At 34.0% G+C, this 144,179-nt stretch overlaps 2 protein-coding genes across 2 annotated transcripts; one reads left to right on the forward strand and one right to left on the reverse strand.

Annotated features, from left to right (window-relative positions):
• The first annotated feature begins 20,013 nt into the window (after positions 1-20,013).
• Positions 20,014-71,479, forward strand: LOC124367845. Its single transcript, XM_046825006.1, has 18 exons — positions 20,014-20,438; positions 25,623-25,727; positions 29,933-30,060; positions 33,057-33,230; positions 36,944-37,219; positions 37,328-37,421; positions 43,203-43,366; positions 45,199-45,429; positions 48,012-48,117; positions 49,896-50,072; positions 51,139-51,231; positions 55,397-55,565; positions 57,621-57,830; positions 60,549-60,688; positions 62,515-62,718; positions 66,622-66,760; positions 69,472-69,680; positions 71,368-71,479. The coding sequence occupies exons 1-18, from the start codon at positions 20,424-20,426 to the stop codon at positions 71,440-71,442; spliced, it is 2,709 nt and encodes a 902-aa protein (XP_046680962.1). The 5' UTR covers positions 20,014-20,423; the 3' UTR covers positions 71,443-71,479.
• Positions 71,480-79,340: 7,861 nt separating this feature from the next.
• Positions 79,341-108,751, reverse strand: LOC124367846. The gene is made up of 3 exons (XM_046825007.1): positions 108,546-108,751; positions 85,531-85,668; positions 79,341-80,905 (listed from the first exon to the last, which is right to left on the reverse strand). The coding sequence occupies exons 1-3, from the start codon at positions 108,660-108,662 to the stop codon at positions 80,828-80,830; spliced, it is 333 nt and encodes a 110-aa protein (XP_046680963.1). The 5' UTR covers positions 108,663-108,751; the 3' UTR covers positions 79,341-80,827.
• Between the last annotated feature and the right edge of the window lie 35,428 nt (positions 108,752-144,179).

Below are 144,179 nucleotides of genomic sequence, written 5' to 3' on the forward strand. Positions count from 1 at the left end.
AAACCTCTTACATTCTGATAATAAATTATTATTTCATCATTAGGATTCATTCTTATTTACGGTTAAAATCCAAATAAACATGAAAAATGAAATTTGTACCTTGCCACAACACATCTATTTTTCATTTGTAACTTAAAGAGACAATAAAAAATACGCTCACATCAGGCAGCACTAATCCTTTAGTAAAATAAAATATTACTAATAACGTCATATTGTTTTTAGAGTATAATAAACTACTTGATACTTCACATGTGATGTTCCAAATTCGGAAAAAAATTACGAAAGTACAATTCCTTAAATTATCAATTATTAAACAAATTAAATAAACAAACCACATTATTAAAAATCTAGAGTAAAAAAGCATGATATTAATCTTCCCATTCCCACCAAACATTTTACCTACTTTTAGTAGCTGACTCTCTCTGTACAAGTGCATTTAGATCATCCTCATCTTTCAGAACTATTACCCTACTACTCTTATCATCAGACTTCCTTACTTTAATTTTGCCTACCCTGTCAACCCACACAAACTTATAATTGAAATCAACTCTCAGCCTACGGGCCTTAGCCAGAAGCACTCGCCTGACAGGTGTTAAACTCGGGTTGATGTAGATCTGCTGGTCGGTATTGTAGCCTTGTAGATGGCGGGTTGAGAAGTCCCTCTTCACCTTCCTCCTGGCCAGAAGTTGATCCGGATCATCACGTCTCAAAAACTTCACAATTATGCCCGAAGTTGGTCGATTCTTGCCACCAGACACGCGATGACAGGCGTCAATTCCGTCTTCAGTTAATTTCACACCAAGGGCTGTTCCAATTTCAATCACCGTCTTCTTCAAAGATAAATTATTTTCGTCAGCCGACTCAGGTACACCAAAAATTTCCACGGTATTTCTTCTGGAATACTGTTCCAAATCACCCTGACGCAAAGACATGTCCTTCAGTTGAGCCTTCAATAGCTTATTTTCTTCAATATGACATGGACTTGACTTTCCGGTGATATTAAAATTATCGAAGATCTTTGAAGAAATGTTCCTATTAATCGCTGTGAATAGTAAAGTTCCAGTTCGGAATAGATTTGTTAAAAGAATTGTTTTCTATTATTAAAAAATTGAATTTTAAAAATATTTTTTTTATAGTGTTATGTTCGTGATGTTTAATACTACATTAAACACTTCTAAAGTAATAAAACTAACTTATATTCCTGGCTGCACATAGCTTTGAATAATTTTTTACAATCTTGTAAATTCACATAATAGAAAAAATAATGATTTATTCCTCCATTTTTACAATTTTAGATAAAATGAGATTCTTAAGAGTAATTAACCATACTATCAGTAATGTGATTAGTTAAAACACATATATGTTTATATATCTGTGTTTTTTTATTGTTTGAATTGCTTGACATCAATCACGACATAATTTTGTTAGATATTTTCTATTTTGGGGAAGAGGGGGGATATTAATTTAAAATGTTCAAACCCCTTGAGTTTATTATCACCACAAAATCAAAATAATCGATTATTCTTTTCAATTATTTTTTTCCGAATGTTTTAGATAGTTCAAAATGTATAAATGATTAGATGATAGATTATCAATTCTAATCTATTATCCCATCACTAATGTAGTATAGTGAATTGTCAATTCCGGAATTGAGCTTCAGTCCACTCTACGTCAGACAGCTCAGAATCTCCTTTGTCTGCTTCTCAAGCAACGGATCTGTGCTAGCTGTGTCTCTGGATGGGGGCAAAGAAATATCTAATAATAAACCAGAACCTTCTATGATGATTTTTACTTACCGAAACATCAGTTATAATTGACTTCCTTGAAAATCTATTGATGGCCCCTGCAGTCGTGTGGCTCACCAGGCACTCGACGTCCATATTGGCATCGTTGGCCGCACTGAGTATTTCTCGTTTATGAGCATAGGTGTAGGTACCTGGGATAGCGATTACAAATTGAGGCCTCAGCCTTGTTGCTTTTGAGGCAGCCTTTTTAACCTGCCTGAAGATTCCGGTCAGTACCTGAAACAAAATTTGAAATTCGAGACGCGTTTGAGGATATCTTGAGTGTTTTTGCTTCACATTGTCTTCTATAATACGATGGTTGCGGTGGAATACCCCTAGTGACATTGTTAACCCTAATCATGTTCGATCTTTGTGACTTAGTCATAGTGAGCAATTAACGGGTAGTTATGATTTTAAATTGCATCACGGAAATACTTAAGCTACTTACAATTTATTCCAAGTAATGCTGTACGCAGAAGATAATAATTGAAAGAACGAACAGTATTAGTACATTTGTTGGCAATAATTTGTTTACATTTCATCAACCATTTTTTATTTACCTTTATTTTAGGCGAGTCCGTTTTCGCCCTAGCCTTATTCTGCCCGTCTTAATTTTCCACTGGTCTGTGCGAACCCTGTGAATCTTATCAAAACAGAACAAGTTGGAGAGTTGGAGAATCGGTTCGATAACATAAAGGATTAGAATCTTTCGCTATCTCTAACTCAGACCCGAAGTTCGTCGTCTTAAGTACGGCCCCCACTACGACCGGATCAACCCAGCCTTTTTGTGAAGTCGAATACACGTAATCAACTACTGCATATCCGGCTTCGGTCGACTGTGCCGGTCCGCGTGGGCTGAGTCCTCCCAGGCCCGGGTCTCGTCTGTCGCAGTGGACGCTTGACCATTCGGTCGCGTGCATTTCAACAGTGTACAACAGGCCGGGACGGTCACAGTGGGTGGGCGTCCATTTGATCGCATGCATTTCGACAGTGTATTAAAGGCCGGGCCAGCCGCAATCAACGCGTGACCATTTGATCGCACGCATTTCGACAGTGTATAAAAGGCCGGGCCAGCCGCAATCAACGCGTGACCATTTGATCGCACGCATTTCGACAGTGTATAAAAGGCCGGGCCAGCCGCAATCAACGCGTGACCATTTGATCGCACGCATTTCGACAGTGTATAAAAGGCCGGGCCAGCCGCAATCAACGCGTGACCATTTGATCGCACGCATTTCGACAGTGTATAGGACAGTGTATAAAAGGCAGGGCTGGCCGCAGTGGACGCGTGACCATTTAATCGCATGCATTTCAACAGTATAAAAGGCTGGGCCGGTCACAGTGGGTCATTTTGACAGTAGGCGCCATGCTTTAGACCACTCGGCTAACAGACTCTCCTCCTCAAATAAGTATCTCTTATACTTGTTTTAACATAGTTCCGTTTCCCAAACACAAATTAATTATTGACTTATTCTGCCATCACTGATTGTTCATATGCTTCAAACACACCCCAACAATCTATATATAATGATTATTTGTCTATAAGTTCTTTATAGAATCGTAAACTATTTGACCGATCATTATGAAAATTTGTATGTATATGTATTTTTCCAAGGAGAAGGTTTATAAGCTTTACCCATTGATGTAATTCACTACCAGGTGGCGCTGCAAAAGGTTTTTTCAAAGCGTCTGCACACTATAAACTGCATATTACGAGACAGTTATGTATATTTAATAGCCAAAAACCATTTGAAGGCGTTAAGTTATGATGTACAGTATATTTGTCTTTAACATACTTTTCTGGTTGAACTTAAAGCTTGAGTGTTAGACCACTTTATAATAAAGTACATGTACGTGTACAATAGCTATAAACATACACAGATTTTCTTGATCGTGGCAACAAGACAAACTCTACATCGGTGTTGGAAATATAATTCACTTGAACCAGAAGTGCACATACACGGGCAAAGCTTACGAAAAGTGTGCGAAGCTGCGGGAAACAGCTAGTATTACAATAAAAAATAATCTTGTAATATAGCACCACAGAACTGTAGTAGTTTATTTAATAACCATAGTATAAAGATAATGCATGAAAAATAAATATTTAAAAATATACTAAACTGCTATGTGTGTTTAAATATGTAATATGTTCTGAAAACATGCTTTAATACGCTAATTATATACTTGCTGTTTATTACTAATAACCAGAGTTATGTTTATTAAAAATATTTATAACTAACATGTAACTAACTAATATGTTCTATGAAACATTTTGTGTTGCGCATTTCATCGTTCATGATGGTTAATTGGCTGATCCTGAGCGAAGTCTAACACTCGAGAGGCTAGAAAAGTTTCATTACTGCCTGCCTGTCTATATTTTGTACGTTCTGATTTGAAAATAAACTAACCTATAGACTTTAAAGTTTGCATGATGCTGCATTTCTATATGAAGAACACTGAGTTTGATCTGTGCGTGCCACTCTATGGGATTTGGCTGAGCGTTAGTGAACATTGTTACATTTGCCTTATGGCCAAGCATGACGGCAATAAAAAAACAGCAGAATAAATAAAGTTGTAAAAACTCAGTACACTAATTAACATGTGGCATATTAACATATGTAGCCTAACTATCCACCATTTCATGATGACTTGGTGTGATACTACTATAAAATCTGTTTTGCTAAAAAATTTCATTTCGTAAATGTATCAGATGGCAAGATATTCGGAGAAATGTTTTATCTATAGGCTTTACATTTTGTACGAAATTTTATTTATACACAGAAAAGAGTGAGTTTGACTAAGCGTTGTTGAAGCCTATTACTCAGTAGGCTGACACAATTTCTCTGTTTTCCCAGCGGAATATAAATATTTCTTTCTTTATATTCACTGTTGTTCTATCTGCATAATGAAATGACCTATAATCGTGAAATTTGGCATTCAACCTGTAAGCCTGTCATGCGACACGTTATGTAGGTTGCTCCTAACTTGTTATGTCTACTGGTAATATAACTTTAGTTTAAATACTTATACTAGCTGTTTCCCGCGGCTTCGCACGCTTTTCGTAAGCTTTGCCCGTGTATGTGCACTTCTGGTTCAAATGAATTATATTTCCAACGACGATGTAGAGTTTGTATTGTTGCCACGATCAAGAAAATCTGTCAAAAGTGTATGTTTATAGCCATTGTCTACGTACATGTACTTTATTATAAAGTGGTCTAACACTAAAGCTTTAAGTTCAAGCAGAAATGTATTTTGAAGATAAATATACATCAAAGCTTAGCGCCTTCAAATAGTTTTTCGCTATTTAATATATTTAACTGTCTCGTAATCGCAGTTTATAGTGTACAGGCGCTTTAAAAACTTGTAACTTTTGCAGTACCGCCTGGTGGCGAGATACATCTATAGGCATAGCATATAAACCTTCTCCGTCGAAAAATAAATATACATACAAATTTTCATAATGATCGGTCAAATAGTTTACGATTCTATAAAGAACATACATACAAACAGCGAAACAGCCACCTCCTAAAAGTATGCCTGTTACTTTCAGGAACGTGTAGAATCACTGTACAAAATTTCACGATGTTTCGTGCATTGGTTCCAGAGTTATAACGGAACATACAAACAAACATTCGCATTTATATATATATATATATATATATATATATATATATATATATATATATATATAGATTATGTTACTATTATATGTTAAATTTTAAAATAGCCGGAGCCAGAACAGTGCTGTGTCATGAATCTTTAATACCTTCACTGCGACAAGGTATTACAGACTGGCAATTTTGGTGCTTGAGGCGTTTAAACAAGTTTACCTCATTCTACCTTAGTAAACAAAGGCTAGACCTTAATTTAGATATACGAAATCCTCTGAACACCTAAACAAAATAGAACAAGCTATGAAAGTCATTAAAATAACGGTAAATTGAGTTTTAAAACCGTAAATAAATGACATTCAAAATGGTCCTTCAGGCTCAGTCGGAAGAAGGAAGTATATTTTGTGACAACTGATATATTATTAGTTTATTCTCTTGAGATTTACGTTTACTCAATATCTCGAAAACGTCGTAAGCGTACTAGAACACTTGTTTTCTTTTCTCTAGGTTCATAAATAATGGAGTCATGAATTTTTGTTTTATCGATCGCCATAAGGGAGCGAAATGGCGTGCCAAGCTACTTAGTCAATATATTTATAAGATAAATATTTGTAGTATGTTTCAACTTGTTTGGGTTTTATTGGAACAGTTATCGTTTCAACAAGCCACGTGATCTATCATGTATATACATATATAAATGTTTACAGGGAGTGATTTGGGACTCTAGGGGCCATAATTGGGGAAATAATGCAGGCGTTGTCGGTGTCCTACCACGAGGAGAATTGCAATAGGCTGATTTTGTATGCAAAACATACTTAAAAACATGTGCTAGTCAATTTGAATACTAACCAAAAACGTAGCCAGGACAGAATTGGGAGGGGGGTGTTCAGACAATTGATATGTTCCTGTAGTGGACAGAGTTAAAAGTTCTTAACCCGTTTTTTTTTTTTTTTTTTTTTTTTTTTTTTGAGAACGAACTTGTCAGCAGTACAGGTAAGAAATACTGAATTATTAAAATAATAATAATAGTTAACTAACAAACTAATTGAAAAATTTACAATTTTGGGGGGTCTGGACCTCTTGAACCCCCTCGTTGTCTACGTCCTTGACACTAACTAGTATAATAACTGGTCAACTCTTTACTTAGCATGTACCCATTTCGTTACGCCATCCTGATTATTACTACTCTCGGTATTGTCACACACACTACATACTGCCAAGATAGGTGAAAAATATATGTTAAAGTGTTTTATGAAAATATTTGTGAAATTATACAATAGCAAAAGACCAGTCCTCACATTTGCTTAAAAGAGGCACTTCGTTTTGATGGACACGTACCAGTGCGGTAGAGGTGTCTGAACATATTATCTTCTTATCAGCGATTCTTCTTATCAGCTATGCTTATCACTCATGTTATTATTTAGGATCCACCATTGTTTAATCATAAGTACTATTTTTTCCATTTTGTACAAAAATGTGTATGCCACGATGTATCGCTGTTGCATAATATTATTTAAAATAATTAAAATATGTTAATTAATTGAGAAATACATCTAAATCAAATTAAAGTAACGATAATAAAAAATAGCAAAATTTGTATAGACCATTCAACGTGACTTTTTGGGTTTACAAAAAATTGTCTAATTAGAGTAAGTATTGTTTTAAATTATTTCACGGATAAGTAAAGCATCTTTATAGTATATGATTAAGATTTTCTTGATTTTTCTCGGTAATGTGTAATTTTAGAATATATTAATGCCAATAAAAGTTAAAAAAAAATAATATTAGTTTACTGGCAGCAAAATAAGGGAAAACCGTTGTTTTATAAATTTAATACATAAATGAAAACTAAACAATTTTTTTGGAATTAAAATTCTGGACCATTATTGCTGATAGAACACTTTAACATCTAAAGAACAAAACTCTATACTAATCTAATTTCTGTTATGTTATTAACCCCACATTACAGGGTAATCTTTATATTAGTGTAATGAATAGTCAAGTAAAACATTTTTTAAAATTATTTTATGGATTTAATATTATTATTTTACACTAATGATGGTTGAATACCGAAACACGTGTATGGCAATAAAATAATTCTAAAAGGCGTTTAAACCGACTATTCATTATACTAATCTAATTTCATATATCTGTATTATTATTTAATAAAGTCACTAATTTTTAGTAGAGTACTACAAGACGGTAATTTGAGGATATCAGTTTAGGGATTTACCCATGTAAAGAAACCTCACTTTTGGAGGTAAAACAATGTCATTGGTCAGTGAAAGGGTTAAAATACAATTAATGTTATAATTACCGTTTGAGGCTTGACGTCTACAGGCTCTCCATGCACAAGGCACCGTATGTGGGGTCTTCCATCTATGTTTGTCACTGGATAAGGCCAGAGTTCAGAGGCAGACCTTACAGATTCATCGTATCTACGTCCTATCAGACATAACGCGCCTAGAAACAGGCATCAGTTTCAGTTATGAGCTGACATTATGTACTATGACAGATTCTCCACCTACTTCAACGATATGTTGCAGACGTTTCCCTTCAGTCTTTAACCATTAATAGCCTATTTTTAAAACCCATGTAATGTATACATTTCAACCCCGAAAGGTACTGGGGTAAAGTTTTGATCGGTAGATCTAGTAAGTTAATTTGCAGGGCGACTGTTGGAGCCGTGTGGAGTATAAACATGAGGGAGTTTGTCTCATCTAATCCCTTGCCCAATATGACTGTATGAGGCTAAAACAGAATAAAATCAAATAAAATCAGATTTTTTTTGCCGGAACATTATACAACGTATGGCAAAAGTCAAACTTTTACTTTTTACTTGCTAACATTTTTGTCATACACACCACAATAAATCTTATTCAAACATACAATTTGCAAACACTTACATTCATTCACCAATTAATTAGTTATTAGTTATTCCCAAATTAGTTATTCCAAATTAGTTATTCCCACTTCCAGGGACTAGTTCAGTTAGTCTTTTTGATTGGTGGTCTCCGAATCATATGCCAAAAACTCGTTAACATTATAAAATGTTTGTAGCACTAAAACGCTTTTCAAACGAGCTTTTAACACCTTGAGCGTTGGAGTGTTTTTAATTGAATCTGGTAATTTATTAACGAAACGAACACCTGCCTGTGAAGGCAAGCGTTCATAACCACCGTTCTGTGTCTCCCAGTTCGGTAGTATCTCTGCCTCTAGTCTCATATAGGCTACATATATGTCTCGGCCATTCGTCATGGCACATTTAGACATACAAAACAGAATTGTTTCCAAGATGTAGAGACTGGGCAGCGTCAACAGTTGCAAATATTTGAAGGCTTCCTTCCACGACTCTCTAAATTTCAACTTAGCGATAGTGCGGATCACTTGTTTTCACAGTTTGAACACTCTCGGGAATTGATTGTTTGCACAAGCTCTCCACAACACCAGCCCGTAAGTGAGATGGGGGTAAATCAAGCCATATAATACGCCACCATCAGAACCTGATTCGGGCAGTATTTGGCTATAGACCTCAAAACATAAATGCCTGAGGCCAATTTGGAGCAAACTTGGTCGATGTGAACATTCTAAGTCAACCCTCGATCTTGGTATATTCCCAGGAATTCCGAACAGTACAGTTCTTCCAACTATGCTCCTTTTTTCCAAGGAGGCAAAACTTCAATATAGAGCACCCTACTCCCTAGGATCTCGACAGAAGTTACTCCTGACACCAAACTTATCCATCCTGAATATAATGTCACTCCGGAAGCAAGCACAAAGAACTAAGTGTGAAAGTTTTGGTCTACTTCCTCAGTTGTTTGTCTTAGGTGAACAAAAAAGGCCATTAATAAAACTACAAATAAGACGGCAGAGGCGCTTGACCCTACTCATACAATAAGTGGATCACTAAGGGTTTATTAATTTTCGTTTATCTTCTTTCCGTGATAAGCTCTGAAAACATTTCAAAGCCTCACCTCTAATTCGGCAGTCTCCAATGTTAATGATTAAACATGTTAAATGCTTTTTAGATAAAAAAAGCCTTGTGTTTTGTTTCGAGTTTGAACTATTAACAAATTGTGATACGGAACAGTACTTAGTGCACTTTTTATTTATTTGTCTATAAAACCGATCGTTTGCTATTAAAGACTTGAGACTCATTTAGAAAGTCACTTAACCTTATCACCATTAGCTTTTGTCAAACAATTTAGAAAAACACTGAAGGTAGACTTATGGGCATTAGGTTCTACAATTTATTTGAAACAGCCTTTTTAAATATGTACAACTGAGCTTAATTGAAGGGTTTATAAAAAGACACCTTTTACTGAAACTATTATCATAAGGACCAATTTACTCGATTTTGTAGTTTTTGTTCTTATGTACAGCTGATTTTACTTCATCCACAGTAGTAATAGAGCTCTAATACTGTGAAGAAGTAGTTTTTCAGTTGGCCAGGTTATATAAAGATATATTTTTATCTATTGAGCTATAGCGCGTGGATCAACCTTCTATTCCACTCAAACTGGTTAATAAGTTTAACACTACCAGTTAAATTGTTAATAACGTTCCATTTTTTAGAAACGCCAACTAACAATAAAAAGTGTACTTCTTTTAGTAATTTAAATAAAATCAATTTTAAATTATTGAAACCTTCGTAAAATAATTTCTAAACGCTGTTACTTTTCTCTTGGAAATTTTATTGGAATATGAACGAACACCCACCAAATAAAACTTTTAGATTTGGATTTTTACGATACAAGCTTTCAAATGATAATAATCATGACCTCATTTTTCAAAATTCTTCTACCACTGCAAAACTCGTAAGGGGGCTTCCGCGTCAAATGAAAGGCCATTCAAAACTGCACGATTTTATTTTTAAAGTTCTTTTCCATCTCTAACCATTACAAAACTGGGGCAAATAATCCATAAAATCTAATTTGTAACTCATTTTTCTAATAATAAGAGATAAAAATGTAAATATTTAAATTGCTTTTATTAGTAACCACGTGGTTAATAAAATTTATTTTGTATTTTATTATAATTTATAGCCTCTAAATTGCCTACTTACTTGTAAACTTCCATTAGGAACCCGTGAATTCAAATTTAAATAATTAGAAATAGAGAAGACATTTTTAATTTTTTTTGTACGCCCTTTAGTTTGATTTTATGAAAGCCCCCCTTCCCAATACATTAGAAATGTTTGCTTTACTGTCGTTTTTCTTTTATAAATATTGGATATTTTATTACAATATAAAAAATTAAATTCAAGAATAGCCGAAGTGTTTGAAAAGTACGGCTTGTATAGTATTATTTGAAATATGAAGGTATAAAGTATCGAAAAGATTTATGTAGGTGTTGGTTAGTATCACAGGAATGGCAATAAAAAACGAATAAAACATCCCTTTAGACACTCTATAAAACAAGTTTCCAACGCACACGGATAATTAAATTAGAACTTTTGTCTTCAAAAATATTAAATGTTTAATACGTTCAAATGATGTATAACGAGGTGTGTTTCATTTGAAATTGTTGAGACACATGGGGCCTAGAAAAATACTCTTGTATGTACATAATTTAGTTTTACAGAGTTTAAATTATTTTTAACCAATTCTTTGTTCAATTAAATGGGAATCCGCTTAAACTAAACTTATGCAGTTATCCATTTAACAGTTAAGACGGTGGTCTGAACATCCTGTGACTACTAAAACACTAATTATTTTTTATTTATTTTTTTACTACTTACCACATTCGATAGTATTGCTAGCCGAGAACACTGGACAACATATATTCTCTCCAATCCACACCTGATCTCCCCAGAATCTCACTATGCCATCATCCTCTTCGTCATTGTATTCGTCATCGCCCTGTCTGATATCCACCAACCTGACATTACCTCTTTCGCACTGTGCCAACCTGATGCATGACGTTCCTAGATCGATTCCAAACATACCTGCTTCTTCTGTTTAAACTGAAATCATTACAAGGGTTTAAAATTATTTCATGAAAGGACCTATAAAACTGTTTAACCCTCCAACTGGCAGTCATTTTTTCCTGTAGTGGCGGCATGTTTTCGAGCCTCGTGCAAGGGTTTTTTAAAAATTTAATTAAAAATATAAATTAAAAGTAATATATATATAGAAGTATATATTTTTGTGTTCAGAATTAAACATATAATAATATTAGTATTTAAATTTGGCCTTAAACAAATTTTTACTAAAATTTTTTTTCCATTAAATTCAAAATTTACATTTTTTTTTTATTTGGGGGGACCATACCTAGCAAACCAAGTTATAGTAAGAAAACTATAAAAGTGAGAGTACCATTGTGTGTCAAATTTATTCTAGTTTCAGAAACACATAAGCATTATACAAATTTATGAAACTATAATAACACTATATAACAAAAAGCAGCGATGCGCATAAATTGTGAAAATAGGGTGTATATGTAAGAGTTTGCTAATAAAAGTTTTACTAATACAGTTTTACTTCAATACATGTTATATTGCATATTTTATTACTCAGAATGAAGTAAACTATACAGCAGTAGTAAAATAAATTCCATAACTTTTTTTTAAAGAGTTGAAAAAAGTTTCATTTTGTCATTACTCAAAACTTTTGCGAAAAATTTTCGAGAAATTTATTTATTCTAAAATAAATTTATTTGCACTACTGCAATATTTAACAATTCACCACACACTAAACACAACACTAAAACACAAATAAACCTACTAAAACTTACTAATAAACACGACTCGTCACATCAACAACTCAGACGGCATCGACAACATGGCGGTCACATCTTTTACGTTCCAAACTACGAACTTGGTACGTTGCAACTACAATACAAAAAGGAATAAAACTATAGTATTCCTTATGCTTTTTTTCCCCGAATCCAATGGTGCATGAATCGAATCGATACGTTGCCGGAATATACTGTTATGAGTGATTATGCAAGGGAATGTTTGTTTATCAAAATTTTGACGAACAACAATCCGCTAAGGGTTATGTTTATCAAAATTTTGATAAACAACAGTTGGAGAGTTAAGTAATATTTATTATTTGAAAAACGTGTGTTGTAGAATGTAAAATACTCGTATATTCCAGAAATCCACCATTTTAAACGCACCACCTCAGAAGACAAGAATGGATTATACTTCATTTGCTTCTGTACAGGTTTCAATTCTATAGATAAACCGCTCGCAAAGAAACCTGCGCAGAAGCAAATATCTGAGCAGCCATGCGCAGGAGCCTTTGATTTTGAGAGATCACTTAACGAGAATATATGGAAACCTGTGTATTCCATTTGAACATTCACTTTATATATCAATCTTAAATATTATTAACTGCATATTTTAGTAGATTTTTTAACAATTTTGTTTGCTTTTTAGGAATGTAAGATAATAAATGATAAATTATTGATTGATGTTAAATTTGCAGTTAACAAAAACTTTTTAACGGACTTTTTAATATTTATTAAAGCGACAGAGGCAGACATAGTGCATAGTGCAGTTGACATCGGTTTACATCTAAAAATATCCTCATAATTGTTTACGGAACTTTTTTTTCAAAAATGTAAACTACTCATAATGTTCATGCTTTTGGCCTTGAATTAGCGGGACAACCATAAAAGCTGTTTTCGTTGTGCGAGAAATAAAATCGGATGTACACAACATGTCCAATGCTTGAGTATCGAGTACTGTGTACCAGTGAGCTGTGTACCAGTGAACTGTGTACCAGTGAACTAAATACCAGTGAACTGTGTACCAGTGAACTAAATACCAGTGAACTGTGTACCAGTGAACTGTGTACCAGTGAACTGTGAACCAGCGAACTGTGTGCCAGCGAACTGTGTACCAGTGAACTGTGTACCAGTGAACTGTGTACCAGTGAACTGTGTACCAGTGAACTGTGTACCAGTGAACTGTGTACCAGTGAACTGTGTACCAGTGAGCTGTGTACCAGTGAACTGTGTACCAGTGAGCTGTGTACCAGTGAGCTGTGTACCAGTGAACTGTGTACCAGTGAACTGTGTACCAGCGAACTGTGTGCCACATTTTCAGTACCACTAATTGCGGTAATGGTCCAAAAAATCAGCACTCATATTTCGGGAATGGAGAATATCCATAAACATTTTATCTTAAATTTAGTATTAAGGTGTTTCTTGCCAAAACTTATTATTATATTCTTTCTGTTTTATAAAAATCCCAACATTGTAATGGAAAGAATGTTAATATTATTATCTATTTGGAAATATTAATAAATAATTTGTATGTGAATTACTTTAGGGTACAGGGAATATTACTTCTCACCGGAAATCACCGAACGATTGGTTATTCCTCAAACCGTCATGAACACTTAACCGTTTTTAGCGTTACTCTAAATTTCAATGTTTGATGTTGTAGTTTTAAAAACGAATGGATTTAATCAAACAAGGTGGATTAAAATTTAAATAGTCTAATATGTTTAATGTTGAGATAGATCTACATTGCACTCCTTTAACAAAGCATTTTTTTCTAGGTTTGTGCAAAATATCGGGAACCCTGCCGGAAACGAAGTATTATTGTAGCCTACTCTAAAACAACAAAAACAATGCCTTGTTAGATTTTTATCCCGTTATTCTACTAGTAAATAATATAAATGTATGGGTTATACCGCAAAATATGTTCTCTGAACTTTTGTGACACTTTCATAAACTTATATTTTACCGCTTAATAATTAGATTTTTTAACTTTCTTAAGTATGATTATTGCATTGTAAAATTATTATAGTTTCCTAATCAAATATTTTTACCATTACTTTCTAATTTTTAAATGTTCTGCAGATTTAAGAGCATTTCACAAAGTTCATTAATAAATTCACGCATATATGTACAAAGTAAAATAAAAGTCCCTGGAAGATTTACTTTATTTTGTTGGTGTTAATAAAACGTTTAACTATGGAGAACGCTTTATAAAGTATTTATTACATTTAAAAAAATCATACTATTTTGGAAGTCTAATATTTAACCGATATGGAACATTACAATGTAATCAGTCATACACAGTGAAAGTGTCATGATTTTAAATTTTAAACAGTTGCAAAAGGAAATCTTAAATTATGGAGAAATCTTAAATTAAAATGTACTTAAAAATAAGATTACACTGCCTCAAAATGTTAACACTAATTGTAAAACTCTCCAAGGCTAAAGAATTTTGAATATTCTAAATATGCATAGAGGCAACAAAATTAACCTCGCAGCACTCTTATTTTTAATAATAAAAAAATAACGCTTTAGGAGATATTCGTTAGACTATTTTAAGCGTTTTCTTTTTCCCCTTTTAATTAATAAATACAGGAAAACAATCCTACCACCCATAAAATTAATCTTTTATGCAATACCATTTTAAAATAAATTTTATTTTGTGTTTATTTGTTATGGTGACAAAAATTTAAAACTGGATATATACATATTTTTAATGAAATGAAAAAGTTTTAAAAATAGTAACCCTTATTTGGAGACCAATCTGATGACACAGTATTAAAATAAATCCAAAGCAGGTTATAATATTGATTCATTATACCCATTTATAACTGTGTTTTATTTAATATTTTTGTATGGGGTCCAAAAAACCAACACTTATATTTCGGAAAAAAGAATATCTACAAAACTTGTATCTTAAATGTATTATTAAGGTGTTCCTTCCCATTACTGATTCTTATTTAATTGGTTTTAATGTGGCTGTGTATTTCTGAAAACAATTTCAACCTGTTAAAAAACTTCTTCTGGATATGCTTTTTAATTCTTACATGTTATGGGTGGCGGCCACCCTCCGTAAACCATTATTTAAACTTAAACATTAACCGAACGTGTAGTAAATATCTGCTTAAGATTTTGAGTGCCTTTTTAGTATTAAAATTGTGGAGTAAGTTGCTATATTTCCATCCTGTATAAAATATTGATAGAAAAACGTAGCCATAATTGCTTACCAATGCCACTATTACTGTGGGTAAGTTTAAACAAATCAGTTTACGTCGACTGTTTATAACTGGGTTTAAATAATTAAAACCAATATCCTCATTATTTTCTACTAATAAAGAGCTATAAAAGTACATTACACATAAAAACAAGTAAAGAATCCTGTAATAATCTTTAATCAACTCTGAACTAAACTTGTAATACTAACTTAATCACTCCAAAAACCATTTATTAGACTTTTACGTAATTAATATTATTTATATTTTTGGCTGTTTATTTATTTACTCATAAATAAACTTGCCTATTTCTTATAAAATACTGAAAAACGGAAATTAGACCACCAAACCATACCGTCGATATGCCTGCCACTTCAAACAGAACATAAAACACAATAGAATAGTTACAAACATGTATCTGAGACACAACAGTTAGATGCAGGCATATGCCTGTAGGTGCTGGATCCTAGGTACAAACTTACCGTAACATCTTATCCAACTGGGGCTGTTGCCATAGTCGCTTATCATATCGATAATCAACCTGTGCTAGTTATTACCACGTTTTATAACCCGTCTTAGAAATAATTCATTGGCTTCCATTGATTGCATTGTGGAAGTAAACCTGCGTTGAAATAGACAAAAACTATTCGTGTTCTTGAAATGTTTTAAAGCTAGTGGCAAAACTGAACTAGAATTTAAAAATGTTGTTATAATTACTTTAATTTAACACTAACTTGTAATCTCGTCTCTTAATCTCTATGTTAGTAAGCTACACAGTTTTAAATCTTACCCTGACTTTGTGGCCCGGGGTAGCTAGCACCTTTTGCTCCCATTCCCTCTGAGTGGCCCTGTAGTATGACCATACCGTTACGAGTATATACAAATATACAAGGTATGAGTATATCACGTAACATGCTTTTTTGATGTTCGGTACAAAATTTCAAGCATCTAGCTCATTTCATTATTGACGTATAGAATGACAGACAATCATAGGCTACTGTAAAGGAATTTGTACATCTTACGGCAAACAAAAGAGAAATTGCGTCAGCCAGCTGAATGATAGCTTCAACGAAGCTCAGCCAAATTCCATACTTGGACTCGTACACCATCGTAGAACTCATTCTTGTCTATGTTGAGGTAGAGTTCCGTTCATTATTAAAAGTTTGTGAACGAAATTCTTCTCCGAGATATCTTGCCACATATACATTCACATTTTTTTTTTATTAGGTTTTGCTTTCATATAAGCGTGTGAATAACAAAAGTCTACACACCAAGTCACCATGAAATTATATATACAGGGTGTTTGAAAAGTATGGGTACGGCTTAATATTTTAAAAACCATAAGAGACAACATCTATAAACTTTGCACAGTGTCATATGGCTATGTAACTATTTTTCTTTGCTATTACCATGACATGCCTACCATGGGGGGACGGCCCACATAGGAAAACATGGAAATCTTAAATTGAAGCATGGGTCGAGTGATGCCTCATTTGAAAGAGCTCACTTAGTAGAGTTGAATTCCGCAAACCGCATCTCAAAAGGTTTATCCAATCAGAAATGGCGGCTTGTTTTAGGTACACATTGTTAAGTACATTATGCGCTGCCATTTCTGATTGGATCGTCGTATTCTGATGCGGTAGGCGGCGTTTCACTCTACTAACCAATGTGTTTTCACTGACTTTTTTAATTAGCAAATTACGTCATAAATTTATAACACAATAAATACCAATGTTTTTTAGTTTTATTTATTGTGTTATAAATTTATGACGTAATTTGCTAATTAAAAAAGTCAGTGAAAACACATTGGTTAGTAGAGTGAAACGCCGCCTACCGCATCAGAATACGACGATCCAGTCAGAAATGGCAGCGCATAATGTACTTAACAATGTGTACCTAAAACAAGCCGCCATTTCTGATTGGATAAACCTTTTGAGATGCGGTTTGCGGAATTCAACTCTACTAAGTGAGCTCTTTCAAATGAGGTATCACTCGACCCATGCTTCAATTTAAGATTTACATGTTTTCCTCCGTGGGCCGTCCCCCCATGGTAGGCATGTCATGGTAATAGCAAGGAAAAATAGTTTACATAGCCATATGACACTGTGCAAAGTTTATAGATGTTATCACCTATGGTTTTTAAAATATTAAGCCGTACCCATACTTTTCAAACACCCTGTATAACGGATAGTTACTCTACACGTATTAATACGTCACATTTAAACATCTCTTATGAGTGTCATGAGTTTGTTTACAAATTCATTTATTCTGCTATTTTCTTGTCACCATAATGGTTATCCATAAGATCAATATAAAATATTTATTGTCGCTCACTCAAATCCGATATAGTGACATATATTATCATCGAACTCAGTTTTCATCATATTGATATGAAGATCATACACAATTTCAAACTGTTCAATATCAATTAGTTTTTGAGATCGTGTGGATAGACAGACAAGTGACAATTTTCTAACCCTAGAATGATAGTCTTCGCTAACGCACAGTCAGTGAGTACCAGCTTTGGAACTTTGGGGGTGGTTTGGGGTCATCATCATACCTAGACTTTTCAGTGGTGCGCAGGTGAACAGATTGCTGTTTGTTGGAGAGTGTAATATTGAAGTTACTAAAATAAGGCAAGGAATTGAGATAATCAGTCATTAAAACTGATGCTATATAGTAAAACAACACCATCTCATTACGCTGGGTCATTTTCGAATGGGCTGGTTACCTCGGAGTGTGAAGTTCTTGATCAGTTTGATCTTAACTTGCTAAATAAGTGGAATCTTCTGCTTGGGCAATCGTGCACATCTAAAGTTTTTCAAAGCAGTAATATGAGCTTCACTAGATAAAAAAAGAGTACAACCATATACAGGTATGCTGTATTGGTTCCTTATAATCATTCCTTTTGTTTCCTAATTCTCTTGCCCTTGTTTCACCAAATTCAACGTCCCTATTATAATAAATAGTATACAGTTGATATACAGAGTTTGGTAGGTATCGTATTCATAAGCAGGAGAGACATGAGGGGGGATGAGAAGACAGAAATAATTAAGGAGTGAAAAGGATACACTGATATATTTAGCCTTCTCATTAACTTGATCAACGTCATAAATATTGGCAAATGACGAAAAATATTCTAAGAAACTTAACCTGACCAAATATTACAGTATGATTATTTATATTTCAGCGAATCGTTAGAATAATACACCTAGTTTTTTGTAGTAACATTTACGACCTTTTTAAAAAGGTTTTTGACTAAACGGAAACGAAGTTGGTCATGGGTTTTAAAAATATTTTGTACAGTATCTTATAATTTAAGGGTATGACATTAAGTTATTTTGGAACCCACTTTGGAAAACACAATGAAGTACACTTCTCGAGGATGAATAATTTCTTAAATTTTATATCCCTTCGTCCGCAGTAATGAGTCCAGTTTTGCAATAGGTAACAACAATCGATGCACCATCTTGCCTTTTTAGTAATAGCAATAAAGTGGTAATTCATAGATCGAAGCGTCATCACTCCCACGTTAAACGTAAATTACCATATTGGTGACTGTGTTAGGTACCAATTCTGTAAAGAAAGACAAATAGGAAGATGGTAAGTTTTGGGTGGAAGCAGTTAATCAGTAGAAGACCTGTTGGATTGAAGGGAAACATAGCCTAATTGGTTCAGCTGTACCCCATTCAGCGAGTATATATTTACTTTAGCGGGTAGAATAATGACATTCCCTATTTTACAAATAGGCGTGTCAATTGATAAATACAAAAATAGAATATCCATTCCTGGTCATTGGGGTCGTCAATTGGTTAATATTTCAACTTATTACCCCGGGACTCTGAATTGTGTTGATATAATAATTAGCCTAACATTCCGATTATACACTTTTAAAATTACTTGTATGGAAACTCTTAAGAGACATATTGTGCTCTTTTGATTTCGATTAAAACCTATTTTACTAATTATAGTTGTTTAAATATGAGACAAATGATCTTCCAAATATGGGAAGAACGGCTCTTTCGATGTTGACTATCGACTACTAAGGTACGAAGGTAATAAGTGTTTAAAACTAGAATTGTCATCAACAGGGCGGCTGCTGTAATCTACATTGACAGAAGAGGAGGTATTCGTAATCAGACTCACGGGAATTTTGATATTTTACCTGATAGTGACTTAAGTATCTCACAGAACTGATTTAATTTGTCGCCAGCAGTATGACGTAGTGGACTTCCAGAATAATTTTTAACTATGACACTGAAATACCAATTTAGACGGTCATTCTTCCCGTGTTTGGATGATCATTACTCCAATATTTAAACAATAAAAACTGGGACAGATACATTTCCGATGAGAAAAATAACACGGTTTTTTCCAAAAATATTTATAATATAGATTTATGTCTGTAGTATATGTTTACCGAATTCGAATCCCATTTCAAATGCAAAATATTCACTTCTTACTAATCCTGAGCCTGTTCTGAAGAAATTAAATAAACGCAACGGTTCAGGCTAGAATTTCAGACGTTTCACATAAAAAAAACAAATAATTAACAAACAGTCTGTTCATTCTGTCGTCCGAAGTCTGTCGTTAGACAACCAGGAATGCTTGTAAACAATAATATTTGTTTATATCCGTCATCTGGATTTGAGTTTGGGATTTGATTTGCTATTTAGCCCATTTTATCTATGTATCGGAGTAATCGCGTAACGCGTACATCACGTTCAATTATACCTTAACTTCATAACGGCATAAGTTAACCTGATTATGTTTGTTATTATTTTAGATATTTGTATGTGAAGTACTTATTAATTTAGTGGGATGTATGACAATATATAAACCTGATTTTGTTTTAGTTTTGTTTCAAATTTTGTGGTTTATTGTTTTGATAACTTTAATTAATTTTGTGAATGTTTGTCTGAACAGTAAAGCTTCACTTCGCCTTTCAAGAAATGCATTATGTCAAATAGATAGGAAGATAGTATCATACGCCAGTGAGCTTCGTTAATTAATTTTAAAGGAATTTTGTTAAAAGTTAGCTTTATCAGCAATTTCCATTTGATTTAGATCTTCTAATACAAATGATGCCTCGAAAGGTAAGGTTATATTAAGGATCTATATATTTTCTAATAGACATAAAATATCGTCCACTTAGATATCTGAAACTTTCACCTACTTAATCCTAGGTTTTAAATGGAAATTAGATTACAAATTTTAATATTTATTTACTGACAGTCAAAGATTGTAATAAGCAGCTACAACCACAATCAAATAATCAATATTCATAATTATCTAAACTAGCGAAAACAAAATTTTGAACCATATTGTTTTATAGGTAATCTAGGCCCTATTTCAAATTATAGTAAACTTATAGCTCAACTGTTTTAATAACTAAAAAGGTAATAATTTAATGGTGAATAAAAATCCAGCTCATTTTATAAATATAAAATGTAACAAACAAAACGGTGTACCATTTAGTTACTTTTTACTATTTTGAAGGATAAACGTGACATAAGTACCATATTTATATTGCCATTGTGTTTGCGGCCTTTAATTACCTAACTAACATAAACATGATTTTAGTTTATTTTAATTAATTTGGAACAATATTGGCTGCAATATGATAAACGGCCACTGCGATAATTGAATTATCAATATTTCTGATTATCTAAACTAATGAACAATAACAAACCTAATTATGTTATAGGTATTTCATACTATGGTATAGCCTAGTTCAGGTTTGCAGTTTAATAAGCCCCTACCATGACAATTGAATCATCGATATTCATGTTTATCTAAAGCTACTAAAACTAAAATGTCTGACCGAATTATGTTATAAGTTAGGAATTTCAATTTACAGCATAGTTCGGCTGTTTTTATGTCTTAAAAATTAGTTTAATGGTGAATAAAAAAATCTAGGCTATAGGCTACATATTTATAAAGTGTATGTAAGAAACAAAACAGTGTGACACTTAGTTACTTTTAAATAAAAGTGTCTCAAACTACACAAATAACACATGTGCATTGCCATTGTACTTGTGGCCATTACTCAAATGCCATACACATGATTTTACCTTGTTTGAATTAATTTGAAACAATAATGTCAAACCAAATTACTTTATAGGCTTTTCAGATTGTATTTGTAGTGAATCTATAATTTATGTATAAAAGAAATAGGTTATAGGCTAGATACCCATTTAAGATTATGGAAAATATAAAAATACTTTTGTTACATTTTTATAAGCATTTAAAATTTTGGGTTGGGTACGATAAGCGGACCCGGTTTTTTTTTATATCGAAATTGGCAACCGATATTACTTAATCATAACCATCGATATAATCAATCGATACTAATTAATTATTTTGAACAATTAACTTAAATAATCTATATCAACAGCTGTAAACACTTTCAAAGTAATACACATAAGGTAATATTTCAATTCTACGTAAGTAACATTTGGTTATAGAAATGGCAGTCAATTTTAGAAAACTACAAGACATTGCTTTGAAAGATGATAAGATATGTTTTTCGTGGCTTCAACATGTAGGACTCGTACCGAAAACCCATTATGTGAAATTTGTGGGAAAGAAACAAATGTAACTGTGAGAGGGGCAAATATCTTCAAAAAAATAGTCGTTTTCAGTTTTCCTAATTTCGGTTATAATAATTTGTTTAATCACTGTTTATATTAAATTCACATTTAAATTTAAAACATATGTTGGTTATTGCGGACTACAGATACTTCTATATCGATTGATAGTCTGGGATTGGGATGCGAATATTAGGTATCGATCATTACATTCTTCGATATAAAAAACCGGGTCCGCTTATCGTACCCTACCCAAAATTTTTTTATTAAAAACCTCAGTACAAAATGATACCCAATCGGAAATGATAGGCTATATCTGCACATACTGATACCATTAAAACCAAATTCATTTATTAATAAGTTATAGTCGTTTGGTTCAAACTAAAATAGTAAGTTACATGATTGTAAATATATTCACTAAACCAAGTTTAGAGTGTTCAAAAAAAGTCTTCTACATGTGTGTTTTTGTAACTTTGTGTTTCTTTAGAATTTTCTTGCAACAAAACACTGTTTGATTTCCACCTTTAATTCTAGTTTTCATCTCCTCATCACAAACTGGATACTTTGAATTCAAAGGAACGTGATCATTATCTTGTAACCATTTGAAACATTGTTCAATGTTGAAAAATACGTTTTGATACAAACAGTGCCTTGCATATTCATCACCATTGTTCTTGCCAATGTCATTACTCACTATACAATTGATTTTACTTAGTTTGAATTAACTTAATTTTAAACAATATTGTTATTCTGTGAAATAAAAGCAGCTGGCTATTATTAATTATAAATAGGCTATCAAATGTGTTTATATTTGACACTTTAGATATTTCTAATTGATAGTTGATTCGATTGTTGTGGTGGGCTGCTTTTTATACTGCAGCCTATTTCAGCCATGGTTTTTATATCTAATAATCAATAATTTAATGATTAGTTGAAAACTATTTATATGTGTATTTATTAAATGGTACAAACAAAACAATGTAAAGCTTACTCCTTACTGTTTTGAAGTATGAGCATGTCTGACGGCTTGTAACTCAAAGAACAAAATTTCATTGTCATTGTTGTTGCGTCCATTACTCAAATACTACACAAATGTTTTTAGATTGTTTGAAATAATTTTAAACATTACTGTTGTAATATATTCAAAACAGCTAGCTATAATTAATAGTAACCAACTGTAATAAGAATGGTTTGTACTCGTTAGTTTAGATATTTCTAATCAATAAATTGGTTTGCCGATTCGATTGTTTTGGTGGTCGCTAATAATTATACAGCCATATAAACAATATGCGATGTGTCATTTACCTGATTCAATCCACAGTGTCTGATAGTAACATTGTAGGCTAATTATATATATATCTGATAAGTCATGGATACTTGGATACTAATAAGGTAAATTGTTATGTAATAAAACTTTTTTTATATGCAGGAAAAAGCTTCATTGATAAAGCCTAGGAGAGATTAAATAATGTAGTAAAGCCTGTTGAAGTTAAGTTTATATTGGGAAACTGGGATGTTTGGTTGGGGGCCAAGTTAACAATATCATTGCCATTATCCTCTACTGGTAAATATTGAGAAAATTCATGACCGAAATCTATTTAAAAGTACCATAAATAGAAATAAGTTAGTGGTGTTGGGTTTTGTGTTCATTGTGTTCAAGAGTTTTATTAAACTTACTTTGCCAATTATCAATTGTTTTTGACTGTTAATGCTTGACAAATTTCGTACATATTGAATGTCAAATATAAAATGTTGTAATGACAAATAAAAGAATCCAACTTTGAATCTGTCATGATCTTTAGAATATAAGTTAAGTGGCCTTTTGGCACAACGATTGGTCAAGGGTTATTCTGCTATATTTTAAATAGATAAATCATAGTCAAGGAGCTTTTTTGGCTAAGTAGTTAGCAAATATTTTTTAGCATGTAATAATTAATAGGTTATTTTTATAGTTTTAGAAGATCTATCGTTTATTTAATGGAAATAATTGGTTTTGTTGATCATCTTAGAAGCCGTTAGAAGAAGCCATAATGCTATTTTGTCTCCACAGTAAACAGAGTTAGTAGAAGGGTTAATTCCAGGAATAGTAAGGAAAAAAGTTGTGAAAGTCTAGGTGGAAGAACAGTTGTGAAAATCTGGGTGATGGAACAGTTGTGAAAATATGGCTTGTGGAACAGTCGTGGAAAACTGTGGTGAGGCAGTGGTGGATAAATAATCAAGGTTATAAAGATGTGGCATTTGAGTTGGTGGATATAAGTAAAAACTGATGTTAGATCAGTTTAGAGTCCAAAATAAAAGTATAAAGGAACGTTTCTGGTGTTATGTTTGGGAAAATGATGCAATAGTAAAAGACTCAAAGTTCATCAAAAAGGTCAACCCTCTTAGGAAACTTCATTGCCCAATTATGGATTCCTGGTAGTGCCATGATACTGGTAGGTTGTAACATAAGCAGCCATGGATCTGGTTCCTATTACAGGAATGTAAAAATGATGACGTCAAGTATCCCTGGATTTTGATCTCTCCAGTGGTCAGCTTTTAAGAGGATTAAGATCAGCAACCATGCTGTGTTGTTGGCAACGTAAGAGTTTTAATTTGTCTGGTGCCTTAAAATGATAAGTTTCAATAATTTTGTATTGTTTGGTTTGGTAATACGACTAGGTTTGGTATGTGTCTGACAGTACGTTTAAGTGTTTCAAGCTTAATCTAGTGCGGCTGATAGCAATCCCTGTCTTAGAGGAAATTACTACATTGATTTTACAAAAAACTAAATTGTTGTCTTATGTGCTGTCTTATTCTTTTTTTTTTTTTTTGTTAGGACAAGAAGCTTATAAATTGCACTTAGTCCTGTAAGAACCTTTGCGCTGCTTCCAGAGTGATAGGATATTCAGGATGGGTAAGGTTATGGAGTAGGGGCCGCCTCCTATCGAGATCCATGAGGAAGAATTAGGGCACTACATCTCAAAGTCATCCTGGAAGAAGGGGAGGCCAGCTCTGAACGAGCCTCTACAGTCAAAGTAGGCAGGGGGTGGCACACCCTTGTTGAGGTTAACAAGAACCTATGAGGTAAGGGAACAAACCCCACCAACTCCAACAGTCATCTTCCACAGTAGATTAGACCTATCGAATTGCCCATGAACCCCAGAATCTCAACATTTGCGGTTAGTGATGTGCCGCTACTGGACATCCATAAGGTGGCCCAGATTGAAGTGGCACATCGGTTTTTGCTGTGCCCAGTGGTGGGTTCAACTGGTAGGTATAAACCAGCCAGAAGTGATCCCTACTGGGTAGTGCTGACTCTTGCTTTCCAGACAAATAGCTCTACAAACAGCATCATAAAACTTTCGATTCTCAAGGAATTCCAAAAATTCATCCCTTCTGTGGTGACTTTGTAATTTTGTTAGATTTATTTTTTATCATACCAAAAAAACATGTTGCATTCATACTAGCTATCCTTATGAGAGACATATGTTACAAACAATAGCAAAATAATTGTTATGGTCTGTATTTATACATAGGACGATAGACTTGGACTAAACTTCTTGCTTCTTTAATTTTTTCTTCACTAGTTGTCATGGCAACAGTGTTGGGTCTGCTTTATGTTGTTGTAAACATTTTTTGATATGGCCTGATATCTTTTGGTATGGAGTTTGAAATCTGCAAACAAATAATATCACTCTGTGTTATTTTCAGAAAAGCGTTTCGATGAACCGCCACCAGGAAAGTGGATCCGTTTTGATATCAACTTTGTTGAAAAACTTGAAAATCAATTTGTTGTCTAGGAGTGTTAATAAGCAGGTAAGTCTACTTTCACATAGTAAATGTAGGACTATTATGTAATTAAAATACATTAGTAAAAATGTGATTTATATTAAACATCCTTCAGGATGATAACTGTGGTATAATTGTTTTAAATCAATACATAAGTAGAATTGAATTACAATAAATAAGCAGTAAAATGTTTTTGAGTTAGTGACAGCTGTTTATTCAATGTAATCAATAAAATAATTATTTTTGAAAACTATATTATTGATTTTTGGTAAAAAAAGGGTGAATTTATTCTATTGTATTTTTAAGCTAATATTTGGATATACACAGTACATACGTTTTTCTTTTGAGAAAAACATTATGTGCTGTTAGAAAAAAATGTGAATGAAATATAAAAAATAACATATAAAAATAATGTATAAAAATAAATAATGTTTAAACTGTTAGAAGTTGCAAATGTTGTTATTAATTTAGAGCAGTGGTTCTCAACCTTTTCAACGCTGCGACCCCCTTTTTAGGTTGAAAATTTTGGCGACCCTCTTTTTGTAACATCGTAAAGTAAGCCTTTGTATGCAAAAAGACAGCAATAATTAGTTTTAAAAAACATAAAAAAACACTATTCAAAACTATATAAAAACGTTAGTGAGCACTAATTTCTTAATAATTAATAAACTATCCGGTAATAAATGTAACGAAAGTAATTTTAATCATTTCAATTTTCAATTCTTCAATATCAAAGCAGGCAAAGACTATGCGCAGTGTATTTACAGAATTGACGCATGGTGTATTTAAAGCCGCAGAGACAGCCTGACATGGAGCTGCGCGCGCAGCCATCGCACGGCGCAATTCGTCCTCCGACAAGCACTGTGCTAAAGTGAGTGTGCCAGTCGACTGCCTGACGTCTTGAGAAATAGTGCATACTTTGATCTTCAAATTGAACACTCAAGTTTTAGTATTAATAATGGATAAGTTTTTAAAAAGAGAAGCTTCATGTAGCAAAAGTAGTTCCGAAGTCTCAAAACCAAATTGCCGAAAGTATGATAATGCATATCTACAGTTTGGTTTTACTGAACTTGAAAACAAACCTCAGTGTGTTATTTGTAGTGAAGTTTTATCAGTTGAAAGCATGAAACCTTCAAAAATGAAGCGTCATCTTGAAACTAAGCATTCTGCGCTGAAAAACAAACCAGTCGAGTTTTTCCAGAGAAAACTGCTGTCCCTTCGCAGTCAACAGGTAAATATTAAAAGTCATACTGATGTTAGCAAAAATGCCCTCAAAGCTTCGTACGAGGTAGCGCTAAAGATTGCTAAAGTGGGGAAGCCACATACCATTGCTGAGGAATTAATTCTTCCTGCCGCAATCGATATGGTTTCAAATATGATTAATCCTCAAGAAGCTGACAAGCTAAAAAAAATCCCACTATTAAATGACACTGTGTCACGACAAATATCAGACATGGTGAAAGATGTTCAGAACCAGCTAAAGATGCAAATAAAAGAAAGCACGTTTTTTTCGATTCAATGCGACGAATCAACTGACATTGCTAACTGTGCTCAGTTTTTGTGTTTTATTAGGTATGATTGCGGTCACTCTATTAAGGAAAATGTATTATTTTGCAAATCTTTGCCAGACCATGCCACAGGTGAAAGTCTTTTTTAAAGTGTTCATTGAGGCAACTGAACCATTTGAAATTGATTGGAACAAATGTGTTTCAATTTGTAGTGATGGTGCAAGAGCCCTTTCGGGTAAAAACAGCGGATTGATTGCCAGGTTGAAAACGTTAATGCCAAATGCAAACTGGGTGCATTGTTTTTTACATAGACAAGCTTTGGCAGCTAAAGGAATGCCGGATGACTTGCGTCAAGTTTTGGCTGAGGCTATCAAAGTTAACTATGTCAAGAGTCGACCATTGCAGAGTAAATTACTTGAAAACTTGTGTGAAGAGGTAGGAGCCCTGCACAAACATTTCCTATTCCACACCGAAGTGAGATGGCTGTCCCGGGGTAAGGTGTTGAGTAGGCTGTTTTCATTGAGATCAGAAATGTTGCTTTTTTTTAATGGACAGTAAACATGAACTTTCCCATTTTTTCAGCGATGAAAAATGGTTAATAAAGCTTGCTTACTTAGCTGATATTTTTTCTCATCTCAACATTTTGAACTCATCCCTACAAGGACCAGAAACAACTATTTTGTATGCTCAAGACCGAGTAAATGCATTTGTAAGAAAACTTACTCTTTGGAATACAAGAATAAAAGATGAAGACTTTGAAAATTTCCAACTTACACAAGAATTCAAGGAGTATGTCTCAAGTATTGGTGACACATCCATTGACACATCATCTCTCTCATTACTCATATCATCACACCTTGAAGCATTGATAAAGCAGTTGAATGATTATATTCCTGTTAAAGATACAAGTGGATCTGTGTGGATAACAAAACCATTTTCCGAAAAAGCTGTTCAAAAAGCTGAATTGAATGCTGGCCTCCACGATGAACTGATAGATATATCAAGTGATCAGTCATTGAAACTAACTTTTGACGATGTTTGTCCCGACAAGTTTTGGCTAAGTATAAAGAAGGAACACCCAGAATTGACCAAAGTAGCATTGCAGATTTTGATACCTTTTTCTACTTCTTACAATTGTGAAAAAGGATTTTCCACAATGGTGAATTTAAAAACCAAATCAAGAAATCGTTTGGCACTGGAAAATGATATTATTTTGTGTTTGACAAAACTTAACCCAGACATTCTACAGTTAGTTAATTCAAAGCAAGCTCAAGTTTCTCATTAAGTCATTCTGCTGGACTTTTAAAAAAATGTATTTTTTGCAATGTATTTTGTGTAGTGTGCCTTTTTTAGAATAAACAAATTTTGTCTCACAACAATAAGGCCTACGTTACGATACAAGTGGCGCGGCAGGCACCATCATTTTTAGCAGCGATGTTGAGTTATTTAGAGCTCCATTTGTTCCTTTTTGTTAATTATAGTTGTATTTTAAAATAGTATTGATTAATTGTAAATTGATTAAATATACTTATTGTATTTAACAAGCGGACTCAACTCAGTTTCTAAATAAGTACATGGTCGCTTCATTTGATATTCGCCGCTCATATGGTATATATGGCCTGAGTTTTTTAGTTTTTTTCATTTATCACCTCTCTCGCGACCCCCCCAGACCCGTCCCGCGACCGGTTGAGAACCCCTGATTTAGAGCATTTAAATCCCTGAATCTGCTCTAGGAAGAAAGTCTTCAATGGATATTCCAGTGTATATTTTCTTCAATAGTTAATCCTAGAAAGTTGAGTAAGCAGCTGATTGCCTTTTATTTGTAATGTAGGCTGAACCATTAAATAGTTGTTTGTTAATTTGTGATTTAAAAATTTCCTTAAGCAGTGTTTTGAAACAGTTTGTTTTCTCACCTTTTCTGAAAAATACTTTTTCACTAAAAAAGATAAATTAATGATGGATGATACACTCATTCCAGCATAACTAACATCCAGCTAAGTTTGCTTGGTAAAATAAGACTTTTTTACCTTTATTTGTTACACTTCATCCCCTGCAGAAGCAGGCATTTTTATGTACTTGCAGTCTGCTTATAAACATAGATTTCCTGATTACTCCATACAAGATAAATATTTTAAAGCATAACAATTAAACAAAGGCTCCAATGTAGAACCTTGGAAAAAGTCATACTTCATTTTAGAAATCAAAATATTATAACATGGTTTGTATGTTAAATACTTTTGGTATAAAAGAAATATTTTATTTAAGATTTTGTTTTTTTATTTAAATAAGAGTTGAACCTTTCTACTTTTTCCTTGAGACTGAAGGCTTTTTAGTTTATACATCAACACTACTGAGAAATTGAATAAAATCTTTTACTTAGGTCCATGAAAATTTATACTTTAAGTTTGAATAGACGTTTGAAATTTGTATTCGTGTTCATAAATTCTTGTTGCATTTAGGGCTCAATTATTGCTATAACTTATGATAATTTATATGCACTTCTTGACCGCGAGTGAGCTATGCATGCACTAGCAGGTTGAAGGTCTTGAACAAATCATCGCAGATCATCTATTCAAGTAATCTATCCGAGGAGTTTGAAACACAGTTAAACAAAATCAACTGCTTCCCTTGATACATAACCTATCCTGGTGCCAAACAGCTTAAATTATTAAATTTGCAATCACTTTTATTTTGATCCTGTGTTTAAAATTTTCTTTCTTTTAGGTCTATGCAATCAGGAAAATCTTAGAAGTCATGGACCAAGACAATGGAATAATTGATGATTTTCTAGACTTTGATATACCTGGCCTACTTTGTGACGTGATGAACAACCATAACCCTCCACTGATAGGGTGAGTTGAAATTTTGTTTTGCCATTCTACGTTTTTAATTCCTGGTGGATTCATCTTCACTTCTTCAAATAACATGCATCTTTTTAAATATTATTACAAATTTTTTCCATTAAATTGACACTGAATATATTGTAAAAGATCTTGTTCAAGAAATGTTAGTTGTAGAGAAACAAGCTCTTTTACAATAATAGGAACGTTTTCTCTTTATATGAATCTTACTTAAGAAACATGAACTGGTGTTGAATGCTTATGAAACAGTATTTGGTTATTCTTGAAAAATACTAAACTGGGTAAATTTGATTATTCCTCATATGCATAAGCATATACATGACCATGGCCATGAGGAGTGTTGTGTTTTACACTTCTTAGATGATAAAAATAAATAAAATGTCATGCAGATAAAAATATTTAAAACAAGGCAAGTTTGACAACAGTCCCGATGAAGAATATATAAATATATACATACATACTTAGATTGAGAAACATGTGGCTTAGTGGGAAAATCTACTTTATAATTCTGGTATAAGGGAGAATCCTTATTAAGTTCATAAAACATTCCAAAATAATTGTTTATCTCATTATAGAAGTCTTGTACTTCGGACTGTATTCTGGGAAAGAAAGGACTCGTTGAGGCTTGTTAGTGTTCATTTCTCTGTTTTTCCAAAAGCATCTGATATGCCATATCATAATATCAAGGAAGACACCACCAGTTTTTTGAGTACCTTATGTGAAAACATTGCCAGCTTTGTTTGTTAAGGTTAGTTTTATAACAGTGTTTAAATAGTATTAACAATGCATTAGATGTTTTAAGATCGACACTGCTGTAATATGGAGTGAAATTTAGATATTAACTTTTTATTTGCTATCTGCATTATACTGCTGAGCAAGCACTTTATACCGTACTTAATATTTTATAAAATTTAAATGTAAATAATGTTTCAGTTAATTTGTCGAGCTTTACCTGAAAGTGTCAACAGCTGTTTAGTATCAGTTAAATTTGGATTATGAAACTTTAATAACATTTTTTTGTGAATTCCAAAATATTCTAAGTAACTTTTTAAATATTTCTCTTCATAGGTGGGACCTTAATCGGATTTCAATGAATATTTTACAAAAAGAACTAGCCAAATTGGTCCAGCCGCTCTCAAGATTAATCTTAGCATTTAGCAAATTTGAGATTAATTCGTAAATAAGATTAATGGTTTTCTAATAGAAGATTACAAATCAACTGGATTGAAAAGATTTGGTAACCACTACGTGTGGTAATTCCTGCAACTATTTGAATTGAGAGATGCTCAAGAAACTGGAGCTGAATAACTATTGAAATTTGATGCAGTGCTTGCCAAGTTACCATAATGATTATGTGATGTAATAGTTGGAACAGAAGTGATATTGCTTCCCCTCCATATTTGCAAACTAATATTTTTCACTTAGAACAAGAAGCTGAGAAACCTCTCATTGTGCTTAGTCCTAACAGGGTATTGTTTACTTCTGCGTCTGGAGTGACAGTATATTCAGGATTTGTAAGGTTGGGGGAAGTGGCTATCTCTTGTCAAAATTCAAGGCTATTCTTAGTCATGTCACCTTGATAAAGGATAAGGCCAGGTCTGTTCCAGTCTCTTCAGAACAGCACTCCCTCTTGTCCAGAATAGCAACAGTCTTTAACACTGTGAGGGGCTCCATCTACTCCAACAATCATGCTCAATAGCTAGACGTATCAATCCAACCTTCGACCCCAATATCGTGACATTTGCGGTTAGTAATGTGCCGCTCTTGAACATCTATAGGGATGCCCAGATACATCGGGTTCAACTGTACCCAGTTTAGGTTCAACTGAAAGTCAAACCATGCAGAGATGAACCCTCCTGAAGTGTACTAATTCATGACCGACTATCATAGTTGATTATAATTTTAAAATTTTATTGATTTACATGATAAGTAATGAAATATGATTTCAACTTGTTTATGGTTGTTGGACTCAAGTGAATGATCAACAGTGATGGTATTCCAGAGACCTGTGGGATTCCATTAATGGTGGGTTTTATATCATCACCGTATTGCACTTTTTTTACACTAGAAACAACTAGCCCATTTAAGATGCAGTACTATATCAGGTCTCTTGATCTCAAAATACAATTTCTCTCTCTTTCTCAATGTTTTATCTATAATACCTACGGTTAGATTAAATCTCTCTGTAAGTCATTTAAGACATCTGCCTCTTCACAGGCCACCTTGCTCGCTGTCCTCATTTGCACCCTTGGCTTTTGTTGTTCCTGGAAAGTATAAATCTATTGGATAATTTGATACAATACAGTTTTTCTCATTTATTTTATTTTGTTCCCTATATTATAATATGTCCTTGGTTCAGTCTAGGAGTTATGTACATTGCAATGTAATTCTATTTGAAATGATCTTGCTACACTTGTTTTTCTGATGTGTGTGTTTTCTCAAATTTTTATCACAGAGGAAATGACTAGTTGAGTTATGTTAGTCCTTGTGTTCTTATTCCTCCAACTATGTAAATAATCCACATTACAATGTAAAATGAACCTGATTATGAGTAGTTTACCTATACAAATTTGTTCATTAAATTGAACTTTACAGCAATGTTCAAAGTATCCAGAGTATACTAAATGAAGTTTTGCATGAAACTTAATTTCTACGTTTACAAGAAGGAGTTCTTCTGACCGTGCATATCCACACATGTAGTTTGGTTGACCATTGTTGAAGCTCATCACTTTGTAGGCTAAGACAGTTTTTATTTTGAGAAATCTAAAAATTTGTTTGCTGAAGGATTGTTTGTCATTTTATCTGCCAATAATACAATCACCTATAGACTTGAAATTTTCCATTGAACCTCAGCCAATCTTGTTACGCAACATGTGTTGTGAAATATATGTATAATTAAAAATTTTCTCTAAGAATGATATTAATCAGTTTTCTCTAACGTTACAATGAATACTATTTAACTTTCTGTTATTTGAATTTATTTCCAGGAAAGTGTTTATCTGTCTGCTGAAGCTATGCCAAAGTAAAAAATTCGAGGAACAAAAGCACTCAGCTATCGTGATGGAAACTTCTTGCCGAACACTTATAATCCTGTCCAAGGATGCAACCAATATGAAGACAATGTATTTAGGACTTCAGCTCATAAATAAAGTTTTATCAAGGTATGCTTGTACATTTCATAAATGGTTATCAACAGGCACATTGTTATCACTGGTCATTTTTAGCAACCCTGGACGAATGAAAGATTTTATTGATTGATGTCTCATCGCAGTGTCATTCCACAATTTCATTGGGTGGTGAAGGAAGGGGGGAACGAAATGATCTACTCTAATTTCCTTTTATCAAATGGTTTAATGTACACAATACAAGAAGTAAGTAACTAATTTGTGGAGAATTTGGAAACGATAATGAATATGAGGAAATTGTGTGAGTTAAACTATTGAAAGTTGTTGGTGATTGGTCAAGAAAAGTTTGTGGAGTGAAATACCATCAGAATGTCTAACAGACCATCTTTATGTTTTTTTTTTTTTACTTTGGGAAGTGCGCCTGTGTGGGGGAATCCCTCTGTTTCACAAAAGGATTACTCACTCATATAAAATATTGTTCTGTTTTAATTCTTAATTCTAAGCTGTCTAGAGCACTAAACTCAATTTAATATAACATTTAACAGGTTATTATTTAAAACATGATTTATGTTATTGAATTAGCAATAGGTGAAACAAGATTGTAGTCAATAAAAATTATTCAGCCATTGTGAGTTGTCATCACCTAATTGATCCTTACAGAGTGGTAAATCAAATGTTGCAAAATATGTGAAAAGTGCCAATCCTTAGTTGCATTGGACGCCTGATAATAGGAAAATATTAAGACTTAAAATGTCTTTTTCAGCTTTGGTTTATATCGAATATATAATATTTATACAGAAAAGTAAAAGGAAAAACAAAAAATTAAAGTTTGTGCTATGACAATGAGTCAAAACACCTCAAAGATACTTTTTTTAAAATCACTGTATAAATACGAAAATGTCAGGAAATATCCAAGATAAAGTAGTTATGGTGGAAAGGAAGAAAAAATATGACAATAAACTTAGAGCCCTAAGACAAAATGCAAACTCAAATTTCATTGAGTCAGCCGCCAAGAAAACCAAAGCCTATGGACTGTTATTAACAATGAAAGAAAAGGACAACGAGAACTCCTACCTCAAAGCCGTATTGTAATCAATGACAAAGTGGTGGATAATTCCAATTGAAGTTGCAGAACATTTCAACCACTTTCTTCACTCAAGTTTGCTGAAGCAACACTGAAAACTCAGCAACCACACAGTAGGAAATCATGACAACAATGCAAAACGACCAGTCCATAACAGACAACTGCAAAACTGTTTTTAACTTAAAACTGTTTTTAACTTAAGCCCGACAAGTGACAGAGAAGTAAGAGCGGTCATCAATTCCCTTAAATCTAAACCGTCCAGTGGAATGGATGAATACTCATCAAAAATTGTAAAGCATTGTGCTGAAGAGCTAATACCACCTTTGGTCAGCATAATAAACGCATTTTTCAGCCTTGGTCAGTTTCCTGCTGCATTAAAAGAATAAAAAGTGTATCCAAAACATAAAAAAGGATCAACGACCGAAATAAAAAATTACCGTCCTATTTCACTTGTTTCAACCTATTCAAAAATAATTGAAAAGTAGTTCTCAAAGATTATGACCCACGCTGGAGCAGTTTACACATAGTCACTAGTTGTCAACATGGATTTCTGAAAGGTAAATCAACCACATCAGCTATCATCAAACCTAATTGAATACATCATTGACCAAATAGATAAAGAACAATATATCTCTGCTCTGCTTCTTGACTACAGCAAAGCATTTGACTGTCTTAGGACATTGATCTCATATCAAAAAAAACTTAAATCTCTAGGCATTACTGGTATAGCTAACAGTTGGTTTTATGAGTTATCTCTCAGGGCGAACACAGGTAGTTGAAGTACAGAGCACTACACATGGCCTTAAAAACACCTTTCAATCAAACCCACAACCAGTCACACGCGGAGTGCCAGAAGGATCAGTTCTAGGCCCAGTCATCTTTGTTTTATTTGTCAATGACTTCCCAGCGTACATCCAAGACCACAACACCACCTGTGTTATGTATGCTGACGACACAACACTCCTAATCAGTGATGCTACAGCAGAAGGAGTGCATACAACTGCCTGCAACTCCCTGCGCAAAGCACTGACTGACATACTGCAGAAAAAAATGAAAAGAGGTCTAACTAAACTGAACAGAGCATGTAGATGGCATGTGCAAAAAAATCAGCACAGATATATATGCTGTGCGGTGCATAAAATGGACTGGAAATTTAGAAACAGCAAAATTAGCTTACTATTCACTAGTAGAAACGCACATGAGGTATGGGCTCGCTGTATGGGGTGGGTCCTCTGCTGGGAACCTCAACAGGGTGCTCATCCTACAGAAAAAAGCCATCAGAATCCTCGCTGACCTTGAACCTCAACAAAGCTGCAGGCAAGCCTTCCAAGCCCTTGGCATAAAGACTATCACTGCTCTGTACATTCAAGAAGTTTTTCTACATGCTCATAGTCTGAGTCTTCAAACAGGGAAAGACTTCCACTCATACAATACTCATCATGCAACTAACTATGTTCTGCACCCACACCGCACAGCAATCTTTGAATCATCCTACATCGGCCGGAAGTTGTGGAATGCTCTACCAGATACAATGAAAGGATTGAAGAGGAATGCCCTACAAGGAAGACTGCATAACCTCCTAGTAAATCAACCTTTTTATACACTGGATGAGTTCCTGAACGCCTGCAATGGAGAATGGAGACTACAAAAAACCTTGACTTTGTTTCATCATAAAGCTAACTTTTTGTAATAATATGTGACTCTATTACTATTCTTTATGAATATGTCAATAAAGGAACTTGTCTATTGTCTATCAGTTTGTTCATACAGAAAAAGTCTATTGTTTGTCGTTTGGCTCATGATAGAGTATTGTGCTATCATTAAATTAGTGTCAAAACTATTATCACATCAATCATACGCTCACCAACGACCATATGATTTGAGTGGTTTTGTTGTCAGTTTTTATCAAATCGTGCTCTTTTTACCAGATCACTCAAGATAATTCTTGAGTAAAGACACAATAAGGGGTTTGTTCATGAGGATAATCTCAATGATAGTGAAGTTGTGAATGAAGTTACTATTGTAGGCAATAATTAATCGTAAAGGAGACATTAGATTTAGCCCATAGTTTCACATGATGCAAACATATTTTTTGCAAAAACATTTTTTTTTTAAGTTCTATTGGTCACATATTGTCAAATGAAACTATGATAAAAGAATAGCACTGATTATAACTTATTTACTCACTATCATTTACTTATTCCAACTCGTTTGTGGCACTTTCATGAATTGTAATGTACATAATAAACTAAAATAAGATATACGGATTTTTCCACGTGCCACAATTGCTTGACTCCGAAGGTACAGATAAATCTGTATGCCACGCTTTAAGGGTTGAAAGTACTCTTCCATACTCTTATATGGGTTTTTAAGCTTTACAGAATCAGTAGCAGCCTCAGACTGAATTAAACAGGTACAATTTAAATAAAAACACTGTTGCTAGTATTGAGATGGTTATTGTACGTAGATTAAAACACATAAAATTTGATCTGTTTACGGGTGTTAGTAACTTAAATAAAGACATGTTTCAAACAGATCTACTTCCTTTTACCTAAAGGAAATTCATCTAGCACCTCTTAGAGTAGGATTCATAGGAGCTCATGTACGATAGCCATCCTTCTTGGATGAGCCTTAATATTTAACTAATGTATCCTTGTACTTGCAGTGCTGACAAAGAAACAGCTGTGAACCTGCCTCTACTCTTAAGATTGGTGAAAACTCTGCTGTTCAGCCCCATGTACCAGCCGGTCCATATGAGTGCCATCTATCTTCTGCGAATGTTACTGAAGTTGAATAAGCAGTTTCTCGCTGAAGACCTTGAACGCATTCTACGTGTGGTTTACCAGACACTGGGGCTCTTCAGTCAGCTGAACAACAATAACAAGGGAAAGTTGAATAAGAACATTTCATTGGTGACCGAGATCTTGACAAGTTCTATGAGGTAACTCTACTCTTTGTAATATTTGGATAGCTAATAGATACATTATTTTTATTTCATATCATTTTATAACTCAGGAGTGATTTAATAACAGTTTTTAATGTTTGACAGGCTCTGCGATTTGTTCAAAACTCATAATCTGTCACACGATATCTCTCAGCTTGTATGGGAATTACTTCAGTCATATTTGGTTCCTTGTTTTCAGGTATGTTGTTACATTAACTTAAACTTTTCATTGTTCAACCATGAATCTTTTTGTCGGTGCATAAAACAAAACTATTAACTTGGCTGAAAATTTAAAGGTTTAACTGTATAATGACTTTAGTTATAACACCTTGTGGTATATTGTACATTAGTTTGATATAATGTATTTATAACCCAAATTTTTGTTGTCTAAACATATTAATATGTTTATAATTTTGTTCAGAATAACATGTAGATCGTAACTAAACCATAACTATGTGGTGATATCTACAAAATTCTGTCCAAATAGGCTTCTAAGATATGGTGAGATACAGAAGAAAAATCATTATTGATAAAAACATACTTCTCCTATTTAATTTCAATCCAGACACATTCTCTGGGGCACATTCAATCAAGATCAGGTTTTCTGCAGCTAAAAACTCTCAGATTGCAAATATCGCCATAATTTCTGTCAGCTCTATGGACAGAACAACCTTTTAGGGAAAAAAAGAAGCATTATCGTGGTTAGAAGAGAGCCATGTTCCGACTAGAGCAATCACATAATAGTTGCTACCAAACACATATGCGAAGCTTTCATCCAATTTTTACGAAGATCACAAACCTATAAGTAAAGTATTTAAAATTTTTTCATGTGAGCTATTATTGTCACCTTCCTCTTGGCCTCCATGCAAATGAAACTATTGTTCATCCTCCAGCTTACCCCTGATTGGAAAATTAGAAAACCCTATGACCAAACTTTGTCAGCATTAATCAGATCAAAATTGGAGATGGAAACTGAGGCACAAAAAGAAGAATATTCTTGTCCTCTGGTCTTAAGCTTGATGCACTCTAAATTAATAGTTAAATAAATCAATAAAAATGCCTTTATTCATTCAAGCGTTTCTCAGATACACTGATTTTCAGAGCAACTCATGTCACGTTTGAGTATTAAATATTCTATGTTTAAATAACCTATACAACAAAACTTAATCTAAAATTAGTTTAACTAAACTATACGAGAGAATAAATAAATAACAATATATATATATATATATATATATATATATATATATATATATATGTATGTGAACACATATGTAACATTCATTTCTAATTAAAAAACTATAAAGATAAAACTTGTTAATTTTTTTTAACTTAAGAGAATATGTCCTCTTTTAGACTTGCAGGGAAAAAATTGTATACCGTCGGGCCAAAGAACAAGAAACTACTTCTTCCGATCTCCCTTGTCACTTTGGGAAAGTGAAGCTCCCAAACATGGCGGGTTCTTCATTGTGAGATCTCCTCCTGGCATGTTAGTCTCTCATTCAGGTACTGAGGCTCCTTGAGAAAAAGGAACTTTCTGGATCATACAACTAGTCAGTATCCACAAATATGCTATATGGTTTCCACTGGTAGCATGTTTATATAAAGACTCTCGAGTAACCAGACACTTGAGCGAATCGCCCAAGTTTAAAAATGAACCTTATGGCTCTATTCTGGCGTTTTTTTATTCGCTCAGTGTCTCTTCTTGAGATGTATTGTTGCCATATGCAGGATAGCAGTAAAAAACACTGCTAGGACCAGTGACTGTATGAGCTTCAATTTTGCTATCTCTGGCAGTAGATTCTTGAACCTGTAAATCCTTTAGCCTGCCTAAGGCACTCTGCATACCGTGTGTGACATGGTCAGTGAAAGTTAGTTTGCTGTCCAACATACGTCCAAGAGTTTTGACCTTTTCACAGACTGCCAAACTCTCTCCACCCAGCACTCTATGCCAACTCTAATGCCCCAACTCTATGCCACTCTCGTTAGGGACCTCTATAAAGGGACGTGGTGCTGTGTGTAGAACCGTGAACTTACCAACATTGAGAGTCAGTCCATTGATAACTGATCGTTCGACAACTTCCTCTAGATTTGAATTCAGCTGATTATTGGCTGTTTCCATCTTGCAGAGGTATGCAATTGGGATTCATATACATATGGATGAGCAGTATAACTCTGCAAATAAACTGGAAAATCAGTTGTGAACAACTTGGTTTCAGACAACTACCCTGTGGAACACCTATTTTCTCAGTAACTGTCCAGATATTTCACTTGCCAGCATGGTAATCTGTCATTCAAGTAAGACTTTCTCCAATTAACCACGTTATCACTAAAACCAGAGTAATGCATTTTTGCAAACAATATCTCATGGTGTATCAAGTCAAAAGCTTTTGAATAATCTGGTACTACTAGGGCACTATATTTGCCCCTGTCTTTTGCATCCAACATGTCGCAGGTTGGTAAGAGCAGTGCAGGTACTTTGATTTTTCTAAAACCAGACTGTACGAATGGGAATATTCTAGCACTGTTTACAAAATCTGTCAAAACAACTATTTTTTTCAAAGTCTTGAACGTAAGTGATAGGATGGAAATAGGTCTTAATTATGCAAGAGCAGCTGGTGGAATAATACTTGGAATTGGCCTTATTATACTTAATTTTCAAGATTTTGGGAAGACGGACTCATGGATTTTATCATTTGGATTAATATGCTGTCACTGCCAACTCTTTTTGATTTCATCTCATTCATGGCTTCTTTTACTTCTTTTTCAGTGACAGTAGTAAAACTAAATCCGTTAATCGATTCATTTCGTTTGGTAGTATTGAAAGTGCATAACAGTGTCATCAACATCATTGTTACATCCCAATTTAGTAAAATATTTATTGACTTCTTTTCACCTTGAACTTAGGCGCAAGATTAACCCTACATCGGGCGCTAAACGGAGTTTTACTCCGTGTATTTTTTATTATTAAAAATAGAACTACTTTTCTGATGTTGGCAGTCGTTTCCCGCAGTGTAATTCACGAGCATCTTTCGGGGAAGCGAAAAAATAGCCTACCGCTTATCTTTGTCAAAATCTGTCAGTGTGAGGTCTACTTCCGTGCGAGACTGGACGATTCCTCCGTGAGCGCCCGATGTTGTGTTTGTAGTGCTTGGACGAAATCTCCGTGAGCGCCTTATTATGTTTAGTTTTTATGGAGTAATAATCCGTGTGCGCCTAAATGTGTGACCTATGATGGTTTCTTTTTAAGTTTTACAATATATTTTATTTGAATTTTGTGAAATGGAGAATGAAGACGAGAGACTTGTCAGTACCGGTACAGTACCCGTGTGCTAGGGAACATTTCAGTACTGTTTATGAAGTGAACATTGTCGTTATAAGAACCAGAAGGAAAATGTTTTGAAACTTTTTGTAGTGTACAAAAATTTTAATAAAGAATACATTTTTATTTCAGAGTAATAATTGACATTACAATTGTATAATATCTCAAGAATTGAAGTAAGTTGTTTTTGTAAGAAGTTAAAAACTAAGTTAATTTCCATATATTATTACAGTAGGTTAAACATTTTTACAATTAATTGCATTATTCCTTAAAATAAATCATGTTGTTACTATACAATAACATTTTTTAAGATTTTAAATTTCTTATTTGGAAAATTCATTACATAAGAGAGTAATTTTTATTTAATTTCTAAAAATGAATATATTACATTGTAATTAAATCAGTATGAATTTTTAAACAAATAAAAACAGTTTAAACGACTACGATATCCATTATTCGCTAACCTGGAGGAAACCTCCGTGAGCGCCTAATGGTGTTTCTAATTTTAAGCGCCTGATGGAGGGTTAACATAGTTTTCACATTCAGATATAATTTCACATTTCTTTAGGTAATCCCAAAACTGCCTGGGATTTTTTCTTTACAACAATATATCTGAGAAAACTCTCTCTCTTTGCTGTTGTTACAAGTCCACTAAGTTTGTTCCTTGGTGATCTGTATGCTTCCTAGTTTTCGTTCGTCCTTGCTCTCCAGTATTTGTTACATAATCTATATTTGATCCTAGTACAGTTCTGTATTTCTGGGGTTGTTCCAGGGGCTTTCATTTAGTTATTTTTCGCATACAATAAGCACTTGATCATCATATACTCTTCTTATATTCAAACAGTTGACGTTTTCAATGTCATTTAAACATATTTAATTTCACAAATGTCTTGCCACTTTACGACTGCAATCTGGCTAAAAGCATGTTGACTAGCAAACTTTGAAAAGTCTCTGTAAGTGATGTATTTCAGCTTAGCTTTTTCCTTCTCACATTTTAGTGCACAATATACAAGCTTATGGTCCAAAATCTGCATTTGTCTGTGGTCATGGATATTTGATGTATCGATGATGCTGTTCCTCTTGAACTTGGCTAACTTGCCCACTATAATAGTAATGTGGTTTAATCCTTGTCACCCGTATTGACTCATTCAGAGTCCCTAAATACTTAGCTTCACAAAAAGTCTTTGACAGTAGGTCAATGTTAGTTTCACCAAGACAAATCAGTGAGTTGATCTTAACCGCTAAGTCAACAAACAAGGAGTGAAACAGGTGATATGCAGCTAAATCTGAGGTGGCTGTCTGTATACAATGCACAAGCCTACCCTTTGCCCTTAAAACCTCAAAATGACACGTGGGATTCATTCTAGGGTTAATGCTTTCTAATTTTAATGTAAATGGCAACTCCACCACAACCTTACATCCTTGTGAGCTTGTACGCTTATCACAACGTATCAAGGAATACCCTAATTTGTTACGTAGTTGCCTGAAAGGGTGTCAGTACTTACCTGATTAGTCAGGGACTCATCGGCTGATTCACCATATCTCTGGTGTTGTCATTGTTGATTGATCATTTCTTCATGCAAATAGGATATTTAAATACCCCTTTCTTATAAAATGCAAAATCATCATCATAGATCTACAGGCAGCCAACGTGGAACTTATCAGTACAAGTAGCACAGTCAAGAGATTTCTGTTTGCAAGACTTTGTTTTAGCACAGGCAGGACAAAAAAATGTGCATTAGGTGGGGTCACCCAACTGTAATAATTAAAAAAATGGCCAGCAAATAAAAGTTTATGAATTTAATTAATTATAAAATATAAACTTGTTCTAATAACACACTTGTCTGGGTCCAAGACAAGTAAGAAAGTATTGCTCTCGAGCTGCCAGAGGATGCATGACTAAACTTGGCTAGTCAAAACACTTTTGGCTGTCAGCTACCAGGAAAGCAACACAAAGCTGCCACTGACCAGTCGTAAAGCACAAAGGCTATTGTTGAGAACCCCTGACTAATGGTGAGGTGATCCCTGCTTGCTTGAGATGGAAATGGCCTATAACTGCAATGCAGAGAGAAATAACAAACTTACTTTATAATCAGTAGAAATGAAATTAGCAGCTGAGATTACTGGTTGAGATTCTGAGAGGTTGAGATGGAAAGCGTTTTTAGTATTTTAGTAATATGTTTTTTTTTTTATTTAACTTGTCTACTACATTTTGCCAAGTTGGTTTATTTATTTAGGTTATTGGTAATTAGTCTTCAATGAAGGTGCATATTCTACTCCATTGCTAAAGCGTGAATAATTTGCACATGTAAATTTTCACTTCAGCTAACTGAATCACGCAATTATTTACTGAAACAATTAATTTAGAGCTGACATCCCCAGCTCTTAACGACAAAATTTTTTACAGTTATTAAAACATACAATTTCAGTTTAAACGTTATTTTAGGTACCAAAGAAAAATATTTATATATTACATATTATTAGTTGGAAATATATACTCCTTAATATTAAAAAGGATATTTCATATTCACCACTAGTTGTTTGTAATTTATTTAGAGTTAGAGTTAGCTGTAGAAGTTTTAAGAGTTTAAAACTTTATTACTTCAAAAAGATCTTCTCTTTTAAGGTTATTGAAGTAAATATGTTGTGAACGTGTAGGAGATGCAAGTGAGGAGGTGCCATGCAGGCTTCATGAAGAAACAGTTCAACTGCTTTGTTGCTACCTTCAAATACATGGACTCCCAGAGGCTCAATCAGTTGGCCAGCCTGTGGGCCTCCAAAGGCTTTCTTACTCAGCTGCCTGCTATAAACCTCCACTTCAAGTAAGCTCTAATATATTAGTTTGATATGGCTTTACAGAAGCTCTGTCAGATATGTAACTAGTGTAGGTTTGACATGGGTTAACAGAAGGACAAGGGACAAGGGGTCAGTCACTTGTCCAGTCCCTAGGCCTCCAAAGGCTTCCTTACACTGCTGCCTGCTCCAAGTCTTCACTTCAAGTAAGCTCTAATATGTTAGTTTGACATAGTAGGTTAATAGAAGCTCAGTCAGTTTTCCAGTCTGTGGGCCTCTAAAGGCTTCCTTACACTGCTGCCTGCTCTAAGCCTCTACTTCAAGTAAGCTCTAATATGTTAGTTTGTCATAGTAGGTTAATAGAAGCTCAGTCAGTTTTCCAGTCTGTGGGCCTCTAAAGGCTTCCTTACACTGCTGCCTGCTCTAAGCCTCCACTTCAAGTAAGCTCTATGATAGTTTGACATGGGTTGACGTAAGCTCAATCAAATGTCCATTCTGTGGGCCTCCAAAAGCTTCCTCACACTTCTGGCTGTTCTAAGCCTTCAATTCGAGTAACCTCTAGTATGTAACTAATGTAGTTTGACATGGGTTGACATAGGCTCAATAAAATGTCCATTCTGTGGGCCTCCAAAAGCTTCCTCACACTTCTGGCTGTTCTAAGCCTTCAATTCGAGTAACCTCTAGTATGTAACTAGTATAGTTTGACATGGGTTGACATAGGCTCAATAAAATGTCCATTCTGTGGGCCTCCAAAAGCTTCCTCACACTTCTGGCTGTTCTAAGCCTTCAATTCGAGTAACCTCTAGTATGTAACTAGTGTAGTTTGACATGGGTTGACATAGGCTCAATCAAATGTCCATTCTGTGGGCCTCCAAAAGCTTCCTCACACTTCTGGCTGTTCTAAGCCTCAATTCGAGTAACCTCTAGTATGTAACTAGTGTAGTTTGACATGGGTTGACATAGGCTCAATAAAATGTCCAGTCTGTGGGCCTCCAAAGGCTTCCTCACACTTCTGGCTGTTATAAGCCTTCAATTCGAGTAACCTCTAGTATGTAACTAGTATAGTTTGACATGGGTTGACATAGGCTCATTCAGTTAGAAAGAAAAATACATTTAGCCCATAGAAAGATCTATTTAGAAGGGAGCCATTTATATTCTCATGAATTGGTAATTTATTAGTCTTTTATTGTAATAGAATTTTTTTAAGAGGAGAAGCCGATCTCCTTGTATGCCTTATTCTGCCCGTCATCATGGGCCAGGGGCCTGTGCGAGGATCTTATCAAACAGAATAAGGGGGAGAGTCGATACAGTACAAGGTCGAATGGTACTGACAAAAAGTGTAACGGTCACAGACAGGATGTGAACCTGCGCTATCTCTAACTCAGACTCAAAGTCCAACATCTTAGACGCGGATTTTGAAACAGTTCATTGTCGGGATAAACTTTTTGTAATTAAGGTAATGTTTGGTTACTTTTATAGTGACACTAACGAAAAGAATTACATTGTGGTCAAGTGGTTTTGTTTTTTTTTTTTTACTTTTTTTATTTGTTTGGATGTTAAATTCAAACTATATTTAGGAATAATATGTATAATGCTCCTCTCACATTCATAGTACAGAGTTTTCTGACAAAATATTGTTCTGCGTTGTACTGTGATTAATTTGCAATTCCTTTATGTTTTTGTGAATAAATCAGATCTGAATTATATAATTTAAAATAATTTTTAGATCATACCCAAGAAGGGGCCATGAATGGTTATAAAAAGACCATAATTAGCGTGGTTATCTATACTTTTTTAAATGTTTTTAGATTTAAAAAATGTTATGGAAATTTTCCACTTTATCTTGTGTTGTACTTGACAGAAACAAAACCATACATGAGTGTGTTCTGAAACTCCTCTCTGATATCCTGGAGCGGCTTGCAGACCAACACCTGCAGACAAGTGAGGATGAGCAGCAACAGATGGTGGCGGGCCTTCTCTGTCTGCCTGTAGATCCGGCGGACTGGCCACAACTCCTGGGATATTCAAACGCACACAAGACTCACTTGGCTGTAATAATCTACCTCTACTTTGTCATCCTCTGCACTAGCAGGTTAGTTGTGTTGTACAGAATGTGGATGTTTTTCATAAAAAAATGTATTAATTGAAAATTTGATTCAACACTTTATAACGGAACAACTCAGAAACGTATTATTATTGACTACAGATGATGACAGCTGTATACCCAGTCTCCTTGTGGCAACATGTGGAATTCAAGGAAGCCCTCCTTGGTTGCGTGGCTAGTCCTGTAGCCAATAACCTTAGTTGGGAACAGTGATTTGTGAGGAAAAAGTAAAAAAACACACAAAACTCTCTGAAATACACACTGTACCAAAAAAACTTAGAAATGAAAAGTTTTAGACGTGGATGTTTTGCACTAAAATTATCAGTTTTGATTGATAAAACATATTTTTAAAGTTGTAAGTGGAAAAGTTTTACAAACTGGAGACTTCACAAAGTAGATGAAGTGTTACTACAAATTATACACAAAGAAATCAAGCTAATGAATATTATTATATATAATAATATTATGATACTAATAAAGTGTAAAAATAACTTTGGATCAAACATTTCTTTTGTAATGTTATGGAGGCCACTTTACTAAGATAGTGGGTGTATTAGTGTTCTCAGGTTTGAGTAAATTTTGTGACAAGTTTACTGAAAATATGTATCGGTTTGGATTGATATGTGAGGTTGAGTCACATATTAACCAGACTGTGTTTCCAAGACCCCATAGGTGAAGTGAGTGGCACAATGTTCTTTTCAATGTTGGGTGGGGATGTCGAGAGAAAGAGATGGCGGTGATTTAGCTCACCAGATCATACAGTAACATTATGTAAGGGTTGGTGTTACATGCTGGAGGGTGATTAACTGTATAGTTCACTGGAAATATGCTTTAATACCCCAAGTCTACAATTAGCATAAATAATTTTGCAATGTCCGAAAGTTATTTGGCCCAGCCCAGGCTTTGCGCTGCATATGAGCTGCGTACCGCTGGTTGCAGAGGACCATCGGTGGGCTCATAGCAATGCTGTGGGTCGAGGACAAGCCCCAAGATCAATAGTGGAGGCCGGAAGCGGCTGCTTTGCCATTCACGTCATATCATTGGGAAACACGTCAACATTCATTCTACAGTCTCGATCTGTTGCCAATGATTTCCATGTATTTGGGTCATTCAAAGATAATTCAATAATTTGATTATGATGAAGGGGTGGTAATGTTCATGCCAATTGGTTACATATGGTATATGTTTCAATGTGAGATAATAGCACTAAAAATCTTTTTTATGTAGGTGGGAAACTATGTTAATAAAAGAGGAGATTTTGTAGAAATAGGATGTTTCACAATTGTATTTTCTCTACTATTAATAACCCTTTTATTTAGGATTTTGGTTTGGCTTAAATGGGATAAAAAGTTAATGTTAAGGTTTTAAGTTATTTAATGACTATTATTTTAAAATATAATTAGCTTGTGTTATTCTAAATGTTAGATTTAATACTAAAAGTTAACAGAATAAGTTAGTATATTACATATTATATTATATTATAGCACATTTTAGTCATAAGAAAAACTTTCACTCACAGTAATTATGTTGTAATTTGATTAACGATAAAAGAAGCTTGGAATATTGCTTTGCTCTTGAACATTGTTTTGTATATAAACGCCAACAAAATGAATGCTCTTACAAAATTAAATAAAAAGGTAGTGGCAGGAGAACCAATATTTTTTTTAAATCACACAAAAAAATTTGTAAACTACAAACAACAGGTTAAAGTAAGTAAAAGTTTTCAATTAAGACCTCCCAGGTAAACGACAATGATTGATCCTCAGTTTACAGGACGTCACTGGTATAATTTTAATTTGTAGTTTGAGTATACAAAAACTCAAAATGTGTGTTAGAGACTGGAATTTATGTATATTTCATTTTCCCAGACTTTCATGATTTTCAAGGCTGTAATTTGTTACTAATTTTCCTTTTGGGTGTTTGTTAAAGATTTCCTAAACATAATATGTTTTTTAGTAATGGTTAAAAGTATAATTTGAATCTTTTATATTAAGGTGTTAAGGTTTTATATAAAGTGTACAGAATTTCTTGTATACTTTAAGAAATTCTGTACATTCTCATAATGCCAGATCTGCAAATCTAATTGATGTTAGGTACACTAGGTTAAACAAGTCCCAACATAGCTTTGTCTACCTTGGTACAAATCTTTTCAATAAGTTACCTCATAATGCCAAAACAGTGTGCATTAAGAACTTTAAGAATGTTTTGGTTAAGAAATTAAGTGGCTGAAAATGAAAGCTTTTTATTCAGTTGAAGAGATGTACCTAAATGATTTTAATGATATTGAATTTTAAACTAATTTTGAAGAAATTTTAAACTAGTTATTTTATAAGGAAAGTTTAAACTAGCTATAAGGAAATTTTAATCTAGTTATAAGAAACTAGTTATAATGAATTATGGCAAATGATGTAGCCTAATTCATGCCAATCCCTTGACATTGTTGATGCGTAATGTTGGACAACAATAACAATTCTTGATTCTTGATATTAATCAGTTGTTTAAACTTAAACTTTTACATAACAGAGAGTCTAGATTATTTCACATGTAGATTGTAGCATTTTCCATTCCAGTTTTGCCAAGTTCCCAACACACTTGCCAGCCCTTTGTAATTTCCTGACATCCCAGACCTCCACTCCTTCCTCCGCTCTGCTCAAAGCACTTTGGCTTGTGTTTGCCGTAAGTGATCATTAACTCTTGTATAGACCTTGATATAGATGCCTTTTTAGGACTTATTTGTATTTTATTGTATAGATGGAAAACCTACCGTTGATAGTTTAAAAACATTTCGAAATCCATACTCATCTTTTTCCCCAGGAGAGATATTCATTATGTGGAGAGCTTGAACTGGATTCCAAATTTTGAAGATACTTTGTTTTCTCTATCTGATCAATTTAATGAACATTTCCTTCCTAAGTCATTAAAATTAAAAACTAAATATGAATTGTTATTTAAGGAACCACAAGCATTCCAGTCTAAAATGTTCATTGTGCAATCAAGGGAAGTACACCATGTGCATGTCTAGTTGATGAAAGTCAGTGATTTTAGAAATACAGTAAAACATAGGGATCGTTCTTTTTTTAATTCATTCAAATATAAATAACATTGGTCGCTTGATAATTTATTATATTTTTCTGTGATATATAGACTTTTCTAAAGATCAATAAGGTTTTTTTTAATTTTCAAACATTTTTGTAATTCTATAATTTTTTACTGTGTGATGAATCCTCAAATACTGGTTCATCGTTTGCAATTTTTATTTATGGAACAAACTTTTTACATTTATCAGATTGAAATAATTTCTTTCTACATGGAAACAGCTTTTTATTCATATTTTATATAATGTAATTTAAATTTCTCTCTCAATTATTAATATTTTTAAACTTGTACTTCATAAATTCACACTAAGAAGTGGTAACTTGTACAATCTTGTAAACAAATGTATGTCAAAGTTAATAATTTGTTTTATTTGTCAGTAAAATAATAAAAAGTGGACATCCGGACTATATGGATGTAGGGAGTTGACGCCATGTCCGTATAATATGGACATTGTGGTTACAAGGTTTACGTATTAACACAGATGAAATATGTATATTAATGACATATACAGTGTTTTTAGAACTTATAGAAGTTATTTTGGAGCTGTGTTACATGGATTGAAACAAATACATTTCATATACCTAAATGTGTGTCTAACATTTTTAGTGCTACGTCTGTCCCTGATGTATATATTTTTTTACTTTAAAATTCACAATTAGTTTCAGTTACATTGTCAAGAAACATTTTTAAAATTATTTATTTCCCTAAGTTTTATAGCATCAAGTGTTTGCAAGCTATAGAAATGCTGCTAATCATCATTTATGAATCACGATAAAGCCATCATAATGTTTAAAGATTTTTACACAAAAACTAATTGAGGCATCATACAGGTACATAAAATTGTCAGAGCAACTGCTAAAGACTTGAATAAGAGAACTGAGTAATGGGGGTTTTGGAAAATATTTGCTGCACTTTCATGAAAACATACTCACAACTTGTGTCGTATTCAGTTCATTTAGTTAATGGTTGTATGTTGTATTAGATTGTTAGGCTGTATACTTTATGAAATAAGTGGGGAAACTCATGAATGGAATCTATATAAAATAAGTTTTAAGTATGAGTTTGACAGATATTCTTCGAGATTTGATGATTTATGTGGCTGCAGTATGTATAGAGGAAGCACGGTTGGGAAATCCCTCTCAACATCCCATTACATACTTAACTTCTGCCATGCATGATGCATTTCTTCACTCAACTCTCAGACAGTTGAACAAACCTAGGAAGAACTTGACACAATGAAAGTTTTTACTTGAGGATTTGATATTTAAACTAAAGTACTCTAAAATATCAACAGTTCGGTAACTGTAGTTTAAATGTAAAATTCTCAAGTAAAAACTCAGTAACGATTTACTGTGCAGGTGTGGTCACTGTCCCAGGCCCGGGGTGGCAGATGGAAGCAGCAAGAGGCTGCAGGCAGGTTGCTGGTGCACTGGGTCAAATCTACCCCTCTCACTTCTGTCTACACCCACCACCCAGCCATACTTCTGTGGACCTTCAGCCCCCTTGTCACCAACAGGGTGCTGCAGATCAATGTGGTCAGTATAAATATTTTATTAAAAAAATGTTCTTTGGTTTTTACAATGGAAGGATTGTGAAGGAAAGAGGATTTTTCCGGACATTTCATGGTAAAAATGCTGTACCCTACCTGTAAATCCTGGTACCGGTAAACATTTGATCTAATTTGTACTTTGGTTTACTTAATTTGTACTTGATTCGGGTATAGTTTATGATACAAGGCTTACATCCAGAAAGTACTTTAAGTACAGTTTCACCACCTATACAGCACCATTTTTGTCATTCTGCACATGCACACTTAAAATTCAGTGTGATATTTAGATTTTTAATGAAAGGGACATCAGAGTAGCTGAAATCGATCATCCGATTACAAAGATGTACAGTGAAGTGCAGTAAGTCATGGAATAGTATGAATGTGGGTTAGGGAGGTCAGTGAAGAGGAGACAAATGTTCAAGATGAAACATGACGTTGGAGGCCTACCATTGTGAGTAATGTCTGGGTTAGGTGATTGGATAAGAGAGTCAAACAGAACAAACGGATCACAGTGACAAAGGTTTCTGATGAATTTTTGTAAGTTTGAGAACTGCCTTACATGGGATTGTATCCAATCACTTAAGGTTACCGTAAGCTTTGTTCCTTCTGGATAGTGTTCACTGGGAGGTTGTTTGTTTGAAAAAGAAGTAGACAAATTGTTCACCTTCTACAACAATTTTCTGTTGAAAACTATGTTGACAAAAATACCACGGTACATTTCATGAAAAAATAAAATTATCTTTAAAAAATGTTTTTACTTTAAAACGTTACTTGCTTTTAAACACGGGCCATAGCAATACTTCCCATATAATTATTTTTTCCCAATATGTACTTTTAGGGATAAATATGTCTCAGTGGTTTGTGAGAAGAATTAAAAAAAGTATGAGAAAAGTCTGTTCTTAATAAATTCAGCCCTTTTAACAGTTTGGAATTTACATTCCTTTATTCAACAATTTTGGTTTCTATCAAATTGAGGCTTAGATAATCTCTTTATCGAAATTTTATTTTATATTTTGCATATTGTAACCATCTTATAACTAACTTTGTTTCAGATGATATTGTGGTTGAAAGATGGAGGGGAAAGATCCTTAAAAGAAATTGAGAACCTAATTTTGAGGAATATAGATGCTTCTATTTGCCTACTGGTAAGTTAGTAGTGTGTAGTTGATGCTAGTTGTTGTAGTTAGTATTTGCCTAATTTCTTTGTAAGTAGTTTGTTAATACTTTGAACTAAAAGTACAAACACAATGTTTGGTGCAAACCATAACTTAGAATATTAACCCCTTAGTAGCTTTTTAAAATAATATACAATTTTCTCTAAAGTGCTTATTAAATTTCTTGATTTCAAATCCAAATACCATTCTTACAAAATTAGCATAAACTAATAAACTAGTGCATCAAAACACAGTTAAACTAAACTAATGGTATGTATTTTCCCAATTTTCACAATTTTGATCCACACTAAAACCATCATTCAGCATCTTATTGACACTGTAATATATTTTATCCAATAATTTGATATTTAACTTGATTGTGAACATGTATATTATTTACTTATTTAGAAGTAAAGACTTGTTATTGTAAAGTTCCTATTTGTAAAGGACTTCTCATAAGTGTTTAATTTTTGCCTGGAGAAATTCCTTGTTTCTTGTATTAAGTGCTGTGGTTTGACCAACAAATTTTACTGTAGTACATAAGAAAACTGCTAAGTTAATTTTTGGTAAAAACAAAAACGCACTTTAGTTGGTTTTTTATTTTTAGATAAAATTTTAGTTTTTTAAATTTTTTACTAATGAAGTTTTATTTCATAAACCATTATTCCATTGATTTAATATTTTAACAATAACTATAAAAATTTAAATTGAAAAAATAGTTTGAATTTTTGTAAGTGGTGCCAAAAAATAGTTACATTTTCAAAGTATGCATTACAAAGATAACTGTTGGTAGAGTGCATTATACAGCTGAAACTGTTTGCCGACAACAGCCAACAGCTGATTTTTCTCTATTTTAAGCCTCAGCCTTTATTGACTATGCTGGCTAGTTTGGAGTTGATTGTTGTGGCTTCCCCGGGGTTTGAATCAGGGATCTCTCAGTTAGAGCCGTGACTATATCCATCCGTCTATGGAGGGAGAAAACACACAAGTTACAAGACCCTGACAAACACTAGAGGAAAATCAATTCTTTGTTTGAAGGTTATTTTTGACGATGGAAGGATTGTGAAGGAAACAGGATTTTTCCAGACATTTGCCATTGTTCAGTGAAACAAGTAACCAACTTGTAACACTACGTTTCGAGATCTGCAATCTGATCTCTTCTTCTAGGTAAAGAACTAACCTAATACATAATTACAAACTAGGTTAAAATAAACAAATCTTACCAAAGCATTGTGGCACGCCTGTCAGGAATCACAATCACCATGATGTGTGCCAACTTCACTAACTCTATAAACATGCACTTAATAAAAAACTATACACAACACTAATCATTAAAACTGAACTACGGAATACAGGTCACAATACGTCTTCATTCATCCACTAACCACCTACGACTGACCTGAGGGCACTAGCCAATGGTAATCGTCACGGCAGACAAAAACAAGATGGCGGAAATAAAAAGGAAGGGGGGCCAGGAATGGGCCCTTTCGTTATTATTGGTTCATGGGAGATGAACTTCTTAAAACCATATTGTGACTCCGCATCGGTTTATTACAAATATCTGATCCGTTTTTGGTTTCCTCTTTAGTTCATTTTTTAGAATAGGCAACCAAAGCGGCCTAATCTCGACTGATGGTTGACTGATTGGTTGGTCTGCCAATTTAATGTATGTCGTCTCAATTAATTTCCTTTTGAAGAAATGTGGTTTCCGATGTATTATGTTGGCTTCATCCCAATTCATATGATGGTCTTAGGACCAACAATGGTGTTCAATTTTTGACTTTTCTGTGAGACCCTTTCTCGTGTTTTCTTTGTACTCTTTTATCCTTAAGTTTAGTGGTCTTTTTGTCTCGCCTATGTATTCCCTATTGCAACTACATTTTATACTGTAAACACAGTTTTTGGAATCCTGTGTGCCATTTTTTGGTTTTTTTTACGAGACTTTGTCTAAGAGTGTTGTGTGTTTTAAACATGGTTCTAATGTTGTACTTTCTACCTACTCTTCTAATTTTATCTGATAATCCCGGCACATAAGGGATTGACATAAACGCAAATTTATCACAATTCTGTTTTTCTGACTCAGGAATGAGTCAGACATTTGCAGATCTCGAAACGTAGTGTTACTGATTTCTTGTTTCACTGAATGATGGCAAAAGGCATTTTAGATTAATTGAATAAAACAGTTTTAGGCAAGAAAACAAATTCATTATATGAAATTAATAACATGTTACCATACAATGATATAGCAGTTGTTCGAAATGTCCACCTTGATTTTGTATACACTTCATACAACGACTGAGAACAGAATCACAAATGTTTATCAATATAGATTTATCGTTTTTAACTAGTTAAAATGCAGGTTTCTGAGTTCGTCAAATTTTGCGGTTTTGAAGCATACACAGTCTTCTTTGTAATACTCCACAGTGAAAAATCACATTAGGTCAGGTATAGCAAGCGTGCATGCCAATCGATTGTACCACAGTGACCAATCCATTCATTAAATGTGCTATTAAAAAAATCTTGAACTTGGATACCGAAATGTGCTGAGGCACCATCTTGTTGCCAGATGAGCGAATGTATATTGAAAACGAAATTGTTTCTGAGCTTGGGAACTACTACTTCTTGCAGCGCACCGTAAGTAACTTTCTGACTTAACATTTCCTTGAAGAAAATAAGGACCAATCAGTGCAGTACTCGAAATACCTCCCCATACCATAACACCAGGTACATTGAGTTCTGCTTAGATTACATTATGAGGATTTACATCTGACCAGTACACGCAGTTATGCCGATTAACGCGTCCGTTTAGTTTGAAACATGCCTCATCACACCACAAAATTGATTGCAGAAATTTGGATCAGCCTCTGAGCAGAATTCCAATTGCCTATTGGAATCATCCTTGTGAAGCGCTTGGAGTAAATATGGACTGCATGATTTAACATTCTTTGCACTCTTCTTCTTGATATTTCTAGTTCAGCAGATGCCTAATGAGTCGATTTACCGGGACTGGCTACAAAAGGTTGAACAACTGTCTGCAGGTTTTCTTCGTTCCAAATTGATCGTGGACAACCAATATACTGTCGAGTGGGTATCACGACACCTGAATATTTACCCCTAAATTCTTCAATTATTATAGCAGTATTTTATTATACTTCTACCACAACTGAAGGATGTAAACTCGTTGTTGGGTTGTAAACATTTTAAAAACACACAAACAAATAACAGATGCAAAGAGTGTTCCCCCAATTAGTACACACTCCCGTTTACAGAATTTTGATACTTGGGCTATAAGTCTTTTAATACTTGAGTTTGAAGTTTTCAAATGAACACCCTGTATACGAAACAGTTACTACTAACAGACAGGTAGTAGTTAGGTTTTACTCACATGAGTCTGGAACACATACTGTGGGGTCTGGGAAACGTGAAGCAAGCACTACCCTTTGTCAGCATTTAGTTTTATTCACTGGAAATTACATCAAAATCAGTGTAACGATTCAGGTACTTTATTTTTTATCGCTTCACCCGTTCATTATTATTGTGTCAATTCTGCAGTAGACTAAATCCCTATTCGTTCTTCAAAAGAGGGCCATACGTCTCATTTTTGGACTCCACCGATCTCAATCATGTAAAGGTGTTTTTAGAGAAAATAATTTACTTTTCCTAGTATATAAATTCTGAAATGCTTGACATTTGCCTTTAAAAATAAAGACTTGTTTCTAATAAATCATATAACTTATAACCTCAGAGATAATAATTCCTTGGCCCTTCCAAACATAGGTCATCCTTCTTTGAAAAACATTTGTTTTATTCCTGCACCAAGCTTTTTAACAACTTGCCCGCAAGGTTCAAAGAGACCACTAATTTAAACTCTAGGAATAAGTTAAAAAAGTTCTATTTCTTAAAGAATACTACAGCATACATGGTTTTTTAATTGATCAAAACTTTTAGATTTAAGGTATTTTATATAGTTATAGTAATCATATGTACTGACGATTGTTACGCAATTTACATTGTCAACAACAATAAAGAATTTTGAGTTTGATGTGAAACATGTCAATAATGTGATATTATAAGAGTATCTTGAGTAACATATTAGTAGCCCTTTTTTATATAAAGTCTACAGCGAGTTAATCCATCCCTTAACATTTCCCGTCAGGAGGTGTTGTGTTGCTGTCCTAAAGATGTGATCCACAGAGCGGTGACTCTCCTGAGGACCGTTCTGGACAGAGACAAGAGCGAAGGTCGGCTGGAGATGAGGCCTCATGTCTGGAGTCGGCTGCCACAAACTCTCTCGGAGCTCACCACTTCACACTTCCAAGATAGAGGTAACATCTCCTCCTCCATCACTACCCGTCTAAGTAACTGTACTATGAGTTTGAGAAATTTATGAACAGATACAACAATGCATCAAAAGACCTTACAGATTGTAAAATAGAGGTAGTGCACAGATGGACAGACTTTTATTTGACTTTCTGACCTTTCAATCAATTGAGTTATTCCATTATTGGTTCAGAAACCCAGTTTTAATTCACAAGAACCCTTTCAATCAAGAATAATTACAAAGATGGGCAGACAGACAGACCCTTTGATCGTTAGACCTCAAAATCGGTATGGTTCTTCAAGGGTATTCAATTAAGAAAGGTAGCACCAAGGCGCTATAGACCGTGTCAATTTTCCCTTCTTTAAAACAAATCTTAGAGCAATCTTTACAACCAACTTCTAAAATAAATTTTTACAAACAAATAATTATTTGCTAAACAAAGAACAATATGGATTTTGGCCAGGCAGATCCAAAATAACACCTAGTGTTGAACTCATTGAATGTAACAGATTCGATTGATGCAGGGAGAAAAGTTTTAGGAATTTATCACGAGCATTTGACAATATTTCTCTGAAACAGTTATGATCTGAATTGAAAGAACATCAAAATAGAAAAAAGTAGCTCATTTGGTTTAATATATATTTAAACAATATAAAGCAGTATGTGGAAATGTAGTAATGGCACATTTATGTTATGTTGTTAATTAATTATTAAGTTCTAAAGCCCTACGACATCTTCCGTGTCAATGCCTTTGTTCTTCTAATCGGTATTCACATTGTTTGTCATATTCGGTAGCTACACGTTATGCCGCACGCTGCCGCAAATTGTAGACATCAAAACATCTAAATCATGAGACCTTTCTGCTCGTGTAATGTTAGTTAAGGTTTGCAGGAATTTGACTTTAGCAGCACGTATGGGACAAAGTGTATGAAATAGATAAATAGATTTAATTTTAAAAGGAGTGAAATTATTCATCAACTTATATTCCTTCGGTTTCAACCTTTGTTAATTTATAGAAACATTTTTATTTTTGCTCTTTGGCATTTGTGATGAAACATCAGCTGTGAGGATTGGCTTACTACTCTTGTTATGATACTTCAGATGTCATGTACTATAGAATGTGAACAAAGAAGTAATAAAAAATAAATGAATATTAACTTTTTTGCAGTTTTTCATTGTTTGAAAACACGGATAAAACAACGTTTTCTAAAAATGAAACTTAGCTAGATTGGTTTATCACCCTCGAAACAGTGTCAACTACAACTAAGTTACTATAATTAAAGTAATGAACCTTTCATAACAATGACATGTTCATATATATAATACTATGTATATAATTAATTCATATACCAGGTGTCCCACAAAGAGGTTTAAACGTTTGGTTTTATATTACTTGTCCATTTATTCATGGAATATTTCAAACTCTACACAATTCATTAAATAGATCTTAAAAATATTCTGTGAAAATTTCAGCTCTCTAGCAGTTTTTGAAACAAAATTGTGGCATTTCAGTCAGAAAAAACCTAATTAAAAAACCTACAATTACAGTCCAAAATTATTCTAACCATCCATCCACAGTGACACACTGATAACAGCTCTTAACTAATGAATCGTAAGCTCTTACAAGGAAATTCTGCGGCATCCGGAGAAGTTCCACTTCAATTTATTGTTTTAATTCCTGTGATTTCGGTTTACCTTGTCAAAAGTAATAGGTCACACATAAACATCAGTAAAACTCTAATTGAGGAGGTTAGGTTATGTTTTTATAGCACAAGCAATATTCTTCAAACAAACAGCTGTTTCAACAATGAGCGTTATTAAACAACTGTTCTTTAAAACTGCAACATAGTAATCAAATCGTGTAATTCAAGCAATTAATTTTAATAGGAAGCAAAATGGTAAAATTTTCTTTTTTAAATATTTTGAATGTGTAAATAAACGTTTTGCAGAATTTAGATAGTATTTTTAATACATACCAGATCCTTTATAATTGACTCTCCTTCCATCTTGTTACTGTACCAAGTTATCCACTTTTTCTAATATTTATGTTTTTTTTCAGTGTGGAACACAGGGTGTCTGGTCTATATAGCGTGCAAGGCCATACCCGTCATCCCCGACCTCGTGTTAATGTTGCAGATCAGCCACCAGGTGAAGAAGATATTCAGCAAGTCTATTGTTGATACTACTGCGAGTCACATCCTGCATGCTGAGTTATTCAAACTGGTGCATATCATCATTGTCACTACAACCAAAGTGAAGGACTACAGAGGTAATGTGCAAAGACCAGGATATAATTGATTAGTTGAAGGGGAGTGGCTTAAATGGTTACGTACACATTCTCTCTGACTGTGATGATCTGATGGCTTATATGATTATTTAAACTTTCCATTTAACTATGATGATCTGACGGCTTACATAGTTACGTACACTTTCTCTCTGACAGTGATGCTCTGATGGCTAATATGGTTACGTACACTTTCTGTCTAAATGTGATGTTCTGATGGCTTACATAGTTACGTATACTTTCTCTCTGACAGTGATGATCTGATGGCTTATATGATTATTTAAACTTTCCGTTTAACCATGATGATCTGATGGCTTACATAATTACGTACACTTTCTCTCTGACAGTGATGCTCTGATGGCTAATATGGTTATGTACACTTTCTGTCTAACTGTGATGATCTGATGGCTTACCATGAAGGCTTACAAGATAATATTATATACTTTCTCCCTGATAGTGATACCGTGAAAGCTTTCATGATTGTGTACACTTTCTCTCTGATTGTGATACTATAAAGGCTTACAAGATTATATTATATACTTTCTCCCTGATAGTGATATCGTGAAAGTTTTCATGATTGTGTACACTTTCTCTCTGATTGTGATACTATAAAGGCTTACAAGATTATATTATATACTTTCTCCCTGATAGTGATACCGTGAAAGCTTTCATGATTGTGTACACTTTCTCTCTGATTGTGATACTATAAAGGCTTACAAGATTATATTATATACTTTCTCCCTGATAGTGATACCGTGAAAGCTTTCATGATTGTGTACACTTTCTCTCTGATTGTGAAACTATGAAGGCTTACAAGATTATATTATATACTTTCTCCCTGATAGTGATACCGTGAAAGCTTTCATGATTGTGTACACTTTCTCTCTGATTGTGATACTATGAAGGCTTACAAGATTATATTATATACTTTCTCCCTGATAGTGATACCGTGAAAGCTTACATGATTGTGTACACTTTCTCTCTGATTGTGATACTATGAAGGCTTACAAGATTATATTATATACTTTCTCCCTGATAGTGATACCGTGAAAGCTTACATGATTGTGTACACTTTCTCTCTGATTGTGATACTGTGAAAGCTTACTTTGGTATTTGCTGTACAGTCATATTTAGTAAGCAAAAAACAATCTTAGAATGTTGTTCATTCAATATGGACTCAAAGTGGTCTGCCAATTGTTAAATCTAGTTTTGAGGTTATAACACAAAGTTGCAGCGTCAGCTGTTAAGCCCTATCCCAGAGATGATTATTATTCTTTTATTTAGTTTTAAAAGGAGAGGCCAATCCCCTTTTAAGCCTTATTATGCTCGTTGTTATGGACTTTGAATTTGAATCTGCTTTATAACTAGCTCAGGTCCAAAGTCCAACAACTTACTGTCCTAGAAATACCAAACTAGTTTTACTAGTTTCTTCCACTACACCGATTTGCCTCATATAGCCTGAATATCACCCCAAGATTAACTTTCTCCTAAATTGAACAATTATAATGGGTGGTAACCACTAAAATGACAATGATCTCAAAGACTTCTCATTTCAATGATCTCTAAAAAAATTAACATTGTAAATAAGATTGTAAAATATAAAAACACAGTGATGATATAATTGTCTCGGATGAGTAAAATATTTTTACATTTACGAGGGTAATTCGGAAAGTAAGGTCCGGTTTTTTTATTTTAAAAAAACCACACCAGATTTTTTCAAGAAACTTGTTTTATTTGATTCCTGACATCAATCACTATTTTTGTACACAATTTCCACTTTTGTGTAAACACTTGTCATAACGATCTACAAGTTTTTGAATGCCGGTATCATAGAAGTCGGCCACCTGCGACGATAACCAGTCTTGTTAACCACATTAACCGGTGACGTTGAGTGACGCCACTCCATTGACTGGCGTTTCGTTTCTGGGGTTATGTGGGAAACCCATGTCTCGTCACCCATCACAATGTGGTCTAAAAGGTTATCCCCTTTCTGATGATATTGGATCAAAAATTCAAGAACAATACCCATTCTTCTTTTTTTGTGTTCCTCAGTAAGCAGCCTGGGGACCCAACGTGAGCACAATTTGCGAAAATCCAAAATTTCAGAAACAATTTTAAACAACGTGCTCACGTTTGGAAATTCTATTGCTAATGAAGAAACAGTGAATCGCCGATCTTCACGAATTTTTTCATCGACGGCTTTCACCAAATCTTCGGTGATCACTGACGGCCGACCAGATCGTGGTTCGTCATGGACATTTTCCCGTCCATCTTTAAAACCTCTCATCCACTTCCGCACTTTGCTGTCACTCATTGCATTTGGACAGTACACTTCACTTATCTGTCGATGAATATCCGCTGCTGAAACGTTACTTGCTGTCAAAAACCGTATCACAGACCGTATTTCACAGTCGGCGGGACGTTCAATAGTTTTAAACATTTTAAAAAGGCACAGACAACAGCAGACTACAACGATTTCACTGCAAATGGCGTTGTTCTGCGCGCAATGCATACCGGGAGTCAGGGCGCATGCGCATTTCGCTGCTCGCTTACTGTTTGTCTGGTTAACGCGAATCATACCTTACTTTCCGAATTACCCTCGTAGAATGAAATTCATGTATATGCTACACTGTTATATTATTAATTGATACAATCTATTACTCCAGTATAGAACTGATGATTGATATTTCATTGTTGTAACAGTTATGAAAATGTATCTCCAGGACTCGGCTCTACTCCAGGCTCTGCTGATAAGTCTCAGTTCTGACAACAAGTTTGTAACTATACCGGCTCTGCGACTGTTGTCACAACTGCAGTACTTGCAGAAACAGTACAATGTCCAGGTAATAGTTTAAGATTCTCTGTTGTATATTTTGTTGTAATATTTCTCATACTAGACTGTCAGGTGCACTATTTTAACAGGGCTATAGGACGGTTGTACGGTGGTGAAATAACAAAATCAAATTTTATCAAGTATAAATTCAAACCACACCAGTGTATATTTACGAGCTTAAAATTTGTAAAACCTTGCAGACTATGGTGGGGTTCATGTTAACTAAAGGAATAAAGATGAGTAAATCATGAATTTACTTCCATAATACACTAGCTGTTATAGAATATTTTCAATTAAAAGAATTAGAAATGAGGCAACATGCTAACCTAAACTGCAAAACAATACCAATGTACCAATGGTTTTACTCACCCAAAAATGATGTATGGATATCAAAAAAATTCATTGAAGATGTCCAAGTACAGCTGTTATCTGGAATTAATTGCATTTACTGCTAGTCAGTGTAAAAGCTCTCAGTGTATTAAAAATAGAACTTAAGCAATGTTCTATAGATGTTGTTTTACTCTGCAGGAATTCTGTCATAGTTCAGAGTGAATGGCTATAATAAATTAGTGTATTATTTAACATATTTCACATATAACTGTAATTGTTGACAAAACAGAAGACCGAATCGAATTAAGATTGATTTCTTAGACCTGCAGTATGCTTGTGTGTTTATGTGCGTGTATTAAATTGAATTATGTTGTATTGTAAATTTACATATACAGTAAGTATTATTTTACTTCTTTCTCTTAGAATTAACAATCCTGTACACAAAACTACTTAACACGTTTACTGCGGGCGGTAACTCTGGTTACCATAGAGCCTCTGTTCTGAAATTAGGTCAGTGTGGCCAGCACTAGAGCTATCACAATGCTGTATTTCTTGCTCCTCAGGAGGTACTTTTTTCACATTTTTATGCACTTCGTTTTCAGACTAGACTTTTTCATTATTTTTAATGATTTTTAAAGTTTTTATAGTAGTAAGTGATTGTGCAACACAATGAATCTTCCCCCGGGACCAAGTGGTGTACAAAATCCAAGTTCTAAGCGTACAACAGAGCCAGTATTGAGTTTAGACAATGAGGATGACAACATGGATGTAATGAAGTACCAGACAGACTCGGAAGTTGAGGATCCTGATTACGAGACCAACCCACCCCAATAGAGCGCTCACAACTGGATTGGAATACATTTTTATAAACGCTCACAACCAGATTGGAATACATTTTTATAAACGCTCACAACCAGATTGGAATACATTTTTATAAATTTATGTACTACAATATTTTTTGTATCCTTTCAAGTAAACATTTAAATATATTTTTTTATAATTACTCACCACATATTTGTAAATAATAACTGAATTTGAGTGAGTTAGCGGAGATTTATATAAATTTTGTCACATTTTTATAAACTTTTATATTCATTTTGGTTTGCACATTTACGTATATATATTGTTTGTTTGTCTAAAACGAATAAAATACAGTTCAATTAGCTACGATGTATTCATTTGGAGTATTCCCACTGCCATAAAAGGGCGTTCCCTAGTGCGAGCGGTAACTAGAATTACCAGCTGGCAAGGAAGACTGTCCTCAGGAGCTAGTGGTAACCACAGTTACCGTTACATTCCCAAAATGGTAGAGAGTTATAATTTTTGTGAATTATGAGTAATTTTCAAATATTTCTATCATATTTCATCCAAAAGTAAGTAAAAACATATTTTAAAAGTTTAAGCGTATATGGAACTCTATATAGGGATTTTTAGCAGCGAATGTGTTAGCTTCCAAGATAAATGTTTCAAATAACCCCAGTTTTATGAGGACTATATTTATTTCAGATGACGAGTTCGATCTATCTCACGGGAGAAGTGCTTCTACAGCTGATGTCCTCCCCTAGCGGCGATGTAATGTTCTACAGCCTCGACTTGTTCTCCCGCCTGTGCATGAGCAGTGAAATCAAACCTGTGGTGACTCTCAACAAAGACATGGCTAACAATATAGTCCTAGCTCTCAGCTTGGACTTCCAGGGAGCCACTGTTAGGGTAGGTGAAATCTTAACTATGTCAATCCTCAAAGGCTTTTGGGCTATATTTATAAATCTTTGAAACAGACGTGTATTTAAAAGCCGTCATTTCTAAATAGTATGGAATTTGATTTTACATCATAGAAATGTGGAATTTTAGCACTTTTGTTCGATATACTGTTCTTTTAGTTTTTTGCAAATTACTGATTATACAATTTTGTACCAAAAAATGTAGTAGAATGGTTATAAGCGAGTTAAGTAGCCTGTTTAAAGACCTTCATGGACGATGCATAATATGAAAGGATTAAATACAATTGCCACCAAGGAATTCTAAATGTTGTCCTTGAAGATTTAACATTCATTTAACATTTATAAGTTAGGTAGACAAGATACAATCCTTTATTAAAAAAAAATCATTGAGATATGTTACAGAGTCAAAGTATGTCAGAATAGATGGATGTTTTGTAAAGTCATGGATTGTAATTCCATGAGTAGAATTCCCCAAGTATGTAGAAGGCCTGGTTCTGTAGCCAATGGTGAAGGATTCTCCTCATGGTTCTTGGGTTGTCATCTTTCAGGTAGTCAGGCAGCAAGTTGGACAGCTTCATTCCAGCATACGACAGCTTTTTTTCAAATAAGGCAGTTCAGTGAATAGGGAGTGTATAGTCTCTTGCTTGTCTGGTGAAGTGATTGTGTAGATGCCTTTGTTTAGGATGTCTTGGTTCTGCAATGCATAATGGTTTCCAGGATGTAGATGGAAGTTTTCGAAAGATTGTAACTGTTGACTCTGCCAAGTCTCTACATTTTAGAAACGTCATACTGTATGCTTAAATGCACCTTGACCAACGGACGGGAAGTTCACTTGTACGAGACAAGAGGTAGAGAAAACTACAGAACCAAGAGACACAGGACGGTAGTTCATGAACGTTTGCCCTCTCAGGCAGGAATTCATCTTATCAACAGCTTGCCAAATGAAATTTAAAATTCGCCTACGCATAAAGCATTTAAAACTCGTTTGAAACGCTGTTTAGTGTACAACGCTTTTTATAGCGTGAACGAGTTTATGGCGTATAACTGGGAGACCGCACAATCAGAAGACTTACTCTCGAATTGAGGTGGGTAAAAAATTGGTGATGAATGGAGCAGAGTGTCAAAAATGTATGTATGAATGAGAGTTTGATGTAGCATGTGTGTCAAAATTATTAGATACTTGACGTTTGCTAAACAAATGTACTTTTTGTCTCCGCAATAAATACTTGACTATTGACTAACTGTCAATAATTTCCAGTCTTTAAATAGGTTTCTGCAGCTCTCTCTGGGTCCTATTCCTGCCATTATCCTTAGTCCTTTCTTGTGCATAATTAGGACACGAAGAAGGTTTCCATCTAAAGAACCACCCCCAGACAGTTATTCCATAACGCAAATGGCTTTCAAAAAGTGCATTGTATGTGAATAGAGCTCAGCTAAGCTTAAGGCATAAGCTGTCTAGGTGACTTTTCCAGCTCAGGCTCTTATGAAGTGTTATGCCTAGATGTTTAACATCGTTAGCTGCTTGGAGGCCTGGCAGTTCACTTATAACTACCAAATGATATTTGTTTTGTTTTATTTTGATTGAAAACAAGATCATTTTTAACTTTATATTCTAGGGCCAAACTGAAGGCAGTCTTTTTAGTTTAGATAGGAAAATGCATTGCTCCATGGACATATTTGAGATTTCAACAAGTGGGATTATTAGTTCATCTGAGCAATACATAAGGATCTTAGTTGATAACTCGTCAATCCCTGCAGAAGTTAAGTTTTTCAGAGATTTTATTGTCTTTTCAACTTGAAATTGAATGTTGTCAGGGTGTGTTCCTTAGTAGAGTCAATGTTGTTGAACTCACTAAAAACTTCATTTCTAAGGGGAGCACTTTACTGTAGTTGTTAAGTGTCTGAAATTAAGTTAAAAGGAAATTAACACCAATGGTTTTTTGTAAATCAAACTGTTAATGGTATGGTTTTATTAACACCATGAATGTGGATGGAAGGCATCCTTACCATGGCTGTGTATCACCAGTGGTGCATGGAAGGGATCTCAGCCATATATGTGTGTCACCAGTGGTGCATGGGAGAAATCTCTTTAATGGCTGTGTGTCTCGAGTGGTACATGGAAGTGATCTCAACCATGGTTGCATGTCACCAGTTGTACATGGGAGAGAACTGTTTCGGGAAGTTCATCTGAAGGTAATCTTCACAGAGCTCTTCTTTTGCAGAAAAAAGCAGTTAGAATAATGGCAGGACTAGGACCTAGAGAGAGCTGCAGAAACATTTACAAAGACTGGAATCTACTTACAGTAGCTTAAATTTACATACTGGAAGCCATTTTGTACTCCATAACAAAAGACCCTCCGAAACAAAGCCACCTGCACAACCATTAAACCAGGCAAGCAGAAGATTATTCACTACCAGTCCACAGAACAGTCTTATTTGAAAAAAAACCATCATATGCTGGATTGAAACTGTTCAACAAACTACCACAACATATGAATGAATATCTAAAGGACCACAATCCAAGAGCCATGAAGAAGACCCTTCAGAGTTGGCTACAAGACAAGGCTTTCTACACGCTGGACGAGCTCTACTCATGGAATGATGAACCTGACTGACTAAAGAATTTTGTTAACGACACTGTAACATATCTTAATGATATTGTTAATAAAGAATATTGTCTATTGTCTATCACTCCAATGGCTGTAAGTCGCCAGTTGTATTTGAGAGAGTTCTCTTTAATGGTTGTGTGTCACCAGTGGTACATGGGAGAAATCTCTTTAATGGCTGTGTCTCCAGAGGTACGTGGAAGGGATCTCAACCATGGTTGCATGTCACCAGTTGTACTTGAGAGAGTTCTCTTTAATGGTTGTATGTCACCAGTTGTACTTGGGAGAGATCTCTGTAATGGCTGTGTATCTCCAGTGGTGCATGGAAGAGATCTCTCCAATGGCTGAAAGTAGCCAGTTGTACTTGGGAGAGATCTTTTTAATGGCTGTTTGTCACCAGTGGTACATGGGAGAAATCTCTTTAATGGCTGTGTGTCTCCAGTGGTGCATGGAAGGGATCCCAACCATGGTTGCATGTCACCAGTTGTACATGGGAGAGATCACTCCAATGGCTGAAAGTCGCCAGTTGTACTTGGGAGAGATCTCTGTAATGGCTGTGTGTCTCCAGTGGTGCATGGAAGGGATCTCAACCATGGTTGCATGTCACCAGTTGTACATGGGAGAGATCACTCCAATGGCTGAAAGTCGCCAGTTGTACTTGGGAGAGATCTCTGTAATGGCTGTGTGTCTCCAGTGGTGCATGGAAGGGATCTTAACCATGGTTGCATGTCACCAGTTGTACATGGGAGAGATCACTCCAATGGCTGAATGTCACCAGTTGTACTTGGGAGAGATCTCTGTAATGGCTGTGTGTCTCCAGTGGTGCGTGCCAGCAATCCCTCCAATACCACCTCTGGTTTTTGAGCTCTGTGTGTTTTGAGCACTTTCTTCTAATAGATTGAATATTTGTTCTACAAATCTTACAGTATCGCGTTTGTTTGCATTTACAATTGTATTGTGTTTTAAGAGTAATTTTATGTAGTAGTAGTTGATATGAGGATCTGTGTCAATACATATTTTTAGCACTGATTGTCTTTTGAAGTGAACTCACTCTTTATAAAATGAATAAATAAATTATTTTATAGTTAGAAAATCCCGGAATTGACCAGATAGTAATACAGGAGTGATTGTAAAAATGTATACGAAATAATGTAAATTTAAATATATATTAACTTTTAATTATCAAAGTTCACACTTTGTTTTTAGAAAAGTAAGGTCTAAGTGGGTTCTTGAAAGTATCCATTAACTTTCTGTTAATTTTCATTTGTTCTGAATTATTGTTCTAGAAGCCATTTTCCTCAGTAGGTTGGAAGTGCCAGAATCAGCTGTTAGAGTTCTGTAGGGTTCACAACCCCCTGGTAGAGCTACATTTGTTGACGCAACAGTTTACATACATGGTCATCAACCATTCTCTCCAGAATAATGGTAAATATTGCTAGTATTCGGGCCTTACTTATTTTATTTCATCATTATATGTAATTTTGTTTAGCAATTACTCTAGTTGATCTATACTTTCATCAAACTGAATGAAATTAATGTTTTCAGGCCAAAATCTTAGTTTTTACACAAGTATAGAAAGAAAAGGTACAACTTTTGTCACATATCAGTAGTAAGTGGTATTTTTTTTTTTAATGATGAGATATCACCATCATTAATTACCCATGTTTGAATGTCTAACATCTATTAATACGGAAATCAACAGTTTTAACTTTGTTTTGTAGATTTTATTGCATAATCAGGGTGGCCACCCTATTGGGAAACCGGGAATAAGCTGGGAATCTCCTTTAGAACAGGGAAAATCTCAAAAACGATTTTTCCATTTCCAAACAACTTATGAAATTAAGAAAAACTTGAGTCTTCCTTGAATCAGGCCTGATTTTCTTAAAACACGCTACGTGGTAGTAGAGTTTATCTTGGTTAGTTCTTCTCCTATGTCACGACAAGCCCCCAAACAGTATCCATTGGACAGTTAAAGTCGGCTGTTTCGGCCCTCGACCACTATACGAGTAGTATTTGAAAGGCAAAGCAGTAGTGGCTGCGATATAATATGTGTTTTTCGTTTAAGTTTTATTCAGTCACCGAAATTTGTCTATGAACGAAGTTGTCCAACTCTTATACTTGAGTGAAAATAGCATTTTGAAAAGGCATTTGTTACACAGATTGTGCAGGGTTAAAATATACAATGTTTGCCCTAAAACTGGCTTAAAGTTCAGTTCAGTGAATACTCGTATTATCTTCTGTTTAACGATTTGATGAGAGATGCAACCTGATTTTTTTAGTACACCAGAATGTCAGTTGAATTTTACCATACCTGCTAAGACACCTTTTGGAGAAAAAAATAGTGGGTTTGAGATAAGTAACCCCGAGAAGGGGGCCTTTGGGTCGATATGATAGACAGCAATAACAGAAAGAGCTGAGAGCTGTACGGCGGAAGAAAATTTAATGTCTGGAATAGGCGGCGGACCAACAGCATCATTAATTACCGCCATGCTGCTCATGTTTGTCGCGGTCAGTGATGAGCGTTCTCCATATGTGCAATACAAACATTAAACTTCAAATCGCCATATGGCTGGTCATTACCACACTGGTAGAGTAAAGAAGGCCATTACCACACTAGTACAGTAAAGATTGTCATTACCACACTGGTAGAGTAAAGAAGGCCATTACCACACTAGTACGGTAAAGATGGCCATTACCACACTAGTACAGTAAAGATTGTCATTTCCACACTAGTACGCTAAAGATGGCCATTACCACACTTGTACAGTAAAGATGACCATTACCACACTAGTACGGTAAAGATGGTCATTACCGAACAATATTGAAGAATTGTGATTTTAGAACGCATCATGTTTATTTCTAGTAGCATTGTTCACAGTTTTAGGTACGAAATATTTAAAAAAATTAATTGTATCCACCTAATGAAGCAGGGATTCAATAGCTTCATCCCACCACACGTCACTGATTAATAGTCAAAAACCACTTAAAAAAAAAAAATTAAATGTTGTGGAACTTGAGCATGCAACCACGTGGTGGTTATGTCCATAATTTTTAGTTCATAAAAAATTGGTGAAACAGCAACTAAACTGTGGTTAGAGACGTGACAACTAGGTGTGTATGTAAACGGAAGCAGTGAATGTCCTTTAGTATTGCAAAAATAATCAACAAAATATATGCAAAAATAAAAGGAAACAGTGATGGTAGCATGTACATGAAAATAAGCATACTGAGTAGCACTAAAGGTACTAGAATGGCAAATTATGTAGCAGTAAAAGAGTAAATTATAAATTGGTAACAATTGTATACTGTATAAGCTGCTTCGTGGCACCATATTGAATGTGGCATGTTCTAGATTGTGATGTGTATTGGACATTAATTTATCATTAACAGATTTATTATTTGTAATAAAGGTTTATAGAAATTATTAACAAAGTTAAGACCCCATAAAAATCCAAGATAAAATATTTAACAAGATAACTTGTAACTAGGAATGGGTCAATTACGATACCTGAATACCTTGACTCCTAGGTTGGCAAGTAGTTGAGAGAGACTTTGGCCTTTAAAAATAATTCTTCAAAATGTAGAGTGCATCGCAACACGTCTATTCACTGACAAGGTTTAAATTTGCTGCTGGCCAGATTCACTTTGTACTATGTTTTGTGGTTACGAATATTTTGTTTCAATTATAGTAAAAATCTAACCAGGATTTTCTTTATTACTCACATAGATCAAAATTATACAAATTAAACCCTTTGATGCCAATGTTATATTATTATTACATGGAATTATATATTGTTCTTATGTAATATTATAAGTCCATGTAGGTGAGTCATCCTGGTTACTTATAGGTTTGTATCCAAATGTATTAATATTTGTTATTCCACCTAACCAGAGTACATACGATTATATATTTAATCTGTTGTAAAATAAATTGTCGGTTGAAATAAAGAAATAGAAGCCCTGCATTTAGGATTGCGTAATTTTGCATTCACCTGCTTTTAAATTATATTATAAAACGAAATTGTGGAATTGAATTTCAAGAAGTCAAGGACTCTTCAGCTTGTGTAGGCCATATACACATGCACAGGTTCAATTTTCTGATTGGTTCTCAGCTGTTCTTTCCACTTGTTTTAAAGGTATAACCAGTGAAGAAGTGCTGGAGTACCTGAGTGTATGGTTGGCAGGCCTGCAGCGCCGCCAGGTGGTGGCTCCCATCAGTCACAGGGCCTTACGGCAGGACAGGCTGTCAACTACGCTCACCAACATTGCTGCCAAGCTGGCACAACGCAGTGCCACCAACATCAGCTCCAACGTCATCCGACTTCAAGATGACATTGTGGTCAAGGTTGGTATCAGTAGTTTATGACATTGGGAAAGTATGAACATGTGAATCGACAGATGACACTGGGTAACAAGTGTACAGTAGCACAAAATATTATTAATGCTTCTGCCTTGAAGAAAAGGACTAATTTTCTAATTTGGTAAAAATGATATTCTATGGTTAATTTATCGTTTAGTAGAAAAATGTTTTAATCTGCAGCTAGGGAGTGGAACATAGTTGTCCGCTGTCCATAGTCATTAATTAGGCAAAAAGCAAAAAAATTCATGCTATGTCACATGACCTCAGGTGATGTAAAATTAAACTGTCTCGGCCAATGGGAGCAAACACCTTATTTCATGTCTTATTCCTTAGTCCATAGTGCAACTCATCTCAGTTTATCCACTATCATAGAACACAAATATGAATTAAATTATTCTTAGCAATGAAATTAATATCTTATTTTAATAATACATGGTTGTAAATATAGTACACCATTGTACTTTGAATTTTCAAAACAATAAATACATGGCCTAATTAACAAATTGCCGTTCACTTTAATAGGTCATATTTTGCTTACAGTTAGTATTTTCGTATTTATGTTTGTACAGCGTCATTAGTCTACTGTGTTTATTAGTAGATAACAGATAATGGGTATTACGCAAATTACTGTTTTCGACGTATTTTTGTTTGAAAACACGTAAATGACATTAGTAGCAAATTATCGCTTTGTATATAATATTCTACTTTCAGTTAGTTTTTTCTATGTTTATGTTTGTGCAATGCTGAGTGTCTGCTGCATGGATGTTTGCAGCTAATTTTTTCATTTCACAATTTTTGTTACAATATTTATTTTTGCACATTGCCGCGAGTTTGCTACGGCTATTTTCAAACAATCCACATTGATGTATTTGGTAATTTTAGCCAGACAAATGTCAAGGTTGGAAAGTTATGCCAAGTAAAATGTATTAATATGGTATTTTCATTCATGATAGTCAAATGCCTGCGCTGCACCCTTTTTATTGCAGAAATAGCATTGTTCATTGGGTGGATTCAGGATTCGGCTTCAACCCTACTATGGAGGTAACATATGAGACTATTTGATTTTTTTTTTTGTTCTCTTAGGACAAGAAGCTTATAAATTGCACTTAGTCCTGTAAGGACCTTTGCGCTGCTTCCGGAGTGATAGGATATTCAGGATGGGTTAGGTTAGGGAGTAGGGGCCGCCTCCTATCGAGATCCATGAGGAAGAATTAGGGCACTACATCTCAAAGTCATCCCGGAAGAAGGGAGGCCAGCTGTGAACCAGCCTCTCCAGTCAAAGTAGGCAGGGGGTGGCACACCCTTGTTGAGGTTAACAAGAGCCTCTGAGGTAAGGGAACAAACCCCACCAACTCCAACAGCCATCCTCCACAGTAGACTAGACCTATCGAATTGCCCATGAATCCCAGAATCTCAACATTTGCGGTTAGTGATGTGCTGCTACTGGACATCCATAAGGTTGCCCAGATTGAAGTGGCACATCGGTTTTTGCTGTGCCCAGTGGTGGGTTCAACTGGTAGGTATAAACCAGCCAGAAGTGATCCCTGCTGGGTGGACTATTTGATTAGATCACTATGAAAGTTGTTTGTAATTAATTAATCTTTAATATAGATGGGTAGTATTTGTAAATATTGTATGTACTACTTGTATCATTATCTACATATGTTTCCAGATACTTACGATTGGAGGCAACATACCAGACTATGTGATCAGATCACTTCGAAAGAAATATGGAAGTTGTTTGTAATTAATCTTTAATATATATGGGTAGTATTTGTAAATATTGTATGTACTACTTGTATCATTATCTACATATGTTTCCAGATACTTACGATTGGAGGCAACATACCAGACTATGTGATCAGATCACTTCGAAAGAAATATGGAAGTTGTTTGTAATTAATCTTTAATATATATGGGTAGTATTTGTAAATATTGTATGTACTACTTGTATCATTATCTACATATGTTTTCAGATACTTACGATTGGAGGCAACATACCAGACTATGTGATCAGATCACTTCGAAAGAAATATGGAAGTTGTTTGTAATTAATCTTTAATATATATGGGTAGTATTTGTAAATATTGTATGTACTACTTGTATCATTATCTACATATGTTTTCAGATACTTACGATTGGAGGCAACATACCAGACTATGTGATCAGATCACTTCGAAAGAAATATGGAAGTTGTTTGTAATTAATCTTTAATATATATGGGTAGTATTTGTAAATATTGTATGTACTACTTGTATCATTATCTACATATGTTTTCAGATACTTACGATTGGAGGCAACATACCAGACTATGTGATCAGATCACTTCGAAAGAAATATGGAAGTTGTTTGTAATTAATCTTTAATATATATGGGTAGTATTTGTAAATATTGTATGTACTACTTGTATCATTATCTACATATGTTTTCAGATACTTACGATTGGAGGCAACATACCAGACTATGTGATCAGATCACTTCGAAAGAAATATGGAAGTTGTTTGTAATTAATCTTTAATATATATGGGTAGTATTTGTAAATATTGTATGTACTACTTGTATCATTATCTACATATGTTTTCAGATACTTACGATTGGAGGCAACATACCAGACTATGTGATCAGATCACTTCGAAAGAAATATGGAAGTTGTTTGTAATTAATCTTTAATATATATGGGTAGTATTTGTAAATATTGTATGTACTACTTGTATCATTATCTACATATGTTTTCAGATACTTACGATTGGAGGCAACATACCAGACTATGTGATCAGATCACTTCGAAAGAAATATGGAAGTTGTTTGTAATTAATCATATATGGTAGTATTTGTAAATAGTATGTACTAGATCTACATATGTTTTAGATACTTACGATTGGAGGAACATATATGTATCAGATCATAATCTACACTACTTGTATCATTATCTACATATGTTTTCAGATACTTACGATTGGAGGCAACATACCAGACTATGTGATCAGATCACTTCGAAAGAAATATGGAAGTTGTTTGTAATTAATCTTTAATACAAAAGTATAGTATTAATAAATATTGTATGCACTACTTGTATAATAGGAAATTAATCATATTATATCATGTCCACTCCAGTACGTAATATTTTACTTATTAGATGTTAGATATAGTTACATAGTTATGTAAACATTAAGAATGTCTGTTTCATATTAAATTCAGTATTAAATTAATACAATAATAATTATTATTTAATTTTCTAAAATCAGGTACTAGAATATTACGAGACTATTTCTAAATGTTTTTTCTACATGTATTGTTCGTAATAACTTTTCAAGATTAAACAATTATTTTATATAATTTTTTGAACTTTTTGGCTATATTGAATACTATACAAACTAATTTTATACAGGGTTTTCAGTTGTGTGAGATATCAAATGTGATCAAATTATAGTATTTTAATTTTGAATGAATTTCGGTATTATTAATCCTTAACTTATAAACATTAATAGTTGTAATGTTTTAAATTTACAAAATGAAAGCAGACAGAAGTAAAAATTTAACGGATCTCAAAAACAAGAAATTAAAAAACATTTCTAGCGTGTAATTATTGGGTGAAAAATAACTCATTTCTGTACCACTTTCTTCTAAGTCGATGTAAATAAAATGTATGGATTTTTCTCTGAAATAACTGGAATTTTATGAACTCCATCTCCTAAAATTTGAAAAGTTTATTGTATGACTTTCAGAGCGAGTGAATTTTCTCTGGAGCTGTCCCCTATTGAGATTCTGAGTAGCAGGCATCTTGATTATGAAAGGGTGGAAGGTTTTAGAGGGACACTCTAGACTTCAGCTGTTCCACTATGTGAAAGAAGAGAAGACATTTACCAGTTGAATTTGGCTGGGAAGGATATTCTAGATTTGCTAAAGCTCGTGGAATTAAAGGAGAACCACCCAGTACAGTAATCCTGTGTAAAGAACAAGACTCATCAACATTTGTGGTTTGTTAAGTACCAGTCCTGGTCAATGGCGACATCCTTTTTTTTTGATCCAGTTAGTTGTACTGGAATGGCGAAAACCAGGTGAAAGTGCTGAACTAACCTGCATTCAACCTCCGATCTCATGCCATGATGGTCAGACGTGTGGCAAGTCCACGGTGTGCGCACATTGTATGAGAACATCGATGCACTCAGTTGTGCACCTGATGAGACAATGAGAACATCACTTCATCTGGATTACATTTTTGTTGGAGTCTAGGTGTCTCTGATGTCAAAACTATGTAAAGAGTTTGTTTGTGAACTGCTTTGGATCTCTTCAGAAGGACGTGGACTCCAGATTCCAGAAGTCAAGTCTATCACAGCATTAGATTTCATATGCTGCACTAATTGGAAGGTAAAATGGAACTGAACTTATTGTTCGTATTGAATCTACTCTTCTCACCTGATAAGCAATTTTAGGGTAAAACCAAAATATCAAGTTTTCTGGTTGTGTACCAAAAGTTTTTGTTAAAAAAACAAAAAAAGACATAAAATTTATCACTTTATAAGAAAATATGAAAGACTGTTTAACAGATATAAGATATAAATAATATAGTAACATATAAAACATATTTGCAAATTGACAAAAGATCAAATCAAATAAAATCAAAAAACATATTTATTTCCATTATGGTACAAAAAATTTTGAAACCATAGGAGCACAATCTTACATTTATAATATAAAATTACTTTAGTAATTAACACCAAAACATAAAACTGCAAACAAATTAAATAATTATATATATATATATATATATATATATATATATATATATATATATATATATATATATATATATAGACTGCTCTAATGATTGTGGAAATGTTTCCTCACATAAGTGCATAGCACCTGTGTGTGAGAGAATGAGTCCCATTAATTCAAAAATAATTTTCTTAGGGAAATAAGATGTTAGAATAATTTTGTTTAGTAAAAAAATTATATATAGAAAAATAATTGATTTAATAATTATATATACTGATAACGCTCATAGTGGTAAAGAAGAAAAAGCAATATGAGGTTACAGAAGAGACGCAATAGCAAACATACTTATCAGTGAATGTAGGTAATTAAAATAAGGATAAACGACGAAATGTTAGATGATAAGAAATAAAAAACCGACAGACAAACGGACTCCTCAGTCAGGACAATGCTTGAGGCCTCTGCCCCTCCTTTCAATTAGCCTACCCCAAACTAATCTTACCCCGCACCTCTACCTACCACGTTGGCCACTAACACCACACGCTCACACTCACACGCACTCTTCTAAATAAGAGACTAATTGGTCTTTAACTACCTTCTCCAAGACTTTGGAAAATACACTTAACAGGCTAATCGGTCTGTAGTTTGACATCAGGGTAACGTCATCCACTTTAAATAATGGAATGACTTTGGCGATCTTGAAAACATCTGGAAATTTGCCTGTACGTATACTTAAATTAACTATGTGAAGAAGCGGAATGCAGAGGAAATGATCATTTTCAATCAAGAGGGACGCAGATCATACCCCGGAGCTGAGCCACCACGCATGCTAGTAACGTACAGGTGAAGTTCTGTCTCAATGATAGTGTGAATTGAGAATTCTGTGTTAACCGTATAGTCATTGTCATCAACGACAGGTGGACCGCTCGAGTCAATAGCCCGAGCTAAATTGTAACCTACTTGTGCAAAATAATTATTAAATTCTTCAGCCACCTGTCGACACTGCAGTTTCACGTCAGAGTCCGAGTTCATGGTTTTATCACCTGTAAATTGTGTAATGGTGATGCAATCATTATTTCATAGATCAATACAAATTATTACTTTATACAGGCCTACAGGCCCAACAAATGTTATATTGTAGTAATCCCAAAATTGGTCTCTTAAGTCGTAGTCTACACCCAAGTCTAAGTGAAAAATGCAAAAATAAAATAAAATGTTGAATTGCAAATTATTAACAACTTGGCAGTAATTTTTTATATTCATTCTGATACATAACGTTATTGCCAATACCCATGATTCTATCACAATAACTTAGAATATATTCTTTGCATACACATTATAGATGTTTGTTCTCATCTAAATGGAGGTCAAAAAGTTTATTAATAACCAGTGATACACCATCAATTCACAAACAGTTAGCATTACAATGGTCAATGTACTTAGCATTTCACATTAAGTAAAACACCACAGCATAAATATAAAAATATTTTGTAATTATAAATTATGCGAAAAAACTATATAGAAAACTCAAATAATAAATACTTTTTTACTATATATACTCTTCTATTTTCCAAATATATTAGTTTCAACTAAAAAAATACATCCAAACAGTATTTGTCAAAATAAAAACTAGATTTGAACTAGATTGTAGTCACTGGTTCTCATAAAGAAACACATGTACAGTTGCTAGGCAACCAATGTTTTATACATCTAAACAACAAGAAAACCTCCAGACTTGGGACAAAACAGCGTACTATACATAGAAAGAGTTGCTGTTCATTCTCACAGAACAAAAATTCCCTTCTTTTTGATAATTGGAAATACTGGTAGTATTTACTCTTCTCATAGCTTAGTGGTTGGCGCTAACTATGCAACTACTCTAGAAGTTGCTCAAGTTAGTTGGTGAGGTTTACAAGAAATCACAATACCTATTTGTGATAATTTAGCTCATTGGGAACACATGAATACTATTTTAGTCAGGGTTAAAGCTCTGTTTGATGTTTACATGACAATAGACAATAGACAATATGCTTTATTCATTATCTTTGAGATTAGAATGGTGTCATTACATAGTTATACAAATAATGTAAATTTGTATTAATTCAGGTTGGTTGAAAAGGTGAAAAGGAGGAATTCATCATTTCTCCTCCAGTCCAGGAATTCCTCAATTGAGTAGTAAGAGCGGTGAAGAAGCCAGGTAGTCAGTTTTCTTCTGAGCTGCTGTTGTCTTGTGGTGTTTTTGACCTCTTGTGGTAGGATGTTTAGAAATTTTGTTCCGGTATATGTGGGTTGTTTTTCAAACAGGGTCAGTCGATGGGTTGGAAGTGTATAATTTTATGCCGCTCTTGTGTTGTAGGAATGTACATCAGCTCCTCTTGTCAGGTTTTGTTTACTGGCATAAATAACTGCTTCTAGGATGTACAGAGCTACTGCAGTCAGTAATTTTTCCTGTTTAAAGGCATCTCTACAGGATTCCTGGGGTCCTAATCCTGTTAGTATACGGACTGCTTTTTTCTGTAGCACGAGTACCCTTTGCATGTTAATTTTGGAGGAGCTTCCCCATACAATTATCCCGTATTTGAGGTGGCTTTCAAACAGAGCAAAGTAAGCACATCTTACAACTTCCGCACTGGCAATTTGTTTTAGTCTTCTTAGTACATATAATGCTGAGAAGTACATGTGTCATAGAAGTGAGGATGACACAGTGACTCATATGACTGTAGAGTGAACTTAGAAGAACTCCAAATGAGTTACTGATCAGAAGGAGGGTTAAGAATATTAATGTTTAGTTAGCTGCCAAATGACAAAAAAATCACAAAAGTTTCTACTTTTAATATTGTTTAATATATTAAAAAAAGAATTTTTGTTTCAAATTCTCTGTAAGAATGCACTACCCTGAAAATTCTGAAAATAGAATGATTTGATACATTAACTTGCCACTTTAATACTTGTACCTATTATTTTACCCCAAATGTGTTTTAAATGACCTAATCAAGTTTATTAGAACAGAATAGTTTGTGATTAAATTTTGTTCATTAAACAAACTAAACAACAGTCCAAGAACTGAAAGCCAATTTGTATTTTGTAAAGACACAACCTGGTTATTCTTGTAATCGATAGAGAAATGTCTCCTGAGAAAGACATTGACTGTCAACCGCAATAGTTTTTTGTGGAGTATGAAATTTAAGGATATCAAAAGAGTTAAAAATATGAAACAGTAATTTTCTTCTAAATGCTAAATAATGTTATTTAAAGGCCCTGAAAATGAAATGAAATTAAATGAAAAATGTCTTTATTAGAGGCGAAGTTAGGACTAATAAAGTCCTCTCTACCACTTAACCTCATAAAAATTAAACTAATATATATATGTATACATTTATAACTAAAATTTAGTCTATTTATTTACATTACATATTAAATGAATCTTAAAATAAAAACAATCATCAATAAATATTTAATGTAACTTTATACAAATTTACAATAATATCGCAAGACACATACTCGCATTCATTCAACTTGCATGCAATTACCCTAAGTACCGCTGGAAAGTGGTGACTTTCCGCTTCTTTATCTAGATGTCAGACAGTGATGTAACTTATTTATGTGTCCGACAGAGTCGGTTTTAAATGTATCAAGCCTGAAAAAGTGTAATTTGAGAAGAAAATTATCATTTCATATTTTAAACTCTTTTAATACTCTCCCACATCAACCTCAACCAAAACTAGTGTGTCTGACGATTTATTTCTTTCTTAAGAAAAATTCCTCCATCGATTTCAAGAAAAACCACGTTAACCAATATATTGCATATTGGCTCTTGGCTCCTGGTCTACTTTGTGGAATGGTATTGTGGATAAATTTAGAACTTAATTCGAGATTCTTTTCTGGGATAAATTAATAATTAATACAGTTACTGAACAAACTGGAATACTAACCCCTAAATGGTTTTTTTTCTTCTCTTAATCTACGAGGTTTCGCTATTTTTTACATAGACAGGTTTCTTTAGAGTTAATCTGTACTTTTTATGCAAAATAGTTACTTTTAGTGACTCTCAAATTTTAGTAATTTTTTTATATATCCTCCTAAGTTATTTTCACTATCCATGTCTGTGTCATGATCAAGTAAGGCCAATCGTCTATTTATGCATCAGATATTTCCATGGTACAATAAAAACTAGAAGTAATACAACTAGGGGGTGACATGCAATTCCAACATGGTAGCTCTCTGCACTGTCTGATTACAAAGAACTTGGCTAGTTGCAAATATTCAAAACAGAGGACTAAGGAAGAGCTGACATCTAGTAGAAAATGCCAGAACTACACGCACGATGTGCAGTTCTCATAGAAATAATTCTTGCACAGTATTACAACAGAATAAAACAGGAACAATATAACGAAGCATAACATTATGCCAGTAGCACACTTTTATGCAATCGCTATGAACATAACATTATATTAAAAACCATGAAGGGCATGGAAAAAAAAACAGCAGCATGGAAACCCAACATTTACAAAATACTAATAAGGCTAGTTCAATACTTATTGTAAAAAGACTCCCAGCTTAGATAAACAAATCAAAACTTTGTTATAAACAGATTATACTTGTTCATCTCCAGCTTAAGTAATAGTTCTGTATGCACTAACTTTGTATTCACACAAAAATCTTACTTATCCACATTTTTATACCTAGATTATCAACAGAGATAACTTAATTAATTTGATATGCTTTCATACTTGTATCACTGAAGCTATGGAGCCACAAAACATATTTTATTTTATTCACTATTTTTTGAGAATAAATTCCATAAATTCTGCCATTCTTTGAAGAGTGTCTGAAGTTAACAAGGGTCATTTTTAAAATGTTAGGGGTTGGTTTTCAACAAGGATTTGTGTTTCCGTCTGTAGTAAAATATAAGGAGTTAAAGAAAACACACAATTTTGTAAGTGTTCAGCAACTGCTGTGTAATTTTGACACTGTTTTACCACTTTGTAATGAACATCACTTACATTATACTAAAATGTCCAAAGCAGGTACTAAATAATGAATCTTATCTTACTATTTTATAAAAATAAACCTAAAACTTGTGCTTCATTACAACCAGGGAAGCGTAATACACGTTCCATATCAGTAATCAGTAGCATTTAAAAATAAAAATAGTAAACAAATCTAATCCCATCAGTACAAAATTGTGCTAAGTAATAAAATTAATGATCGTTTAATAAAATTTGAAAAAATATATTTTTATAGAAGTTTTATATGAGCACAACTAGACCGCATTCAAAATGTTACAAAATAATAATAATAATCTTATTAAATAATAAAACCCTCAAAGTCTTTTGATATAATACAAACTATTACAAGTGTAATAACTACTTAATTGGAGCAGCAAACAAAATTTGATCAACACAGATAGCATTATATCTATCAATAAAATGTTTTGATTATTTAATTAATTAAAATACATATTTGTTGAATATAAATAGAGTTGGGAATGTAAATTTAATAAAAAAAAAAACGTTCATAATGGTCTACTGTAATGTCTGGTAAACATGTCTGATTAATCACTGTACAAACCAATAAAGATTTTAATTCTTCTTTGTATTTATCCTACTGTAGAAACTAACCAAACACTTAATTATAGTATTTTTCAACAAACAGCAGTACTTGGAATAATTAATGTAACAATGTCAAGAACACTTTTAGAGTATTCTCTCCAGTTCTTAGGGTGAAGTGTAATTAGCTTACACTAATTGTGTGACTCAATTAAACAAACGCTTAAGATGTCCTAGAAGTACTACGAGGTTTGTTTTAATACTACAGTACTTAAGTTGCACACAGATCTTGACTGCTAAGAAATCTAATTGGCTAATTATTTCTAATTTATTATGACGTGTTTGACAAATTAAGCTTTGGAATAAACAAATTATTACAATAAGTTAAAAACTAACAAAGCCTTTTGTGTACCTAATTAAAATTTTGAGTGTCACAATAAAAAAAAAACCATTTAAGAATTTTTACACTAAGTTACATAGACATCTCTTAAATTATGAGTACTAATTTATAATCCTAGGTCAATAAGAAATTAAATATGGTCCAGTGAACAGTTAGTTTTTGAAAACGTAATACATGCAATACAACTAATACAAAAACAGTTTTAATCGTGGAATATTTTTTCTACATGGTGTCAACATGAGGTTGGAAAAAAATCCTATTAATATAAATATGATCACCTATTGAGATACTAGTACAGTGAATACAGTGGCATCTTAAGCTTTTCGAAGACACCAATAAACCACATTCAGACCAAAACCAGCCTGGTTGTTTGACGAAGCACAGGTAGCACGGTTTAGGTGAAACCGGACACTTGAAGCTACGTCAAACCTGCACTCTCGATCCAGCCCATCCTGATCCGTGCCGGGGAGTTAACGGGTGCGACCGGACCTCTGGATGAAGCACCCTTTGAAAGAGTTCAGTCGAACATCAATCTCCCCTTCTTCAATCTGCAAAAGGACATTATGAAAGTAGTTTCCAGGTAAGGATTTATTTTACAAAAGCTTGCGTCAGATAGAAAAGAAGGCTTAGGGAAATCTGCCTTCCCACGGAGAGGATAAGTAGATGATCCACGTTGCTAGTCCATATTTCTTCCGTAATCCATTATAACTGATAGTGTGCATTTCAACATGTTCAGAGTGTCAGTGGTTTTAAAAATGAACTACTGTAATTCATCTTGATTAATGGATGATTCAACACTCACTTAAAATATTTAAAATAGACAAAAACTAAAGAAATATTCCAATAATTATATATCTTGTGTTTAGTTTTCCAACTATCATGTTTACATATATTAGTTACTAAAACGTTTACATTTAAGAAACCAACCAAGTAACGAACTTCTAACGTGAGGTAAGTACTTATTTTTATACTACAAATTGATTAGTTGAATAAAATTTAAATCGTTTGTCAAAAACATCTTTACAAACTGTCTTTATACGTCTTTAAACTCATAATTAAAGTTTAATCCATATATTTTTTTTAGGTTGCCATATAATTATACCACATCAATACAATAAGTGTTTCAACGAAAAGTTTCTTTACAGTAAAGTTTGCATTCATGTTCAAACACTGGGTTTGTCACATTCTTCATAATTCTTTGTTACCATACAAATTGGTATGATTCAACCTCTCATAATTTTTATAAAAACATGGTTTTTATTAAATGATCTACCTATTTTGCCATATTCACATTTTGCATTGAATACATTTATTTTGAATAATTATATAAACTGATAGATACATTATTTTTTGCAGGCTAGAGAGATATTTGAAACCGTTCATGTAGTTAACATAGTATATAGTTTTTATTATTAATAAAATTCCATTGGATTATATTTATTAGTACAAAGGTACATCAAGGCTGCAAAATCATTGTGGAAACATAAAAGTAGCCCAAGGATTGTAAAATTAGGCCCTGGACCTTCCACCTCCATGTGATGTAAATTTTTAATAATAATGACAAAGTTAATGACGTTACTCCTTGAGATGTTTTATTTCTTAAATCTATTTTTCAGTGGATTTTGGAATCAGTTTTATATCTTTAAAAACAACATTGTTTGAAAGAAGAATTTGCTTTTCCATACCCTAGGGGAAAGAATCTTTACTCAGATAAACCTAAGTGCTCTGATGTAACAAGAAGCATTAAAGATAAAGCATTTTCCTCTGAGAGGTGATAAACTTGAAAAAAGAGAGCTAAAAACAGTTAATTAATAAGCTTTTAACTGTTTGTTATAACATATAATATATTTTATAGAATGAAATTAGCATCACCAAGACCATTTATTTAATTTTCATGTTATAGAAATTACAATTTGTAATAAATATGCACATTTGTTACAACTTGTTTGAACTTAAACTTGCTTGTCTTTCCATTTTTGGTATTGTAAAGTCCTTACATATTTAAAAATTGAAAGAAAATTTTTAATTTGAAAGTGTCATTTATACTTGAGACAAGGAAATTTATATTTAAGATATTTATAAAATTTCAAATCAAACAAAATTAGATCAAGTTTGTCAGCTACTCTTTGATTCCCTGAGATCTGGATTTTTAAATCATATCATTTCCTAAAAAGTAGATTTAAATTCTTTTTGGGACTTATATAAATCACAAGAAACATGTATGCCTCAAGGAAGTCTTATAGTTAATAACTAAATCACAATATATTTAAAATATTTCCCGTTCGATCACACATATTCTCAAGTGAGCCACTTAAGTACAATATGCCATCAAAATTCCTGTTGTAGACAATGTTGTTAAATGTTGTCATCTATTCCCATGCTTCAGCTCTGTGCACAACATATGAAAATTAAGGTTTATCTTGATTTTAATAAAACTGAAAATGACATTGCTGTCTGCTTTGTGTGCCTGCCCCAGGCAATTGTGCTTCTTTGTCTACCCACTTTTGACATTGCAAAATTCTTTACATGTTCTTACACTGAGGAACATATAATGTTTATTTTAGAGTGACTAAAACATCTGAGAAAACAAGGGAAAATTTAAAGTAACATTGTCATCCCTAGCTTTTGGTTTCTATGTTCCTTCAATATTTACAATCTAAATGTTTAATAATTTAAAAATTTTTTAATTAAAAATTTAAAAGTAATATTTTGTTTTTTATTTGTTTTTTTTTATTTGTAATGGTTTGCAGGTGATGCTTCAAAAATCTGTTGAGATAAAAGGCTTGATCTTAAGGTGAAAGGCATCATAAAATCTAATACTCTAGAATTCTAGAGCCAGTCTGTATTGTATAATCACTCAATCTGGTTTTTCTTGATATTTTCAGAGAGATTTCTCAGAAGATTGAAATTATTAGTCAGCCACACTAGTTTTATTTATATAACCATCAGACACAGTAGTTATATCAGTGTCAAATAACTAGCATGAAAGTCACCACTGTCATACAGATAATAGTCAGTATAAGGTAGCATATGCGTATTTAATGTTGTCTGACATTCGGTTTTAAATGTGTCAAATTAAAAAAGTATATTCTAAAAAAATCATTTCATATTTTTAACCCTTTTAATACCCTCCTATTTCAACCTCCACCAAAACTAGTGTGAACAGTGGTGTTACATTTCTATATTAGGGGAAATTCCTCTATTGATTTCAAGAAAAACCAAGCTGTGTGTTTATAAAATGGAAAATGGCTTTTGGCTCTTGGATTATAAGTGTGGTCCAAGTAATATGGCTTCTACAAAAGGATCCCAACTATTTCAATTTCAATCTTTTTATTGCTGTAGACATGTATTGCACATATGACAAACGTTAGTAGTACATTATTGTAACTTAGAATATAAAAATATAATATTTGTATAAAAGTAAAAAAACAGTAGGAAATTAAACTTCATTAAATAATAAAAACAATACAGACGATTAATCCAATAGAGCTTAGGCTAGAAAATCCCACTGAATAAAAACAACCCTTTGATGGATATTTTTAGTTGTTTTTTTTTAAATTTGGTTTTTCGGCAATTATAAGATTAAAGGCCAACCTGGAAATCACGAATTTGACGTTATCAACAAACATATATATGATTTTAGGGGGTATATTCATAAATATTTAAGTTTTTAATGTTTTAATGTCCTGTTTGTGTGGTGTGTCTGGATATCTGTAAATATTATCTGCGGCCGGGACTGATAGCGTATCTGTTATCTGAGGGCAGAAGTCAGTGCTTCACAAGGTATCGTGTACTGTAGTTAGGATCGAGTGTCCTCGACAATCATGGATCAACCATCCACTAGTTGAACGAATCGTAGTGAATCGTGTGTGTCGGAGTGTTTTTCTCGGGCATGTTAAGAGTTAACGTTTTCACCGAGAGGAGATTATTTCCTTTTTAATAGAACATGGCATTTTTAATAATGAGTGTGTTTGTTCCTTGTGCGGTCGCGTATTGTTTTTAAACCGGGAGACTTTGGTGTTTCTTTGTGACAGAAAATTTTGTAACAGTAGTAAAAAAAGGTTTTAATGTTGTAGTTTCAAAGGCAGGTTCTTTTTTGAAAGAACGCGCTTAGCTAGAGACATATTTTGGTTTGGTGACCACGATGATGTATTTGAAGCCAGCGAGACAACGCTATATTTCATTGGAGTTTACCGTTCTGCACATTCTGTGGAACACACTAATGGTAAGTGTTCTCTATTAATGTCCATTTATATATTTATATTAGGGGTTTTCATGATTATTAACTTTTTTACACTGTACATAATTGCCTTTCATTACAATTCAGTTTATATTTCTGATTAGCCCCTCTAGAATTTGATATTATTTTTTACTGATAGGTACTATCTCGAGGGATGTTTTTCTTTCGTTTAAATCAGCGCGTTTGTTCCATTTTTGATGTTCTAGAACTTCGTTATTTCTCATTTCCACCCCGTCAAACCTTATATTGTTTTGTTCTGTAGGACAATTCCAATAAGTTAATAACGCAAAACTCGTATTTTGCCGCTCCGGCCGAGCGATGTTGGGTTTGTCGCTGGTCTACTCGGGCAGCTCCATCTACTACATTTGCACAATGAAACCTGGCATAGATAATGGTCTCGTAGATACGCAAAGATGGGAAAATCAAAATGCTGTGCTCTTTAAATGCATTTCTACATGAAATTCTGCAAGATACGCAAAGATGGGAAAATCAAAATGCTGTGCTCTTCAAATGCATTTCTACATGAAATTCTGCAAGATATGCCAATCAAACACGCACAATTACTGCAATATTTTTAGCAAGTACTGAGGTGCCGAGCCCGTAAAAAGAAGTCGATACCGCAACCGTGACTCTACCAATCCAAAATATATTAGTTTTAAGAACTGAATATGGCGATATTTGGCAAACTGGGACATCAGATAGGACGATGAAGGCAAAGAAGTAGACACAAGGTTTATTTGGGATCGCCTAGTCAATTCATCGTCCACCTGAAGTCCCAAATATTTCACTGATAATTGGTGTTCCATTTTATCTTCGTTTATTTCAGTACAAGGAGACTGAAGATATTAATTTTTTGGACAATTATGTAAACTGTGTGTGTTTTAAAAATTAAGATGTAAATTGAGATTGTTCAAGCACTTGTATTTGACTCACCTGATCTTTGTAATATATATGCTGGTAGCAGGTAGGAGAGATACACTCCCGGACACATTTCAGCCTGTCCAGTCCCTTTAGTGGGGTGCAGCTGGGACTCTGCTCACACGCAGACTCGAACTCCCGGTACGCCATCTCCTGGAGCGAGAAAAACAGTGACTACCTAGCCTACGCCCTAGAAAACACATCTAGATAAACCGCTCGCAAAGAAACCTGCGCGGAAGCAAATATCTGAGCAGCCACGCGCAGGAGGTCCCCGCGAGTGGGACAAGCATCTCCTCGTCTCTATTTTATCAGCTGTGTGGATTGTGTATCGCGAAGGGGGGGATCCGGACCCCCCCCTTAAATTTTAAGATATATTAAAAAATAAAGCATGGAGCAGGAGAAAAAGGGAGAGTTACCATACTCTTGTCTACAAACATTAAATTCATTGATTTAATTGATTAAAGTGACCGTTGTTAAACATTTAATTGTCCTTTCGTTTAAATCATAAAGTATCAAACGATACTTTTGGGCTCGGCCTTTCGGATAGTGTAGTGTAATCACGGTATTTCTATAGGGCGCGGTCACGTGACGTCGCAAAGTAACCTGAACCGTAACACGGCGAACAGTTTAAATTAGCAACAACTTGGTTCAAATTCGTCTTGGGGACGTATAATGACTGCTTAGAATTAAGTTACGACGTTGATTTTAGGTGTCATTAAACTATATAATTATCGAAAAAATCAAATAAATCACTTTCGGTCGGAAAATACACTTGAAAAACTTTACTGATTAGAACTTCAACTAATTTGGACTGCAGTGATTGAGCTAAACATGGTGTTTTCGATTGAGTTAGGACGACTATTTTTGTTATCATTAAACTGTACACTGTACCTAAATAATTATCGAGAAAAAACTCACTTCCGGTCGGTAAATACCGAAGAAAAGCTCTCTACAGATTCAAGTTTTGACGATTTTGGATTTCACTGGTTGAGTGGTTGAGGTAAAAGTGGTACTTAGAATTATGTTAGGACGTTGATTTTAGATATTAATTCAACGCCGACTAATACATATATAATTATAGAGAAAAAAAAACAATAAAACACTTCCGGTCGGAAAGTACCGAGGAAAAGCTCCACTGATTGAGATTTTGATGATTTCGGATTTCACTGGTTGAGTCGTTGAGATAAAAGTGGTACTTAGAATTATGTTAGAACATTGATTTTAGGTATAAATTGAACGCTGACTAATACCTATATAATTATCAAAGAAAATTTGAAAAAATCACTTCCGGTCCGATAATACACCGGAAAAACTCTGCTCATAAGAAGTTCCGACTACTTTGGATTTCACTGACTGAGGTATTATTTCATTTTCCTTAGTATATTCCGATCGGAAGTGATTATTTTTGTTTTTTTCTCGATAATTATATAGGTATTATTCGGCGTTGAATTAATACCTAAAACCAACGTCCTAACATAATTATAAGTACCACTTTTACCTCAACCACTCAACCAGTGAAATTCAAAATCGTCAAAACTTGAATCTGTAGAGAGCTTTTCTTCGGTATTTACCGACCGGAAGTGATTTTTTTCTCGATAATTTATAGGTAGTCGAGTACAGTTTAATGATAACAAAAAACCGTCGTCCTAACTCAATCGAAAACACCATGTTTACCTCAATAACTGAAGTCCGAAGTAGTTGAAGTTCTAATCATTAGAGTTTTTCAGGTGTATTTTATTTCCGACCGAAAGTGATTTTTTAAATTTTTTCCGATAATTAGGCCTATATACTCGTCTACAGTGTAATGATACAAAAAATCGTCATTGTAACTCATTCATAAATACCTCAATCAGTGAAATCCAAAGTAGCCGAACTTCTAATCAGTAGAGTTTTTCCGGTGCATCTTTTACCAGTGAACTCATTGGCAAATAACACACAAAACGTCCCCCGGATCCCCCGGTTACGGACCCCCCCCCCGAACGAAATTTCTGGCTACGCTACTGGTATCGCTCGCGTCATTTTGTTTACACTGCAGCTACTTATCTATTCTACAAGTATATTGAATAGTTGTGTGTAGACCTATACAAGCGTAAAACATCAATTGAATAGACTAATGTAGCCACAGACGTATCCGGGGAGCTTGCGTTTTGGTGTGAGGCTAGTCGCTAAGTGGTAGTGGCCCGGTCAGGTGATAGAGCAAGCGGGCGAGTGCCAAGCAGTGGTGGGGATACTGGACAGGGCAGCATCACAGCGGCGGGGGGGGGGGTATTTACCCCACCCTGCGTTGCGTGAACTAAAATCGCCCAGTGTCTTTTTATATGCGGTTTAACTATCGTAGGTGATTTTGTACGTAGGAAGCATAAGGTATGGTATCTTCCATAACATCAATTGGACACTGAACTCTTTGGAGTTGATAGCTACAAACCCATTTTCCTCACTAAGATTTAATGGATTAATGAAATCAGAGCAACTATATGTTTGTTGAGATATTGGGGTACAAGTTTAAATCGATAAGTCTAGTCTGCTGTGGAATATGACTGTTTGATTTGGTGGGACTCCCTGGGTGTTAAAGGCTGTTGCTAGCCTAGGTATAAGGGTGTGCCACCCCGGTTTGATTTTACTGGAGAAACTGGTACATGGCCTCCCTTTCTTCTAAGGATAAGAGACAGAGATTAATGCCAAAAATCCTCCTCACGGAACTCGCCAGGAGGCGGCCCCTAATCCCAACCTAACCTATCTAGAATGTCCACCCCGGAAGCCAGAATGTCCTCCCCGGAAGCAGTACAAAGTTCCTTTTAGAACCTAATGCCATTTCTCAGCTTCTTGTTCTAAGAGAAATACCGTAGTGATCTACAGAAATCTAAGTGTAAATTATATCATTGGTTCAATATGGCCTGTGGCCAATGTACTACGAGCAGCCGTTATACAGTTTTTGTATTGTTGGCTATTCACTGAGAACCTCAATATGGGCCACGTCTTGTCACAGTAAATCTACTCTAAATAAGTTATTTATTATTCGATTTAAATATTTTTGGTGTCATTAAATTTGGGATAAAACCCCCTAAAATTGCTTTCTTTTAATTCTTGAGAAAAAATGCTGGTTTTTAAGATGGTCAGAGTTTAAACGTTTTAATGGCCGCCATTTTGAAAATACTAAAGATAATTTCATTATATTTTTTTCAGTAAGTGGCCTTGTTATAAACGTTTTAGCCAAATATGGTATAATTTAATTTATTTGTTTTTAAGTTGTTATTTTTTTATAAAATGCGCATACAGACAGAAAGATGGGAAATTAAGCATCGGAGACCCATGCTCATATGGTGAAATGTTTCCCTTGACCTGAGCAATAACGTGGTATACCTTTGTCCAGAAAGTTACGGGGCACTCTGTATATTGGTAATGCAAGTCGCAATTTACCAAACAATAAAACATTTTTTTGAATTTATATCCTTTTCACAGACAACAGTGTTAAATATATTAATATAAGAACATTTCTATTCAGTGTAATTTCATAAAATAATTTTCTTTCAAAATCAAATTTCTCATAATACTGTAGTCAACACAATATAAAGAAGTTTCAATTTTATTTCATTCTTTAATTTTATGTAATAATTAGTTCTCCGGCGTAGTAATGAAAAAATAAGTTATAGGAGTACACCACACCAATTGTCGCATAACAGGCTTCGCTGAGGTACAATGCAAAATTTCAAGTCTATAGGTAATATCATCGAGAGATAGAACGACAGACAGTCACATGACAATAGTACATCCCATTACTGTCTCGAAAGTGATCTATTGTGGGGGTGGATATGACATTTACACGGGGTACGGATGCGAGCGTGGATAATGCTATCGAACCTCGTAATAGAACTTTGTATTAAACGATACTTTTCATCACTATATAGTACGGGAGCTAGCAACGTTTCTAAAACAAGAATTTCAGGTCAGCTGAAATTTTGATATGCTGTCTTTCTTGCTATTTCGGTTGGAGTCCGGGCTATCTGGCTGGCGGTAGTGGTTGCGTTTATTAATGCGCATCTTACCTGCACAGGTAAAAATCCTGGAGCGTTTCGGCAAATGGACAACATGGCGTCAGTCTAAAGTCACATGTTTGTTTTGTGTTTGTGTTATTTGTGATGTTTATTTATTAATTTCGCTACAATCGCCGGTGGTAAAATGAAATGTGTTTCTGTATAGGACATAAAGATAAAATCATTCTTTTCGTGGTTGATAAACTGAAGAAGTGCCAAGAAGTTTTGAATATACGTTTAAAATATAAATTAAAGTACCGTGACATTGAACTGCCTACTGAAATGAATGAGACAGGTGGTTGGAGAGAGACAGTTTGAAGTGTTTTTTTAATTACATTTTTTTTTTTAAACATGTGACTTTAGACTGACGCCATGTTGTCCATTGCCGAAGCGCTCCAGGATTTGTACCTGTGCAGGTAAGATGCGCATTAATAAACGCAACCACTACCGTCAGCCAGATAGCCCGGACTCCAACCGAAAGAGCAAGAAAGACAGCATATCAAAATTTCAGCTGACCTGAAATTCTCTCTCGAAAACGTTGCTAGCTCCTATACTAATACAAAAAGCACGAAATCTTTAAAAATACTGTCTTCCATATGGAAACGTAGCACTATTTTATAATTCATTGTGTTGTTAAAATCATCTGTTTGAACATAGAACTGTTCAAAAAAATTTTATACATCGAAATATATTTTTTCATAGGAGAAGAATTGATCACATAGGGAAAGTAATGTTTGGGAGAAAGAAAATCAGCTGACTTAGCTACGAGGGAAACGATGGATTTATTGGAAAGTAGCGCATTATCATACAAAGTGACGAAAAGACATTTTAACATCCCCCGGCAAACAAAAGAGAAATTGCGTCACCCTACCGAGTGATAGACTTCAACGATACTCAGTCAGATTCCATGTTAAAACATGCAACACCATAGAACTCATTATTGTCTATGCAGAAATGAACTTCATGCATAATTTCAAGCCTGCATATGAACTCTGGAGATATCTTGTATCTCTCCATAGGATACATTCACATTAATTTTCATTAAATTGGGTTTCATATCAGCGTTGGAATAATAAAAGTCTACACGCCAAGTCATTATAAAATGGTTTTGAATGTGGTAATTAGGCTACATGTATTAATATGTCACATGTTGAAGTCTCTTATGACTATATTGAGTGTGTTTAAAATTTGAGTTTGGAGTAATATGCACCGCTATAGAACTCAAAGTTTCTCATATAAAACATCAAGTTTCCTGCAACATTTCAAGTTTGTAATTTCATTTTCGAACAGACAGACATAAACGAAATCTTTTCAGCCCCACTAGGATAGGCTTCGCTAGAGCTCATCCAATAAACTGACAAAGCAATTAAAACTGTGTCAAAGGAAATTACTCTTGTCTAGAAGTACCCTGAGCTGTATTATATGTGCAAAGAAGCTTCGACTTCTTTATTTCACCCATTACAGTGAAACTTAGATAATTCACATCTTAGTAGGCATTTGAATCACACATGTATTTAAAAAAATGCTGTATTAATAATTGTAACTGAAAATGATATTTATATTAAAGAGACACGAATATACGAAACGCAGTGCGTATAACTGCGGGATGGTGCTGAGTACTCCCCCCCCCCCAAGAATCTTAACGATAAACATTTTCGTGTAACAGTAGTCCAACTTGTTTGAAATACAACAGATACATTTTTTACTTTGAATTAGGCCTCTGTATATATATATATATATATATATATATATATATATATATATGTGTACATATATTGTTCACAAAAGCGGCACAAGCCAGGAGTAACAAACGAATGATACCTGTCAACTGGGACATCTTTGGTGCTCCCGGCTTGTGCAAGCGTATCTTTAAAGTGGTCGTGCTCGCTTATGCGTTCACAGATTTCGTTGAAACAAATACTGTTGGAATTGGTATATAAATAACTAAATTGTTGGTATCTTATGTATTTCTTATAACTACTCCTGGTATTTTGTTATTTGCCTTTAAGGGGAGTCGGTTGACTATATAGCGCACATGTTAAATTAGATAAGTTTAGGAACATGTTTCTCAATAACAAATAAACATATCAAGATAAGGTTTTTTTATTTGAATCTCCTATTTCATATCTACATTTACAGCACAGCAAATTTCCATAGCATAAATTTAAATATTTAAAATATTTTTTTATAAAAGTCAATTTTTTTAATAAACAACTTTTTTTTTTAAATTATTATTAGACTATATACAATAATTTGCTGTGCTATAAACATTGCTCTAATTACGAGCAACAAAATTAAAAAAAAAATCATCAAAATAATATGTTGAGTGGTTCTAGAGAAACGTGTTCCTAAACAAAGAAAAACAAGAATTTTGAGAAAACTCTTCTAAAGATTGCATTATACATTAATCAGAAACATAATTACATTTAATGCATTCCAGGACCATAACTAGGGTTGTCAGGATCCTCCTCTTGTTCATATATGTCTTATAAATGCCTTTTAGCTGCAGTTACTTTCTGGCGACACTTTTTCTCGATCACTTCCACTGCTTACTGCGCTTTGTTGATTCGGGTGACATCAAATTTTTTTCATTGTTTCACAACAATAGCATCCAGGTGCATCCCTAGTTTGCTCAACACTTCACATTTTATTATGTTCCCTATGTTGAAACTTGCCGCAGCATCAAATACACCTAGTTCTAATGTTTCCTTCATCACGAAGGTTGATTTTGGAACTCGCGACCAAATTATATTGTTCAGTTATTCTCTTGGGTTTTGAGTACCATCGTGCTAACATTTTGATAACAATGATGGATCTGATAAATCTCTAAATATTTGTTTCACATCTTTCATGACAGCAGGAGCAATGTGATTGTGATTGTTGTGATCATAAGTTTCACAATTTATTTTAGCTAGTTGGTACTTATACCAGGTATCTTGGCTAGTACTTATATCAGGCTAGTACTTGGTTCTGGTTCTTGAAATTCACTAGGCACAATTATTTTTTTACCACCTGAATTTCTTGTCCCTGTGAAGCACTTTGCTTTGTTTTTGAAGGTTTTATGTGCTCTAGGCATTTTCACAAACAATAAACATCACAGTATAGCTAAATATTATAACTTAGACTGAATGAAAGCAAGAAACACAATGTGACAATAATAAACAAACAACAAATAGGGTTATGTCAAATCTCAACTGACTGTAAACAGATGGGTTGACAACCTTGTATATTCAAAGCAGCATAAAGCAGGTTGGCCAACATAAGCCTAATAATAAATATGCGCTTCAATAAGGATTATGTATGACAATGATGCAGAGTACATGAATTTTACGAGCCAAAATATGCTGCAGCCATTTACATAATATTATATTTGGGTGTGATATTGTTGCCCGATTTGAATAAAAATTGCACCAAATTAAACAGGAGAGTCTAAAGATTAAAAAAGCAAATAAAATTGTTTTTGTTTTTTTTAATTTTTGGTTAACCGACTCCCCTTAAAAAGTACAAACAGACGCCATTTAAAAAAAGGGTAAACAGATTTTATTAATATTTCATTTTAAAAAAGGTCAACAAAAGGTTAATACTATTCTCAAGTTTCTTTACTTTATCTTAACTGGTTCAAAAGATATAAGTTTTAAATAAAAAACACATACAGACAGACTGACGGAAAAATAAGGGTTTAGGACATACCTTTATATGAACTTTTATGCTCATTTTCATGTGTAAAACAAAATCCCAAAGTATTGGAACACTTTTACTGAACACCCTGTATACAAATATACACACACAGGGTGTTCACAAAAGAATTTCACAATCTTCTATTGGTGATAGTATTCATTATTTCAAGCAAAGGATGTCCTATAAATATAAGTCGAAAATGATGTTCTCAGCGAATAGCCAACAATACAATAACTGAATACACGGCAGCTCTCAATGTGGGCCATGTCTTGTCATAGTAAATCTGTTCTAAATCAGTTATTTATTATTGGATTAAATTTATTTTGGTGTCATCAGATTTGCGATAAAACCCTCTATAACTATTGAAATTTTTGCAATTCGTTAGAAAAAAGGCAGTTTGTAGGATATTCAAAGTTTTAATGGCCGCCATCTAGAAAATACTAAAGATAATTTAAATATATTTCTTTAGTAACTGGCCTTGTTATTATAATCATTTGAGCCGAATTCGGTATAATTTAATTTATTAATGTTTAAGATATTAATCTTTTTATAAAAACACGTACAGACAGACGGATGGGAAACTAAGCATCGGACCCTCATGTTCATATGGTGAAATTAGTTTATCTTGACCTGAGTAATAACGTGGTATACCTATGACCAGAGAGTTACGGGACACCCTGTATATACTAAACAGATTTATATATATTTTTTGACAGATGCATCGCTTTACATTAATTAGGCTACATTGTATTAATATGTCACATGTTAAAATCTCTTATGAGTATACTGAGTTTGTTTAAATTTTGAGTTTGGAGTAATATGCACCGCTATAGAACTCAAAGTTTCTCATACAAAACATCAAGTTTTATGCACAATTTCAAGTCTGTAATTTCATTTTCGAACAGACAGACATAAACGAAATCTTTTCAGCCCCACTAGGATAGGCTTCGCTAGAGCTCATCCAATAAACTGACAAAGCAATTAAGACTGTGTCAAAGGAAATTTACTTTTGTCTAGAAGTAGGCCTACCCTGAGCTGCAAAGAAGCTTCGACTTCTTTATTTCACCCATTACAATTGTTACTTAGATCATTCACATTTCAGTAGACATTTAAATCATAGACGTACCTTAAAAAATGGCCTATTAATAATTGTAACTGCAAGATATATTTATATTAAAGAAATATGAATATAAGAAACAGTGCGTAACTACGGGATGGTGGTGAGGGGAATAGAACTCTTCCCAAAAGTCCTAACGATAAAAATTTTCGTGTAACAGCAATCCAACTTATTTTAAATTCTACTGTTAAATGTCATGCTTTAAATTATGCCTATATAATTATCATATCTTTATATATAAATATATATATATATATATATATATATATATATATATATATATATATATATATATATATATATTCTTGTTATAGGATTCTCAATATTTTTATCTTGGAATAAATGTACTCTAGGTAGATGAGATCTTAGATCTTTGGATGGCTTATTCAACAAGGCAGGGTCATCTTTGGAATTAGCATTATAGCAATTAGACTTTTTAGACCTGATTAGATTTAAAAGCTTTTTGGATAGGGTGGTTATTTTATTATCCATCACGCTTCGTAGTTCAAGGAGTAAATCGTTAATTTTTAAAGTAAACTCAGGTTGATTAATAAGTTCTTGATTTAAAGTTCTCAATTTTATTGCATGTTCTGTAGATAGCTGTCTGTAGAGTTTAATACTTAGTTCAGTTAATTGTTTGCCAGTATGCGTAGAAAATACTTTAACCTCGTTCCGAAATTATGGTGACAAACTAAATAAAGGAAATTTGGGCTGTAAGCCGTTGGGAACCAAATCAAGTTGTAAACAAGTAGTTAAAAATATAATTTTTCAGTTTAGTAGAACAATCTTTAAGGAGTGATATTGAAATGGTTTCATCGCTGAGTGTGAATTTTCGTCCAGGTTATCCATTATTTTATGAAAGTAAAAGCTTCAGATTGAAGTCTAATTTACCAAAAGGCGTGATGTAATGTATACAGAAAATAAATGCACAGAGGCTTCTTTAAACAATAGAAGAAAAAGACTTCACATAAATCCTGTAATATTTCGACTATATTGTCGATTTCAAAAACGATACAAAAACTGTATATAACCTAAGAATTAAAAGTAAACATATACATTTTTAGAATCAGCTGAAATGTTTTATTCTGATTTATAGTGTCATTTTATAAACTCATAGGTATATTATACGAAAAAGGGCTTTTTATATTAAAATTAAAATTTAGATTAATAATATAAAAAGTCGTTCTAACAGCTTAAAATTAAATTAAATATTAACAATTTTGTAGTTTTGTAGTTGTACATTCATAAAAAATAAGTAAAATTAATTAATTAAAATATAGATAATACATTGTTTTAGATTTGCTCGATTAATTTAGAGTATTTTAACAGATCATTTATTATTTAATCCAAAAGGTAATTATGACTTAGTGACTAATTGATATGCTTGTTCTAAATTTTCTAATTGAATTTTGGAAGAATTTTCTGGTACTTTACAAATCCCTTTTAATGTGTAGCAATTATTAAATATTTCGTTATGAGCCAATGCATGTTGTGAAACCAATTTGTCGTCTTTTCTGTTGGATGAAGACCGATGGTTATTCATCCTAACATGTAAGGGATTTGTCGTTAAACCAATATATATATATATATATCAAACAGATTTATTCAAATTTATTCCACATCCCTCAATAGTGTGGTATGCTCTTGAATCAGATTCACCCTCCCCAAGTCTTAGTTACGCCACTGGTTAAAAAAAAATACTCGTATTTAATTATCTTATATACGGTATGTTTAAAGTACTCTAACAACACATTAAACAAATAAAAATCGCAGGCATTAAACAATCACTCCAAGCTGTGTGGTGATATATAATCACCACATATATCAGAGGATCTGATCGACAGTTGGAACCAGACTTAACAGGTGCTGATAAGGTAGCTGGCCTAACTGTGGATCACCGACCGGTTCATCGGACTGATAAGGGATCTGGGGAAGGGACCAGAACGGGTAGTTGCGAGTGAGTGTTGGACTGGGGTGAATCATTCCGGAGGCCAAGGATACCGCAAGTCACCTTAATTATTTGCATGTTTGATTTAAGATTTATTATGAAGTAATTTAATTAGTATTAAGGGGGTAGGTGCCGGAAAATTAAGAGGGGTGAGTTGGTTTTGTAAATTAAAATATGTAGGGACGGGTTTTAACATGATTGGGTATCGGCGTGGTGTTGGTGTGTATGTGTGTGATCTTATTTTGTCCGGTTTAATTTAATTAAGGGTTCAAAATCTTTTAGTTGTGTTCTATAATATAATATTATTTAATTTATCAAAACTGGCAGGAGAATGGGTGTAATTAAGGAATTATAAACCCTGCACAATGTCTTCATCGCTTTTACAGTGTACACCCATAATCATAAAGAATAAATTACCACCAAAATTATTGGTAGCAGGCGAAAAATATACATTTCATTAAATGAAGTTACTTTATAATCGTTACAATAATCTTTTGTCAACAATATTCATAGTATGTTATTTTCAAACCTCAAAACCATTATTATATATCCATATTTTTAGTAACACGCAAAACATCTCTTTTAACAACACTATTTTTATTTTAATTAAGCATGCATTACTAAACAAACTATCAAATGTATTTAAAGAATTTTTTTATACTTAAAGATTATTTTTTTATTGGGAAACAGTAATGAGTTTGCCCTCGTACTACCGTGTTAGTATCAGCAGTTAATAACAGTTATTTTTAAACTATTATATCCCGCCAAGAATTGAATTCTTTAGCTACGATGTTTATTTATCTCATTACTTTCATTATAATGCGAATACCGGTACACTTAGACCTTAACACAGCTGACACCACGCCGGACATGGGGAACTGGCATACATTACAAAATATTTTGTTTACATTTGTTTTTAAAACCTTTTTTTGTATTATAATTGTATAAAACATTGAATATAAACGCTTCGGCAATATTTCAAATACTCCTATGTATAACTAATATAACATTTTGTTCAATTAGCATAGTTTCGAAATAAATTCAAATGTAGTTTCTATAGCTACTGGTGGATATCCCCACAAATTCAAATTACAATCTTTATTTTCACAAAACATTTCATAATATAGCAGTGCTATAGTAACAGGTGATTGTTGTAAACTGTATTAATCATACAAGTAGTATTCGTCGATATAATACTACTCGCCTTCGGCTTGCTGGGGGCTACGCCCCCAGGCCCCTAATTAGGGAGTTGGCTAAATGCGGGGATAAGCGGAATTCGGAGACAGGTTAAGTCCGATCATTAGATTAGGGATCTAGAAGTTTAAAGTAGATCTATTTTATTGATTCATTCCGGATTCAACCAAACTTTGGACTATGAGGGCGTTTTGTAGCTTAACCATTACATATAAAAGAAATGTGACTGACCTTTCTTGTCGGAAATTTAATTTTATCTTTTTATTCTGACCTTGGATTTTAGCTTCCGAGTTTCGGTTTAGCCAATATACAGCATGGAAGAAAAGTTTGTACTGGTCAGCCATTGTGAATTGTTTAGTGTAATGATAATAAAAACAGATTCTAAGTTAGAATTTTAAAATGTTAAGGGAGTATAATTTGCTCAGGAGTTCAACTATTCAACTACTAAATATGTTTTGTAGATCAACTAATTTCCTATATCGTAGGCTAATAAAAAAATTTTTTTTAACTACAACAAACGGTTTACCCACCATAAAGCCCGGAAGTTAAATTTTAAGTAAAAATAAAAAAAATTTAGATATAATCGCGTTTTGCGGCCAAACCAATAAAGATACTTTTAGAAGGCCGGGGGGATTCAAAGGAAAGCCTGCAAGGGTGAAAAGTGTAAGATTAAATCAGAGAAATAGCTTGGGAGAAAAGTCTGCCCGGGGCAGCTAGTGTGAATTGTTGAGTGTAAATATAATAAAAAAACATCCACTAAGTTAGTATTTTTAACTTATGTAGGGGGTTTAATTTTCTCAGGAATTTATTTAGTCATGCCAGGAAATTCCCTGGGGGGGAGGTTAATGTTACCGGGGGTTAAGACATCAGGGGGTTTAATTAACTCAAGAGTTTATCTGGTCATACCAGAAAATGCCGGGTGGGGGGTTCATGTTACCGGGGGTTAATGACACACGTGGGCATCTTGTAGAGGGTGTTCTGTGAACATAATTAAAATTCACTCTGACCCTATCTACTTTTGACGCTTCGCGTACGCTCATACAATTCGCGATGTGGGCTAATAAACGTATACTAGTCATTCGTTCACATAGCAATAAAAAATCAATCTGGAACCGGGATGAATTGCACGCATTTTTGGTCTTTATCAGATTATTAAGTTGATCAGGGGCTTTCATTTACTCAGGAATAATTCCCAGGAGGGGAGTTAGTGTTATCGGGGGTTATCAGAATACGTTATTTTCTGGAGGAAATTTATTGACCAAATAATCCCAAACTGGAGCAATTTCTACAAATTGTGGTCACATAGATCTTAAAACCACCTAAAATATCCAATTCACGACAAACACTTTACCATTGAGAGCGTTTTTCGGGCTTATGCAAGTATATACGAAAAAAGGGCTTGACCATTTTTGTAGATCTAATCATTGTCTAGTTATACTAAATTTAATTTTTAAGTTACAACCAATGGTTCAACCGCTACCGCCTCCAAAAACAGAAATCTCACGTACAAATTACAAAATATTTGAATATAAACGAGTTTTGCAGCAAAAACATTGACGATAGGGCAAAAAGTAACTGAAGTCTTTTTGTAGATCACGTAATTTTCTAATTCCAGTACTACATCTATTTTGGGCTACGATCAACGGTTTGGCCGATATGGAGCCCGGAGTCTAACATTACACGTGAAAATTACGCCCCCAGGCCCCCAAAGTAATTGCATAAAAATTCGAGGATTAGATAGATTTGGTGATTGGTTAAATTCGGACATGAGGATTCATGTTCCCTGCTGCATCCGATTTAGAGAATCGTACGGGTGGTAATGCTTCGCTAACGCTCAGCCAAATTGCGTGTGGTATATAAAAATAAACAGTGGATGTCGGTGAAAAATTAAATGACCTGTTAGCAAATTTAGGAGACAAGAGAATTGGGGAGATAACTAAAGTCCGAGATTAGGTTCGCCAGAGAGTGGTAAGTTGAGTGTTTAATTTTAACCAGAGTTCTGAGTTTGAGGGCGTTTTGTGGCTTAACCGTTGGAGTTACGACAAAAATTAACGGACCTTTTCTGTCGAAATTTAATTTTGTGTTTCCATTCTGCCGTTGGATTTGATGTCACAGGACCTTTGGTTTAGCCGGCACAGAGCTTGCAGGAAAAGTCTGCACTGGTCAGCTTTTGTGAGTTGTTTATTGTAAACATTATAAAAATCCACCCCATAAGTCAGTATTTTCAAGTTGTTTAGGGGTTTAATCTGCTCAGGGGTTTATTTAGTCATGCAAGGAAATTACGGGGGGGGGGTGTTTAATGTTACCGGGGGTTAAGACATCAGGGGGTTAAATTTACTCAGGATATTATCTGGTCATACTAGGAAATTCCAGGGGGGTAATATTACCGAGGGTTAAGTCACACGTGGGCCTCCTTTGGAGGGTGTTGTGTTTATGAGCATAAATAAAATTCACTCTGTCACTAATTACAATTGACCTTAGCTAACGCTGAGTCAATTCGCAGTGTACTCTAGTAGACGTATACTAGTAAGTCGTTTACTTGGTAATACAAACTAAATCTGGAACTGTCATGAATTGCACAATGTTTAGTCGGAAAAAATAAAAAATCCCTAAAATTGCCAATTCACAAAAAAAGATTTTGCCATTGAGAGCGTATAAAAAGCTTACGGAAAGATATACACCAAAAACCTACGGTACCGATAATTTTTGTAGATCCTATCAATAGCTATTTATAAATGTTTTGAGATTTAAGCTAGCACAATCGGGTCAACCGCTATCGTCTCCAATAACAAAATTTTACAATACAAAATATTAACATTTATTAGCCAAACTGATGGAGATAGGGCAAAAAGTCACTAGACCTTTTTTTAGATCGCATTATTTTGTATTAATAGATTATTAAGTTGATCAGAGGGTTTAACTTAATCAGGAGTTTATCTACCAGGAAATACCCGAGAGGGGGGTTTATGTTATCTGGGGGTTATAAGTACGCGAAGTACTTTTCTGGTAAATGTGTGTCTGTGCTACAAGAATATGTGTATAATAATTTTTATGAAAATAAAACGTTGGTCTGGGATTTTATATTACTTAGGAAATTATAATTTAGTACCAGAGTGTTGACAATGAATCACTATTTCATTAAATTAATTAAAAAGTACTCTATTATCTATTATTGACGCTTCGCTAACGGTCAGCCAATTTACGATGTGGGGTTACAGTCACTCGTTAACGTAGTGATACAATTTAAATCCGGAACTAGAATGGATTGCACAAATTATAGTCGCATCGTATTCCTATAACTCCTGAAATTGCTAATTAAGACAAAGATTTTCCATTAAGAGAGATTTTAGGGCTTACGTAAGGATATATGACAAAAAGCTACCTAACCTTTGTTTTAGATCTCTAGAGTTTCTAGTCGTTGAAAATTTAGGATTTAAGTTAAGACCAATGGTTCGGCTGCTACTGCCTCCAGAAACAAAATTCTCACGTAAAAATTATAAAATTTTTCCATTTAAATAGGTTTTTTGGCCAGACCATTTAGGATAGGGCAAAAGTTACTAGACTTTTTTTGTAGAACACGTCATTTACTAAAACTTATTAAAATACGTGTTTTGAGCTACGACCAACCGTTTAGCCGCTATCAAGCCCGGAAGGTAAATTTTTAGGCGAAAATTTCCAAATATTTTCACCTAATCGCGTTTTGCGGCCAAACCAATAGAGATAGAGTGAAAAGTTAATAGAACTTTTTTGTAGATCACTTTATTTCCTAAACCCAACCTTTGTTTTATGTTGACTTCCGAACAATGGTTTCCCCGCTATTAACCCCAAACTCTAAATTTCCACGTAAAAATTAAAAGCAAATTGTACATAATCACGTTTTTAGGCCAAACCACTGGAGGTAGAGCAAAATGTCACTGGAACTTTTCTGTAGATCGCGCAATTTGCTAATTTGATGGGTCAATCAGATTTGAGCTACGACGAACTGTTCGGCCGCTATCGGGCTCGAAACATTATTTTAGCGAAAAAATCTCTGGAATGTCAAATATTCGAGCATTTTATCGCTTAACCATGGAAGATAGAGCAAAAAGTCACTGGACCTTTTTTGTAGTTAACTTTATTGCTGACTAACGATTTTTCGTCAGATCTGAGCTAGCTCCATCGGTTCGTCCGCTATCGGGCTTACAAAAATGGCCTGCAAGGTGTAAAGGAATGCGCGTTTTTTTCTCGAATTTTTTTGAGGGGTTTAATTTCAAGTTCCCAGCACTTCTAGAAGTACCTTAGAATTTGTATACGTGAGTGAGTTACACATGCGGCTGTATATATATATTAGATTCAATTTAAGTGCTAGTATACAAATTATATTATTATTAGTGACACTGAATAAATATGCAACAGATAAAATTAATGGAATATTATGTTATTAAATAATAAATATAAAATTCAGATAAACTTAATAAACAACAATAATAATTAATTTAACAATAAACTTAACAAATTATACGTATTGTTAGTGATGATTCTTTTTTAAGGAATATTGGGAGTTTATTGTAAAATTTTCTTCCCATATTGCCAGGTTTTTTTCGTAAGATGTTTTATGAAGTGGAAGGATCATATTATTTCTATGTCTTGTAAGGTAGGATGATTGAGTGTGAAAGCTTTGGGGGAAACTGAGAGGGTTCTGTTTTACAAATGATAGTGTTTGACAGTGATATAGATGAATGGGAGCAGAAATATGTTTAATTTTGAAGAAGTTTGCACGATGATCTATTTGTGGTATTTGCAATTACACGAATTATTCTTTTTTGAATTTTAAAAATTGTCTGACTGTGGTGTGAAGATCTCCAAAACATAATACCATAGAGAAGATGAAAATATACATAGGCATGATAAACAAAGTCTACGATTTTTGATAATGTGAGAATGGCATAGTGGGCTCTATTTAAGGTGTTTGGAAGTCTTCTCACGTGAGCTCCCCAGGTGACATTGCCCTCGATCTGGAGGCCCAGTAACTTTCCTATCGGAGTAGTGCTGAGCAGTGGCTGGAGGTAGGAATCATCCGCCCTAGCACTTCTTTGATAGTTGGAATAAAAATTTATTGCGAATGTCTTTTCTGTATTTAGAAGCAAGCCATTATTGCTGAACCACTCTTTCATTTTTGTAATTTCTGATGCAAGATGATGAAGTAGTTGCATCCTATTTGAATTAGTAATAAAGATGGTGGTATCATCAGCGTATGATATAAGAGTACAATTTGATAGACATATTTACACAACTGTAATATTCTCCTTGACAGATCCATCGCTTTAAATCGAGATATTGTGAGGAGGAGGAGGGGTTATGCGTTGATTGGTGTAGTAGGGGTGAGGGATAGGACACTTGTCTTGACAACTGCGAGGAAAAGTGTAGAGGCACAGTTCGCTCGCACTGCTAAATTCATGGAAATCAAACAAGCGCGGAGTGTTGTGTGAGGGGGAGAGATAGCTTTCTTAGAAACATCAATACGTGACTCAACCTGGCCTACTCAGCCTGCACGGCATCCAAGACGACGTGTTGCAACATACCTGCCTACTCTTGAATCAAAAAGTTTTCATATCCGAGTTTGAAATTCAACCAAGAACATACTAACCAGTAAAGGAAAGTTCACGAGAGTTACAGTACATTAAGTTTTTTTATTTCTGTGTTGAAACATAGAAAGAAATAATTTACAAATAATCAGTTCTTTGTTTGAAGGTTATTTTTGACGATGGAAGGATTGTGAAGGAAACAGGATTTTTTTATCTTACCAAAGCGTTGTGGCACGCCTAAGTCAGGACTTAGGCGTTCCTGACATAGGCGTGCCACAACGCTTTGGTAAGATTTGTTTATTTTAACCTAGTTTGTAATATTATGTATTAGGTTAGTTCTTTACCTGAAGAAGAGATCAGATTGCAGATCTCGAAACGTAGTGTTACTGATTTATTGTTTCACTGAACGATGGCAAATGTCCGGAAAAATCCTGTTTCCTTCATAATCAGTTCTAGTTCTTATGCCGATGTCATCGTAAACATGTTCCGGTTTCTGGCGCTTTTTGACCAAACTCGAACTTTGAGCATTCATAGCACAGAAACTTTTTGATGCAACCAAATTTTATACATAATAATTAAATGTGTGCTGCTTTTTTAAAGTTTACTTTATGTACTCTTCGGAGATTAATAATCCCAGTGTTTTTCCCCTTAAAACAATAGGTATTCTAGTTCTAATAGTTCTAGACGTATGATCATAAACCTTTCTAACTATCCATATCTAAATTCGAATTTACCACCCTATTTTACTAAACATAATATAAATGTCAAGGTAGCGAGAGAAAGTTTATAATTATCCAAGATTTTAAAATTAAAACATTTGAATTATCAATGCTCCACTGTTATGTTTGTGGACCTTTTTCTTTTCTATATAGTCGTACTAAATGGTAATGGAAGAAAATACAGGTCTGCGAGTTTCAATGTATACGTTTGTACGAGCTTTACTTTCGTTTGTCTTTATCTTGGCAGAAGTAGCCTGGTAATTATATGAAGTGGCATAAAAAACACTTTTAACATTTTATCACATAACGATTTAGTCAAGGTTCTACAGACGGTGAAAGTTGCATGCCAGTTATGGCTGACAGGTTTATTATTCCACCCACTTTGTTTTAAGCGAGAGGTAATGTTTATAAGGCATTGCATGCTTTCTATTCAAGGTTGTCTGGCCACTTGATTTCTAGAGTTCTACATATAGCGTGACGCTGTCCAGAAGAGGTATCGGAGAAGTGTACGGGTAATTAAACAGTTAATTAAAACAATACTTCAACATACATTACGTCTAAATTTCATGACATCATTTCTGAATACTAACTTTTATTGTTTCAAACATTTCCCCACTGAAGTCTTACGCTCTAATACAAATTATTTCTTTTAAATTCTCAAAATTTTAAATAGAATAGTGTTTATAGCATTTAGCACTAGAGCTACTTGAGTTTAAAAACAATAAGATGACTTTATGTTTAATTTAATTTACTACTATTGGTTACCCGCGGCTTCACTCGCAATTTCGTATGCTTTGCACATGTATGAGCACTTCTGATTCGAGTGAATTATACTTCTGACGCCAATGTTGAGCCTGCCTTGTTGTCACGTTCAAGAAAATACGTCAAAAAGTGTATATTTATGGCCGTTTTTCATTACTCCGGTCTTGGTATTTTTTGTCCCATAGTTGATTTTACCTTGTTTCCCGATCAAGAATATACAGGGTGTATATTATGTCTGGAAACACCCAAATATATCCTTTAATAATTTAAATATAAATTTGAAACCTCTTACAATCGTGATAGAGATTGGGCATCTACTTTTTGGAACAATGTTTTGTTATGTCACACCAACGGGGGACGTCCTGCCGAGGGTATCGTGAATATTCTTAATGGAAGCCTATACCTTGTGATACATAATTTTAAAGGTAATAGCTTACTGAATTGAATGCCACAAACCGCATCTCAAAGGAATTATTCTATCAGAAAATAGAGCATTTTTAGTATTGAAAATTTACTGATGTTCAACAATGTAATTTTAACATGGTTCTTGCCACAAAATGTGTTACACTAATTTTTTATCATTTTTTAAATGTTCAATTAAAATAAAATAAACAATTTATTTTTAAGCTGGTTTCATTAGTACAAATTTACCAGTTTTTATTACAATGAATAAAACTTATGAGTCACTTTCTCTGATTACTTATGAATCTGTACTTGGTGTTTTCCAGTCAGCAGGAAGGTTTAAAGAGACAAAGGTCACTAGCCTATGAGAAACATTATTGTGTTATTAATCATCTGGTCTACAGGTTTCAGTTTGTTGAGCATGGAGCTTTCACTAGACAGGTCTAAGCTTGGGAATTACAAATGGACAAAGGTCATATCATTCCTGTCGAGTTAATCAGTGTCTCTGAAGCATTGCTGTCAACAAGTTATCTAATTACAGTAGTTCAGTTTTTATTTGGCATTTTAATGGAATTGTCTGAAAGAGAACGAATTACTCTGTTGATGATGCGAGGATATGGCGATCGTCAAAGATCTTATCGGGAAGTTTGTAATTTGTTTAATGACACTTTCCCAGAAAGGAATCCCATAAGTGTTTCAACAATATCAAAAACTATTGAGCGTTTTGAAATGACAGGGAGTGTACGTAATCGGCCAAAGTCGGGTAGGATACAATCTGCAACAGATGAAGAACATGCACTAGATGTTTTGCAAACATTTATTGAAGACCCACATACATCGCTCAGAAAAGCTGCACAGCAACATGATATGCACCCTATGTCTGTGAGTAAGATTTTGAAAATTAATAAATACAAACCATTTAAAGTTCATTTAGTCCAACAGTTAAGTGAGGATGATTACGACAGAAGAGTTGAGTTTTGTGAACTTGTGATGCGCAAATGTGATGACAATAGAGATTTTCTGACCAACATACTATTTTCTGATGAGGCAACTTTTTTCCTAAATGGCAATGTTAACAGGCACAATTGCCGTTACTGGGCTAGTGAAAACCCACATTGGATTACTGAGTCCCATTCACAGCAACCACAAAAATTGAACGTATGGTGTGGAATTTTAGGTTACAAAATTGTTGGACCCTTTTCATCAATGGAAATTTAAATGCCGAACTTTACTACAATATGCTCCAAAATGAAATAATCCCAGCTATTCAAATTGCATCAGGAGAATACTTTGATAATGTATGGTTTCAGCAGGATGGTGCTCCACCCCATTATGGGAGACAGGTAAGAGAGTATTTGGATTTAAGGTTTCCTCATAAATGGATTGGCCGAAGAGAAGAAATCGAATGGCCTCCAAGATCTCCGGATTTGTCACCAATCGATTATTTCCTATGGGGTCATTTAAAATCCAATGTTTATAGAAGAAAGCCTCATAATTTGGAAGACCTAAGAAACAGGATTATAGAGGAGATTGCTTTGATAACTGAAGAAATGTTAGGCAACTCTGTCGAATCATTTTACACAAGATTGGCTCATTGTCAAACCGTAGAAGGAACACAGTTCGAACAATTGCTTTGACACCAAATGCAGGTAAAACGTTTGTTGTAAGACTTTTCTAACAGCATACATTATTTTATATTTGTAATAAGAAATCAATAACATAAGTATTTCCATAATTGTACTGTAATAAAAACTGGCAAATTTGTGCTAATAGAACCAGCTTAAAATGAAATTTTTGTTTTATTTAATTGAACATTTAAAAAAATGCTAAAAAATTAGTGTAACACATTTTGTGGCAAGAACCATGTTAAAATTACATTGTTGAACATCAGTAAATTTTCAATACTAAAAATGCTCTATTTTCTGATAGAATAATTCCCTTGAGATGCGGTTTGTGGCAGTCAATTCAGTAAGCTATTACCTTTAAAATTATGTATCACAAGGTATAGGCTTCCATTAAGAATATTCACGATACCCTCGGCAGGACGTCCCCCGTTGGTGTGACATAACAAAACATTGTTCCAAAAAGTAGATGCCCAATCTCTATCACGATTGTAAGAGGTTTCAAATTTATATTTAAATTATTAAAGGATATATTTGGGTGTTTCCTGTATATATAACCTGTATATATAATAGGTGGGTTATATAAAAATGTTTAAATTTGTAGTAAAAGTTAGTTAGTAACCTCTTTTGTTATATCTAATAATTAATATTTGCTACAAATTTACAGTAAAAAGTATACGTTTACTGAAACTTTTAATTTTCTTATATAGATATTTTCTTACTCTGTGCTCAACAGTGCAAATGTTGCAGAAAAGATTGAAATAAGAAGTGTTACGATTAAGATGCTCTATGCTTTCCACTATAAATGTAATACAATTGAAAATATTGGTTAGATTAGTTAAACATGTGGTTGTGCTGCCATAAAATAATGTGTACACAGAACATTTGATTACATTTAAGGGGGTTTTTCAAGTAATAACATTAGTTTGGTGTAATGCAACTTTTTTGACAAAAATGGGATTTTTCGTACCTATACAGACCATTGGGGCGTAGTCCAGAGGGAATTTTGAAATAAGAATAGGTCTATATTCATACCAGGGACCTTTAGAATATCCATGTAAAATTTAAGTACAATCAGTTTAATAGTTAAAGCGTTGAAGCTAAACAAACAAACACAGGAACTTTTGGATTTATAATATTATTAGGGTTATATTGAAATTGTTTGTTTATATGTATGAGAATAAATAAAGTTTTTGTCTGTGTTTTTATATTTAATTATATTTCAAGCTACAAATATCTTTGCTAGGTTTATTATCTGCTAATTTTCATAGAGTTTAATATTTTAATTGTACTTATTTGGAATTATTAGTTTTTTAGTGTCGTAGTAATTGGTAATGACAAACACAACTGCTCGTTTTCATCCAAATAAACTGTCATTAATTGTATTTTACAAAACTACGAAATAAACAGCCACCAGCTCTTCGTGCTATGGTATAAGCATCAATTTTCAATGCTCCAGCCAGCTTTTACCAATAACGGGCTGTATTTAAAAATTTGTCTATTTATTTTTTCCATTATTAAAAAGTAAACGTTATTATACTTATTGAGTTTCTTTATTATAAATTCAGGATGATATATACGGGCTTTCTTTTCTCAAAGTAGACTTTACGTTTTAACATAATTATTAGTTCAATTCGGGTTAAGTCTTTTAGACTTGTTTTCTGTTAAGTATATTTTAGTTCTCTTTACTTAAAATCGCAGCTAACGAAGACCAAATGTTTACAGCTTAACTGCTAATGCAAGACATTAAGATAGTAGCGGATGTACGGTGGGTTAAGTCTGACGCAATGCGGTAGTGAGTTAACTAGCAAACATTCACCTTCCGAGTTTACGAAATTGTGCTACAGGTTATAAAACAAGCTCATATCCCTCAACCTTAGACGAACAGAAACACTGGTATAATTTAAATCTACATGTTATATATCATTACACCGCTAGTAACTTATTTATTAAATAGTCAGTAAAATCAGTAACATATAGGGTTCCCACTTACGTTTTTATTCGTCTCCTTATATGGATACTCGGGGAATACGAAGTTGGTCTTTTGACAGAACATCTTTTTCATGTAAACGCAGAAGATCAAGTAGAGAAAGAACACTTTTCGCATCATTATGAATAAAATTGAAATCACAGTGGACAAACACAGAATAGAACATCACAGTCAGAGATCGTAGGGGTCCGGCCGGTCTGGTTCTAACCTAAAACAGCTGATTTTATGTGCGTTATTGATCAGGTGAGCGCGACCCTGGAGCACCCTGGCGGCTACTGCGCGAGTTACACCCGATCCTGAACCACTCTGTACGGTATTCTGTGCCGGAGCGGTGTTCAGTGTTTATTGTGATCGCAGTTTTGTGGTCCGCTTTCTCGGATTAATTTTGCACCAGGCGGTGATAACGCAAGGTAATTATTATTATATAGTTTTAGCGGAGAGATAATTTTTTTCTAAAATAAGGACGGATGTTGACCAATGTTCTGTTAACAGACAAAGCAACAGTTGCCCCGGGCCAAAAGCGTGCGCTCACTGAATGTAACACAATTGTCTAGTGAAAGTTTTAACGACTTTTCCTACCTTCGAGGTTTTCTTCCATTCTTTACTTCTGTACTTTCCGACCAATTACAGTTTTTGAAATAAAAACTAAACATTTTTTCGAATTCAAATACAGTTATTTGTTTATTTAAACCTACTTTTAATGTTTCTGAAGCAATTTTATTGCCTTTTGTCACCAGATAAACGTATGAGATGGATAGTTTTCATACCAGATTAATTTAAAAATGAATTAATGTGTTTGTCTATACGAATTATTCATTTGAGATTATATGCGTTAAAGTAATATAATATAAAAAATGTTATTGTATTAAAGTTTACCTAAGGAAAATGCCTAAACGAAATTTAGAATCAGGAGGATTAGCACCTTACACCTCTTAAAAGAACAAAACGAAATTTTAATTAATATTTTAGGTGTCCATTTGGAATTGGGTTGAATAGATGATATCGTTTCATCATTAGGTGTGTTTTATAAAGTGATTATACACAAGACTAGTAATTATATTTAACAAGTTTGGAAACAGAGCAATAATGCTAATTAATTATTCGTGGTTTTTTTTCAACAAAAACTTGTCAAATTGTAAGTTTAGTTAATTTTGCTTTACTGTTTATTTAATAAAAAACACTACGGGAACAATAAAGTGAAATAGATGAACAAATCACCATTTTTTATTATTTTTTCACTTAAAACCTCATGAAATTGAAAGCCTTATCTATTCTAGTGGCGATACTTAGAAAACTCACAGTAAAACGCCATACAAAGACAAGTTTGGTTTACTTTAGGTAAATGCTAAATGTGGCGTGATATATTTTTAGGATATACTTAATAGTGCATCATTTGCTGTTCAAAGTGTGACTAAAATAAGTGCTTGAGATGGACATGCTTCTGGCACATAATTATTTTTTCAAATTTGCATGGAAGAAATTTTTTAGAGACGTTTTCTGTGTAATACTTACATTGTTACTTACAATAACTGTGCCCTTTTATCGTGTATGGATATATAATCGTGTGGAAACTTTATCGTGTAATTTTTAATATATAACATAAATAAACATTTTAAATGTAAATGTATCTTTATTGAACGTTACATTTTCAAACAGGTAATCTTCATATTGCTTTCTCAGTCTGTCCAAGACGCAACAGGCTAATCACATCCGCATAAAGAGGATGGTCGGGGGGGGGGGGGGGGGAGCAAGGGGTTGGAGAAATTGGATCGATAATCATCCAAACCTTAACATAGAAAGTACTTTCTATTGCAAAAGTTGTTGTTTTATCAAATTTTAAATCTATGTAAAATACTGCGAGTAGAAAGCCCAGACTGTAAAAAGGAAACAGAATTCTACATAACTTTGAGGGATTGCAACAATCCTGAAAAATTCTAGAAACCTAAGAGCTTCGGATGAGAAGTGCTTTAAGAGTTTCTATAATATTAGATTTTCATATTTGAGTGGTCAGTACTAAGACAATCGTTAAATTTATATGGGTATTATGTTTATGAAACATTGCATTTTCAACTATACGGGAACATAATTTTTTAAATCTTACAGAAATATAAAACCTTTTTGTTGAATGTGGCTAATTTTTAAATATGTACTATTTGAAGACCTTGTATTCTGTATAAATGACCAACTGTAGCATTATCGTGTTTCTAAAAGAACTGCAACTTCGTGGATGCATTAATATCACCGGGGGGGTAGGATAATATTAATGTAATTCAGGGTGATATGTAGAGAATGAAGCGAGCTAATAGCTCTCAATTTCGTATTTTTTGTTAAGCCATCATTAGGCACCCTGGCGAAATTCCTCTTCTGTCTATCAGTCTATTTGGCTATGTGTTTATGCTACGCTTTAGTATATCTCAAGGAAAAATTGAGCTATGGTCTTGAAATATTAAACGTGATTCCTACCTAGAAGACTTCATGATTGATGTTGGTCATGTCTCTCTATAGGATTTGGCTGAGCCTTTACGAAGCCTAACTATCCACATGATATGTACTGAACAATTTAATGTGTAAACTTTAAATTTTCCATGAAAATTTATTTTTACATAAACAAGAATGAGTTCATTAAAAGTGCATGTATTTGTATGAGGTTTAAAGCATTTAAGTCTATTACTCAGAAGACTTGTAGAATTCTTTCTGTCTTCCTAGGAAGGGGGAGTGGTTACTGGCTGTAAAAAGCTTTTTTGTTTGATAATTTCTATCTCTAGGTGTAAAACTCATATGACATCTATAGAATGAAATGAGTTATGAATCTTGCACTCAACTTCTGTGAAGCCCTTTACAATACACTACTACTTGTTAGAGTAGAGTTATTATATAATACTATGTACTGTTTAAAATCTCCCCTTACCGTCAATATATGTGTGAGATGACATCCAATTCGATACTGTGAAAAGTCATAAATTCGGTTGAATATCATGAGATTCATCGATTATTAGGCTTATAGGTAATCGATTTACGCGTATAGATGGATAAAACTAGAATTTTAGTCAACTTCAAAATTATGTTTGCATCAAAACTCTTATCTGTTCGTTCCAAAACCTCCTATTATATTATTGGTCTGGATGATTTAACAATTACCAACCATGAAACATTACTATCACGCCTTTCTAAAGTGTTACCTCGGTGAATGAAGATCAAACCAGATCGTATATAACGTAAATTTTAAAATAAAAATAGATTACTGCATTAATAAATAGTTTTAAAAATAGTAGTTGTTAATTTTACTTGAATTGTTGAGATTCAATAATGTTAACAGTTTATTCTATTTACATGCATGAATAATAGGATCTAAAATATAATAAATATTCAGGCAATATAACCAATCTTTTAAAGAATTATAGCATTGTTATTCAACAAAAGAATAAAGAGATTCTACATAAGACTTTTATGCTGGTAATACATTATTCAGGATTCTGCTAGAGTTTAGGAATAAGACAACAAAGATAAACTTTAAAGTTTATGGTGTAAGTTTAAATCACAGAGTATCAAAAGTACTTTATGTTTATTAGAAGAGTAACTTACCTTTTCTTATATAAAATTATTTCTCAAATAAAATAATCAGAATCCATTATATTCTGTTCTGCTATCTTTAAAATACAGTCCTGAAATTGATCTTCATTACTTGTTATTTAGCAGCTTTTGGACTGAGCGCTATCGAAGTATATCACTCTGGGGTCTGGCACAATTTCTTCCCCGTCGTGAATTTTGCAGAATATATCAACAACGTATTTCAGTATAGACATAAAATTTGGTATGAAGCATAATGTTTACATATACATGATATAATTTGATTATGGTGCATGTTACACAATGGGAATTGGCTGAGCGTCAGTGAAACCTAACTTTCTACTAAATATATCGAAAAAAATTGAGCTATATATTTGAAAACTTGTCAATGTGAGCCTTCGTTTGTTCATAGTCATGATTTTTCAATATTTCGATAATGTACCTCCATAGAAGTTTAATAAAAGTAAGAAAACCCTTATTTTCCACAGGATGTCTTAAGAACGAATTGAGCTATTAACTTGAAACTTTGCAGCGAAACCTGTTACTCGACGTGTGCATTTAATATTCAAACAAGGTACAAAAATCATATTACTTATCTAAGGATCAGTAAACTTTGGATTTTATATGTTCAAGAAATAAAAAAAAAATAAGCTGGTAATGAAAGGGAATAACAATTAAGAGGACTAGTGGGAAAAAGAACCACAATAATAACCCCTTTTAATTAATCTAACTTCCACGCGTGCTTTGATATGGCAGAACAGGCTAATTGCAATAATTTGGTATTCCCTGTCAATCCAAACATCTCTGCATGTTTCCCTGAAATTTGCTGCATTTCAGATAGGACTTTTGCTACAAATATTTACATAACAGAATTATTATGTCCCTTTCGTCTCATTAACAATCTTAACCAGGCAGTCTTATCAGAGATATAATTTCAAATAGAAATGCACAGCATAGAAGTAAAGAAATATGTGGTTCACAGCTTGGAAAATGCTTTAATATTGGAAATATACTTTGTAATCCATTCCTTATTACGTATCTTGAAAATCTTACGTGTTTATAAATCTATTCGGAACATGTTATGAAAGAATCATGTTATGGAAGAATATCAGTATTTGAAGTAGAACTATACATAAGTATTCAGATTAAAGCGTATAATTAACACAAAACACAACAAAATAATATAAAAAGGATTAACATAATTAGTTGCCCTTAGGAATTATTTATTGTACACCTCCTAAATATACATGTTGATTATAATCAGAGCCAAATAAAAAGAATTTGAACTTTATAACATACAAAATATATTACGAATCTGTTTCTGTAAAGGGTTTTGTATTGTGTACTTTGTTTTTCAAATCAAAGCGTAAAAGAAGATCCCTTCCAACTTTACAGAGGCAGGACTTACTGCCGGATGCTTTCACGGGAAATCAGCCGCTGAGCTGCTAAACTTAATCTCAGCCGCTGTCTGTAGTTTTCAGCTTCAGGTTGCGTTGTTACATTTATCTTTTCACCCCTGTTAGGTCGATTATAATCGCCCTCATAGTGGAAGTTCCGGGAGATATTTGCATTTTCATCGTTCATGGCCCTCAAAATCCAAAACGACCATAATCCAAAATGCTCATTTCATTATTGAAATTCCCTGCAGACAGAGGGACAGACAATCATACAGAAAAGAAATTTCTACATCCCTCAACAGAAAATTGAGAACCATAATACGATATTGTAACATTGTGGCATAATAACCCATATAGCATAATTATCCCTAAGATGTATCGAAGAATTCTTTGGCCTGCACCATTGTGTCTCGTTGGCATACGGCGCATAAGTCCAATGTATAAATATCACTAGCGCTCAACCAAAACACGTAGAGTGACATGCTGCAAATTAGATCCCGGTGTTGCTTGTATAGAAATGTAAACTCATGCAAAATTGCAAGCTTTCAGATCACTTTGTTCTAGAGATATCGTAAAGACAGGCAGAAATAACATGTCCTACGAGTTTCGGCCTTCGCTAACGCTTAGTCAATAGGTTAAATTGAAGAACTAAGCTTCAAATTGTTTTCACTTTGTGAGAGACAGTTATCGTTTCCACAACACACGTTATAAACTTTGGATATTGGTGTGGTGTATGGATATTGACCTCTAGGTGTATCTTTCGGTGAAGTTACTTAGAACCTGTTTATAAGTTCTACCATGAGGAAATTACATTAAGCCACCTTGGTATACTAAATCTACTAAAATAAATTATGGATTTAAATACATCTGAATGGCTTGTTAAAAATAAACACATTTTATTAATTACTTAAAATTAATGTATATTATAGTTGTGACTCTTTAACGTACAAGGAAATGGATTTAACGAAATGTATTAACTTAAAGTAACTAGTTAATGTTGAATTTAGCTCCACTTTACTATCTTATTTACGACGAGTCATGTTCGTCGGAAGGGATCCAAAAATAGTCGGTGACGAGGAACGGACGCTCAAAACAAACCCCCACATCGTTTCGACATTAGAGACACCCAGACCACAAAAAGTAGTGAAATCTAGGTGGAGAGGTATTCTCATTGTCTCATCAGGTGCACAATTGAGCGCACTACGATGTTGACTGACAGACCCCTTCAGACGAACATAACTCCACATTTCAGGAGTCAACTACGCAACAGCATCAGATTTCAGATGCTGCACGTAAAAGAGAGGTGAACTGGACCTAGATTCCATATTCACATTAAATCAGCCTCCCACCAAAGCTGCTGTAAGATAGAAAACCAGTATATGATCATATAATCTATCTATATTTATAAATGAAATGGCATTTACATATTATAGAGTATTTAACGTTTTAACGTTTAAGTAAAAGCAATAAATACATTTCAAAACTTGTATATATATATATATATATATATATATATATATATATATATATATATATATATAAGAAAATTACTATGATATTGAGAAAATCACTATAAGAGTTAGAACTTCAAGTATGATTAAATTGGATAGTAACCACTTTTTAAATGCTTTAACTAGGAAGGAGATCTATAGTAAAGTGGTGATGACATTTTCAACCAGTATAATCTTTGACATCCAGCCTGAGTACAAAACGAAACCAAAGCAATTGCTACATGATAGTATTGTTTTATACTATCATTATTACAAACTAAATATTTATATAAGACTAAGAAGTATATCTACTGTATATGTAAAAAATAATATTCAATTAGATTAAAGGCAGTAACGTTGAACTTTCGAAAGGTCCAGTATCATTATTTACTGAATAATTTTGTTTCTTCTGTATAAAAATCGTTTCATAAGGATCGAAGAAATTTTTTAATTTGGATTTCTTTTAATAATTTTACTTATGAAAATCAGTGTACAGTATGGAGTGCATGTTTTGCCAAGGCTGATCTTTCCTCTTGTTGATATTTCAGACATGCTTTATGTTCCTTGACTCTCTTTTTATCTTCCTTTTTGTTTGGCCAATATATTTTAAATTACAATTAATTGTCTCTAGTTGTTATTTACTATTATCTTGTTGTTGCTTCAATTTCAAGCGTGTTAAAGATGAAGTTTTCAGTCTCTTTACCCCTTAAGTGACGCTGAAATAACTTTTGTTTTTGTGTTGAACATCTCAAGCTGAAACATTTGAATTATGAAAAATATATCAACTGGTGGATTTGCCTTACCCATTTTGAGCTTTCACAGAATATAGCGTGACAGTCAATTTAATCATTCCTAAGAGTTTTCTCGTCTATCGATTCACGACAAAACTAAGTTGTGTCAAGAACAACAATGCAAATTCGCCCTCGGCTCCAAGTAAAACTAATAAATAAATTCATAAGTAAAGCGCCTTCAAGTTTTCTGCCGGCAACCGAGATGCCGCTTACATATTGCATTAGTTACTGTGAAGGCAGCGAAGAGAAAATACAGTAACAAAATTGCTACCCTGCATATTTACTGGCAGGGTTATATTGGATTGTGAGTAAAGTGATTCGCTTGGGAACAGTCTATTTTTAACGGTGTGTCTATTTATTTACAAGAAAATCAATACTCATTATCGCATTATGAGTGAATGTTATGGTGTGTTTGTGGCTGGAGGAGTCTTAAATTCTCATAAGTATTTTATATGTTTACACGTAAATCCGCTGGAAATTCATTGTTCTATCAAATATAAGGTATTCCTAAAATTAGCATAAAATAGCACATTTAAATACAACTCCAACCTGAAAATACAAAGCTAGTTATAAAAAAATGTTTCTTAAACCTCTCACGCAAACATCTCTTTGGAAGGGAAAATAGCCAGAGATACGATTGATTCCCTATACGTGACAGTCAATTTATTCCTTCCGTAGAGTTTTCTCGTCTATCGATTCACGAGAAAACTAGGTTGTGTCTAGAACAGTAATGTAAATTGGTTCTCGGCTCCAAGTACAACTAATAAATAAATTCATAAGTAAAGCGCCTTCAAGTTTTCTGCCGGCAACCGAGATGCCGCTTACATATTGCATTAGTTACTGTGAAGGCAGCGAAGAGAAAATACAGTAACAAAATTGCTACCCTGCATATTTACTGGCAGGGTTATATTGGATTGTGAGTGAAGTGATTCGCTTGGGGATAGTCTATGTTTGAACGGTGTCTATTTATTTATCCTTAAAATACACAATTTAATAATCATCATTGCAATATGTCTGAAAGTTATGGTATATTTTTGGATGAGGCTTACATCCTCATTAGTCTTTTATTTGTTTATTGGCGAATACGCTAGAAATCCATTGCTCTATATAATAGCACGTATTTCTAAATTAATCATAAAATAGATAAATCACAAAATCATAATTTAATCATTTAAATAGAATTCAATCTTGAAAATAAAAAGCTAATTATAAAAACGAATTAATTTTTCTAAAACCTCACACACAAACCTCTCTTGGGAAGGAAAAATAACCAGAGATACGACAGATAGATTTAATACTATGACCAGAACTGACACCAAATGAAAATCAAACTAACCATACAGCTTGTTATCACATTTGGTGACGAGCAGTTAAGATAAACTGTTGGTATTTTATAGCGCTCTTTTCAAGCCTTCCATAAATTGTGTTTTACGTCTTCCTTTTATATTTTATACTTTGTCATTGAGAAAGACTGATGGGTTCTGTCTTTAAAACGCCGGTAAAGTGACAAATATGTACAGCAGCTCTGTTAAATGTTCAAATATTCCACCAACAGTAAGGATAAGGGCCTATTTAGACATTATAAATAACCCGCAAGTCGTATGACTGTGGCTGTAATTAACACTATAAATACCATATATTCTGTGTTAAATATAGAGCGTTTATCACCTGATATAGTCGTTGAAATTATATCTTTCTTTTGAAAGTGGTTGTAGTTTAGCTTTTAGCATTCCACAACCAATGCGAATACAGTTCAATCTGGATTTGAAGGATTTAAAATACATTTTATTTTATTATTTAATAGGTTCAATGATTTTTGGAAACACATTTACAACAAGAATCTTTAACAGGAGTCATCCAGAGCAATGACATAATGCCCTTCGTTTTATTGAAAAAAATTGAAAATTGTGCAAACAACCGCTGAAGATTGCTTATTTAAAAATATTTATCGACCTAATAGAGTATATGTAATTTTACTAGACCGAGTGTTTATATAATGGTAAAAAATACAAATGAACTTAATAAAAGAAAATTAAAAATTGACATCAATATGAACCCTAAAATACCTGCAGAATTTTCTGTTTTACTAAATTTCAAAAATATTATAAGGACACAACCCTTTTAAAAACAGTAACTTAATTTTTAAATAGCATAAAAATAACGTTTTTATTTATTTTCTAACGTGAAAATCTTAATTTTCAAATTACTTTTTATTTATTTTGAAATTTATGTATAATTTATACGTTTTTAATAGTTTATTATTTTATTTCTATGTTTTGAACGTTTTATTGAATCATTATAAGTTCGTTTTATTTTAAATTTGTAGGAATTTAATAGTTTTAGAAGTTCGTATATTTTCTTTGGGGAAACTGTGATAAATTATTATTATATTACCTAGAACCTAGAGTCAATAGAAAACGATAGAGTTATTATATAAGTGTAGTTTATTCATTACAAAGAGATGAACCAAAGGAACTAGTATATTATTTGATTTTAAAAAGGCAATTAAATATTGTTATGGTGCTTTAGCAAGTCATCAGAAAAACTTCTTTCTAACAAATATAACTTTGACTCTAACAATTTTATTTTTAATTGTGCAATTTGTGTGTAATTTTAAGTGCTCACTTATGTAACGTTAGTAAGCAATTAATAATTATGGGAGCAATACGAGTATACATAAATTTGTATTTTAATTATAGCATAATCCAGATTATTCCGTCCCAAATAAGTAATTCATTTTAATCAAAATTAAATTTAAGTAATCCCAAAATCACCCAGGAAATTATTAGTATAATTTTGGTTTTCAACCTGAGTGTTCAAACAATCATAGTTATATTGCTGAAATACTTCATTAGAGTGACACATAATGAAACTAAAACGGCATTTACCCGTAAGCTTCGATTAGAATAGTTAACTGTGTAACTTGGAAATTACAACTGTGCAAAGTAATGAAAGCGTTGCCGTTGATGACCAGTTTCTAGGGTAGCCAAAGGGGGCGTTATGTCCACCTGGCAGTCGCTGCTACTGTTTGCTTACATCCCCGAGTGTAAGGATCGTGTTACGCCGGTGTTTACACGAGGGCGACGTTCGCAGTAAAACACCAACTCTCCAGCGGACAGCTGGTCCTTAGAAGGATCGATCTCCTTCTAAACCTTCGGACGTTAGGCTGCAAGCGATTTTACAACCATGCGTCCATACACTTATAAATGTACAGAATATACTTTTATATGAGTTACGATAATGTTTTACTTTTACATTAATTAGCATCTTGTACTTAAGAGAAAAGTTAGTTTTTTTTCTAAATATGTGGATTTGTGAATCCACATTTCGAGAAAAAACTTTTGTTATTAAGAAAACTCCAATGCTAATCTCTTGAGTGTATTTTTTTCCCTTGGTATCATATTATTTTACTGGTATTACATTAGTTACTATTAGGTAGATAGGAGAATAAAAATCTGATTTAATAAAAAAAATTCAAAATTTGAAATTAATAGGGTTTGTTTGTAGTAGCGAGCGAACTGTTTAGTGTGTGCACGTGTGTGTGTGTGTGTGTGTGTGTGTGTGTTCGCACACGTGTGTGTGTGTGTGTGTGTGTGTGTGTGTGTGTGTGTGTGTGTGTGTGTGAGAGAGAGAGAGAGAGAGAGAGAAAATTTATGTCTTCATAAATATCTTAAATAAAAATAATCAAAAGTGAACCAATGGTTTTCATCAGATGCACTTTAAATATTTAAACACATTTTACTCATTTATAGATGAAATGTTTATTTTATACGTAAAATTATACAAAAAATATTCTTGGATTTTTTTTTAAATTATTGCCTACAATAAATATTAATATTAGTATGTGATTATGAAGTTTAAAATGTACATGTTTTTATGACTTTTATTTTGTTATATTAATGATAGATGTACTAAATTTATCATCACTATCCAATTTTATGAATTAATTATAAACTTATCTATGTATTAGGATTTGCATGTAGTCTATATCTATTCAGAATTAGTATTTTAGTTTACGATTCGGGCAAAACATAAGTGGTGTCAGGAAAACCTGAAACGTAAGCATAAGTGAATTTATATAGACAATGAGAAAAAATCCTCCAACACTGGAATAATTCCTTAGGATATAGTTAAAAAAAATTCAAATAAAAGTCGTATGGTTGAAAAGTTTTATTCACTCGTCTTTATGAGTTTTCAATCTAATGATATTTTACGGATTCTTTTCAAACCATAACTATATTTGAAAGTTACTTGTCTAAAGTTTCTCATCACGGAAATACTTTAATGTTTTGGGACTTTTGGTCCACCCTATATGGCTATTTTAACTTTAGTAGCGAAACATTGACAGCTCGGTTTGGACGGTCCTAAAATAAGATTTATTGGATTTTAAAACCAAGCGAAACTGAACAGCTAAGATTAATTTTGTATATTATTCAATCTTAAGTTAAAACATTTGAATTATGAAAAACGTATCAACTGGTGGATTTGCCTGCCTTATTTCCTAGCCCTTCACATAATATAGCGTGGCAGTCAATTTATTCCTTCCTTAGAATTTTCTCGTCTATCGATTCACGACGAAACTAGGTTGTGTCTAGAACAACAATGCAAATTGGCACTCAGCTCCAAGTACAACTAATAAATAAATTCAAAAGTTAAGCGCCTTCAAGTTTTCTGTCGGCAACTGAGATGCCGCTTACATATTGCATTAGTTAGTGTGAAGGCAGCGAAGAGAAAATACAGTAACAAAATTGCTACCCTGCATATTTACTGGCAGGGATATATTGGATTGTGAGTAAAGTGATTGTCTATTGGGGGATAGTCTATTTTTTAACGGTGTCTATTTATTTATCCTTAAAATACACAATTTAATAATCATCATTGCAATATGTCTGAAAAAGTTATGGTATAGTTTTGGGTGAGGCTTAAATCCTCATTAGTCTTTTATTTGTTTATTGGTGAATCCGCTAGAAATCACGTATTTATAAATTAATCTAGCACGTATTTATAAATTAATCATAAAATAGATAAGTCACAAAATCATAATTAATTCATATAAATGCAACTCAAGCTTGAAAATAAAAAGCTAATTATAAAAACGAATTAATTTTTCTAAAACCTCAAACGCAAACCTCTCTTGGGAAGGAAAAATAACCAGAGGTACGACAGATAGATTTAATAATATGACCAGAACTGACACCAAATGAAAATCAAACTCACCATACAGCTTGTTATCACATTTGGTGACGAGCAGTTAAGATAAACTGTTGGTATTTTGTAGCGCTCTTTTCAAGCCTTCCATAAATTGTGTTTTACGTCGTCCTTTTATATTTTATACTTTGTCATTGAGAAAGACTGATGGGTTCTGTCTTTAAAACGCCGGTAAAGTGACAAATATGTACAGCAGCTCTGTTAAATGTTCAAATATTCCACCAACAGTAAGGATAAGGGCCTATTTAGACATTATAAATAACCTACAAGTCGTATGACTGTGGCTGTAATTAACACTGTAAATACCATATATTCTGTGTTAAATATAGAGCGTTTATCACCTGATATAGTCGTTAGAATTATATCTTTCCTTTGAAAGTGGTTTTAGTTCAGCTTTTAGCATTCCAAAACCAATGCGAATACAGTTCAAACGGGATTTGAAGGATTTAAAATACATTTTATTTTATTATTTAATAGGGGAAAAAAATCAGGTCAGGAGTGTTTGATGAGTGTTTGAATTGTCCTCAAGACAATAAGTTATGTTTTACTGTTCCTAGTGCTATTTAAACCCTTGGAATTGAGTTTTATGTCTCAATAATAGTTATCACTTTTCACTCAACTCAGAGATTGTAATTACTTAACGAAATTTGATAACCTAACTAAAACTAACCCCACTTTGGTTACCTCACGGTGGCTGGTCGTCAACATCATACCATTTGTCGTCTGCTACGTGACTGCATGGAGGAAGATCTGCGACTTGTCTGTGTGTGATGGTAAAGTTGATGACTTGATTTACACCATGGCTTCTCATGACCTTGAAAATAAGGTAAAATCTAATACCAGGGAATTTAAAAACTCCAAGTCCCTGATTGACCATGTTTACACCGATCTCCCTGATGACGTTTGTAGTTGTTCCGTTTTAATTACTGCATTGTCCGATCACCATGCACTGGTGATCAGTGTCAAACTACCCACTTCAAGTGACTCAAGTCATCCTAAGTATTATCTCAAGCGATCGTTTTCTGATGATAATATCCGTATTTTCAAATATCTAATTGACAAAGAAACGTGGTCTAATGTTTACGAGGCTGGGACTATAAATGATAAAATGCGTCTATTCCAATCTTCAATCTCCTTTTATTTTGAACAGGCTTTTCCTGAAAAGAAAAGAAGAGTTCGCAAAGGTGCCTCACGCAGCAAAGTGTCCTTGAGTGATGACCAATTGAAACTTAGAGATATGGTTCTCCAGTGGTATTGCTTCACTAAAGATTTGGATTCTTCTGATCTGAGGAGAAAGCATTACCTATCATTGAAGAGAGAATACAAGTCTTGTGTTAGGCTTGCTAAGTCATCTAAGGTGCTTGATGTTATACAAAAATCTTCTAATAAAGTCAAAACTATGTGGGAGATCGTTAATGAAAGTAGAGGGAAGAATCAGTCTCCATGTAATGTCCCCCGCACCGTCAAAGATGACAAGGGAGTTGATATCAGTGATCCAAAACTGGTCTCAAACATCTTTAACAAATTCTTTATTGATGTGTCTAATAGTGCCTCAACCTCATCCAGTATTCTTCATTCTTATGTGCAGCCTGGATTGTGTACATCTTCATTTTTCTTATCACCAGTTACTAGGAGAGAGATAACAGATATCATCAGGTCTTTGAAGCCAAAGACGTCTTGTGGCTGCGACAGGATATAATCTAAATTGCTTATGTCATGTAGTGAATGTTTTGTTGACCCACTCGTTCACCTTATTAACTGTTCATTCCAAGGTGGAGTTTTCCCAGATTTGTTGAAGCTTTCTGTTGTGGAGCCCTTGCTTAAAAAAGGAAGAGTGGATGAACTCGATAATTTTCGACCAATGTCTATCACATCAACGTTTTCAAAGATATTTGAAAGGGCAGTCTTAAATAGATTATGGTCTTTTATTAATCACAACAGTATTTTGTTTGAGAATCAGTTTGGGTTTGTTAAAGGACGGTCAACTGCCAATGCAATGTTTACGCTCATGAACAAAATAGTAAATGCCTTGGATAGAGGTAGGTCTGTTTCCGGTGTCTTTTTCGATCTTCGGAAGGCTTTCGATGTGTTTTCCCATGACATCATGTTGGAGAAGCTCGAAGGCATTGGAGTTCGAGGAGTGGCGAACCAATGGCTTTCATCTTATTTGAGGGATCGTCGACAGGCCGTAGAAGTGTCCTTCATCGATGCTGCAGGCACTGTGAGACGATGCAACTCGGATGTGCTGAGCGTTAAGGCGGGGGTGCCACAGGGCTCCATACTCGGCCCTCTTCTGTTTATTATATATGTAAACGACCTCAGGAGTTGTATTGCGGAGGCCCAGTTGTGTTTGTTTGCAGACGACACGTCCATCGTAATGGAAAACCAATGTCGTGAGGCCATGGAGGTTAGCACTTTTGTGGAGTCTAATAAGATTGTTCAATGGTTTAGGGAAAATGGTCTAGTGGTAAATGCTGCTAAAACCACAATTGTTGAATTCGCAATCTCATCTAATAGCATTAATAATCTCAGCGTTTGGGTCGATGATATGGAAATCCTTTCTGAAAAGCATGTGAGGTTTTTAGGATTGTCTATAGACAGAAACCTGGATTTTTCATCCCACATCGATTATGTAGCACGTAAGCTTTGTTCTGGAATCTTTGTGCTTCGTAGACTGGCACCTTTTATAAACGCTGCGATCCTCTTAACAACCTACTACGCTCTAATTTTCCCTTATCTTTCCTGTGCGGTGACAATCTTGGGATCGGAAAGTTGTCGCACAAAACGGCTTTTTGTCTTGCAGAAGAAGGCAGTGAGAACAGTAGCTGGCATCCGTCGAATGGAGACTTGAAAGCCTATTTTTAAAGAACTTAAATTGCTTACCTTCCCAAGCATTTATGTTTTTCAGACCTTGATTTTCTTGCAGCAGAACCATGGTGTTTTCCGGTCCCTTGTTCTTCAGTCGGGATACAGTCTTCGACAAAAACATAAACTGAATATTCCTTACCATTCCACTACTTTTTTTAAACATCACACCTTTTACAATGCCAAGTCCCTTTTTAACGCTCTTCCTGATGCTCTTAGAGCTGAAAAGGATTTACTTTGTTTTAAAAGAATGCTTAAAGCTTATCTTATTGAACACTGTTTCTATTCTGTAGATGACTACATTAATAGCAATACGTAATTTATTTAGTCCTTCCTATGTACTTTGTTCATATGTAAATTGTTCTCTACACATGATTGTAATAAGTTGACGCAAACCAATGCATTGTAATATGTTATATGGAATAAAGGATGTTTTGATTTGATTTGATTTCGTTCAATGATTTTTGGAAACACATTTACAACAAAAATCTTTAACAGGAGTCATCCAGAGCAATGACATAATGCCCTTCGTTTTATTGAAAAAAATTGAAAATTGTGCAAACAACCGCTGAAGATTGCTTATTTAAAAATATTTATCGACTTAATAGAGTATATGTAATTTTACTAGACCGAGTGTTTATATAATGGTAAAAAATACAAATGAACTTAATAAAAGAAAATTAAAAATTGACATCAATATGAACCCTAAAATACCTGCAGAATTAATCTATGTTTTACTAAATTTCAAAAATATTATAAGGACACAACCCTTTTAAAAACAGTAACTTAATTTTTAAATAGCATAAAAATAACGTTTTTATTTATTTTCTAACGTGAAAATCTTAATTTTAAAATTACTTTTTATTTATTTTGAAATTTATGTATAATTTATACGTTTTTAATAGTTTATTATTTTATTTATCTTTTATTATTGTTTGGAACGTTTTATTGAATCATTATAAGTTAGTTTTATTTTAAATTTGTAGGAATTAAATAGTTTTAGAAGTTCGTATATTTTCTTTGGGGAAACTGTGATAAATTATTATTATATTACCTAGAACCTAGAGTCAATAGAAAACAATAGAGTTATTATATAAGTGTAGTTTACTCATTACAAAGAGATGAACCAAAGGTATATAATGATTAAAGATCCAGAAATAGTATATTATTTGATTTTAAAAAGGCAATTAAATATTGTTATGGTGCTTTAGCAAGTCATCAGAAAAACTTCTTTCTAACAAATATAACTTTGACTCTAACAATTTTATTTTTAATTGTGCAATTTGTGTGTAATTTTAAGTGCTCACTTATGTGACATTAGTAAGCAATTACTAATTATGGGAGCAATACGAGTATACGTAAATTAGTATTTTAATTATAGCATAATCCAGATTAATCCGTCCCAACTAAGTAAGACCAATTCAAAAGAAACACATTTCATTTCAATTTAAGTAATCCCAAAATCACCCAGAAAATTATTAGTATAATTTTGGTTTTCTCAAACACCTGAGTGTTCAAACAATCACAGTTATATTGCTGAAATACTGCATTAGAGTGACACATAATGAAACTAAAACGACATTTACCCGTAAGCTTCGATTAGAACAGTTAACTGTGTAACTTGTAAATTACAACTGTGCAAAGTAATGAAAGCGTTGCCGTTGATGACCAGTTTCTAGGGTAGCCAAAGGGGGCGTTATGTCCACCTGGCAGTCGCTGCTACTGTTTGCTTACATCCCCGAGTGTACGGATCATGTTACGCCGGTGTTTACACGAGGGCGACGTTCGCAGTAAAACACCAACTCTCCAGTGGACAGCTAGTCCTTACAAGGATCGGTCTCCTTCTAAACCTGCGGACGTTAGGCTGGAAGCGATTTTAAAACCATACTTTCGTACACTATTAAATGTACAGATTCTAGACTTTCATATTAGTTACCCGATATAATAATTCTTCTATTTGTACAATAATTTGCATCTTTTACTCAAGAGAAAAGTTAGGTTTGTTTGAATATGTGTGGATTTCTGAATCCAAATTTCAAGAAAAAACTTTTGCTATAAGCAAAAACTCCAATTTTAATCTTACGAGAGTACTTATTTAGCTAAAAACAGCTGATTACTAAATCACACGTGTTTTTCAGGCCGATTTCTCAATGAAATAACCAAGTTGATGTCAACAGATTGTTTACAAAGTTAACTAACCAACTTAATATCACCTTATTTCTGTACGATAAAAGACACTCGTAATTATTTAATGTGATTCTAGTAGGACGCTAGAAACAGAGCAAAATAATTTATACGTGATCTATTTTAAAAACATGGTTTTATTTTTTTAAATATACCTTAAATTTTAGTGATTTAGACATTTAGATTTCAGATGTTTTTGAAGTCTCATAAACATTTGAGACTCTAACAGGATAGATAATTTATAATAGAAATCATATGGTATTTAAATAGTTATTCCGGTAACAATAATTATAAAAAATGTTATATAAATAAATAGCTATAGTTAATTGAATCAGTTACATAACGTTAAACTGTAAACTTTCCTCAATTACTCAAATTACGATTAAATGAAAAATATAATGAAAAATACACGACTTTTTTAAATGAAAAAAAAATGCTCAAAAAAGTTGTAACATATATATGTTTTAACCTTGCAACAAGGAATGTTTATTTTATGAACTTAAAAGCAACTTAATGGGATCTATATTAATTAAAATTAGAAACTATTCATATTTTCTTATGTAGACAGCAAACGTATAAACTTGTAAAACAAATTATTTGGCAACACGAATGAACTAGCAAAACCACTCTAAAAAATTAATTGAGTTACATCATTAAAACATTTTAAAAATTAGGAATATTGTATCCTAATTTTCGTATAAAATATAATACATCCTCCTGCAGGAAACTGCAATGTCTATACTGTGTTAGACCACCCGTGTGACCCTAAAGGATAATAGACCCTCATAGACCTAAGTGCCCTAGCTCGCTCACTCTAGCCCTAATTATCTTACTACTCTTTTAGTCATTGTCTAAGCGTTAGTGAAGCCAATCACTCGAGTGAAAATATTTCTCTCAAAAACATTTCAAACCTAAACTTAAAATACACGGTAAAATAACAAAAAATCCGCTTGAAGTGGCAAGTGAGTTTAATAACTTTTTCTCCACGGTTGTTGGGCCGGACCCATGTTTTAATGGGAACAGCACCCGAGAGGACTCATTGATGGGACCGGTCTCGTCCATGGTCCTGTCTCCTGTGAGCGAGGCGGAGTTGGTCCGTATAGTGCGGGAGCTGAAGCCGAAAAAGTCTGGTGACATCAACGGGATGTCTGTGTGGTTACTTAAGCGCTGCTTAAGCACATTTCAGTACCACTCACAAAATTGCTTAACCTGTCGTTCGCCCAAGGCGTCTTCCCGTCCACTTTGAAGACAGCAAAAGTCATTCCAATTTTTAAAAAGGACTATCCTTATGTCACAAGTAACTATCGTCCAATTTCCATTCTTCCGGTCCTCAGCAAAATTTTCGAAAAGCCTTCCTTCGACGATTAGAAGATTTCTTCAATCGCTTTGAAGTTATTTGTCATGAACAATTTGGATTTAGAAAAAAACAAATCGAATATTGATGCTGTCACGAGTCTCATTGATTCTGTTGTCGATGGTTTTGAGAGGCGGGAACATGTGCTTAGCATATTTTGCGACCTCTCAAAGGCCTTTGACTGTGTGCATCATGAAATACTGTTGAACCAGTTATGGTCAAGCGGTGTTCGTGGTTTGCCTCACAAATGGCTCTCGTCATACCTAAATGATAGAGAGCAGTGTGTGCAGATCGCGAATACCCTCAGTAAAAGTTAAAATGCCCTATGGAGTCCCACAGGGATCGATTCTAGGGCCTGTCCTATTTCTCGTCTACATCAACAGATTGAGTTCATCAATCCATAATGGAAAGATGATTCAGTATGCTGACGATACAACTCTCTGCATTATATCAAAAACCAAACCAGATCTTGAAATCAAAGCCTTTGAAGAACTTAACTCATGCATTTATCATTTTTTTAATATCAATTTGAAAACAAACTGTTCAAAAACAAGCATGATTAATTTATGTTTTCGGCAACATGAAAACGAAATCCGACCAATTGTGATGGTGGATGAAACCATAATAGAAGAAGAAGAATCCACCAAGTTTCTTGGGATGCACCTTGATCGAGGGCTGACATGGGACGATCACATTGAGAGTGTCTGTTTAAAGGCTGCTTCTGGCATTTATGTCTTACGCAATTTGGCAAAATTCTGTTCATTGGACATTCTGAAGACAGCTTACTTTGGCCTAATACATCCACATGGTCTAAGATTGTGGGGTGGCTGTTCTAGATACAAATTTAATAGAGTGTTTAGAATGCAAAAGAAAGCTGTCAGAATCATTTACAAATTAAATCAGAGAGAGTAGTGTAAATTAGCCTTCAGGGAGCTTGGATTACTGACTTTGCTTAGCCTCTACATTCTCGACGTAGTGCTATACTGCCGATTCAAGTGCGTCTCACTTCGGGGTAGCGACGTACACCAATACGGAACTAGAGGCCGGTACAACTTTCGTATGGCACAGCACAGAACTACTGTTTTTGAACGCTTGCCATCTCAGGTTGGTGTAAGGCTAATCAATAGGCTCCCTGAAGAGATCAAACGCGTCAATAGCCACAAACAATTTAAATCTCGATTAAAACACTTCTTAGTGTCCAAAGCATTTTACTCAGTTGACGAGTTTGCGATGGGTCGCTGGGATAGTCTTAACTAACATAAAAAAAATTCCAACTCCCCTTCTGATATCCAAGAAAATTTGGCCACTATCGAGGAACGGCGACAGGTGGCACATACCCAAAAAGTAATTTTTATTTTAAATTTACTTATCTATTATTTTTACTCAGAATTAAAATTAATTGTGTTAGTTATTAGATTAGGACTTTTATTTCTATATGACGCTTGCAATACAATTATTGATAACTGCTTCCTGCAATAAAGAATATTATTATTATTATTGTTTTAAATTATTTAAATTGCAAATGGAATAAAGCAAATCAACCTTGATCTCTATAATAGTTGTAGCTATTAGAAATTATATAAAATAATAAACGTATCAAACAGTGATTTTAATATGAAAAATAAAGGTTTCGTGTATTTAAAATAATTTAAAAAATGTTGATATGTATTTTGTAAGTATCAGAGATCAATGTTTTAAATAAGAGTAACAATTAAAATCAACGCCAAATGTAAAAGTGTAAAATATGTAGGCCCTATTATCTAAATTATAAATGTTTGACTGTTCATGTAAATAAAATTAAACTGTGCTAGCCATATTAACTTCAGCTGAGATTCATTGTTAGTGTTGTCTAAAGATGTAAACATTTCCTGAAGATTTGAACAGCATTTAAAGAATGTTTCTGCTACAGTTGTGAAAACGTTACATTCCAGTAATTCTCTCTACGTGGACTCTAAATCAATTTAAGAGCACAAAGAACCTCACTTTATCGCAGACCGCGTCGTACATTCTCGATTAGTTGAAAATCGCGCGGTCTAAAGTAAAACGCTTTTATAAATCAATTTAAATTTACTCAATAATTGATTAACGTGATATGATTGCTTTCACTTTGAGCAATAAAAGGGGATAATTTGATTAAATAAAAACGTCAAATGTGACTTTATGACCAGATATTTTATTTTTATTCAATCCAAATAAGGTTACAAACTTGCGTTTTATTTTTGATGGATTGCTACTGAAATAAACGTATAAAGAGAAAAACAATAATGCTGTAACAATATGATCATCTGATATTTGATTGATTATAATTGAATTTACTAAAAATCGTATATTTAGTAAAATTACTGTACTCAATGTAAATAGATGGATAACTTATTGACTTAATTGTTCTATAGATTCTTAATAGCTTCTATAAATGAAATATATATCACAGATCAATAAAAAAGAGTTGGTAAGTGTGCCAGAAGGATGTAAAGAATGTTTAAAATTAGTACGCATTCTATTACAATCATACTAATTGAATCAGATCTATTTTGTCGGGATATTGTGCGGAGTGTCTGACACACACACACACACACACACACACACACACACACACACACACACACACACACACACACACACACACACACACACACACACACACACACACACACACACACACACACACACACACACACACACACACACACACACACACACACACACACACACACGTACGCACGCACGCACGCACGCACGCACGCACGCATTTTGCACGCACGCACGCACGCACGCACGCACGCACACACGCACACGCACACGCACACACACAAGTACATTTTTCCATCATCTCGAGTAGACCTAATCACATTTAGGTCCATTAGTAAGTTCCAATTACAGACAGTAACTTTCTCTACATAAGTCAAAAAATAGGCATTGAAATGAATGACCTTAAGTGTATTTGTTACTTTAGATGCATGTATTCTTTTCTTGATGTACACATGTCAGTATCATGCTGAACCTTTAGGTTCTTAAATGTTAAAACCTCAAAATCTATAAATAGTTTAAAGTGGTTTGTAAGATAGTTTCGAATAATGGAGTACTTGAAGTTTTAAATCAGTAAACTGATTAATTATCAATCTTATTAAGCTTTTATGTTTACACCCTGTCGAAACATTGGGAACAAAAATATTTTTGGAATATCTTAATTTTTCCATTTTCAGGACTAAAAAGACTATATGTTCTTTTTGGTATTACTGAATTCAACTATAACTATCAGAGGTGGAAAATTGGAATTGATAAAATATTAATGAATGCAAATGTACGCATTATGTCACATAATAACACTTATGAAGCACTGTATTGATAGATCCTTGATATTTCTATCTCTGGTAATACTTATGAAAAGAGAATCGACTAAAAAAATATGTAGGCGCCTCAAATTTTTTTATATAAATGTTTGAAACTCCACCTGTGAGGCAACGACGGAAGGAATCATCTGAGACCGAGTGACGTCACAGCTCAGCTGTCACTCATCTGACAGGTATTTGCCCGCTGAACCTGCCATATCCGCCGCTTTCTGTAATTCTCACATTGTTTTACCTCTGACCTTCTAGCTACAGTTTCATACTTTGGAATATCAGCTCACCACAAGATCCCCATTGCCACAACTAAACAATTAAAGTGAGTTATTGACGTTATCTAATTTGGAAGGGTAACAAGATTTCAGTAGTTAGCCATCATTATTTGTTTCAAAAATAGAACTGTAAATTTTGAGGAATGTCCAAAAACCTATTATTATTTCAATATAAATAGTGTTATGTTCATTAAATATTTTTTAATTTATTGGTTTGAAAAACTGTAATAGAGAAGGTTAATTTTTAATTAAAACTATCTATTTTTAGCCTTATCCTTCCCGTCCGCACAGACCACTGTCCTGTGCGAGTATATTATCTAACAGAATAGGAATGAGGATTTGAACCTGCGCAATCTTTACCTTAATTAAAGTTCAACGCCTTAGCCCACGAAGCGTCAATATTCTGGGCCTCCTGATATTCTTCGCTAAGTACGTACGTATACTCTCTACAAATATTTTAAAATTATATATTTGTATATAAAATATATAAAAATATATAAACCTGTATATCACCAATAGTACTGAAACTTTACATGGACATTCTTTCGGTGGCTGGAACGAATATAGGCCTATTCTTATTCAAGAATTCCAAGGGGCTACCCCCTCTGGAGTTTAATACATAAATAACCCATCTTGGTCTCTAAAGTTGTGAAATATATCAAATTTTCTGTGTAAACATGGTTTATTATTTTTAATGTGCTTTCATTTTACAATGAGTAAATTCTGTAAGAAATCATGATTTCTTTTCTAGCAGTTTTTAGATTTCAGTGATTATGCAAGTACTCATCTACCTTATAAAATGTACTAAAACACAAAATAGTCAAATTTTGACTCGGAAGACTACGTTTGAAGCAGTCGGCAAGAACTGTGCCAAATGGAAGTTCGCTGGACTGTGCTTTTGAACAAATGTACCGATTCAAATTTTCTAAAATATTAAAAATATTTTTCAGCTTTCACAGAAAAAAACAAGTAAATAGCGTCATCGTTAATGTACTTTTTACAGAAAAGATTTTTGTAAGTATGAAGTATTAGACATAGAAGATAAAGTTACTATCACACTTTTACTATAAATTTAAAGTCTATTATAAAGCCCATCTTAGTTTTAGAAGTTAACTTCTTCGATCTATCATTTGTATTTTATTGATCAGGAAACAAGGCAAATCATATATGAAACAAAAAAATAGTAAGACCGGAGTAAATATAGTACGATGGCCTTAAGTGTGCACTTTTTTATGTAAATTCTTGATAAATTCCACAAAGGAAAACCCAACATTGGCGTCCGAAATATAAGTCACTCAAACCAGAAGTATACAGGTGCGAAACCTACGAAATAGCGTGTGGAGAGAGAGAGAGAGAGAGAGAGAGAGAGATTTTCGTATGTTGAAAGAGTAAATTTATAAATATTTAATGTCCTTACACCAACTGCTACTTCATATTTATCATATATATATATATATATATATATATATATATATATTATATATATATATATTATTAATACTTTGAAGCAGCAGATCGTTAAATATTCATTCCTTGATGCTTTCAACATTCGAAAACCTCTACATACATGGACTTAACAGAACCTCTCTCTCCCCCACTCTCGACAAACTTTCTCTCTGGTATTCCATTAAACATGTAGGATTACCACAACATATAGCAACTCCCAGTTCCCAATGTTAAAGTGGCAAGTTTGATATAGAGAAATAACCGGCAAACATAAAACCATATAAAAATAAAATTGACGATTAACTTTGTAACAATGCAGATTACGGCTTTATACTTAGACTACTAAGTACAGTACATACAAATTTTGGATATGCCTTTTTGTTTTCTACTGTAACTTAAAGTTTTATTCACTAACTTGTAACATAGTGTTTTCATGTAAATTGTTACAGTTGACGAGAATATTCACGAGCTGCTTCATAATGTGTTGGTAATTTTACAAATTAAGGGTTCAAGTCACATAAATTTTACTTAGGGAAAAAGTCTATGAAAATAAACTTCACATGCAAAACCTTATAATAAGGATTGCATATTTACTTTATAAAAGACTATAATAGTGCACAACCAAAATATTAACCAATAACCACATTATACTTACAAGTTTTTTATTTATAAGTTACTTATTATAACTTTATAATTTGAAATTCCCAATCAATTACGTGTTGCAAATATCACAAAATCAGCTGATGGGTACGTTGATATTTTCTCTTTTAGAATGCATTTTCGATCATTTATTGTACAGAGAAACTAATGTAGTGGAGGGAAATATTAATGCAAAACATACTTTCGCAATTACTACAGTGACGATGGAGCAGCTATGAAGCGTAGATAAGTATATGTTGATGTAACGTCCACTTATTGAGGTATATTTGCATATCATTAGAAGCTGCTGAATTTTAACAGAATCTCACACTACTTCCTTCTGGTATTTTTGAGTGTACCACCATCCTCTTTAATTTCTCTCCTATGCTGATTTACTTCATAATTTATTTCCATTATCAAAGAAAATCTGAAAGTTCTATTGCTACAAGGTATAAATATCGGAAAAAGTTGGTAACCACATTATCTTAAAAGGGAACCACCTAAGCTGATAAGAAAAACAAAGTTATTTTTAGATCTAATTAAATTACCCATAATTAAGTTGCCTGTTCGTGATGGAAAAGCATATTGAGAAGTGTAATAACTACAGAGACGTATAAACCTAGTGATATGTGGTTTAAAATTATAATTTTAAACGTTTCCTGTAATAATGAAATGTATATTTTGTCTGGTACATATATTAATATGTATTCCAAGACAGTATTTAATCTCAACTATATAATGCAGTTGATTTATCCATCGATTTTTAACCAACTACAGACCAATTTCTTGAACCGACCCCTTCATCTTTTTATAGTTTTACGAAATACCACAAAATATGAATACTTTTAGGAATATCTAATTGTCTACCAAATTTGTAGAAGTTTTTAAGAAAAAAAACTGCCACTCAGCTAATATTTTAGTTTTATTGAGGATTTTTGAAAGGAATAAGTTGTTTATAGTAAGAAAAGTAGAGGGTATTTTTTACATTGCTTTAGTAAAAACTATGTAGAACCTAGTAAAAATTACTCAAATTAACCTGATATTACTTAAATTTAATCTGGGATGAAGTGGTTTAATCAAATTTAAGGCTAAATAGAACAAAATTCATTATTTTATCAGCAAAAGTTTTAAAGTCTTAGATATTTACAAAGTTGAATAGGGCCAGAGTAATTGTTACGCGACTGTGAGAGGAATCTGAAATGTTTACACGGTAAACATAGAGTTAATTAAAAATACTGGTAGATCTATTCCAGCAGTATACGAGTATATTACCAACAGGAATTGTGTTATATTATATACCTATACCTATATACCTATACTATACAGGGTGTACATAAAGTCCTGCACGGGTATAATATTTTCTGAACGATAACAGATAAATAAACAAGATTTGGTACATCAATACTACACCTAAAAATCTACTTTTAGAAGGAACTATCAGTTTTCTGTAATATCATGGGGACGTCCCGCAAGGAGTCAGAAGGAAATCTTAAATAGGAGCATAGGTCAATATGGACGTCATTTTAAAGGGCATTCTTATCTAGCAGAGTTTAATGCCGCAAACCGCACTCAAAAAGATTGATCCAGTACAAAATGGCGGCTGTTCAAAGATTTTACTTGGTTACATTTTATTAGTAGCCATAACCCCAGTAAAGCAAAACTGCAACCAAACAAATACTGCAGCTAACTACTACATTATGCTTGTCAGTTGTACAGAAGTGAATTATGACATTAGTTATCCTCAAGGATTACAAATTTGGTCCTAATATATTGATAACGGGGAAAACCTGATAACAGTAACAATTAGAAATCTCTTATCTTTGGGTCGCAGTTAGGACTTTCCTATTAGCCAGTCTATTCATAGTAGGCTATTCTAGTTTTCTTGATTTAGTAGTGCTGTCCATCCATTTTATCAGTGCGCTTTAGTACAAAAGAGTTTGTCGCATTGCTTGTAGTTCTTCAACTACACTATGTCGCTTGACGAACGTGAACGTATAACACTTCTTATGATGGTTGGTTGGGGAAATAATAGACGATCACACGAGGAAGCATGCCATTTATTTAATGACTACTTTCACGAGAGGCAGCCAATTTCTAGAACAACTGTAGGGAGAACTGTTCAACACTTTATGAATACAGGAAGTGTTTCCGATCGTCATAGGTCGCTGAGATTTCTAATTGTTGACCTATGCTCCTATTTAAGATTTCCTTCTGACTCCTTGCGGGACGTCCCCATGATAATACAGAAAACTGATAGTTCCTTCTAAAAGTAGATTTTTAGGTGTAGAATTGATGTACCAAATCTTGTTTATTTATCTGTTATCGTTCAGAAAATATTATACCCGTGCAGGACTTTATGTACACCCTGTATATATATTACCAACAGGAATTTGTGTTAAAGTTTATAGCAATAAAACAATTAATATATTTAAATACATTGCCTAAGTCATAATTTCTAAAACGAGACGTAAAAATTCACCATCCTTTTATTAAAACAAGATAATGTGGTTACAAACTATAAACGTTAACTCCAGAACTAGTATGACAAAGAATCTGATATTTTCACAATAACCTGAACATGTCATGTAGATCCGAAGTTTAGACGTTATTGCCTGTGTACATTAATATTTTAAACTAATTACATGTCACAAATAACGACTCTGTCAGTACCGTGTAAACAAAACACTTTCAGTCTGTAATAAGATGCATATATTCGAACTTAACATACTTGTGTACATTGATATTTTAAACTGATTACATGTAAAAAATAACGACTCTCTAAGTACTGTGTTCACAAAACACCATTAGTCTGTAGTAGGAGGCTAATATTCGAACTGATAAACCTTTGCAGGCCTGACACATTGCTGTTTTCCCCTTATTTACATCTCACAACTAAATTTTGTGTATTAAAAAATTAATTTCAATCTGTAGTGATATGCAAATATCCGCCCGTATATTGACACAGCTCGAACAACTCTGCATGCCTGACTCATTGGTGTTTTACTTATTTTTTATGAAACAAGCCAATGTTCTGTCTATCCTGTGTTAACGAGGTACCTTCAATCTCTACTGATATGCAAATATCCGCCCGTATATTCACACTGCTTGAACACATCTGCATGCCTGACACATTGGTGTCTTACCTGATTCACATTATACCAGCAAATTTACTGTCATTCCTGTGTGAACAAAATACCTTCAATCTGTAGTGATATGCAAATATTCGCCCGTATATTGATACAGCTCGAACACCTTTGCATTGCTGACACATTGGTGTTTTACCTGATCTACATGATACAATCAAATTTACCGTTAGTCCTGTGTTAACGATATACCATCAATCTGTAGTGATATGCAAATATCCGTCCCTATATCGACATAGCTCGAACACCTCTGCATGCCTGCCACATTGGTGTTTTACCTAATTACTTAACACAAGCAAATGTACTGTCAGTTCTGTGTTAACGAAGTACCTTCAATTTGTAGTGATATATAAATACCCACCCGTTAACTGACACAGCTCTTACACCTCTGCATTAATGATTCATTGGTGTTTTACCTAATTACATAACACTAGCAAATGTACTGTAAGTTCTGTGTTAATGAAGTACATTCAATCTGTAGTGATATGCAAATATCCGCCCGTTAATTGACACAGCTCGAACACCTCTGCATTAATGACTCATTGGTGTTTTACCTAATTATATAACACTAGCAAAAGTACTGTCAGTTCTGTGCTAATAAAGTACCTTCAATTTGTAATGATATGCAAATATCCGCCCGTTAATTGACACAGCTCGAACACCTCTGCATTAATGACTCATTGGTGTTTTACCTAATTACATAACACAAGCAAAACTACTGTCAGACCTGTGTTGACGAAGTACCTTCAATCTGTAGTGATATGCAAATATCCGCCCGTATATTGACTGACACAGCTCGAACTTCTCTTCATGCATTACACGTTGGTGTTTTACGGGTTTTTGTATGAAACAAGCCAATATTCTCTCAATCCTGTGTTAACGAAGATTCAATACGTAGTCAAATGCAAGTATCCGCCCGTATTGTGACACAGGTCGAACAACTCTGCAAGCCTAACTCATTTGTGGTTTACTTTTGTTTTATGAAACAAGCAAATGTTCTGTCAATCCTGAGTTAACGAAGATTCAATCAGTAATCACATGCAAACATCCGCTCGTATTGTGACACAGGTCGAACAACTCTGCAAGCCTAACTCATTTGTGGTTTACTTTTGTTTTATGAAACAAGCAAATGTTCTGTCAATCCTGTGTTAACGAAGATTCAATCTATAGTCACATGCCCGTATTGTGACACAGCTCGAACAAATCTGCATGCCTGACCCATCATTGGGGTTTTACTTATTTTTTTATGAAAAAAGCCCATGTTCTCTCAATCCTGTGTTAACGAGGTACCTTCAATCTGTAGTGATATGCAAATATCCACCCGTTAATTGACACAGCTCGAACACCTCTGCATGCCTGCTACATTGGTGTTTTACCTAATTACATAACACAAGCAAAAGTACTGTCAGTCCTGCGTTGACGAAGTACCTTCAATCTGCAGTGATATGCTAATATCCGCCCGTATATTGACACAGCTCGAACTTCTCTTCATGTCTTACACGTTGGTGTTTTACCTGATTTACATGTTACAAGCAAATTGCTTGTCAGTCCTGTGTTAATGGAATACCTTCTATGTGTAGTGATATGCAAATATCCGCCCGTATATTGACACAGCTCGAACTTCTCTTCATGTCTTACACGTTGGTGTTTTACCTGATTTACATGTTACAAGCAAATTGCTTGTCAGTCCTGTGTTAATGGAATACCTTCTATGTGTAGTGATATGCAAATATCCACCCGTATATTGACATAGCTCGAACACCTCTGCATGCCTGCTACATTGGTGTTTTACCTAATTACATAACACAAGCAAAAGTACTGTCAGTCCTGTGTTGACGAAGTACCTTCAATCTACAGTAATATGCTAATATCAGCCCGTATATTGACACAGCTCGAACTTCTCTTCATGTCTTACACGTTGGTGTTTTACCTGATTTACATGTTACAAGCAAATTGCTTGTCAGTCCTGTGTTAATGGAATACCTTCTATGTGTAGTGATAAGCAAATATCCACCCGTATATTGACACAGCTCGAACACCTCTGCATTAATGACTCATTGGTGTTTTACCTAATTACATAACACAAGCAAATGTACTGTCAGACTTGTGTTGACGAAGTACCTTCAATCTGCAGTGATATGCTAATATCCGCCCGTATATTGACACAGCTCGAACTTCTCTTCATGTCTTACACGTTGGTGTTTTACCTGATTTACATGTTACAAGCAAATTGCTTGTCAGTCCTGTGTTAATGTAATACCTTATATGTGTAGTGATAAGCAAATATCCACCCGTATATTGACACAGCTCGAACTTCTCTTCATGTCTTACACGTTGGTGTTTTACCTGATTGACATGATACAAGCAAATTGCTTGTCAGTCCTGTGTTAATGGAATACCTTTTATGTGTAGTGATATGCAAATATCCACCCGTATATTGACATAGCTAGAACTTCTCTTCATGTCTTACACGTTGGTGTTTTACCTGATTGACATGATACAAGCAAATTGCTTGTCAGTCCTGTGTTAATGGAATACCTTCTATGTGTAGTGATATGCAAATATCCACCCGTATATTGACATAGCTCGAACTTCTCTTCATGTCTTACACGTTGGTGTTTTACCTGATTGACATGATACAAGCAAATTGCTTGTCAGTCCTGTGTTAATGGAATACCTTCTATGTGTAGTGATATGCAAATATCCACCCGTATATTGACATAGCTCGAACTTCTCTTCATGTCTTACACGTTGGTGTTTTACCTGATTGATATGATACAAGCAAATTGCTTGTCAGTCCTGTGTTAATGGAATACCTTCTATGTGTAGTGATATGCAAATATCCACCCGTATATTGACATAGCTCGAACTTCTCTTCATGTCTTACACGTTGGTGTTTTACCTAATTACATAACACAAGCAAATGTACTGTCAGACTTGTGTTGACGAAGTACCTTCAATCTGCAGTGATATGCTAATATCCGCCCGTATATTGACACAGCTCGAACTTCTCTTCATGTCTTACACGTTGGTGTTTTACCTGATTGACATGATACAAGCAAATTGCTTGTCAGTCCTGTGTTAATGGAATACCTTCTATGTGTAGTGATATGCAAATATCCACCCGTATATTGACATAGCTCGAACTTCTCTTCATGTCTTACACGTTGGTGTTTTACCTGATTTACATGTTACAAGCAAATTGCTTGTCAGTCCTGTGTTAATGGAATACCTTCTATGTGTAGTGATATGCAAATATCCACCCGTATATTGACATAGCTCGAACTTCTCTTCATGTCTTACACGTTGGTGTTTTACCTGATTGACATGATACAAGCAAATTGCTTGTCAGTCCTGTGTTAATGGAATACCTTCTATGTGTAGTGATATGCAAATATCCACCCGTATATTGACATAGCTCGAACTTCTCTTCATGTCTTACACGTTGGTGTTTTACCTGATTGACATGATACAAGCAAATTGCTTGTCAGTCCTGTGTTAATGGAATACCTTCTATGTGTAGTGATATGCAAATATCCACCCGTATATTGACATAGCTCGAACAACTCTGCACGCCTGACTCATTAGTGTTTTACTTCTTTTTTTATGAAACAAGCCAATGTTCTGTCAATCCTGAGTTAACGAAGATTCAATCAGTATTCACATGCAAACATCCGCCCGTATTGTGACACAGCTCGAAGAACTCTGCATGCCTGATTCAATGGTGTTTTACTTATATTTGTATGAAACAAGCCAATGTTCTGTCAGTCCTGTGTTAACGAAGTACCTTCAATCTGTAATGATATGCTAATATCCGGCCGTATTGTGAAACAGCTCTAATACGTCTACATACTCAAATTACACATTGATATTTTACCTGATCTATATAAAACAAGCAAATGTACTGTCAGTCCTGTATTAATGAATTAACTCCAATCTGTAGTGATATGCAAATAATCGCCAGTATATTGACACAGCTCGAACACTTCAGCATACTCATTGGTGCATACCTTATTTACATGATACAATCCAATGTTCTGTCAATCCTGTGTTAACGAAGTACCTTCAATATGTAGTGATATGCAAATATCCGCGAGTATATTGGCACAGCTCGAACACCTCAGTATACCTGACTCTGGTGCATACTTTATTTACATGATACAGTCCAATGTTCTGCCATTCCTGTGTTAACGAAGTACCTTCAATATGTAGTGATATGGAAATATCCGCTAGTATATTGACACAGCTCGAACACCTCTCCATTAATGAGTGATTGGTGTTTTACATAATTACATAACACAATAAAATGTACTGTCAGTTCTGTGTTAATGAAGTACCTTTAATCTGCAGTTATATGCAAATATCCGCCAGTATATTGACACAGCTCGAACACATCAGCATACCAGACTCATTGTTGCATACTTTATTTCCTTGATACAATCCAATGTTCTGTCAATCCTGTGTTAACGAAATAACTTCAATCTGTAGTGATATGCAAATATCCGCCAGTATATTGACACAGCTCGAACACCTCAGCATACCTGACTCATTGGTGCATACCTTATTTACATGATACAATCCAATGTTCTGTCATTCCTGTGTTAACGAAGTACCTTCAATATGTAGTGATATGCAAATATCCGCCCGTTAATTGACACAGCTCAAACTCTTCTGCAATAATGACTCATCGGTGTTTTACCTGATTTACATGATACAAGCAAATATACTGTCTGTTCTGTGTTAATGAAAAAGCTTTAATCTTAAGTGATATGCAAATATCCACCCGTTAATTGACACGGCTCGAACACCTCTTCATTAAAGACTCATAGGTGTTGCATAACACAAGCAAAAGTACTGTCAATTCTGTGTTGACGAAGTACCTTCAATCTGTAATGATATGCTAATATCCGCCCGTATTGTGACACAGATCGAAGAACTCTGCATGCCTGCCTCATTGGTGTTTTACTTTCGTTTTATGAAACAAGCCAATGTTCTGTCAATCCTGTGTTAACGAAGGCTCAATCAGTAGTCACATGCAAACATCCGCCCGTATTGTGACACAGCTCGAAGAACTCCGCATGCCTGACTCATTGGTGTTTTACTTTTCTTTTATGAAACAAGCCAAAGTTCTGTCAATCCTGAGTTAACGAGGATTCAATCAGTATTCACATGCAAACATCCGCCCGTATTGTGACACAGCTCGAACAACTCTGCATGCCTGATTCATTGGTGTTTTACTTATATGTAGGAAACAAGCCAATGTTCTGTCAGTCCTGTGCTAACGAAGTACCTTCAATCTGTAATGATATGCTAATATCCGGCCGTATTGTGAAACAGCTCTAATACCTCTGCATACTCAAATTACACATTGATATTTTACCTGATCTATATAAAACAAGCAAATGTACTGTCAGTCCTGTATTAATGAATTAACTCCAATCTGTAGTGATATGCAAATAATCGCCAGTATATTGACACAGCTCGAACACTTCAGCATACCTGACTCATTGGTGCATACCTTATTTACATGATACAATCCAATGTTCTGTCAATCCTGTGTTAACGAAGTACCTTCAATATGTAGTGATATGCAAATATCCGCCCGTATATTGACACAGCTCGAACACCTCAGTATACCTGACTCATTGGTGCATATTTTATTTACATGATACAGTCCAATGTTCTGTCATTCCTGTGTTAACGAAGTACCTTCAATATGTAGTGATATGCAAATATCCGCGAGTATATTGGCACAGCTCGAACACCTCAGTATACCTGACTCATTGGTGCATACTTTATTTACATGATACAGTCCAATGTTCTGTCATTCCTGTGTTAACGAAGTACCTTCAATATGTAGTGATATGCAAATATCCGCGAGTATATTGGCACAGCTCGAACACCTCAGTAAACCTGACTCATTGGTGCATACTTTATTTACATGATACAAGCAAATGTTCTGTCATTCCTGTGTTAACGAAGTACCTTCAATCTATGTAGTGATATGCAAATATCCGCGAGTATATTGACACAGCTCGAACACCTCAGTATACCTGACTCATTGGTGCATACTTTATTTACATGATACAATCCAATGTACTGTCAGTCCTGTATTAACGAAGTAACTTCAATCTGTAGTGATATGCAAATATCCGCCCGTATATTGACACAGCTCGAACACCTCTGCATACCTGACTCATTGGTGCATACCTTATTTACATGATACAATCCAATGTACTGTCAGTCCTGTGTTAATGAAGTACCTCCAATCTGTAGTGATATGCAAATATCCGCCGTATATTGACACAGCTCGAACACCTCTGCATACCAGACTCATGGGTGCATACCTTATTTACATGATACAATCCAATGTTCTGCCAATCCTGTGTTAACGAAGTACCTTCAATCTGTAGTGATATGCAAATATCCGCCCGTATATTGACACAGCTCGAAACACCTTAGCATTACCTGACTCATTGGTGCATACTTTATTTACATGATACAATCCAATGTACTGTCAGTCCTGTGTTAACGAAGTAACTTCAATCTATAGTGATATGCAAATATCCGCCCGTATATTGACACAGCTCGAACACCTCTGCATACCTGACTCATTGGTGCATACCTTATTTACATGATACAAGCAATGTTCTGTCAGTCCTGTGTTAACGAAGTAACTTCAATCTGTAGTGATATGCAAATATCCGCCCCGTATATTGACACAGCTCGAACACCTCTCTATTAATGCATGTTTTTTACATAACACAAGCAAATGTACTGTCAGTTCTGTTTTGTACCTTTACTGCAGTGATATGCAAATATCCGCTCGTTAATTGACACAGCTCATACACCTCTGCATTATTGACTCATTGGTGTTTTACCTAATTGTCACAAGTAAATGTACTGTCAGTTCTGTGTTAACGAAGTAACTTCAATCTGTAGTGATATGCAAATATCCGCCCGTATATTGACACAGCTCGAACACCTCTGCATACCAGACTCATTGGTGCATACCTTATTTACATGATACAAGCCAATGTTCTGTCAATCCTGTGTTAACGAAGTACCTTCAATCTGTAGTGATATGCAAATATCCGCCCGTATATTGACACAGCTCGAACACCTCTGCATGCCTGACACATTGGTGTTTTACCTTATTTACATGATACAAGCAAATGTTCTGTCAATCCTGTGTTAACGAAGTACCTTCAATCTGTAGTGATATGCAAATATCCGCCCGTATATTGACACAGCTCGAACACCTCTGCATGCCTGACACATTGGTGTTTTACCTGATTTACATGATACAAGCAAATGTTCTGTCAATCCTGTGTTAACGAAGTAACTTCAATCTGTAGTGATATGCAAATATCCGCCAGTATATTGACACAGCTCGAACACCTCTGCATACCTGACTCACTGGTGCATACCTTATTTACATGATACAATCCAATGTTCTGTCAATCCTGTGTTAACGAAGTAACTTCAATCTGTAGTGATATGCAAATATCCGCCCGTTAATTGACACAGCTCGAACACCTCTCTATTAATGACTGATTGGTTTTTTAAATAATTACATAACACAAGCAAATGTACTGTCAGTTCTGTTTTAATGAAGTACCTTTATTCTGCAGTGATATGCAAATATCCGCTCGTTAATTGACACAGCTCATACACCTCTGCATTATTGACTCATTGGTGTTTTACCTAATTGCATAACACAAGTAAATGTACTGTCAGTTCTGTGTTAACGAAGTAACTTCAATCTGTAGTGATATGCAAATATCCGCCCGTATATTGACACAGCTCGAAACACCTCTGCATACCAGACTCACTGGTGCATACCTTATTTACATGATACAATCCAATGTTCTGCCAATCCTGTGTTAACGAAGTAACTTCAATCTGTAGTGATATGCAAATATCCGCCCGTTAAT

This window comes from Homalodisca vitripennis, chromosome 8 (assembly GCF_021130785.1).
Source record: "Homalodisca vitripennis isolate AUS2020 chromosome 8, UT_GWSS_2.1, whole genome shotgun sequence".
Taxonomy (NCBI): domain Eukaryota; kingdom Metazoa; phylum Arthropoda; class Insecta; order Hemiptera; family Cicadellidae; genus Homalodisca; species Homalodisca vitripennis.

Excerpts from the sequence above, each read along its gene's own strand:
- LOC124367845 (XM_046825006.1), top strand. Across the intron at positions 55,566-57,620 it reads TTCACACTTCCAAGATAGAG|TGTGGAACACAGGGTGTCTG; the intron begins GTAACATCTCCT and ends GTTTTTTTTCAG. Across the intron at positions 66,761-69,471 it reads CCATTCTCTCCAGAATAATG|GTATAACCAGTGAAGAAGTG; the intron begins GTAAATATTGCT and ends CTTGTTTTAAAG.
- LOC124367846 (XM_046825007.1), bottom strand. The coding sequence starts at position 108,662 with ATGATGCGAAAAGTGTTCTTTCTCTACTTGATCTTCTGCGTTTACATG. Across the intron at positions 85,669-108,545 it reads ATAAGGAGACGAATAAAAAC|GAGATGGCGTACCGGGAGTT; the intron begins GTAAGTGGGAAC and ends TTCTCGCTCCAG. Across the intron at positions 80,906-85,530 it reads ATATATATTACAAAGATCAG|ATTGAAGAAGGGGAGATTGA; the intron begins GTGAGTCAAATA and ends GTCCTTTTGCAG.